Genomic DNA, 116272 nt, shown 5'->3' with positions numbered 1-116272 from the left:
GGACCTATTTCATCCAATGCTAGAGTCAACACTTTGTCGAATCTATTTGATATTTATGTATACTTATCCTCCTTATGAACTAAGGATAATTGTAACTTTTTGATATCAAATATACGCCGAATTGTCAATTATTTTATATTTTGAAATACATATAATATTACTGGATTTGGACCAGTGTGCTTTTGAATACTATATCTCTGGCCTAATATATAGGCTAGTCTATTAGCATCCCGCCTCCTGGAAGGCAGTCTACAGACTTTTTAGATATATATTGATAGTAGCGCTAAGTGTGTGGACTGTGGACCTAGTTTTCCGTCACTTGACTGCATGCGATTATAGTGAACATTTTTTCAGGTCTCGGGCAAGAAGGGTACCTAGATAGGTTGAGGTCCTTAACTTGTGGATTTGGTAAGAGCAAGACACAGGCGGGATGTAAATTAATTAATCCACCATGTTTCAGGAGATTCATTTGCATTGATGCCTTCAGGTTACGCTGTACAGACAGACTAACACTTTGGCAGAGTTTTGCCGACATATAATAAATGACTGCATTTGTTTGGGTGTACATGTTCCACACCAAAGACATATTTATATATTTCAATCCATTTTTGAAAGTTTGGCGTTTCAAAATAGCTTCGCCTTTTCGCAAGGCGTGCTCCTGTTTCTCTATTTTATTGTGCAAGCGAACAGTATCACAATGCTATAATTTTGTATAAATTGAGAACTAGAGAGTCATGCCCTAGACGTGAACGCCCAGAAGTTGTGCTAGAACCTTTCGTGCAAACCATTCAGTCACTGTTTTTAAAAAACCTTTTGTAGTGGGTACATTCCACGTTCTTAAATTTGTTAAGCGTGTAGTATCAAACTATGACAAGTCATTATAAGTGAATTAAGTGGTAACAGTATCTGGTCCGTGCATAGAAGCACTTGCCCTTGAGGTTAGGGCATGGGTAGTTTATAATAAACTTAATCAGTGCATGGGAGCACTTACGATACAGGTGGTTTAAAACTTCCAAGGTCACAATACAGACATAAGGGTGTAAAATACATAATTCATAAACGCCCATTAGGCCAGTTTTGTATATTTTATTTCAAACATGCTTGTGCAGCACCGCCAGCACATAATAATTTCCCATACCATGGCAGTCAGGGATATAATAATTAAATAGGTAGGTAACCTTGGTCATATCGTGTACATAGGTAGGTACTCGTAAACATGTTAGCTGAAAGACTAGTGCTCTCGAGGCAAATATAAATTATGCAACTGTGAGCTGCTCTTACATTGGGATCATATGTATTTATTTCTAGTCTGCCTTAGCAGGCCTAGACTTCAAAGGTTTTTAGATATTCATAGGGCCGTTAAAACGGACCTTTTGTACACCTTGAGCAGGCTGTTTGTTTCACACTATGAGTAATATATATTGTAAACATAGCTTATTTCAGAATGGAATCGTAAGCTCTGTCGTGTCGCGAGCTTACCGAGCCTGATTTAATTAGAGTCCACAGATTATCTGGACCTTGGAGGATTGACCACTCCTTATTCTAATTATCAATATTCTGCCTGGGCTTATAGTCGAAATTCAGCGACTAAATTTCTTAGTATTATCTATGCCGCCCAAGTTATGAGGCTTAGCGTCTCCAGACCACAATTTTTTTATTTATATATTAGGTTGCAAAGATTTTATCATCTTTAAAATAAAAATGAGTCGAGATAGGCCTGGAATCTTAGGTTATTTTTTACCTTTTATGATTTTAGAAATGTTATTGTAAATAGTAAGTAGTTTTCACTTTTACCACAGTTAATTAGCCCAATTTTGGTTTTAGCCAACAGGGTGTTCGGGACCCTTAGAATAGATTGGTAAACAGAAATGAAAACTCTAATAACGAAGCCTTGCCTATTTCGACTGATTTTTACCCAAAACCCTTTTTACTTTCTCTAAGAGGAGATATTTACAAATTCATCTTTGTAATATTTTTCTGATTGTGGCCTACTCGCTCGCTTGTGTAATAACTATAACCATATCATTTATATTTCTGTGAATATGTCTGACATGCCTTGCGCAGGCTTCCATAGGTTATAATATCATCATCAATAACTTGACGTCAGTTTGTGAACGAATCAAAGATTCTTTGGCACACCTTACGCAGGTGGAAGCATGGCAGCCTTGCGCAGGCTTAGATAGGTACATAATATATTGGTTTTATCACAAATAACATGACGTTAGTTTGTGAACGAATAAAAAATTCTCTTAGGCACACCTCACGCAGGTGGAACCATAACAGACGTAGGTTTAAGAATATCATTCAAATCAAATACCCTGTGGGTAATATTCCCTTAGTTGCGGGTTCCTTGCTCGACAAGGTGAAAGGCTTTAAGCAGGCTTTAACAGGCACTTTTAGAGAGTGTCATTCACGGTGACGGTCAGATTTGCCAAAACTAAACTTTAACTCTACGGTTAACTAATATAATTTGACAATATGAGCCAAACCATGCGTCTTCGTCAATGAATCAATCTAAAGATTCCCGTATCGTTAATGCCCTTCCAAATCACAGGCTTCCGATTTTATTTGAAACGTTTACAAGTGTACTATTTATGTAGGTAGGTAGGTAGGCTTAAGAATTGACCCTCTTGTATGTAGTTACGTATAGAATTAATAATCAAATTATTCAAATCCAAAATAACACAAGCACATATAGCAACTACATGCAAGAGTTCTTTCCTTAACCTTTTTAGGCTGTAAGAACCTGCTAAGTTATTTATTTAAGTAGGTACCTACCTACATTTTAACATTTTTTTTTTTTTTTTTTTAAATCAACGATCTAGTTGGAGAGATATAAGTTGGTAGATAAAGAGTGAAATACTTCACGATTTCGCATGTCATTCTTGCGCAGAGCCATGCTAATCTCTCTCTATGTCTAGTCAGGTTTAAGTTTATGTACTGCCGAAGTACTCACTTTCCACAAAAATAAATGCAATGTTTGCGATGTAGGTTTGTTCGTTACCTTGTGTCCCTCAGAGCGGAAATAGAAGCCCCGCGAAGCGGGGCTTCGTCGACTCCTAAGCGGGTACACATTATTTATCAGCAAGTTTATTACCAAAAAATAAATTTTGCAATAAATATTATATTAACCTGGAACGGGATAAAAAGACAAATTGCTGATAGATACTTGGACAGATAAAACCTACACGTCTATAAGCTTCTACTTTCATACGTAGGTTCTACGTAACACGTATTAACTATCCGATCCTTTCGTATTCGAAAACACAAATCACTTGAAAACTGAAGGGTATGCCTCCACAGATCACCATTTAAGTATTATAATTTCAACCGTTATTATACACACACACAAAGATTTAAACTAACAAGACTCTGAAGAGACTTAATGCAGGTATAAAATTAAATTATAACGGTGACACGTGCACGCTTTACCAGCTCGATGTGTTTTCTAACATGTGTTTTAGTATTTTCATTGGCATAGCCACGGTGCGCGCAGGCAGCCTTTGAAAACACTTGCACATCACTATTCCGGATCGTTTTTATTTGCTAGATAGTTTAACGGACAACTAAATTTAAATATTTATTTCGAACGGCAAAAGCCGTTAGAAACTGTTTTTCAATATAGTCAGCTAAACTGGGGTACAAATTCAAAAACTCACCAGCAGTTTAGCTTCACGACCTTCCAGATGGAAAAACAGCAAGCCAATGTCTTGGAAATTTGTTTTGGCGGTAACTGTCAAACACTTGTCAAAACCAACTGCTCTGTGGTGGGAATGTGAGAGAGAGAGGGACGTATATGCTAGAAAAGGACAATACGACCGACAACACAATGTTGCCATTCTCAATATTATTCTTAGGTTTCGAATATCGGTACAGTTGTTTAATGAAATATAATTTGTCAAAGGACCGTCTCATTTCAATCATAGACAGAGAAAATCATACTATCTTTAGCACCCAAAAGAAAAGGATGAGTAGGTATAGTATAGTTTTCCTGGTTCTTACTGACTGGCAAATTGGTTTGACCAACTATAGGTATAGTTTCAAGGACATCAGGGTATCAAATATCTACGATACCGAGTATATATTATACTATACTACTAACATAACATAACATAGGTACACACAACCTTAATGTATGCGCAGTAAGGTCGTGTATATATATTTTTGACACGTACGTGTTGATATATAAGACCTCGACTGTACATTTTGTCACTAAAATATCTACGCTTGACGCTAATGCAACATAACAATAAAAACACTTGTCTGTTGACCACCGACAATTATGTTATCCTCGGAACCCGATTCAAATAAAAAAAAAGTTATGGTTATAAACTGGTTTTGACACGACCTTGACGATCATCGTCTTGGTAATTGACGTGCATCTCACGCACGACTTTCACTTCAGTTTTTTTTTTCTTGACTATCGCCACGGAGGCAATTGCCAGCATCGCGTCAATAAGATATATTTAAAACATTGTAATACGGGGTTGAGAATTAAACACGAAAGGATTGATCAGATTAGGGAGCGGGGAACAGTCACAATTTTAGATTATTAATTTTGATAAAATTTGAAAGGAGCCGAAATATGGAGGGGTTAGGAGTTAAAAGTGAGGGCATATCACTTCAGTTTGCATGCACCAAGGGGCCACTCTACACTACAGCGTCTTTTGAGCGTCGGCGTCGTCTAGTCAGCGCTATAGAAAGCGTCGCTGCGCAGTTGCGCCAACGTTGCGTTGAGCAGCAGCCATAGAGTTGACTAGACACCATGGGCGTACCCAGCATTTTTTAAAGGGTGGGGCAGAAGTAGGGGAGGCTGGGTACGTTGTAACAGGTACGGTTGAAAAAGAAATTCCTAGCTTATAGTCAGAGACCAGGGTGTGGCAACTGCCCCACCTTGCCCCACCGTGGGTACGCCTATGCTAGACACCGACGCTCGGGAGATGCTAGTGTGGGGTGGCTCTCAGGGTGAGCGATCTTCTAGGTCGTATCAAAACCGTAACAAGTCGTTAAATATGAATCGACCTGATGTAGTTGTTCTATTTACGCTATACTGATTTTGATGTTATTGTTATTTGTATTCGCATGTCGGCGTAGCCGCATAAACCCGTATAACCATGTTAATGCTTCATAAACTCTTGACTGGATAAACGAATTACCTACACTAAAAACTAGGTACTGAATATAAAATGCGGTTAAGCTTACTCTCCGCTATATAGTTATTTGTATCATCACTCTGCATATATTATAAACCTGAAAATAAAAACAGTGGTTGACAGTCAGAAAATTCCTGACTCGGAGCTTGGCTCGCACGCCCTATAGTATGTATCTTTAGGTATTTAAATAAAAGTAAACAAACAATTTGTACATTTGTTGGTTAACCGACCAATTAACAAAACCGCCTGGATCAGTCACTGAACGACCTGACTTTAACCTACATTATTTGATCGTGTAATGTTTTCTTCTACCCTCAACTGGCTTAAGGTGCCATTTGAGGGTAGATTTTGTTTACTTTTATTTAAATACCTAAAGACACAGAGTTTAGACGGGGTAGACTCAACTATGTATGCAAATATTATGTTGGTCAAAAATCAGTTCTGGAATAAAACCGTGTTCCGTTACTTTATCCCGTTACTTTATCTTTATCCTTTATCCCTAAACAACCCCCGTATACCATAGGGGCTGTTCATAAATTACGTCATCGATTTTTGACCCCCCCCTCCCTAAAATCATCCAAAAATCATGATTCGAATGACCCCGTTTCCTCCTACGTTATGCTACCATCATCCGATGTCCAGACCCCCCCCCCCCTAATTTGAAATGACGTAATTTATGAATAGCCCCATATAACTGAGGAATGAATTGTCGCCCGCGGTATTTCCGGACCGATACAACCTTCAAACCTTCAAGAAAAGAGCGCACTCCCATGTTAAAGGCCGACAACGCAATTGCAACCCCTCTGGTGTTGCAATTGTCCATAGGCGATGATAATTGCTTACCATCAGGCGATTCGTCTGCTTGTTTGCGTCCAAAGATTCATTGTGTTTAGATTTTAACAGCTGATGTAAATGGCGTTGTACTTCTTTTCATATCGTCAGATGACAAGCAAAACTCATTAATTACTTAATAAATATTAAACAAAAATCAACCTTATTTAGGTATTAATATGGTTCACTATGGCTATTAACTTGTGGTAGTAATTAGTGAGTACTGCTTGTCACCTGACGGTATTTTACTGCAGCTCTGATTGTCAAAAGTTGACGTTTTGCAAATCGGTGACCACAAAACACGGCCGCTGTAGAGTCGACCAAGCTAACTCTGCAATGCAAGGACAAAGTTTGGCGATGTCATAGTTTAATGGCAAATTTCTATTAAAATATGTCGTTTATAATGACACTCTCACTTTGCTCTATTGAAATCGGTGCAAACTTAGCGCAGGCGGACTCTATCTGTTTCGGCTGTCAAAATCTCTAGCTACTTACCTAAGGTAAACGTGCTAGTGCTCGACATGCTTATGCCCAATAGATGGCACCTTGATGTCACCTCTATTGACAATGAATTAAGTTTCAAGATGGCATGTACTGGGACCGCGTCGAGCACCAGTACGTTTACCTTACTCAATCTGAAAAACGTGCCCTTGATTCATTGTACTGGAATTTTTCGTTGATTAAAGAGCGCTTTTCGTCTGATCTCATAAAAAGTAATCGTCTGATATGTGTATTTGCATGCCAATCCCATTGTTTGTAAATCAGCCGATTTTTCTTTTCTTCTAAACGTCAGACATCGTAAACATTTTTAATTATTACTGAGAATATTACCTACGACGGGATATCGAGAGTTATAGCTAAATCGGTTCTTGATTTTCATGGATCATTCGTTAAATCTTTATATTCGTCTCTAAATTACAAAAATATCAAATATTAAAGGTAGGTAGCGATAACTAGATTCATAGATTTTGTCTTCAATAGAAAACTTTCCTGTGACTGCTCTGGGATCCAATGAATAAAATGATGAAAAGCCGAATTTTCTTTTGATCGTAAGTAGTTTTCATAGAAAAACCTACTTATGCGATCATTTTTCGCACCGTTTTAGAGATTTGGTCCGTCCTATTTTAACCAAATTTTAACTCATTCACTGCCAGGATACCTACCTACCGCGAAATTCGAAAATATTGCGTACCTATTCGAGCGATAAAGAGACATAAAAAGAAATTTTGTTTTTCGCGGTAGGGCCACAGACACTTTAGTAGACCCAAACCAAACGGACGCGGTTGTAAAACTTCTCATTCACGCTCGCATGTCGAAGGTAGGGTGAGAGAGATAGAGATAATACGAGTATGTATAATATATTATGACCTAGATTGTCCATTTGGTTTGGGTCTATTCCTATAGGCGGGTTAATTGTTGCTATACGTCGCCATAGATAACAACAGGCTACGCCAAAGACCCCACCTAGCGGGCGCAAGGTGCCTACCGCGGAATCTGCGGGGATTTTTTTCTTTTACTCCAATAAAGACGTAATTAGAGTGACAGAGAAAGATGCCCGCAATTTGCGAACTTCGATTTTTGCGGTTATAGTCCAGATCGCTAGGACTAGCAGGGTTCAACACCAGTCAAGAAGTTCTAAGACCTGCAGCATGAGTTGTGTTTTCGCGCGCGACTCCATTGGGTGCAAAAGGGCAGGGAACCCGTATACCTTATTGTAAAAACCGGCTAAGTGCGAGTCGGACTCGCGTTCCAAGGGTTCCGTACATTAAGTCCGACTCACGCTTGACTGCACATTTCTAATAGGTTTTATCTAGCGCGACTTCACGTATGGACTTGCGCACGAGAACGCAACTTATGCTAGACCGCCAGGAGGTCCCACGGTTAGAATCCTGGTAAGGGCATTAATTTGTGTGTCTATCAGATTTATAAGAAGCTAATAGTTGATCTCGAAACGTAAAGTTTCAAATGAAAACTGCTATCTTTTGAAATTTTATTTTATTTCGCACATCATATTTATAGGTATACATAATAGGTAAAACAGTCTTTTTAGCGTGGTCGCATTTATGACCATTCGGAGATAAATCTTATTGCAATTAAATGAGCAATTCTCAAAAAGTTTGTACTTTATAAAAACTGGTATGCTGGTAGAGTATACGAAGCTGAACAACTTCCACCACATTTCCCAAAATGTCCCAGGAAGTTTCTAAGAAACATTCCTTTTTTGTTACCAAATGTGTAAGGAAAGGTAACAAAACAGGAAAGTTTTATAATAACATTCTGGGACATTTTGGGAAATATGGTGGAAGTTGTTCAGCTTCGTGTATGTACTTTACCAGCATACCAATTTGTATAGAAAATTGAGATGTGATCGAAATGTACAAACTTTTTGAGAATTACTCAAATAAGGATTAGCAATGGCAAAGTGAAATACTTAAGTAAGCTTAAAGTGCTTACCCCATACAAATATAACAACCCATTTATAATAAGTTTTAAGGCGAGTTTCATACTTATTAACCGTTTTGTTGCGTGTTCCATTTTCGAAAACTTTTGGCTGTGGCGGCGAACACTTAAGTATTTCATGACACGGCAGGCGTGCCTTACGTCATAGAATATGATGGCACGCCTATCGTGTCATACGCCACACATTAAAAACATTGATGACACGCCTGTCGTGCGATCCGCACCAAATCGGGTAATAATACGTTTTTCCATACCTTCCATACCCACTTATTATTTGCATCTCCTTGGATTTCACGGACCTATAAATCCCGGTCTTTTGATAGGCTTGCGTGGATATATGTAGATCCAACACGTAGAGTAAAGGCCCCTTGGAGAGCTTTAATGTCATGTAGAACGCCTGCTGAAACCCGTTCACAAGCGCAACAATAGACGACGTTTACGAAGACTAGTTTTCACTAGTTATCGAGACAGACGGTGACTGGCATGGCCGCCCACTAGATGGGCTCTTGAAACTGCCGTCGTGAACCGGAACCTCTACTTTTTAGCCGTTTTCAATCTTTGAGATGTATTAGGCCTCCTTCAATTTTTGCCATTCTGTTCTATTTTGTACTTTGTACCCATTTTGAATTCTTTTGATGTCGTCATACCAACGCATTTTTGGTTTTACTACTGGGCGTGACTCTCCCCATCGGGAACGGAACCGGGACCAACTTATTATTATTATTAGGTAAGGAAAGTGATGTATGTAGTGAGCACTCAGCTTACTTACTTATTTCTCTGTGGCAATGGTTAATTAACTGTGTCAGTGCTAGTATGTGTCCTATTTTTCTTGGAAAGGTATATTTTCTTTGTAAAAGGTTCCACCCACGCATGACATTTATCTAGTGGTTGTATTGAGAATTTGAACTACTAGGTAATTGTTTTTTTAGATATTGATTTGTAATATAACATTAATACTAACTTTCCTACTCATAACTAAACATTTAATAATAGTATAAAATATATCAAACCTAATAAAATATTGGATGCTTCGACAGCTGATCTAGATGGCGCTATACGGCTCCATAAATTATGCGGTCACTTTGGTAGACAAAATTTGACGTTCGACAATCCGTGACCACAAAACATTATGGTGCAGTACAGCGCCATCTATTCCAACTGTGAAATTAGGAAGCACAATTGTTTCTTAAATTTTATATCTCTTTTCACTCTGCTCGCAACTAATAATCACATCAATAATTGTCGCACCAAAATCTCATTTAAATCACCATTTTAAGTGCCAGCTGCTTCCATTTTCTGCCACTGCCACTACCGTAACAAAATCACTTGTTTTAGTAGCATTAGGGCTGATTTAGATGGCGCGCGAACTCGCATACGATTTTAGTTACATTGCGGACTGTTGGTTACGTCCAATTCGACCGACCGATCAAAAACCGCAATGTAATGAAACTCGCATGCGAGTTCTCGCATCGTCCAGCAGCCCTTATACACGTTCACTTTTCGTCGACTGCGATAACAAGGTTATGTCCCCCATAGGGTAGCTCTCATTCCTTGCTGCCATCTGCTTCCGTTCCTTGCTGGTCCCGCAGCAGAGTCGCCGAAGCACGCAAGCGTAACACATGAGAAGCGACAGCATGAGAATCAAGCCAAGTATCACAGTGACTACTAGGAGGATACTGAGCTCTCCATTTGAATCGTCGTTGTCTTTACTTCTACCCATGATGTTGGTTTTCAGTCCCTCGTTACCTGAAAAGAAAAGTAGATTTTAATTAGTCTGGCGGCGGCGGTGGTGGCCGAGTGGATATGACGTCCGACTTTCAATCCGGAGGTCGCGGGTTCAAATCCTGGCTCGTACCAATGAGTTATTCGGAACTTATGTACGAAACATCATTTGATATTTACAAGGAAAACATCGTAAGGAAACCTGCATACATCTGCGAAGAAATTCAAAGGTGTACATATGTGAAGTCCCCAATCCGCATTGGGCTAGCATGGGGACTATAGCCCAAGCTCTCTCGCGCATGAGAGGAGGCCTGTGCCCAGCCAGCAGTGGGACGTATATAGGCTGAATTATATTTATTTATTTTTATATAATTAGTCTGGAACAATCAATTCAACTGCTTCTCTATTTTTCTGGTGATTAAGTACGCTGGTAATGGCTGATGATTTCCTATGGGTATACCTGTCTTAAAATCATTTTCCTAGTTCTTGTACTACTTATACAATTAGGTAGGTATATGGAGAAGTAAATTTAGTGCAATATGGCATGGATTTCGACAGTCACATAGATTCGAATCACTATTATCACTAGGTACACCTTATAAAACAAAGTCCGCATCTGTCTGTTTGTGTGTTTATTCGCGATCAACTCAAAAACTACTAAACAGATTTTCATGCGTTTTTCACCTATCAATAGAGTGATTCTTTAGCAAGGTTTAGGTGTATAATTTGTTAACCTGTGCGAAGCCGGGGCGGGTCGCTAGTTGAAGATGAAAGCAGGCTGGTAAAATTTTAGTCTCCTTTACTTATCCATGAGGAACTCCGTCCCACGTGGACATTTCAAATTTGTTGTCACATTATTTACTTTATTATACATAATATATCGCTACAAGTTAACATCGTCGCTTTGTCTCCAACTTTCATTTTTAAAAGTATTTAAATAGGTGCGCACTTATTTCCTCTGCGCAATACTTTAAAATAAAATAGAACGAGAACGCGATTAAAATAAAATACAACGAGAACCTAAGGTTTTCTCTGTTTTTTAATATTCTTCCTCGGTTTTTTATTACGAGTTTCCTGTTTAAATTCTCAGAAATGACTACAGTAGCAAACAATTATACTTAGCTAGGCTTGTCAAAGTTTGCAACATCCCTTCTCTGATGGACGCTGTCGGAACGGAAATCTCAAACTTGAATTATTAACAGGAACTAGGCGGTCGTAGAGACGCCTGAAATATTTCATAAGAAAATAATTCCTGTTAGCTGGCGATACTTTTGTTATTCGTCATTATTCTTTAAGATAATATATGCAAAGAGGTTGTTTAATCCTGCCTTTAATTTTGAATAGAAATGTAGAAAATTATGGTTCTAAAGTAACAGTACCTATATTTCGAATTGTACATATTATTCTTCTTTTTGGTTCTGTCAGTGGTATTTCACTCAATATTTAGTTCGGGCGCGCTCGGGTCTCGACTACTCCTAGCATTAAAGGCACAGGCGGCTTAGCCAAGATGACAATTATTGATCTAGAGTTAGACCAAGAAAAGTCTGCAGCGATTTTGATAGCCTACTTTCTGTAGGTACAAAACAGTCTGCCAATTTTTGCGGGGGAGGAGACGTCAAATGTATTGGTATTTCTACATGATTTGTACGTAACGTACAAATATCCATGTCAGTCAAAAGAAAAGTTTGCATAATTGTGCAAGGTTTTCGGTAGAGGGGTAAGCTCTTAAAGCGTGAAGCGCTAAAGGCGACTCCAGTACAAGTCTTATCTATACGTCATAATTTCATAGAAGTCTGACGTTTAAAATAACACTTGCACTGCGTCGGCTATCAAAATCGCAGACATTTCTTGTTTTTTTTTCTTCTAGAAAACCAATCGAATCATGATCGAATCATAAATAATGTATGGAAATAGTCACGTGACTTTTGTAGCATCTGTCATCCCGATACATTTTTATTTCTTTTCGTTTGCCGTTTGTCGATGTAGGTACGATTGTCATCTTGGCTAGCCTAGCGTTGAAAATGGTAGCGTTGTTACAAAATTTATGAAATTTTAGTTTTTTTCCGTTTTTTTCGGATTTTTAAAGAAAAAAACCAACCGACTGATAAGCGTAATGACACAACTGTGACAACTGAACTGAACTGATACTGACACCGATCCGATGTCAATTGTCACCAGTATTAAGAAAAATAACCGATTGAAACCTGTTTAAATCGTTTTTTTTTCGGAAAAATTGAAGCAGTAAATCTCATGGATTTTTCCGGAAAAACGAGCGGTTTGGAAAGAAACGGGATTTTTTCCGGAAATTTTCAACGCTAGGCTAGCCCCCCAGTAGTGTAAGCAACATCGCTAATCCATAACAGTTTCAGAATAATAAATTAAAATCAAAATCAGCATCTACTCGTAAAAAGTCACGTCTTAGGCGCCATGCATTCAAAACGTGATCGTTTTTGATGTCAAACATTAATATATTCGTTAGGGTGATATTCCACCTGTCCAATTTATTTTTCCAATGTGTATTTTGTCTCACATTTTGCTTAATGAGAAAGTGAGACGCAATGACATTGGACCAAGATATTGGACAGATGGAATACCACCCTTAGACAGCAAAAATTCTACATATAGGTATGTCTGTGTTATGTACGTAAACTCGTAAAGTGTACCAATCTACCTGTTTCATGGTTTTGTATGAGTTTTTGACGTGATAACGTCTTATAAATTGATGAACACCGGTAGCATGGCCTAGCATGCACTAAAAAGCGTCACGTTGTGGACTGATATCCATGGTAACATTACGTAATGTAATGGTAATGTTTTCTTACGACGTTATCACACTTATCACGCAAAATTATCGTCCGTAAACCGACTTTACAGACAACCATTTTTTTTCTCATACTTAGAAATAGATTATAAAAACTGGTATATCCTTGGAGTTTCAGCTAAATTTATGAAAACAATAAATATTTAATTAATTTCCCTGTAAATATATACCCTGGTGGGTATAATAATGTAATTAATACCTCGGCGCAAAACGCTTCCCTGAAGCCACCGGATAATTAGTTTACGATCAACCGCAATACCGCCCAAGGATATCTGTTTAATTTCAAATTGTTAATCTTATCAGCTGATAGTGATGGGCATTCCATGCATAACCGTAGCTGGCTAAAAAAGCTGCGTGAATTTGATGAGTTTTCAAACATTTGAGTGGGTTCAAACACATGAGTAGGTTACCTACGTGTATTATTTCTTAAAGCACTCATTGTTATTGACAGTACCTAGGTAGAGTCTGTGCGGAAAGAGAAAAATCATGGAATGTAAGGAAGCCCATACATTCTACAACTTTTCTCTTTCCGCACAGACTCTACGTATTATGTGGTTGACAATAAAACTACAAATGGAAACAAAAAAATCATCATCTTACTCGTATTTGTCCCGGTTTTTAGCCACGGCTCATGGGAGCCTCTGGTCCGCTTGGCAATTAAACCAAAGAATTTGCTTAGACACTAGTTTTTAAGAATTTGACTGCCATGTGACCTTTCAACCCCAAGGGGAAACTAGCCCTAAAAAAATACAATGGGGGAACAGAAACAACGATAAAACGAAGCTTATGTATACATACTTTTATTATCATCAGCCTAAGCCTAGACCGCTTTGGGATGTATAACTCTAGCAATGCGCGGAATCCGCTGCTGTACGATATGGCTATAATATTTGCCACATTCTGTCTGTCACACTACGATTGCCGATTCGTGTTTCTTGACGTAGAATACGTATAAACCTTTGAGATATTTCTATCTTATTACAAATATGTATTAGAACAAGATCGGACTATGACTACATTATGGTTCAGTATAATAAATTGCCTACCTAATGGAGAATGTTAGGTAGGGTCTGCTGTATTTAATCATACTTTTTCACGTGTCTAAATATAAGCATTTCGAAGTGTATGCGCTATATTTTGCTTCAAGACGATTAATCTTCGTATCCATTCCAATGTGTAATAATAGACGTGGCCATGACTTTCTGAAGTATGTAATCTTGGGCGTTGAGATCAAAGAATCGAACGCTGGACTGTCCTGCCTATGAGATCCTCGAGACTAGGAGATAATAGATACAGACCGTGTACGCTAAGTTTATGCTGACTTGGCAGTGTGTGTAACTTGTCAAACTTGTGACAATGTATGCGAGAGCTATACTTGACGTGAAAACTTAGCGTGGTCGGGCTCTATGAGTTATTATTTTGTCTTTCTTTGTCAAATTCTCACTTATTCGTGCTGCTGTTGTACTTATGCAAACATTGCAAACACAGCGTAAGTACTCGTAGCTGGAACTGGAATAAGATTTGGATTCAGTCAAAAAGGCAAATAGAACACAGGCCTTATTTGCCATCAATGTCTAATATAAACCAAGGTTTTTTATTTATTGTTCGACTAACGGCTATAGCAGTTTTCTTGTTTTACGAGGCTGTAAAATAAACGAGGGCGTTTCTTATGCGCGGGTTCTCTCAGATAACTTTATATTCTGCGCGATAGCGATTGAACAATTGATAAATTGTTATTGTATTATAATGTAGTTAGGAGATGTTATGAGAGCATTTGTTTTTATTAACTATAGATAAAGTTTAGCTATAAATCGAAGTGTTTTATTATTATTATAGAAAAGAATTATTGTGAACCGACCTACTTATGCCGATTTTTGTGTTGTTAACTTAGATGAGAATGGAAGAGGAATGTGCATAAGTACTTCTTAGATGTTGTTTTTTGCTAGGGAGAAACACTTTAGTAATAAATTTGCTTAAATTAGTACGTTGGTAGATAGATATAGGTACCTAATTCTGAGTGACTGATTGGAGTGACACATACAGTTAGTAGCATAACTGAGTCAACAGTAAAATGTAAATCGTTTGATGACAAACAAATTTGCCTGAAAAAGCTATATGCAGAATATCTACTTCTTAAGTGCCGCTACAAAACTTTATTACAAATGATATTCTTCCGTCTTATACATTTTTCTTAATTTCATACTGAAAACTGTAAAATTTGACCTAACTTATTTTTCGCATTAAGTACTTAATTTTTTCTTAGGCATTCCCAATTCGGTATCTCATTTAAAGTAAAGAATTCTATGCCCATTGTAATAGTTATTAACCATTTCAGTCAGGCTTATTTTCGTATTTAGTTACTGGCGATGTATAGTCCGGTGCAAAACTGAGTCAACGCAAATAGCCTAACAAATTTGTTGTTAGTTAAATTTTGGAGTGAACTTCATTCTGGAATAACGATAAAAATTTGTTAGATATAATGAATTATACATATACCACATTATAAAGAGCATATAATGTACTATTTGAACTTACATGGACGTGTCAAAGAAAAATATAAATTTTAGGCTAATTTAAAAAAAGGAAGTTTAACAACAGTTTTTCCTTCAAAATATAGGATGAACGAAAAAATCAAGATTGTGAATGCAATTAATAGGAATCAGTTTCACATATGGATATATTGCTGACACCGAGACAAACACATATCACTTAAAAGTTTTATATTTTTCTGTAGATTTATCAGACTAATCTAACTGGACCAAATGACGTAGAATTACGTAATTTATAATTTATTTGTTGACATTTTATATTCATTATTTTATATTGTTCTGTACCTATATTGTTTGCTATTGTGTCGTTTAAGTACTTGTATTGTGTATTGTGTGATTTGTCTCAGTGTTTTATGGGCTAGAAGCCTGAAATAAATGATATTTTTTTTTAATCTTCATTCAACGACATCGGTGCAAAACTGATTAAATACTAAATAGTATCTAATGGATAAAATTATTATTTTTATCTGCAATAACATAATGGTTCAGTCAGTTTATCAGTGTTGTAAACCATTAATAATAAAATAGTAACTGAATAACAGGCCTTTTGTGAAATCTACCTATAATACGATATATTTTAGCATAACGTAATGGCGAGTGATGGGACCTAGCCAAGTAGCCATGCAAAGGCCGATATTGAAACGAGGCTAAGAACGAATAATTGTCTTGTACTCCCTGAGTTTTCCCACCTTTTTGGGTCAACCCAAAAAGTGGGTTTGTATGTAACTTTTAATTCCGTCGCCGTCCTAGTTGCCGCGAAATCCAAATAAAATTCCAAGTACAATTTATGTAGAGACGCAACCGCAGACATTTTCCGAGAATTGTTGGAAATGGATTGTTGGAAACAATTCGAAAGAGTTCGTCCTGAAACCACATCAGTCCGCGCAGAATAAAAGATACCGCGTCGCACGTTATCGTCGAGATTTAAACAAAACATTTATGTTGGAAACTATCTGGTATTATTTTGCTTTGCTTGGTAGTTAACCGTTTTATAAATACTTTGGTACTGGATCATAACATAAATTTATCACTGATTTTCGAAAGCACGTGTATAATTATATTGTTTTCCAAACGGCCTAAGAGCCAAACTAGGGAGCAAATCAAATTATTTAATGAAATATTTTTTGATGTGTTTTTTTTTTAACCAAAGAGCCCAAAATTGAAAATAACACAAGGAAAAAATATCCAGGAAATGTTTGATAAACACAGTTATCCTTAAATTCCTTTGACTGGAAGTTTTTCATTACAGCGTTACTGTAAATTTAGAATTTTAATTTATTTTATTGTGATAAAAGAATGTTCATTAAACAAGAACCATCCTAATAAGAAGACGTATAAGAAATACATATAACAGCAACACACTTAAATGACTATTAGCGCCACTTGCACCATCCCACTAACCAGAGGTTAACCGGTTAAACCGTTAACCCAGTGTCAAATTGTACTGGTAATCATGGTAACTCCAAATTTAACCGGTTAACCCCGGGTTAGTGAGATGGTGCAAGTGGCCCTTAGTAAACTTTATCCCGTCGTCTTAGCGCCACTTGTACCATCCCACTAACCCGGGGTTAACCGGTTAAACTGGTGTTACCATGGTTACCAGTACAATCTGACACTGGGTTAATGGTTTAACCGCTTAACCCCGGGTTAGAGCGATGGTGCAAGTGGCCCTTAAGGGTTACGGACAAGGATTAAGTTACGATGGCACTAAGCACACATAACACACTTCCGAGTGCTTCGCTGAAAGCTGATATATGACTTATTGAACAAACATCAACGCCGAGCAACAAACGCCCCCGTGTTTGTTTTGAGACTTCTAAAGACTCGTATTTCTACAGTCTTGGAACGTTTGGGTTAGCTACAAAAATAAAAGAGTAAAAATAATTATAAGTAAGATCACTGTGTGGAAAACTGTCTAGAGCTTTCCCGTCGCTTTTAACTCCTGTGTTTGTACAGTCGACGACAAAGATATGTTTACACTTTTAGCCTTATTACAAAGGAGTAAGGTGCGAAAGTGTAAACATATTTTTGACGTCGACTGTACTAGCAATGTGCAAATTGCAGAACATTCTAAAAATTTCCGTAATTTCTGGAAACTTTCATGAAAATATCTCATGCAAGTAGAAACTTAGAAAGTTCCCGTTCAGATTAGGGATTATCTCTGTGTCGACTGTTTCCAGCCTAGCACAAGTAGGAACAAAAAACCATTTGTATGGATTGACATAAAACTACTGGCGGATATTGCGGTCTCATTCTCTTAGTTTATCCACCTTACTTAATCTCACGTGGCCACATTGTGTTTGCGGGACCTTGAAACATTTCTGTTAGTTTTTCTTCGTGTGTGTTATGATGGTTTCAGGGATAAAACTATCCTGTCCTTCCCCGGAACTCCAACTATATTCATAACAAAGTCATCTAAATTGGTTCGGCGGTTTAAGCATAAAAAGGTAACAGACTGAAGGAAGATAGATAGAAGGAGGAGGGATATAATTTACTTTAAAGTCTCTAAACGTATATCAGATGGAGTTCCTTAAAGGAACAAAATAATAAAGTAAGTAAGTAGCTCTTCAGATGATAGTCATTAAATATTTATTTAAAAATCCCTCTAATGGTTCTATTGTTTCAAATTCGCCAATATGGAAAAATTTCACTTAAATTTACGTTTTATAAGCAGTGATCGTACATTTTCCAGCATTTTTGGTGCAGCGGAGTGGTGTTAACGGAATTGGTATAAATAATTTCAACCCTAATGATTAATTAGCGTTAATTACGTTAATATTAACCTTAATTTACCATTTCAGTTGAAATTATCTATGCCGATTCCGTTAACACCACTCTGCTGCACCAAAAATGCTGGAAAATGTACGATCATTGTTTATAACTTTTATAAGTAATGAATCTTGATATTACATTATCGGAAATCGTTCGATTCAAGGTTGGTGGTTCCCCGGGTCACTAGATTTTAGGAGATACCTAGTCTGATTTAACGTAATAAAGTATTTAAATTTTTACGTAAGCAAATATTTTTGATAAATGTTCAAACCCACTTGATATTACATGATTATTTATTTATTAGTTATTATTTATTTATTTAGTGTTTATTACAATTGAATTACTAATGCATATACCTACGGAATATCGTTTGATATTTACCACAAGCATTACGGGGAAGAAAAACATCGTACCTAAGGAATCTGAATACCTACTTCCGCGAAGAAATTTAAAGGTGAATAAAAATGTGTCAGGAAATTTATTTATTAAATATATTTAATAAATCTTCACTTTAGTGTTAAAAGGAAATGGCAACACTAGTATTTCTAGATCAATGAGCATCCTTTAGCACTTTCTTAGTCTATTTGTAAACGCATTCACAATGCACCGGCAATCTGCAACCGTCTCGCAATTTCCTCTTACTGTTACCATACTGTAATAGGTAGTGCGGTCATCTAAAGGCCTGTGCACACCAGATGCGTAGACGTTCGCGTGGACGGGCGTGCAGCTCCAACATTTTAGGGCACGCACACGTGCCCGTCTACGTCCTATAAAATAGGTAATATTTTAGAAACAATTGCCATTGTTTACATTTTTTTTAAATTATACATAACGTGGAATTCAATCGCTCTTTTTATCGTACAAAGAAACATAGGTTTTAGGTCTTTCACCAAGGCACTTTGCGAAAACTAATTTGGACTGAAAAATCTCTTTCAAAACTAGTTTTCAGCAAGGCGTTACGGAAACTAGTTTTAACTAGGGAACACGCGTTTCCATGGTAGCAATACGTAGATATATATAAAACCTAACTTGAGCGGTTTCCCAAACTAATCGAAAAAAAATCACACCCAGGAAGAAAATGGCTTATCAATGACTTCCTACTTGTATCAAAGAAGGACTCTCAACATTCATGAATAGATACAGAAGTTATGGAAATAGCCACGACGTAAGATAAGATAAGATTCATTTATTGTCAAAATTATGTATATACAATGAGATCGCATGTCAAAATATACAAAAAAAGTCCAACAGTTTGCCTATTTCGTAGCGATCTTCTTGACGTAGTAAGTCGACTGAAAGTCGCATTTTTGTTTCGGCTCATTCGTCCGAACTTAATAGGCACTTTCAAGCGTTCGGAGACAAAGTGCCGGTGTAATTGCATTTGTCCCCTCGACTTGGTGGGGGAGGGGGGACCACGCGTAATGTGTGGAATCTGTTGGAATTTGTGCCGCGGAAACTATTGTGTTTATTGTTGTACATATTTCATTTTGTATAGACACGCGTTTAGGGTTTTACATGTTTAGTAAGTGTTTGTTTTTAGTTATTTCGAGAATAACAAGGTGTGGATATTTACCTATTACAATATACAACAGAGTCAGCATTATACTTTTGATAAATAACATCAAGTGAAATTTATATCGAGGTATAAATTAATATAATTATATGTGTTAAATCTGAGTAATATGTCTTTCCCATCACGGAACAATGGTGTTCCGGACCTTTGGGAGGCGTGCGCGGAGCCGAAGCCAACACGTAGAGGCCCTTTTGACACTTTAATGAAATGTAAGGGGTACACCGAGCGGAGACTGCTCTTACCCGTGTCATGGGACGCACGCAGAGGCAGCACCCGCCAGGGTGTAAGGGCTATTGAGAGTTCATAGTATCTAAAATGAACTAGGTTATTGGGTGAAAGCGATGGACTAAGTACTGAGCTATGGGGTAAAAAACCGGACGCCTGCCTAATAAAACGGTATGCAATTTTATTTCCGGCAGACGGTGACTCGCCCGTGAGTAATATAATTATTAGGAGCAGCAAACGTACTATTCCCTTATATCAATGTAATTGTAATAATCAGTAGGTACTTTTCCTCCTCTTGAGGTGACATTCAAACTTTACTGAACTCAACTGATTTCATTTTGACGTCACTTCCAGTGCATATCACTTTGTACTGAAAAATTGGGATCAATTTGTGGAGTGCGATTTCCGCTCTTAAATCTGTCACACCCACGTCACAAAGTTCTAACTCTCTTATTAAATTTTTATTACATTTATTTTAATACCCGTCCCTAATTTAATTTCGTAATCAACCGCACTTGTGTGTCAACGTTGTGGCATTCGCATATATGGCGAGAAAAGCACGTAAACCTGTGATAAATGATAATTCTAACACGTGGCTAATGAAATATTTGTAATAATTTATATTATGCCTTTACGCATTTATTATCAAAACATACACACTTTCCTACGTCCAGTTTGAATATCCTTTGTATTTGAATTCACTGGGTTGTTGCTGGCCCTGGAGGCTGATTCTAAACTAACAATTTGATATGGTTTCCATCTCATTTCGATACGACCTTAAGTCTTGTTATCTTTTTTTTTTATAAATATTGTTATGTTCCTGGAAACGCGGCGCTATCGGTATACACGTTGTTTCCGGGTGTGTAATTGTTCTAGTCGGGATATGGTGGGTGGATCTCAAAATCCTGCGAAAACTTATGGTTCGGTCTTTATAAAAAAAACTAGTAGGTTGTGCGAGTTGCAACTTTTATATATGTTTTTAAGAACTATTATCTTCATGTTCCTTCAATTACCATCTCCAATAACTTAATAGTTTTTTTTATATAAAATGTTTTATGTGTCTAAAGTCATCACCGTCTACCGGAAAAATCTGAACCTTATTGTTTGCAGTGAAAATTATAGCATACCTATCGTACGATTGCGATTTTTCTTTTACTTATATCTTTTCCATGTTGTTGTTTAACACATGGGAAAATATGCAATAATTCCTTCACCGAGAAAGTACATTTAAAAATATTTAAAATTTTGTCACGAATATTCGTCAACACCGTCATGGTAATGTCAATGTGAGCTTATCTCCGTGTATGAACAACGAAATACCGCTAAAGGTCCTTGCCCTATTTTTCACTTTAATATAGAATGCCAAAAATGATTTCACGATAAAGTCACATCATTGAATCGTGAGAAATATTACGAACAAATTTGTAAAACGTAGTTTGTCACAACAGAGCATCATCACCGTTATGCTTTGGTTTAAAAAAGTTACAAATGATATATTAGAAATAATTATTGAAATGAATGGCAAACTACATGAAGTTTATTGTGTAGCATAGACATTAACTACTATTTCGTATTCTAGAAATAAAAACAAGAAACTCTCAAATCGTCAACACCATACCCATCATCACCGGGAAAAAATTACGACCGGTGATGATTTCATGTGTATGGTGATGACGGTTCTCAGAAACTTTTCTAGTTATTTTGCTATAATTCATTATGAAATTAAGCTGTATGTTTGAAAAACGTTCTCTATGTCTTCTAACACTATATAATGTCTACCTTATAAATGTAGAAGAAGATATGACTATTTTTTTCACACTAGAGGATGGTTAGTTTTAAATAACATTTTGACTGAAGTAGGCAAAATTTAGGTCACTTAGAACTTAGAACATACAAATGTTTATTTTTTATTATCTAATAATGTAAATCGTGCAACTTAGAGTCTGTAATTGCATGTTAGTCGTGTTAAAACAAAGTATTTAAACAAGCAACATATATTAAGTTTTAAGCGACCATAGGCTACGGTACTGGCTCACTATCGTAATGGCCTTATGTTTTTTGATAATATTATATTAATTGATGTATATAATTACAGCAATTAATAATTATACCATTGGGTAGTCACCGGACCCAATACCTAACATTTTGTAACTTATGACATGCATCACAAGTAGGGGTCTTGCAACTTATAAAACACTGATTATATATTAATGTTTAGCTATTAAACAATATATATATGGATTTAAATCATTATAGCTATTTTTAAAGTTAATTTATAAAACAACAAAAATACAAACTTATGCAATGAATCAAATTATCAAAAAAAAAGTAATATATCATAAAAATTAAGCTCACTGGTAAGCCAGCAATTTTATAATATGATATAAATACCAAGTTATGCAGTAGATAAAAGAAGATGCGGGTTTAGTTAAACCCGCACTCTTATTATCACTACTCTTATTACCTAGTACAATATTGTTAATATGATTTAACATTGAAAAAACCCGAAAAAATAAATGAATACATAAATTGCCTATTTCGGAATATAAATTATTTAAAATTTTACAATAAAAATACTTGTTATATATTTATTTATATGAATAAAATGTATTTTTTATAATTTTCTAAAAATAATTTATGTAGCTAGTCTTATGTTCAAAAACATGTTATTTGTAATGTTTATTAAAGTTCTAAAGCCTTACAATTAAAAAAAGTTTTTGTTTTTTTAATACGTTTTTAATACATATATAAATTAGTTCCCAAATCGTCATTACCGTCTATAAAAGAGTCATTACCATACCATGATTGTCATCACCATCTTGCGTTTTTATTTTCCGAAAGCGATAACTTCAAATATAAGCCACAAATGATTGTATAAATACCATAAATATCCTCAATATACAGCCCCCTATTACTTCATGCAGCTAGAATCATGTTAAATTAAACATTAAAAAAAAATATTATAATGTTGTGTTGTGTGTGTGTGTGTGTGTGTGTGTGTGTGTGTGTGTGTGTGTGTGTGTGTGTGTGTGTGTGTGTGTGTGTGTGTGTGTGTGTGTGTGTGTGTGTGTGTGTGTGTGTGTGTGTGTGTGTGTGTGTGTGTGTGTGTGTGTGTGTGTGTAGCGTGAAGTGATTTGAAACGGAAGAGATTGAGAAATGAACAAATGAACAAATGAGTGTTTTCGTTTTAAGTGCCGTTGAAAGATTTTAAATTGTTAATCAGGCATCTCACGCACACCAATAACTGCGAGCAAAATGCCGTATGAGACAACTCCTGATTGTATTTCGTCAGCACCAATCAGCGCGAGTCGCTAACGCTCACGGTCAAGGTCGTGTCAAAATAAGATCAAAACCATATCATAAAAGAGAATCGGCCTCCTGATGTAATCTTTTCATCGCAAGTTCATTAACAGACTAGTTATAAATTATACAGCGCGAAGATTAAAGCAATGCGCATCGGAAAACTTCGTCTATATTTAGAACAGACGGCGTAAAAAACAGACTACTACTAGTTTTCCGGTGAAAGAAACCTATTAGGAATTTTAATTATGTTACTTTTATTTACTTCATAATGAAGATACACCAGTATATTTTAGTATAAGGAAACTGAACTAATTAGTTAATTACGACAAAGACTTAGTTAGGTCCATTACTCGAACGATTCTCATCCGCCTTTGTAATTACACTATAGATTAATATCGAACGGTATTAGACTATTATTCCTCAGTCCTCGCCCTCAAGGGTTTCCATGTCAACAGACTGATAATAGTTTATAGAGAAATGAGTTCCTATAGTGTTCTCTGAAGCTAATGTAAGGTCTAAGTCAAGAAATATCAGTCGCTTTCGTAAAAAATAGGTACATAGTAGTAGGCTAAAATCTACATATGTTTGTAGTAAATAAATAAAGACGTATTACGATAGGTGTACCTAATTGGTTTCTGTTGCTGCTTCTAAGGTATTAGCGCCAAAGAAGGCCCAGTTTTTAAGCTTGCCTACTTTCAAAATTTCGTACATATAAGTGTGAATGGATTCAAATCTTGCGTTCATGTTCGCTAGTATCATAGATATAAAACGCAAGTTCACATTCAATTAAACATAAGAAAAAAAATGAAGGGCCTTCTTTGGTGTACTTCTGGTTGATTGGGCCTTTCTGTCCATAAGCGATATACCGGGTGTGACCTGTAGGTAACATGAGCAAAAAATTAAACTGTAGGCTGTACTCCTCATACTGACCAACATTTGTTCAGCGACTTTTAAAAATAACTTGTGGTTTGATTTTTATTACACTTTAAAGTTTATTCTAAGACGCAATGTATTGCGAATTTTATTATGTTTAAGGCGTGACAAGCAACGTCAATCACAATAATATGGCGCGGCGATGGCGTCCATTGAAGATAATATTTATTTTGAATGAAAAATAGGGAGTCTAAATACTTCATAATTTTTAAAAGTTGTTGAACAAAAGTGTCACCGTTTGAGGAGTACAATCTATGTTTTAATTCTTTGCTCGTGTTACAGGCCACACCGTGTATAGGGGCCGTGCGCGTTGTCACGTACGTTTTCGATTGTACACTTCGCGCCAATAAATAGGGGGCTCCTGTGCTGCCCTCTACAGTTCATGCAAGCTATACTTTTCTTGACATATTTTTACTTGAATCCAGTTTTTGAAGGTTAATCTTGTGAGTATTTTGATGGACGCCCGACCCTATTTCACGCCAAAAGGCGAATGATCGTTTCACTATGTTTACCTTCGCTTCGTCGTAAACATATTATGTTTATGAAACGGCCTGTCTGACCGAATTTCAACTCGGAGAAACAGAGGATTGAGAAATTATGCTAAACTTTTATAAGAATGTGTAAAATATTTTGAAATGTTTAGTACAACATTGAGAGTAAATTGTTTTATTATTTAAATGTCGAACTTTTTTATACTAATTCATCGTTTTACGTCTTGAAATGAAAGCAAAATGACTTGAGTCCACTGACTACCTATAATACCCCTGGAGTTTCAGGCTTCCATAGGCCACGGTGACCGCTTACCACCAGGCTAGCCGTATGCTTGTCCGGTTCGGTCCATGATGTCTAATTCCCTAAATGTCTGTTTTCCACGAATGTCTATTTCCACGTATGTCTATTTGCCTGATCGTCTAGTTCCACGAGTGTCTATTTCCCCGAATGTCTAGTTCCAATGCCAAATGACCACTTTTTATATCACCACATTTGATATAGGTAGGTTAGGTTCGTTAGGTTTCTTCAAATGGCTGAAGGCCAAACAGCACAGAATAGGAGCCCCGCGTAAGCGGGGCTCCGTCGACATCGCTATAAAGTTAAGATAAAACGGAAAAAAGAATGTGGTCATTTTGCGTTCTAGCCCGTTTGCGATGTAGACTAATAGCGAACGACTAAAAAGTAATTGACGTATGACGACTAGACATTAGGGGAATTAGGCTTGTGGACACTAGTCGTTTCAGTAAATCGACGTATGACGACTAGACATTCGGGGAATTGACGTAACTCGACTAGACATTCGGGGAATTAGACTCCATGGACCGGATCGTGCTTGTCTGCCACCGACGCGGTATTAAAAAAAGGATAATTATCATTATATCATCCTCATTATACAACAATGAAGCCAAAGAAACACGTGCTAAACACCTATACTAAAATTTTCTTAAATAGATTACAGAACAGTACCTACCCATGTCATAGAATCTCAAGGAAATGGTTATGTAGAAACTCACAACACAACCCTTTGTAGGAATTATTTCCACCCCAATCCCCCCGTTTCTACTTTACCATACGTCAACTCCAATATGCTTTATTGCATCACTTGATACGCCTTGCGACCCGATACTGTCATTACTGAAGTTGTGAACCCAAAGGACCGCATTCAGAAACGAAAATTGAATTTCAATACGTTCACACACACTAGAGATGGGCCGAATATTCAGCAGTTTTCCGATGTTCGAATTCGGTCGAATTATGGGGTTAAAATGCCGAATATGCGGCAAATATTTTTATTATGTTTAATTTGGTTGCAACACTGTAAAAGTTCCTCCATAACTTTACAAGTATTTTCTTCCATCAAGTTACGTTTTCCCGTTGTCATTAAAACACACGTATAAACTTATGTTTAAGTATAACATTCCTGTCTACCCATGTGGATGTATGTACGAGTCAAGCAACCTGCCCGTGCATAGATAGATAGATAGATAACTTTGTTTTCCGCTTACTGCAACACTAGCTACTTTAGATTGTACATTATTTTATTAAGGTAGGGCTCTAAAGGTCTATTAACACATCGCTTATTATTACATTATTTTTTGTATATGACTGTTTGTTGCCTAAATATATAAATAAAAAAAAACACATGATAAGGCATCGAATCACCTTTAGCTGTTAATGTAATTGAAGAGTTTTCAAATACTTTATTAGAATGATACAGATATTCGGCTGAATATTCGTATTCGGAAAACTACATATTTGCCCATCTCTAACACACACAATCGAGTCATGTTTATCATTTTGAATAATGGGTTTTACTTCGTTTGTACGTGTGATGTGTTGAGACAGAGACTAGTAAAAAAAACTGACAATCCTCATACAACGCAACGCCGCGAGAATCGTCAATGTTGTAGATGGATAACATAACTGACTGACTGACCGCAGTTATTACCTAAAGCATTTCGAGTCTTCAGAAAAGGTTTTAAAATAAACAACAAACATGGCGTCATTAAATAGGTAAGAATATGGCTAAAATAATTTTATTATGTTTTAACTGTAGGTACTTTTGTGCATACGAAAGTCGGATTTTATGTTAAGAAGTCATAAATAGCAGTAATGTAACAGAAATCATATGTATAAAGCTAGAATGGAAAATAAAAGGGATGCGAGGAACGCGCTGTTGCATAGAGGTTGTCTTTCTTTAATAATTACTAGTCTTTGGTTGAGCGTAACGCAATGGAAACAGAATTTTCCATAAGAGATATTTTTAGTGTTCTGCAAAAAAGTTGCCCCGGAATTTGGCTTTTCGATCCGTCTGACATGGGATGTTTTTATTCTCACAATTCCAAATGCTAACGATACCTAAGCCTCTACCATCAGTTTTAACATTGACATAACGCTCACGTCTACGTAATTTACTTTCTGTACATCTCGCTTGCACTATTGCTCGCATATGCGAGTACGAGCGAGATGCATAGAAAGTAAATTACGTAAACGTGAGCGTTATGTCAATGTCAAAACTGGTGGTAGCCGTACTATTGTATTAAGTAGGTTATTAGTAACTACATATGTAATGAGAGAAAAAAATAAAAATAAATCTGCCGGAAATACAATTGTATGACCATTTACCATTACATTAGGCAGACGTCCAGTTTTATATCCCATAGCCCAATATTTAGTCCATCGCTTTCACCCAAATAGCCTAGTTCATTTTAGATTTCATTAACTCTCAATAGTTCTTAGTTCTTACACTCTGGCGGGTGCTGCCTCTACGTGCGTCCCATGACACGAGATTTCATTAAAGGGTCAAAAGGGCCTCTACGTGTTGGCTTTGGCTCCGCGTACGTCTCTCATATGTCCAGGAGACCATTGTTCCGTAATGGGAAAGACATAAAAATAAAGTTATATGTAGGTGCAGTCAGTTGCAGAGATACCTGACCCCTTCTGCATAAAAACTTCTAAATCTACCATACAAAACAAATTAAATTCACTCAAATGCGTACTAGAGAATAAATCCCCAACTCCCCCAAGGCACTGAGCCATACTGAACTCCCGAAGGAAACATCCGCCCTTGAACCAATCATCAATTGGCAACGAATTCCAATTAAAAGTTAAAGGACTTACCATATTTGCTCCGACTAATCTTCCAGATTAAACACAAAGATATTTAATAAATAATATTTTAATCATAGACACTCGTTGTAACTTTCCAAAGTTCATTAAAATTGTTTGTTTGACTTCAAATAAGTTATGCCTATAATTCCACTTAATTTAATTCAGTTATTTTCTGTTGTTATTATTATATAGCAAATTGTACAGATATCCCAAGTATGAGCGAAGAGCGAAACGAGCGTTCTCGGCCAAAGCTGTAATAACACTGAACGGGCCGCTACTACAATCTATTTTCATTCAATATCAGTGCGAGCGTTTCCATTTCCGCTTGAGGCTGGAAGCATAATGAAAACTTCCGTAGATAAGCGGTAATGGAATACAAACATGGCTCTAGGAATGTTTGGACGCCGATTTATTAAACGAAAAGCAATGCTTTCCAAATCTAAGATAAGGCGAGCTTTTAGATAATCGAATGTGCGCATCTAATCAAAACTGGGTAGGTAATTTATTAATATTGATTATTGATTGATATACTTAATATGTTTATACTAGCTTGTCTCTTACTTTGTCTGTATATAATGATGATTTCCGTGATACCTATGTCTACACTACCGGTCAAAAGTTTAAGTTCACATCACACCTTGTTTTCGGTACAAATAAGTACTTTAGTGCGATATTTTTTTCCAGTTCGGGTCTCGATATTTATTTCCAACAGATTTTATTTCCATATTTCTAAACAGCTCATTCCCTAAAATCTTATAGTTAACCCCAAGGCGTGCCCCAAAATACATAGATTCCTACTTAATTTTTCTTACTGCGGCATACTGTTGATAATTTTATGAAACGTTTGCGTTTAAACTACGCAACTATACTCCAATACAACTTAATACATAGTTTAATACGTAATTAAATATCCATACCATGTTGTTTTCGGATTTTTCTGAATTTGTTCCCTCATTTATGAACATAATTATTTCGCCTTAAAATTGGCTAACTCAAATAACAGTCATACAGTTCGTTTTGAACCATAGATAAGCGATTTTGAACTACATACTAAGGAGCCCCTACATTCTACGACTCTTCTCTATCCGCACAGACTCTACATATTATCTTACTATTGGTATGAAAGCACAAAAACATTTCAATCCCCACGGCTTCTATTTGACACGCAATTCGGAAACAATCGGTATCTTGAATTCAATCGAGGAATCAACCGAGATTATAATACTTAAGTACTTATAGTTAATAACATACATAGTTCTAGTTAAAAAAAAAAGCGCTGGTGGTCTAGCGGTAAGAGTGTGCGACTTACAATCCGGAGGTCGCGGTTTCAAACTTCAAACCCCGGCTCGTACCAATGAGTTTTTCGGAACTTATGTACGAAATATCATTTGATATTTGCCAGTCGCTTTTCGGTGAAGGAAAACATCGTGAGGAAACCGGACTAATCCCAATAAGGCCTAGTTTCTCCTCTGGGTTGGAAGGTAAGATGGCAGTCGCTTTCGTAAAAACTAGTGCTTAAGTCAAATCATGGGATTAGTTGTCAAACGGACCCCAGGCTCCCATGAGCCGTGGCAAAATGCCGGGATAACGCGAGAAAGAAGGAAGGAGTGAATAACCACCAAAAGAGAAAATTTAGTACTTCTTCTAAAGTTTTACGCAGCTATTTGAATACCTAATGTCTTATTAAAAGATTGTTGGTATTCGTTTCCTTTGCGAGCGCTTATAATTATTTTTTTTTGAACCAATAGCAGAGGAGTTGAAGATTTGTAGCCCAGTGCAACCTGACCGCCCTTAATATTTACCCACTTACATCAAAAAGGAGTTTCTTTAGGGAAATTAAATCACAAAGTATTAACCCTTTTCCAGGCATAGTATGATTTATCGACCACATACGTGCCAATAGAATTTCAACTTTAGCATTCCGATGTATGGTTCGAATTAGATTGGACTTTCGAGAAATGTGTCTTCAAATTAATCATCAAAGCTGGATTGATTGGAATATATTTGGATTTTTTGGGAAAACCTTGTAGATTCGTGCGGCCTGGAAAAGGGTGAATTAGGAGTTAAATGTAAATTAAAGCGATTACTTCTAAATAGGAATAATTACTATCATAAACTGAAATAGATTTTATATACTAAAGGAAAATTGGCCAAGCCCTTCAGTGGACGTAAAATATTTAATATAAATAATTAGATTTGTTTCCTAATTGTAGGTCTTAACCAACGTTAAATTTATTAACTTCCGCTACCTAAAGTTTGTCTGGAAGAGATCGCTTTTAAGCGATAATACCGCCTGTTCTTTAACCTCTTATTTTCTGTAATCATTGTATTGTTTTCTGTAATGTGGTGTGCAATAAAGAGTACCTGTTATATTTGTATTGTATCGTAGGTATCTAATATTATAAGTGCTATTCATCGCTCAAAACTGATCTGTTAAATTAATACCAAAGTAATAGTTTTTGCTCGGTCTGTATCTGCTCAAGACCAGCTAAGAATCAACTGTGCCAAGTTTCAGCGCCTAGTCTCAAAATGTAAGGTGTCGTGCACTAACAAACCAGCTATATTATAAGTGCTATTCATCGCTCAAAACTGATCTGTTAAATTAATACCAAAGAAAAAGTTTTTGTTCGGTCTGTATCTGCTCAAGACCAGCTAAGAATCAACTGTGCCAAGTTTCAGCGCCTAGTCTCAAAATGTAAGGTGTCGTGCACTAACAAACCAGCTATATTATAAGTGCTATTCATCGCTCAAAACTGATCTGCTAAATTAATACCAAAGAAAAAGTTTTTGCTCGGTCTGTATCTGCTCAAGACCAGCTAAGAATCAACTGTGCCAAGTTTCAGCGCCTAGTCTCAAAATGTAAGGTGTCGTGCATAGTCTAATAAAACATGGTCTTCCATTCCCAGAGTGACACGGGGCTACGTCACAACAACATGGCCGCTATATATAGCGCTATCGCATATTATCATATAGCGCTGTCGCATGATGACGTAAGCCCGTGTCAGTTAGGTGACCTAGAAAAGACGGGAATGGAGTACCAGGCGGAGTATATTATTATACCATGGTGTCGTGCACTAACAAACCAGCTATATTATAAGTGCTATTCATCGCTCAAAACTGATCTGTTAAATTAATACCAAAGAAAAAGTTTTTGCTATTACAACTCCGAAAGGCGCCGTGTATTAAGTAGGTAATAAATCGCTGCCCCAATATCACAGGGTTGTATGTTACATTTTCAAGATAGTTAAAATTCGCCTTACGGCTCGATTCGGAAAATGAATTAGATTTCTACTAGACTTCAATAAGTTACGATACGTATAATTTAAAGATATTTGTAAGATAGATATGTCAAATTTGACGTTTCCGCGATTCTGGAGGTCCTCTTGAACGATTTCGACAAGTTATGACTTAGATATCCAAGTCACATCTAGTCGATATCTAATGTAGATCTAGTTGATCTCTAAATCGTCTCAAGATCTTGTGATTATCTCGAAATCCGAATAGGCCTGTTAATGTCACTATGACAATGTTTAAATTTCAGTTCGATAAAAGTGAAACATAAAACCCTGTAATATTGGGGCAGCGAAATGTAATAATACAAATCGAATTAAAAAATGTATTAACGCAAAAAGCTTAACGCTTAAAGCTATTAAGTTTAATATGAATTCAAAATCCAATGTAACATATGTAAACCACAGTCTACACACTTTTTTGATTTCCTGGCAATTTTGAACCACAGTTTTAAGATACCTAGGTTATTTTAATTCCTTAACTTAACCGGCGGCTGGCCGGCGGCTGCATGTAGCTGAGCGGTAAAGTGTGCGGCTTCCAAACTGAAAGTTGGGGGTCGAATCCGTCGAGCTGTAAAGAAGTCGATTCTACTTTAAGAACTGTTACGGTTTTGATATAGCCTCGACGATCGTCTTGGTGATCCACGCACATCTCATGCACGACTTACACTTTAACGCATTGACTGCCAGGGGGCGTGGCCTAGGAACAAACTTGTATGACGGTGGACGCACATGTGCGTCGGGGGCAGTGAATGTGTTAATTCGCATGCACTAAGCGATCTTCAAGGTCGTGTCAAAATAAGATTAAAATGGTAACAAGTTGCTAAAAGTGAATTGGGATCAAACAGTGAATTTATAATTTTAAATGGTTATTCTCAGATATTGTCTACGGTTTCATAATTAAGGTACCTACCACAATTCCATAACGAAACGATGGTAATGGTTACCGTATTCGGCTCACCAGTTGGCGCCACCAGGACACAAAGTCACGTCAAGTGTCAAATAAGCGTTCACTAAGCCATTTCTACTACACACGAAGGATAATTACCTTGTATTCTGCTATTTATTTATAGTCGTGAAATTTTATACCTACTTGCTTAGTAAAGCTCTGTTTAGTTTAGTTACTAAGAAATTTACCATAGGTATATGTTTGCCATGATCACGTTAATGTCATAGGGCCGAACATTCGACGCGAGGGGTACCTATACCTACAGCAAAGACATATGTAACTTCGTATAAGACGAATAAAGTCTAAGGAAAAAACGTGCCTCGGAATTCAAGTAAAAGTCATTCTCGAATAGATGCCGCACACACCTTTAGCCTATCCTCGGCTAGATGGCGTGACGACACCGTTTCATATTTAACAATTTTAACACATATATATCAGTGAATGAACATGGATCAAAATGATATAAAAATAATAAAATCATTTATCCATATATATACATTTTTTGATAACTTTATACGTTTTCATTTTGAGTTTTAGTCGTGTGTCGATAGATGGCAGTAAATTTACAGTGACTACAAAATTTACAATGACAGGACCCCTCTATCAAAAAGAATAGATAGTATAGAGGGGTCCATGTTCATTCACTGATATCTATGTGTTAAAATTGTTAAATATGAAACGGTGTCGTCACGCCATCTAGCCGAGGATAGGCTAAAGGTGTGTGCGCCATCTATTCGAGAATGACTTTCACTTGAATTCCGAGGCACGTTTTTTCCTTAGACTTTATTCGTCTTATACGAAGTTACATATGTCTTTGCCTCTATACTATCTATTCTTTTTGCCTACAGTAATCAGTCGCTAATGACGAGAACGACTTTGACACCAGCGCTCCTAGCGGTAATTTCAACTGTGGTAGTCATTGAATACATCTGCAAAGATTTTCTAGGCTTCTTTCTAGACTTATATTTACTTTTAAATTACACTAATTAGGCATGTCGAAAATTTGCTCTTTAAAAAATACTTTTATAATGACACTCTATATGTACATATTATGTATATACGTATATATACCTACATGAAATGATTGGTTTCATATTTTGCAAAATTATTTTAAAAGAAAACACTGAGTCGTTTTCACAAAGCCAACAGTTTATTTTGATTGTTAGTAATACATAAAGCGTCTATTTTTCAGACCAACCATACTGAAATATAGACTCGTCATTTCATATATTTATGATGTAAAAATATCTAGGGAAATAATAGAACGACTTAAGTTGATTGGAGATTTTTATATTGTTACAAAATAACAGCAATAAATAAATAATATAAAAAGCACAATACATTTTTGTATTTTATTCCTATACACATCGAGTAAATTTACCTAAACTTGTCTACCAAATAATGACATAATAGGTAAAGATATCATACACTTATAAACATGTCAAACATCAAATTATTCCTTGTCAGATTTTAATAGAGTTGTTTGATAATTTGAATATCTTAATAAAGTTACCTACCTAGTTTTTAAGCCACAGCTTTACCCTAGTAAAACCAACTCAAAACGAACGCCACCTCGTTGATTCAAATGTGAGGGTTAACTCATGGAAGGAGTGTTCATTTTAGGATCGGTTTTACCCTAGGTGCCTATTTAATTGTTATATTCACAATATTAAATTATATTTAACTTGTTGTGCTTTTCAAAATCATTCAGTTGAACAGTTCAGTTTCTGTTTTTAAACCTAAACTGCTAGTATGGCAACCTTATGGCATTATATTATTGTCAAAATATTAGTTAAAGCTTTCAGATTTACCTGCTACGTAAGTATATTCTATGAATAAATCTATTGTATAAATCCTTTTAGGCCATGTCTAATATGAACACGTAGGTACATTCAGGTAAATGGAAGCCTAGGCCTTCGTATTGCGTATAACGTCACTTAGGCATAAAAATCAGGTTATACATGAAATGGTTCCATGTTGGCCTATGTTTCCATTCGGTTGACTGTACAGTGATCATTATACTCATTGTAAAAAAGTTTTAACTGCAGTAGAATTGGAAGCAAGTTTACATTATTACTAAACAGTGTTGCCAGCCAACGAACAACATTTTACTAAATCAAACTATAGGAACCCAAACATCAGTTCACGATCTTTGATACGATCTGCAGCCATTGACAAACGGCACTTGTTAACAACGCGTTTGTAACATCAGTTGGCAACGGCTTACTTATACGAAAAGAAGCTAAAGCTAAGAATACATCCCTAAATATTTCATAGATTTGACAAGCATGAAAACTCGTACCACAATAAACGTTAGATGTATAAAATAAGGCACAATCAAACATTTAATTTGAAACTAGAAGTGTATAAAAGAAAGAGAGGCATAAATTAATGAAGAATCGACAGAAAAATAAATTAAGAAAGAAAGTGGAAAACATTTGTCATGCGAAAATAAGTTAAGGTGGATAGGTTTTAGTTAAATCTATTAGTTATCGTCAATTTATAAATAAGAAGCTTATAAATAACAATAAATAAATCTTAAGGCACTGTTTTAGGTACCAAGATCACAATTTTCTCATTTTCTAATGATGTTCGTGCATATGATGGGTTGTACACAAACTAAACAACGTCCAACTTCCCTCGAGTTTTCGAAAGTTAAGGAAACTGAAACTTAACGTATAGCTATCATATTCGCAAATAGTGCTCAGGACGCGTATTCATGGGTTGTTAAACTAGACGGACTTTTAGTGATTCCGATTTCTCAACTTAAAGGCGCGGTTAAGAAAAATTGTGTCGCAGGATATCAAACTTGCTGGAATCCACGAAAAATTATGACGGAGTACGTAATTGTAAATATATAGGCAAAAATAATATGCTACGACACATTCAAGACTTAAATCTGTGATCGATCCACCTATGTTAGCAAGCCACACGATTAGAAGCATGGAATGTTTACTAACAAGAGACAGTCGGAGAACTGCATCATAACAGTGATGATCGGACGGCCGACTGAACAAGCCAAACTATTACCGGAATCGCTAACGAAACATTATTTTAGTCCGCACCTTACATCTTTAACTCTTTCACTTACAATTATCTGGTAAATACTTAAAAAGACATAAGCGCATACATTTAATTATTTCTGCATTGTGCAGAATAACAATACCGACACAATTTACAAATATTCAAAACTTTGAACTAAATAATACCTATGCGATCTCAACTTACGTCCTAAGACTACTTAATAAATTAATTCCTATCGGATACATATATAAATCGTTGTCGAACATTTTTATAGTCGAATATATTTACAATGGCGGGGTATTTACACTGGGTTCTATTTACAGTCGTCCGAGCGGTGCACGACCCGCGTGCGACGCGGCAAGTTCCACTTTCACTTAACAATATCAATGGTAGGAGTACGACGACGGTAACACGACGTCTCCGACGTAGTACAGCGCGCTGGCGTACCAGTGGACGCCCCGGGGGCTGTCGGCGGAGCTCCAACCCGCCGTCCAGCGGAGCGGCGCCATGGCGGCGTGCGCCAGCGAGTGGCTCTTGACTACGGCGTAGCAGGACGCTAGCGCGTCGTCGACTATGACCGTGCCCGTTTTCGTTAGCGGCGCGAACACCCCACGTTTGTTGACGGGTCGGGTGTGCGTGACGCGCGAAGGCCGCATGACACCGCCGGTGCCTCGCGTGAGCAGCACATCGCCAGGCCGCACGTCGCCCGCGAACGCCTCCCGCCAGCCGTCCGCGGCCGCCAGCAGGAGCAGATGCGACGGAGTAGCCGTGATCGCTACGCCGTTCTCTGCTGTCACTTCTATGAATCTTCGAGTCGCGTTTGGATCGCGGTCGATGAATGTTACAACCTGAAAACATTGAATATAGGCTTTAGTATTTAATCCTCTAAACTCTTGATGGATTTGTCAAACACAAAATCTAAAGGGTGCCGCAATAATACCGTAGGTATTAGCTATCGGAGTGAAACCAATTATCCGTTCGCATCCCGTTACAGAGGGCCTACCGCGAACCACGTTCGCCGTGTTGCCTCTCTGTCGCTCTTGTAAATTAGTACGTAAGTGTGACAGGGAGGCAACACGTCGAACGTGGTTCGTGGTAGCCCCTCAGTATCACGTTTCTTAGCTTAAATGACTCTCGGAGGCTTTAGCGACCGATGGGACAAAATGTCTGATGCTTGAGGGATAGCTAATGAATTCCCTTGACGATTGAGTAAATTAAATTAAGCTACCTATTTAATAAAATATCCTTATTTTTTTCGGACTTTTGTTGAGTTTGATTGTTTGTGTCTACCGGCATCTATAGGGTTAGTATTGTTGATTTTTTTAAGCGGACAGTGTAGGGACGTCTAGGATTATGAGAACTCATAGTCCTAAACGCTGCCCTGCTAAGCCGAGTGGCGCTATATCTCAAAAGAAAATGCATTGCTAATTTATACTTTAGTTTCTATAACTGAAAATTCCATTTACAAAATCATTAGTTTTTGAGATAGCGCTTTTCGGCTTAGGAGGGCAGAACGGTCGGCTTAAATAAATTCAACTATACCTAAGTAATTTTAAATACGAGTAGGTATGTCATCATCAGATCATCACGTATTTTTTGTTTTTTTCCGGTGCGAGTATAACCTACGTTATGAGTATCAAGCATGTAAAAATGATGGATTCCCACACCCTTATAATAGAAGAGTATCATTTGTAATCAATCTTTAAATAATTACATGAAGTATTGTAATGAGCAAATTTAACTTGTTATTTAAGTTGTGTGTTAAGGATGATTCACGCTAGACCGGACCGGAGCTTCCGGCGCTTTGTTTTCTATGGAAAGTCCCAAGTGATCACCGATCAGCCGTCATAGAAAATGACATGTCCGACGCCTCGGCCTGGGCACGGCCCGGTCTAGCGTGTCATCCTTTTGTCAAAAAAATCTGTTGTCATAGATATTGAGCAAGCGTCTATATTAATTCGCATAACGTAATACTCCTAATTAAAATTGGCATAACATATATTACGCATAAATTTTAAAACGCATAACATTATATCGCATAACTGAGTACGTATAATGTTAATACACATACTATAATTGGGATAAATGTAATAAGCATAACGTTACTTTGCATAATTATTAAATGGTATAAATATAAAAGGAAGAAAAAGATTGTTACATCACCTAGTTGGGACGGTTTTTTCCATCCTACCGATTTATAGGTATAAGTTCTATTAACACTGCTAAACATAGGTCTATAATAAAACTGTAATTTTTATTGTATTTTTTATTTATTGAATTAGATCTGAGGAATTAATTAGGATGTGAATATATATATTATCTGCCTGTTAAAAAAAACCTAACTTAAGCTAACAAAGTTGGTTTTGCCCTGATCCATCTAATTCGCTGGCTTTATAAAATTATGCGCATTCATTTTATGACAGTTAAAGTTATAGTGAATAATCTTATGCATATTTCAATTATGCGGATTCATTATTATGCGCAATAAGTGTTATGCGTTTTTATTATTATGCCTGTTCAATGTTATGAACAATTATGTCATGCCAAATCTGTTATGCGAATTCATATTATGTCAATTAATGTTAGGCGTATTAAGGGGCACCCATTGAGCAAGCCTCACCTCCGAGTACACCATCTTGCCGCTGTCATCGGCAGCGAGCACTCGGTCCCCTATCCGCAGGGTGCCGATATCTCGAGCGCCCTCCGGCGTGTGCACCACCGCGCCGCCCGGGAAACAGCCTGCTCCCATGCCGCTTGACGATTCTGTAAATTATGTAATATTCACTGTTAGAAGGTGTAGTCAAAAGAGCTCAACTTTTCTATTACAACCAAATAGGGCAAGTTCAATAAAAGCTTGTCATGTTTGTAGTCTGTACCAGTATTGGCCGAAACGTTAATGCAATTGAATATTCTTGACCATTAACCAGTACAAATTGAACCGTCCGTTACCGTTTCCGGTTCAATTTGTACTGGTTAATGGTCAATTGCAATTAACGCTCTGCCAACACTGGTCTGTACCTACCTGTAAATAACGTAAGTATAATCTTATTAACAGTAAATAAACAACTGAAATGGATATCATTACCTACATGTGAAAGCAAAATTTAAAAAGACATTCAATGCCCAGGGCTGGGGTCGAACTAGCGTCTTCTGCATTCGCGGCTTTTCTTTCGTAAGTACCTATATGACATCTATTTAAGTTCAAATTTCATGCAGTAGTATGAATACTTAACTACTACGCACACACAAATTAAAATAAGTACTTAATTAATAAATGTATTTTATTCCCCAATTATAGTCATTACCTTATCAAGTTTTGTCCTAACGCTTCTATAGAAAACTTACTTTGTTAACAGTACGTCTACCATCAGTTTTGACATTGACATATACGCTCACGTCTACGTAAGTTACTTTCTATGCATCTCGCTCGTACTCACATATTAGTGCAAGCGAGATGTACAGAAAGTAAATTACGTAGACGTGAGCGTTATGTCAATGTTAAAACTGATGGTAGACGTATAGAGCTCGGAGATTTATACTGGGTCAAGCAGATCTTGTCAGTAGAAAAAGGCGGCAAATTTGAAATATGTAGGCGCGAAAGGATATCGTCGCATAGAAAATTTGAATTTCGCGCCTTTTTCTACTGACAAGATTTGCTTGACCATCTATATAATATAAATGCTATTAAGTACTTTATAATTTTAGACGCATTCCAAAATGACGAACACAGACTTTGGAACCACAAACTGACTAGTTTAGTGAAATTAAATGAAATCTTAGAGAAATTGTGGTACTAGATTATTTAAATATTTATTTAGTACCTACTCGGCGCTTTGTCTGTTTCAAGACAAAAACAGAAACAGTGTTTATTTGGGTAACAATTAAAATTATCTCCTTTGAAAACATCTACTCGCTACTTTAAAATTAGCACACCAAAGGGATTTAAGGGATTCATTCGACCGACAAAACGGAGTACATAATTATAGTCTAACTTAATTCGCATTTAAATATAATTATTTACTTAAGTTGCTTATATTTTTAAAGCACGAATTAATTTCCTTTAAATTTTTAAACAACCCAATAAATGAGATTAAATCATAATAAAATACTGCTGCGCTTTAGGTACCTTTAGCTTCTATAAATCGGTTTATTTTTAATCTCAATAATTTTCACATATCCTTTTTGATCCTCAATACATTATACATTGATATTCGCCGTGGCTTATTCAATTTCACGCCAGCCATAAAGCATCAATATGAAACGAACATGCATCGCGTTCGCGTGTCCCGTTCACGGCGCGAGTAATGGCAATAAAATAAACTCGCCGACATAAAATCGTGCAGAGGACGATAGTAAATTAGCTCGGAGCAGTCATATCCCTTTAAGGAATAATGCGCCGGTAATTAAAATCCGATAAGATGCGAAACAAAGCGAATGTGACCGAGCAGGCTATCGGGAGCTCGCAGGTAAGCTGCCTCTCTTTTACCGCGAGCTTCCCACGGAATTCCAAACCCCTAATCGCTAACACGAATTGCTAAAACTTCAATCCGTTTTACTAAAACTTTTTACCATTGTACTTTAAAAAAACTAATCAAAAAAGTTTACCTAGCTCAGGTTAACTCCGTTAACATATTTGTTTATAATCTAATATTATTTACCTAAATCCTTATCCAGCTTAAACTGTACCTGTCCGTAATCTCGGATTCCAAGGTTTTGCAAAAAGTGTTTACGTGAAGCTAAATGGTATTCCGAAGATTAGGGGAAAGCGGTTGTCCGTAAGCTGCCGCTTGCTTCGCCTTGCAGAGGCTACTAAGCAGTAAGGTTGTAAAGCCCCATCACTACTGTCAAAAGGGTGCAAGAGCAAAAGAAATGGAAGCGCGCTTGGTCCTTATTCATTATCGGCAACATTACAGAGGGTGTGCAATTACATGCGCAAATGAACAAGAAGAAGCCAATACGTCACTGCATGGAAAAGCCGCTGGCTTCGTTTGCGTGAGCTCGTTAAATTTTGATTTGTTGTGTAACCGACCGATAAATCCAGGCGATCTCCGCTCACAAAGCCTCGCCCCTCCGGACGCGTTATACAATAACCGCACAAATTAGATTTCGTTCAAAGTCAAGCGCTTATTGTCGATATTTGTTTGTTGTTCAACGCATCACACGAATCATTGAATAGGCGTCGGCCACCTTTGCGTTTTTTTTGCATCGGGATGCAATTCATCTTACAGATAATATATTAACAGACACCATGATCGCGAAAGAACTTGGTAATAGATGTGGGGTAGAAAAAAATATGTCAGCGTTTCCGCTGGATCTTTAATTAACCATTGTTACCATTTATATAATGAAATGATTATAACTTTAGCTTTAGGTGAAAAACCGATGTACACATAATTATTTATTAGTTAGATAGAACGGATACTTAAGCTTCTGCCAGGCGTGGCTCACTCCGCGATTTCGTCGCTTTGCAACAGGTAGCTAAAAGTACATCCGTTCCACACCAATTTTGGTGGCTAGCCATAAGCCGCGCGTGGCACTGTCGCCACCTAGCGGCCATATCTGTCCTGATCGTAACAGACGCGTTTTGTTAGAGAGTGAGTCTTCTGTACCTAGTACTATTATTTATTCTGTGCTTCTGCCTAATCATAGAATTAGGAATTCGTTTCCATGAACCGGCCAACAGTCAAAGTACGGAATGACGTGAGACGAAACGTTTGACGGCTAAAGATGTTGCGATAAGGACTTGGTTCAACGGTCTGAGAAGGTTGCGCATTACAAGATAACACCAAAACAAACCAGCCTTAGGTACTCGCCTATCGTTACTAGTTTTGAAATCAAATGTTTGCTCAAAACGATATAATGATATGCCTTTTGTGTTAATCAACTTGTGAAGTAACTAATAGAAGGAGCGTGTTAAGTGATCAAATCATCATTTACGTAATGTATTTGTTCTAAGTAATCAATTTATAAGTATATTTGACATTGTAAATCGGACATTGATCTTTACCTACCTACAAGAACTCTGAAAGAATTTAAATGTAGGACATTATATTACTTTCTGCGTCGTTCCTCTCTACCATCTAAATCCGACATATTATTTTCCTACCACATAAAACATAATATTATTGCCTACTTAATTAATGCATATGCGTTCGAATAAGCCATTACATCTAGAATCATTTAGAAATCCACTAAAAAATCACAGCGCCTTAGAACACCTATTTATATACATACTTCAAAATTTCCCACTCAAAACCTCACATTTCCATCCGTATGTGAACGCCGCTATCCATAAAGTGCGTGAACAGATAACATACTTTAGCCGAAGATGTGCCGATAAGTGGAGCTCCCCTCCCCTCCGGCGCGGGGCGGCGGCGCGGGCGCCGCGAGTGGCCGCGGAGACCCCGCCCCGCGAGGACCACCGGGAGAGCGGGCGGACCTTACCCGGTGAACACACGTGACACACTTCATAATTCATCTACGTTTTTGTTTTCCATGCGCGTGAAAGTTTGTAATTGGCCGTCTAATTTTATAGTCAAGCGTATGTCAGAAATTTATATTACCTATAGGGAAACTACGGAATTTATTATGTCAAATAGAGTCCTAAAGCCGCTATCCAATAAATATACTTATAAATTATTAGAACAGGCGTTACAGGGCGAAATTCCCTTGTAATTTTTTTAGCCTACCATTAAATACACATTATTTGAATTTATATTAATATTCTAAGAAGTATTTAAAAAATAAATAAAAAGTTATGAACCTCGGACATGAACAGCGCACGTCATAAATCACTTTAACAAAAAATAATAATTTGCATAGGTACCTACCACTACGCACAATTGTTTGAGAGCGTTTTTATTAAAGTAAAAATGGAAAAAACAATCGTCAGAAGCACTAATTAGGGGCATTAAAATCTAACCTAGATATTACCTACCCCAGTGAATCATTCAATATGTAGGTATATTAATAAGCAGTTAATTTTCAACCCACATTGAATCCATGTTCTTACGTAGGTAAATGAGCCTACCTATGTAATTAAATAACATTAGTTCAGACAATTAGCGTTTAAGTTAGCATGCATGTGTAGGTAGGTAGGTGTAACTATGTTAGAATAGGTACTTATCAAAATTTTACTTTGCTACTAGTAATCAATCAAATAAGAGCAAAAGCATGATTTGTTCAAAGTGCTTTGAAATACCTAGTTTACCTACCTATGTTAATGTCTGTTATATAATCGTAAGTAGGTTTTATAACTATCAACAGTATCGAATTACTATAAATATTCTATCAGCTCATTCCATCTGATTTAACCAGATGATTCATACGTTGATGTCGTTGCAACAAATCGTGAATGGCGAAATGTGTAAGTATGATTAGCGACGACTTTTCAATAAAATATGCAAATCGTGTCAGCTCTGATTACCATAAGTTGTGAGCTATTGCACTAAGAGCTCATTATAACTTTATACCGAATAGAGTATTGACTGGTGCTTGCTGATATATGATGAGTTTCGTATAAAATACAAATAAATTGAGATTACTCGTTAGAGACGGCAGTAGCCGGTTTCAATTATGCAAAACTTTAACTTGATTGTAAGCGATTTCAAGGAACAACTTTTGCTTTTCTTAAACACCTACACAATGTTGCCAAGTTCGATGTCGTATCTAAATTAGCATAGTGGATAGATTGTTTCAAACTTAGTTCATTGCCGAGGTCGTACTTAAGTCATTCTTTGTTCATTTTTTAGCACTTATGAGTCAACACTTATCTTTAGCTATTGACGATAATAGCCTAATTTAAAGACAAAATTATATATTGGCAGTTACATAGTAGTAGTAATATGTAGAGATAACAGGTAGGTACTTTATTTGCAAAGAGACTGAAGTGAAATGGGTTTTTCTCCAGGCGAATCTTCTGTCTTGTATGTATTAGTTTTTCTTTCTCACATTTGTTCTGTTTGTCCTTTCTAGACTGTATCATGTACTTTGTTTGTACAAATACTGTCATTTTAAATTTCACCGTGTATTATTCCGCTGTAATGCTGTGAATCAATCAAATAAAATAAAAATAAAAATTTCTCTTCAGAGGTTAATTTTTCAGTAAATTATCGTGATATTTGCAGAAATCATTTTTTGAACTGATCATCCCTTTGGTGTCTAAAAAAGCTCGTGCTTATCGTTTTCATCACAACTGTTAACATCATAATAAGAGTCGCTTAACTTCAAATTCGGGTAAATCCATCTGTCAGATTACTTATGCGATTTGGGTACTAGGAAATGGTAATAGGGTATATTTGCTGAGATGGTCGAATGGATTTACCCAAGTTTGAAGTTAAGCGACACATATAACGTACCTATTCGGAAATCGAATTGTAAGTACGAGTAGTAGTAGCGAATCGCAGTTCAGGTAGGTACTACGTTTAACCCCCGTCATTTCCAATCAAGTATAACCTCAATAAAAAGTGAATGAACCTCAAAAATCCTTCATATCAGCCGTCACCGTGTGGCCCCTAAAATCGTGTGGGAACGTCGCGAAGACCGCAACCTCCGGGATGTGGCGGCTCGGGGTCGGGTGTCGCAGACGCAGAGCCTTTCGCACGCACGCTCGACCGCCTGCTTCCTACTACGTAATGGATCTTATGAACACGCTTTTGTATTCGCGGTGATAGGTGGCTTGTAAAGTCAGTATCTAGATATAAATACATTATAATTACAGATAACTAAATAACTATCTACTCGTACTTAATCGCAAGCGGCTAACATTTGGCAAAGTTATCTACCAACACCAGGGGGCAGATTTTTGAATTTCGAGCGCTCGATATCGTGATTTTCCCTTCAATATATCTCCACTACTAGGCATTTAAATTCTACTAATACGTTAGAATTGAAAACGAGGGGTCAGTACTACTAGATTCCCAATATCTATTGCTCGTATTTCAAAATTATCAATAATATACAATAGGTATTTAACGAATCGTTTGATAGGTATCATCTTGAATGACACATAAATCTTTTTAGCAAATTAATGTCAATTTATTGTTTTTCCTTTCTGATTGCATCCATCCAACTACAATGTCTCAAATATTACTGTCTATGTCCTGAAATATTATTGCTACATATTAGTTTTTTTTTCTTTCAAGTATATTTAAATTAGAATGAATTAATTGTATCGCGATTATAATGTTGAAAAGTTTAATAATAGGGTCCATTAAAGCGATAAGTTCGCTTCTGTGTAAATTTAATACCTTGTATTTGTAAGTAATCTGTTGTACCTATTTCTAATAAAATATAGAACATTTAATTTGTACGAATATTTTCTGAATTATTTAATTATCTATTACTTACTTTTTTATTAATTAATGGACATTGGCTACCTAAAATCAAAGTAAATGGCTGATGAGCATCGATGGTGCCCAGTCCCTTCTTAGTTTCGACTGAAGGGCACCACATAAACGGCATTCGCCTTAACCTCATAACCGGTTGGAATACGGTTACTGGCATTCCACGATTTAAATATCCTAACGTGTTCTGGATTCAAAATTAATAAAACTCAAAATCATTATGACTCTTCACTTCTTGAGTGGCTTTGATAACTTTAGAAAAAGTTATTATAAAAATGAATATACCTAGTGGCAAATTAAGTGAATTAAAAACTCACTACCAAATAATTTTAGGAAATATAATATCTCGATTACATACTAAGTCAGTAAGATTTTTTTTTTCGTAAATAAGACTACGCATCTTATGCAAACTGCGAAAATAGGTAGGTACCTACAGGTTGCCTATCTCTGTATGTAAAACTATTAGAGGATGGATGTTATTATTCATACTTTTTGGTCGTTATTATTCATACGTTCTATCTGCTGCTGTTGATGCTAACTGTACCTACCGTATAAAATGGCCGAAATATAAAATATAAATAATATAAATTGTCATTAAAAATAAATTCAATTTAAATATTCAATATTACCTATATCTTTACGCACACAAAAAGGGTATTCAAAAGCGCATACAATACAGCCTTTAAATGCATTTTTGGTGTTTATTTAAGGTCTGTACAACCTTAATTTATATCAATATGGACCCTAAACGACACTGAATGGCAACTAATGTCATATGAAATAGTAATTTAATTCAAATTATTCAGATGTTGTTTATCTTTTATATTGTCCGCGTCACTGGTGCAACATGCACTTTAAAACTTGTCTCATAATCGGTACAAAAATGTCAAGTAAATGTCATTAGATCAATGAGAACTTGCGACATAAAAAATAATATAGTGTATCTGATCAATTGTGATCATACTACATTTTACATTAAAAGGTGCCAAATTGCCAATGCATTAAAATCTTATGCAATTTATATCTCTAGACACACCTTCCGGTGTCCGACCAAGTTTGTAAGAAAAACCGCGTGACATATAGTAGTAATAACATATTTAATTACACAAACGGGTCTACCGCAATATAATTTCATTGTTTTTACCTTAAATTCCGACGTTTCAGCTGAGTTACACCAGTTGCGAGAGTTTATAGTGTTAGTAGTAGTAATAACGTCATTTGATATGTCTTTAATTTTTTTATCATATACATATATAAAACAAATAAAGAACAAATAAGCTTATTCTTAATTACTTTTCATGTATAAAACAAATAAAGTACAAATAAGCTTATTCTTAATTACTTTTCATGTCAAATAATATTGTCATTTTGCCCTGATCACCAAGAGTAAGGTTTTTATATGCTGATTAATACTCACAGAAAATTTATAATCAAATCAAAAACCGATGATTTGACGTTATCTCACTTCTACAAATTTAATCCTTTGACAGCCATGTCGCAAACTATCATTAAAACACCTTGAATAGCGCCCCTGACCACATCCTCAGTGCACCTAATGACATTCGTCGGTCGTCCTTGAGTCGTCGTGACCCGGCGGTCACGCCCCATTTACCAGCCGTGTAACCCTTTAAACGCTGCAACTATTTTGGATAATACGCCATAGTGAACCTTATTTGAATGCATGTATGATTGATATTAAGTATTTGTGCGCGTCTGTGGCCTTTTGGCGGTCAGACTTTTAACTGTCCATCGTGTTCTCAGAACCACTTATAAAAGACATGCTTCTTGCTGCCCTATATATAACCACCGTTTGTGACATTCGAAATTTCGTTGGATTTACAGATCACAGTATCAGTTAAACAATTGACATTAGATTGAACCTATATTGCGATAAGCTGGCCATTTAAAGAAAGATCAAGTATTTAGGACATATAGTTACTATCCTGCAGGAATAACATACAGAACGACCTCGACATGGAGCGTGAACGAAGGGCCCTGGCAATACGTAGCAATATGCTGGCGCGTAGGTTCGCTAAGTGCTCTAAGGAAGTTAAGCTTGTGCTATTTCGGGCATATTGCCAAAGTTTTTATACTTGCCAACTATGGGCAAAATATACACGAAAAGCCTACAACATCCTTAGAGTACAGTACAATGACGCTTTGCGAATTCTCACCAAACAACCACGGTTTTGTAGTGCGTCAGCGATGTTTGTTGAAGCCAGGGTACCTGACTTCTTTGCCATTATTAGAAATCGAATAGCGTCGTTCTGGAGCAGGGTGCGCATTTCTAATAATAGGCTAATTACGACTGTAAATGAAAATATTTACCGGCATTGGTTGTCCGCGCATCAGCAACCGAACCGTAACTAGTTTTTTAGTTATTTTTTAGTAGTTATTTATTTTTACATTTCTTTCCTTTTATTTTAAAATTTATTGTATTTTAATTTTAAAATTATGTAATGGGTCTATTGCCTGAATAAAGAAACATTCATTCATTCATTCAAAGATAAAATTACTGCAATCTCAACTTCAAACGTAGGTATATCCAACTTTAAAGTACATACTAATATTTTGTTATCTAGTACAAAATCAGTCGAAACTCTGAAAGAGACTCGGAAACAGTGGTAGTGGTAGCACCCCTAGAGACTTTTGTTCAGGACTCTGAAATCTATAACAAATCTCAAGATATTTAACTGAAACCACATTTTCCATACTTTAAGTCCGGGGTCCTTTCTCGGATTTTCAACAGAAAATAATAGGAAATCATAAGGAATTTTCATATGATATTTAGGAAACTTTCATTCTGGAAACGATACATTTCGATCCCCATACAAAAATATGAAAAATTTTCGAATATTTTTAATATGAAAACTTTACCAACATTGCTTTTGTAGTTCTATTATTTAACATATTATTGGATTATAAAATCCCTTCCAGCAACACCGGCTTCCGACACATTGCTCGAAGTAAAATCCATATACTTGGACATCTATCTGAGATGTGCAAAGCTATATATCGTCATTTGATTGCACTTGGTTGCACTACTAACTTTAAGCTAAAGTTGAGTCTGATTTTAGGTCTTATTAAAATTATTCTAATTAAAATTAATTATGTGATGTTTTACAGTAAATTTAAGGAACGGCCGATACGCAAAGATGTAAGGTAAACGTACTTAGTGCTCGACATGCCAATGCCCAGTAGATGACACCTTGCTGTCACCTCTATTGACAATGACTTAAGTTTCAAGATGACATTTACTGGGACCGCGACAAGCACCAGTACGTTTACCTTACCAAGGTTTTTTAATTATGGGAATACCACAGAGCCATCAAGTTTTTTTTTCTGTGTACCTGTCTTAATTATAAACGTCTAGAGCGTGGTGGCACACGCTAAGTTTTCTTACCAAGTGCTACGTTAAGTATGGAGCTTATAGTGATATGTATGCATTATTGCTGCCAAGTCTGTACGATCCTGGTGTAACAAATTTACTCAAATGGAAAATACAGTTAAAGACATGCAATCGGACCTGGATGCAGTGAAACGTGAAAATGCGGCGCTCCGTATTCAAATAAATACACAGCATGCAACTCCATCGGACCTTGAAGCAGTGAAAGAGGAGAATGCTGCTCTTCGTACTGAACTAAGTGCATTACGTGACGTGCAGAATGACCTTGACCAGAAATCGCGCCAGTGTAACTTGGAAATTCAAAATTTGCCGGAACGAAAATCGGAAAACCTGCTACACATTGTTACTGCAATTGGACAAGTACTCGCTGTGCCCATACCAAGCGAGACCATAAGGACGGTACATAGAGTGGCCCACAACGCCTCGAGCGAACGTCCCAAGAACATTGTAGTGGAACTGTGCTCTCGCCGCTTGAGAGACGACGTGATAGCGGCGATGCGTGCGCGCCGCAGCCTCACCGCGGGCCAGCTGATGGACGCGGCGGCAGGCGCGGGCGGCGCGGGCCTTGACGACGCTATTGCCAGTAGACGTATTTATATAAATGAACATCTCACCTTAAAAAATAAGATTTTATATGCTCGGACTAGACTGGAAGCAAAGAATAAAAACTATAAATATGTTTGGATTAAGAATGCTACGATTCTCGTCCGTAAAGATGATAATTCACGGGTGCTCGTTATTCGTAGTGAGACCGACTTATCAAAGCTATGACGGTTCGGTCAAAGTTCTCTAGTACCATTTGAATTTTTAACTGCCTATACTTTGCCAAATACTACAATAGTAACACATAATGCTTATTTTATTTATATTGTCTGTTGTTTAAATCGAAGCCAATGTCCTATTATCTACACACCACTTATTATCTCACTAATGTTGTTTCGACTTCCTGTGTTAACTTCTATAATATTACAAATAATACCTTATGTAACAAGCGCACATACCTGTATTTTACTAAGACTAGCTAAACAAGTCCTCGGCCGCATATATGTACCGTCCATTATAGTTGTATATCTGAGTTATTGTTACTTCATATTAATTAAAAATTACGAGAAATAAAATAACGTTCTATTATCAAAATTGCGGCGGACTTAGATCGAAACTTATAGAAGTGCGCTTAAACATACTACAGTGTAACTATGATATAATTGTGTTGACTGAAACATGGCTGAGGCCCGGAATCAATGACTCTGAATTGTTTGATAATTCATACAATGTTTTTCAGCGCGATAGAGATTTGGCGGGTACGGCAAAAAAGGACGGGGGAGGGGTGCTCATAGCTACCAAGAAATATCTAAAAGTAAACCGTAGACTAGATTGGGAATCAGTGTATGTGGAAGGTATTTTTATAGAAATTTTGACACCTAGACGAAAACTTGTAGTAAATGGAGTTTACATTCCTCCTAAATCTAATAACTCTATATATAATTCGTATGTTAGTAAAATAGAGGAGTCTAATTTTATGAACTATGATTGTGATATTTGCATAGTAGGTGACTTTAATCTGCCAGACATTTGTTGGACTCATTCTACGGGTGGGTCTGAATTTTTGGTAGCCAGCGACAACTTGGGCCAAAGCGAGAAAACGTTATTAGATACCACTAAATTTCTAGGATTAAGTCAATACAACATGCTCAGAAACGCGAATAATAAAATACTGGATCTGTTATTCTGTAATACTCATTGCAAGATTACTCAACCTGAGATCGAGCTTTCTAATGTAGACAGGCACCACCCTCCTATTCAATTTTCGTTAGACTTTTCGACATCAAACGCATTCCCAAAGGTGCAAGTACCAAAATTTAATTACCATAGGGCTAATTATACAAACATATCCGATGAACTTAATAAAATCAATTGGGAATCTGAACTTTCTCATCTAAGCCCGGATGACGCTGTTGACCGTTTTTACATTCTCCTATTCGACATAATTGATAACAACGTACCGTTAGTAAATAATAAGTCATCTAAATACCCTACATGGTTTTCTCCGGCATTAAAAAACACCCTTAAAAGAAAACGAAAAATATGGCACCGTTGGAAAGTTTATGGCTCCTTAGCTGATTATTCTGAGTACTGCCTTCTCAGAGCTCGTTGTAAAAAATTGTTATCGCACTGTTTTAATGTTTATATTTCTAATACCGAGAAGTCTTTACGTAATAACATAAAACCGTTCTGGTCATACATAAAATCATTAAAAAGTCAGTCATCTGAGTACCCACCCCAGATGCTCCATAATGACAAGATATCGGATTCTCCGGAAGAAATGGTGGAAATGTTCTCGGACTTCTTTAAATCGGTGTTCGAACCATGTCTCTCAATTGATTACGATGACCTTGAAAAAATACCCTTTTCTGAATCGGCCGTACAAGTAGCCGACGTAATATTAACTAAATCTAATATCCTTAAAAAGATCAAAACTATTGACGCCAATAAGGGCGCTGGGCCAGACAGAATCCATCCCTATTTTATAAAAAATACGGCTCATTCCGTACTTAGCCCGTTACACATAATTTTTAACAAATGTCTTTTGGCGGGCACGTTTCCACAGCGTTGGAAAGTTTCTTATGTAACTCCCATACATAAATCGGGCTCTAAAACACAGGTTTCAAATTATAGACCCATCTCGGTTCAATCTTGTATCCCTAAACTCTTCGAGGGTCTCATACATGACATTGTCTACCCTTCCGTTGAAAGTACTCTTCTACCTGAGCAACATGGATTCATGAAAAATAAGTCCACTGTCACAAACTTGCTGCTTTACAGTAATTACTTGTTCAAGTCTATGGATGCGAGGCAGCAAGTGGATGTCATATATACCGATTTTCGCAAAGCTTTTGACAAAGTTGACCATCTGCTCTTACTGAAAAAGCTAGCCTTCAATGGTATTCGTGGTAACCTCCTTCGTTGGTTTATATCCTACCTATCCAATAGAACTCAAATCATTGTTGTTAATGGCTTTAAGTCGAGGGAAACTGACGTCACATCCGGTGTAATACAGGGATCAATATTAGGACCACTGTTGTATGTTATTTTTATTAATGACATCTTGCATTGCTTTCAGAATAGTAGCTTTGTTTTGTTTGCTGATGACCTCAAAATTTACAAAGCCATCAAAAATGAAAATGATTCCACCATGCTCCAAAGTGATTTAAATTCATTTCTCAACTATTGTCAGCGTAACAAACTGCAACTTGCTGTAGACAAATGTATGCAAATAACCTTTACTAAGAACCACAAAAACATTGTCAAGTCCGAGTATAGTATTGGAAATACCAAAATAAAGAAGGTAAATCAATGTCGTGACCTGGGCGTATTATATGACGATAAACTGCATTTTAATGTTCATGTTGATAATATTGTCTCCAAAGCTATGCGTATGTTAGGATTTGTATTACGTTCAACAAAACCTTTTAAGACTGCCTCGTCCTACCTAAAGCTCTATAAGGCACTTGTAAGGCCATATCTCGAGTACGCCTCCGTAATATGGAACCCCAAATATAACAAATATTCCAATGCTATTGAAATGGTGCAAAAGCGGTTCCTGAGGTCAATGCACCGTAGACTAACAGGTAAAAAAATGTCCTACATTGCTCTTCTTAAAAAATATAACCTTCCAACTCTTGAAGCTCGGCGTAAAATGGCTGACGCGACAACGCTATTTAATATTTGCTCGGGCTGTTATAAAAGTTCTGAACTTCTTGAGGAACTTCACTTTAGAGTCCCTACACGTAGCGCGCGCTCATTGCGATCCCTCGCCTCTTTTGCCGTCCCGTTGTCCTCGAGCCACGCTGGCGCTCGCGCACCTTTGCACCGTATTTGTGATGAGTACAATAAATTGTGGGTTTCAGTCGACATCTTTAATAATAGTAAACTGCAATTTAAGAAAAAAATACTGAAATTGGCAATGGATAGTTAATAAGAGATCTACCTTCTTACTTTAATGCATGAGTGAACATACGCATACTACATACTTATAGTACCTAGTTATTGTACAATAGTCGTGTTAGTCGTTACTGTTTTATTTTTATTTTTTACTGTGTCTCTTCCTCTCTTAGTAACCATCATTCTGTTTGATAAGCTTAGCGTCTATGTAGTGTTAGTAAATTAACAATTGTATTTAGTACCTTAAGAGTAGTTAAGTGTAGTATATTCCTGTTATATATGTTTTAGTGAGAGCTGTTAAGGAAATAAGTGAATGTCCTTAGTGTGTCTCTGTAAACTTATCTCCTGCTCACTTATTTCTGTTTGCTTTCCAAATAAATAAATAAATAAATAAATAAGTTTGTGCAAACTTACCGTGGTCAGGATCTATTCAATTTGTGATGAAAACACAACAAAACATACTCAAAAGACACAACAATTCTGGCCTGAATTATGGTTATTTAATACCTACCCAAAAAGGTAAACTATTTTGGCTAAACGGCGTTGTTCACTATTTTGAATAATTTTGAAGCTTATAAGAACGTTTGAGGCTTCATTGGTTGAATCATATAGACGAATTATATCGATTCAAACCTAATTTGACGATATTACGATGTTCAAAACTACTTAGTTGTAGTCTCCAAGTCTAACGAGAGTTAGAATGACTTCCATGTTTGTAATGGTTTTTTTCTTTAGAAAATTCTGTTAGGTCCTTCCACGCCTGGGGCGTAATACCATAAAGCTATATTCAAGTTAATTTAATGATAACTTGTTATATTGTTTTAATAAAAATAAAAAAAATCGCTTCGAAAAAGTACATTTGGTCATAAACTATAGTAAATAAATATTTTATTATATATTTTATTTTTATTACATTGTCCCCAAATATTTAGTTTGGACTAAACCAATCTTGTACTATGGATACTAGGCGGCGATAAACATACTTATACATATAGATAAATAAATAGGTACTTACATCCTATGACTACCATAACTCAGGAATTATTGGTGAAAAATCACAAATACTAAAAAAATTAAAATATTTTTTTTATTTCAGACACTAGGTATCCATAATGTTTGTCTACGAGACTATTAGTAGTTAACAAAAAATAAATTAAACTATAAACTTAAATGCTCTTACCCGGGTTTAAACCCGGGCCCTCCGCTTCGTAGGTAGGGCTAGCAGGCCGTTGAATATAAAATTGATATATGGTGAATTTAGTTGTTATATTTATATGTAATTAATAAACAATAAATAAATAATTATAGGACATTTTTACACAGATTTACTAAGCCACGTTAAGCTCAAGAAGGCTTGTGTTGTGGGTACTCAGACAACGATATATGTAATATATAAATACTTAAATACATAGAAAACAATCATTACTCGGGAACAAATATCTGTATCATCATACAAATAAATGCCCTTACCAGGATTCGAACCCAGGACCATCGGCTTCATAAGCAGGATCACTACCCACTAAACCAGAGCGGTCGTTCATTAAATTAGCGATATGTCAAGCTATCATTAAAACGCCTCGAATAGTGCTCATGATCTCTTTTTAAGGAGCGGTTAACAAGAAACTAAACTAGACACATAACGCCATGTGCGCCAGAACACTTTTTATTGCGTTAGACATAAAAGGAGGGACAATTTTTTATCGCCGACGAGTTTTTCTACAGACAAATTGATGCCGCTTAATAAGTTTTTTTTAAAGCATGTGACACACAGGTGAGCTGTAAAAGTATTTAATTTTAAGATAGTATTGTGATTTTATTGATCATTTTTGACGACCGGTCTGGCCTAGTGGATAGTGACCCTGCCTGCGAAGCCGATGGTCCTGGGTTCGAATCCCAGTAAGGGCATTTATTTGTGTGATGAACACTAATATTTGTTCCTGAGTCATGGGTGTTTTCTATGTATATATGTATGTATTTATCTATATAAGTATGTATATCGTCGCCTAGCACCCATAGTACAAGCTTTGCTTAGTTTGGGGCTAGGTTGATCTGTGTAAGATGTCCCCTTATATTTATTATTATTTATTTATTTTGTATATAATGGTGACTAGTCGTATATTAACCCCAGGCTCATTTAGACGGTGCGAGAACTCGCACGCGAGTTTCATTACATTGCGGTTTTTAGGGTTCCGTACCCAAAAGGTAAAACGAGACCCTATTACTAAGACTTCGCTGTCCGTCTGTCCGTCCGTCTGTCTGTCACCAGGCTGTATCTCACGAACCGTGATAGACAGTTGAAATTTTCACAGATGATGTATTTCTGTTGCCGCTATAACAACAAATACTAAAAACAGAATAAAATAAAGATTTAAATGGGGCTCCCATACAACAAACGTGATTTTTGACCAAAGTTAAGCAACGTCGGGCGTGGTCAGTACTTGGCTGGGTGACCGTTTTTTAGGGTTCCGTACCCAAAGGGTAAAACGGGACCCTATTACTAAGACTTCGCTGTCCGTCCGTCCGTCCGTCCGTCCGTCCGTCCGTCCGTCTGTCACCAGGCTGTATCTCACGAACCGTGATAGCTAGACAGTTGAAATTTTCACAGATGATGTATTTCTGGTGCCGCTATAACAACAAATACTAAAAACAGAATAAAATAAAGATTTAAATGGGGCTCCCATACAACAAACGTGATTTTTGACCAAAGTTAAGCAACGTCGGGAGTGGTCAGTATTTGGATGGGTGACCGTTTTTTTTTTTGCTTTTTTTTTGTTTTTTTTTTTTGCATTATGGTACGGAACCCTTCGTGCGCGAGTCCGACTCGCACTTGCCCGGTTTTTTTTTGCATTTTTTTTCCGTTTTTTTTTTTCATTATGGTACGGAACCTTTCGTGCGCGAGTCCGACTCGCACTTGCCCGGTTTTTGATTGGTCGGCTGAATTGGACGTAACCAATAGTCCTCAATGTAACTAAAATCGCATACGAGTTCGCGCGCGTCTGAATCAGCCCTTATTCATAAACTCGCTACAAGCCTCAATTAGCTAATAATCGTTTGTCTTTATCTGTCATTTAGACTTATGTATTTGTAAGAAAGGGATAAAACATAATTTAACTAAATCAGGCCCGTAAAGTTTTATGCATAAGGGGGTAAGACTAGAAGAAATTCCCACTCATATTATACAAATTGGGATAAAATTACTTTCAGTGTTTTAAAAATGTAGTTAAAGATATTTAATTAAAGTGCCTTCAGCAAATTTAAGTCTAAAATAATTCCCATAATATTATATTATCACAAAATACCTGCATTTGTAATATATACATTTATATTAACGGCGCGATTCGGGAAATGATTTAGAGGTTCACTAGATATGAAATAGTAAAGATATGTGACGTTCCACGGCAAAAGGTACCTTATAGCGGCTGGCGCTTACGCTATTATTAACGCCGCTCCAATATTCAGCCGGGGCAATGGTACCTTTTGCCGTGGTTCTAGTGAATCTCTAATTCATTTCCCGAATCGCGCCGTAATCCTTTAAATATCACAATTTAATTGAATCCGTACAATTAACTTACACGTAAATTAAAGTTTTACAGTTTTTTTATTATAATTAAGGAAATAAAGCCAGTTATAAGTGATTTCGTCGTCACTAAAGTAAAGGGCGTCCTCGCTCGAAGTGCACGGGCGCGTTGAAGTCTTTTATACGACGCCGCGCTTCCTACGTCATTTCACTGAATTTGCCTTCAATAGCGCTTTGAACGATGAAATAATATTGTTACCGTGGAAATTTTTATTAAATAATATACGTTTCATACAACAGCAATTGATTATTACTTGAAAAACCTGTTTTTGGGTGTTTTCTAAAATATTGAAAATCTGTTTCTTTCAAATCTGGATGTTCTTGGGCTCATTTTACTCAGAATCGATAGCATTCTCCATTCCACCATTAAAAAAAGATGTCCCAAAATGTCCATTCCATTACGTCATGTTTTAGTATGAAAATTTTTTTCACTTACGTATGTGCGTGACGTAGTGGAACGTACAATTTTCATACAATTTTTTGGGACATTTTATTTTATCATCAGAATTGAATATGCTAGTTATTCTGAGTTGAAAGAACCCAAAAACACCATCTGTGAGAAGCAGGTTTTCGATATTTATTTTAGAAATCGCCCTTTTACCATTCATTTAGTGGAAATGGTTTATTTTTAGTGACGTTACTACATATCGTTAATGTTTTGGCTCTGACAACTATTTAAGCTTTAATTGTACACTAAAAATACCCAGTAAGCCTTAAAAATAAGTTGACAGTCAGTCAAAAACCGCGATCACGCTTTACATAACTGTATCGACGCTCAAATATATAGTTGAACTTTACAAGAAGAATGCACCTCCGGTCCCCCCCCCCCCCTCCCGCGGCGTCGATCAAACGAGCCTCTTGTTAAGCCTCCGTCCCACTCGCACGCACGCCACAACCCTACCCCCGTCTCTGTCGCACCGGCCGCATCGCAACCAATCCCCCACTTCTATAATTACGTGATTCAATGGCTACTTGGGCCTTTATTTGACGTACTAAAACGGTATCGAAAATGTATTGCTTGTACGCTCTCGCTTGCTCTTAAGCGCATACAGATATGTTTGAGCGTGACGCATATGTCGTTTATTGTTATTGTTTTGAATATAATTTTCTGATTTTTTTATATGTGTGTGTAGATGAATTAATTATATTAATAGATGCATAGTTTTATTGTGTCTAATTTTGCGAGTCACCTCGTAACGTATATTAAATGGGTTCATGAATATTATTGGAAGAATTAAAAACCAGTTTATAAAATGGATTTGATTGGTTAGACTCACGCCTGTTCGGGTCAACGATCGGATTCAATAACATGTGCAAAATTATTGATATCTATTCTAAATCGATTATATCAATCTTCTGATTGATTGTTAATGCCTGGAATTCGCATATTTATTTGAATACCTATTTTTATTTAGGCCATAAGACCATAAAATATACACTTGCATAAAACTTATGGGTTTTTGTCCATTTTTTAAACTAAGATTGTTATTAATTAAACGTATATGTATATTTTTTCGAAATATCCGTTTTTAATAACTCTGTCAAACACCAGTCTGATAAAAGCATTTATAGTTTTATATGTTAAACTGAGATATAACGAAATTATTTATTTAAAGCCTTTCAAGAATGGTATTAATGAAATTGGAATTTTTATTTATTGTCTTTCCACAGGCCAATGTGCAATAGATTTAGAACTAAGTAGATTTAGATTTGTTTATTTCATAATTCAGATTAGGTTATACATTGCGGGTATGTCAATCTACAAGAATTTATTTTATGATTGTCAAACCGGCTAGAATATAATCAATAAAATATCAATCCATATAATTAAACAATTACAGGATAGTAAGATTTCAAAATAATGTCAAGATAGTATCTCCTATAGTATATCTTTAAAATCTACTGAAAAATGTCAGACGTAACGTAACTTAGGTATAATTTCGAATTAAGCGTACATTTCACAATGTAAATGTCACAAGGCTTATAAAATTTATACCTACATATGTGTAGTGTTTCTACTTGAAATAACACAAAATAAAATATTTTCCAAAATACTTTAATCTATTCTAATAGTAATGTTACAAGCTGTCAAAAAACAATGTCGAATAAGGCTCATAGTGCGCGTCGCTAAAGAAGCAGGTTTCCCGGGCATTGTTTCGCGATGTTCAATTTGTAAATCTTTATTCATTTATGCCAATGTTTTGTTGGTCGGTTTTAGCATTAATTTGGCGCATAAATGTTTGCCCGTGACTTCGTTTGGCTATTTTAAACTAAGCTTTGCATTTTATAGTAAGAATATTCTGTGGAACGTTTGCGGAATATTCTTATATCATGTTTAAATTATGAATGTATTATATTTTTCTTTACAAACTAAATATATTATAGCTTTATTTAATTACTTACTATTCATATATGTTTATAATTTAGGTATAAGTAATCGTAGTTTTATGTTTATTTGGCAGTTCAAATACAACAAGTAGTTGATACTCGTACCTACTGGGTTAATAACATGACGATGGCGTAATATAGCGTATAGTGCGGCAAGCGATTGTCACCTTGTCAGTTTAGAAGACTTGTAAGAAAATGAATAGGTTAAAATCCTGCAGCGGGCCCTCTTACTGCAGCGAATACTTCAAGTGTAAGCTCTCTCTATTCTACAGTCTAGTTTAGTATCTACATGATACGCACCTGTCCTAACCGAGCAGTGTATGTACGACCGGCTCTCATAGAACACCCAGTCGAAGCCGGCCTCGTACGCCAGCCGCGCCAGCATGCCGTACTTGCTGCGGTCGCGGTCGCTCGTCGTCACGTCCACGGCTCGCCCCTCGTAGTGGAGGGAGTGCTCCCAGTGTGAGCCCTCCTCGTCCCAGCCCTCGATCACCCGCAGACGGACGCCCGGCCATTGGTTCATCACGCTGATCGCGAGCGTGTTTAGCTTCTCTTTGCATCTCTGGAACATTTTGAAAATTATGGTTAGTATTAAATATTCGAATTTGGTCGCAGCAAAGTAAGAGTGGTAATGATGAAAAAAAAAATTAAGTACATCAAAATCAACTTATGTTTTTATTTATTTTGTTAAGTATCCAAAGACAAATGAAAACATTATTATGATTTTTTTAAGGAAAGTAGGTAATGTAATGTATTGTAATATTAATTTAAATTCTTATGTAAGTTTTTATTGTAAAAGGAAAAATTTGCAGACTAGCTATATTTACATTGGAAAATCAAAACCATCGTGTACGGTCATAGTATTTAAATATGTAGTTAACATGTATTCCGGTTAAAGTGATGTTGTTTAACATAGAAATTCAACTATTGCAAATTGTACTAACTCAGCGGGTCCTCGCTAATGGCGAGCACACACATCGTGATAGTATTTGCTCAACAATTCGCGGCAGTGGCCTAAAACCTTCTTATGTCGGGCGCTTTCAATGAACCTCAGAGACAATCCGATGCTCTAAACTCTAAAGACATGCGGTGCGTTTTGTTTGCACCTACTAAAGAAAACCCCAATAGACGCGCTAACAAATCAACAAACGCAGCCGCCCGGCACAGGATGTCTCACATTTTGTCGTCAAAGAATAAATCAAATTAAAACACGCCTCACAAAGGAATCGACACAATTTGTTTGTGAAATAACTCCGCGAGCTGAATAAAGGAAATGTCACAATATTTATAAAGAGCAGCGCACAATGGCGCGCCGCAAGGAGGCTTTGTGCCGCGGTGTCAACTCACTCCATGCGGATTTCGGGGTGGAAAAAACAGAGATTGACGTAACGAATCAGGCGTACGGCGCCCCGCCTGGCCCTCGGCCTCACCAGCTTTGGAACTCCGAGCACCGTAGATAATTAGGTAGGTACTTCTACGAATATTTGGACATTTTCGTTCAGCTAATAGAGTTACGAGAACTTACATACGTCTCGGTACAGTTATTGTGATCCGCTCTAAATTGATTTCACTATTAACGCTCTGTAACAGAATTCATGTTTTTTTTCGTGTCTACAAATTCCCAAAATGTCTATTTTGGGAATGGCTGCGAGTTGGTGTGCTGACTCAACATCAAACACCAACTCTAAGAAAACATTGTTTGCAATTTTATACATTTGTAGTAATATTCCGTTTTAACCCTAGGCTGTCAATGGCGGGGCGGCGTCGGGTCGGTGGCTCGGGAGCTCGGTGTTTGCCCGCGGACTCTCCACTAAAACAATCGAATGCTAACCGTTTAGCCAAACAAACACTGCGCGCACTTTAACGTGGGAAAACATCGGTGGCGCAATTAACCATCTCGCACCTATATTGCATCCACATTCCACAGCAACGTTAACATTATTATTGTGTATTTATTCATATTTTTTGTTACTAATAGATCTAAATAGCGCAACTTTTGACGACTCAAATATCTCGTTCACGATTTGAAAATCGATTACATGTAATAATAATAACCTATTCAGGATTTGGTTGTGATCATGAATTCATGACGCAAGAAGCATTAAAGATTTACCTTCCGAACATAATGATATTTGTCATCGGCGTGGGTGGATTTACGTTCTTTTTTCAATTTCAGTTGGTAGGTATATCGATAAGTGAGCTTCGATCGGCGCAAGGGCCGCGGCGACACGCCCGTCGGTCCATTATAAATTCATTATGCATATTTTTGGTAAACAAGCTGTCGATCACAATGGGGCGCGCGGCGGGGCGCCTGCCTCCGACACCTCGCATGCATCCTGCACCACGATTATCATCACTCAGGTATGTAACTGCAGCCACAACCAGTCCACCACAAAACCAGTTTACACAAACACGATTTACACTAATCCGTTTTCGCAAATTATCAAATTACAACACATCAAAAGCTCGTATGCGATGAACAAAAAATGAAACGCGTATCGAATACCTAAGGTCAAGTTTTGATGTGAAGCCACGCTATCGCTACCTGCACAGATCGAGCACTTGCGGACGCATAATCAAGGCTCGGTGGAGTTGAGGTAAAAAGGGAATAAAAACTCGAAGGATCATCGCACCGAGCAGCACCGTACACTGAGGGCAGGAGCATCGTGAGAGCGCGCGCGAGCTGCTCTCTCCCGGGCTTGTGTTACCCGTATACCTACCTACTACACCGCGACGACATAATATAACGACATGTCCTAACAGAAGTTTGAAACGTGCGTCATTCACCACCTAGCCCCAGCGTTATATCTTTGATAATTTATTATCGCCTCCCTCAGCGACCATAACAATATATTAGGATAATTAAATGGCTCTTTACATTCCTTAACACATCGTTTTTTGTACAAGGCCAGGAGTCGAAAAGCACCGACCAATGCTGACTGGTTTTTGATGTTCAATTTTTTGTCTTTTGTGGAAACCACTACAAATAGCTTGAGGGCAGTTTTTTGTATCGCCGCTCATTTTGTTAACGCGAACCGTCGGTCCCGGCCATGTTAGCTTTTAACTACCTATATGCTATACCTTTATATACTAAAATAAATTTCAACTAGCTAACTAAAATCTTATAAAACAATAGAAATATTGTGTCTAAATCTGAAGTATTCTGTGTAACATTACTTACTAATTACACCAGATCATACATTTAAGAGAAATTTTTTGAATTATAAAGCATTTCGATGCATTTAATTTTTTTTTCTATACACGAGGTGTGTGAACATACCAAGATTTTAATCTGAAATACCTATATTGGCGTTAAAACAACTAATATTTTAAGTATCTCCAAGTGACTCAAAAGACCACGTTAAGATGCCTATAACTATGTACTACACCTTTTTTGGGCGGTTTCAAGTGACTCAAAGGCAATTTAGTAAATTAGGAGTTCACAAATCAGAACGAGGAGCGTCTGTTCACTAAATAGTTTGGGAAACCGCAGAATATGACTCACTCTTTCCGCTCGCCATTTTGAATTTACTTTTTTATCATGCTTCCAAATTTATTTAGCTGGAATTTTGTAATTTGCGTCCGGAAGAGGGGTTTAAAAGCAAGATTTCGGTTACTATTTTTTTTAAACTGTTTTTTACTGTACCTACATATAGATAAAAATGTGAATTAATACAACATAAAATTTCCTCATATTTTAATAAAAAATAGGTACCTATCCAAAAACGTATAGTGAAAATCCGTCTAGTAAACAAACATGTATTACCAGCCTTCTTAGTACAAAACGCGCGTAGCTAATTAGTACGGAACAGACACTCAATTATACATTCGGCGACTAAATACTAATCAAATATTGGAGGTACACAGGGCTAGTGTCGCACTACTTGTCGGACATCATGAATATGCACCGCTGCTCGTGTGGACAGAACCCTTCGTTGTTTGTCCACGAAAAATATCATCTTTGTTGTCGACGCCGCTGTCGACACGCTCCGCTGTATTCATTTGCTTACTACTTACTTTTATAGATAGTGGTGGTACGTTCTGTGGATTAGAAGGTTTATTACTGCTAAGCGCTTAGTTATTAAGAGGTGTTAGGAGATATATCTCGGGAAACATTTGGCCTAGATTAACAACATAAGTAGGTACTTAAAATAGACAGATTCTGTTAGCTAAAAGTCATTTACGTGATATGATTTTGTACGTAAAATATTAGTGGTTTAATCGATATTCTATCGAGCAAACATCGTTTAAACTATAAATGTATAATCTAAAAATCTTATTTTTATTATCACTTATTGCAGTTCCAGAAGGCTATTATCAAACTAGCAAGTACCAAATTATATGTATTACAAAAAGTGTTTAAAGATCTTTGCAAGCACTAAACATGTAATTTTTTGAATGAACACAAAACTGCATTTCAAGGCGCGCTAACAAAAATAACCAACAACGCTTTTAAGGAGACGCGGATGCCTTTCACTCTGTTTAAAAAACCTTTTGAAACAAGACACCGATGTGTTTGCTCGGGCTGTGTTAATGAAACGATACACTTCATTCATTCTGGAGCATGTGTCCTTCTATGATGGAGTTTACTTGAGTACATATGAGAGAAAGAAGCTGTACCTACCTCGTGTTAGATCAACAGTTCAACATGCTTCGGAAGTTGTCACAATCAAACATGGGAGTAGTTGTGTTATCCTTCAGTGAGTGAGGAATAAAATACCGTAAAACCATTCAACTATAGGTATACACTGAGAAAAAAACCATTAACACGAATTGAAATTGCATTAAAGTTTAATGCTTTAAACAGTTCCTGAGCCTATCGAACAAAGCAGTTAATTTTACCGTTCATGCGTTACGTACGTAAGTACGTACGTATATTTATTGATATTGTATATAGCAGTTAATCTTAATGAAATCACTTTAATGTGTGCTCGATATATCATATTTTTTTCAGTGTAGTCCAATACTACTACAATGGTGCACAAAATCAACACTTAATTAACCAATAGTACATTTTATTTTTAGTACCTACATATTTTCTGGGTGTTTACCGTTGAAACTATGTTGCCTCAGAACTAAGTAATTCAAATAATACGAGTAGTCACACCTTGACCTAAACCAAGATATTCGAGTTAGTTTTTACCATAGTTATGAGATTTTGGACTACCTTTGGGTAGTTTTACGGTCAAATGATTTGCTTTAAACAATTTTAACATGATCTTTTGGACAGTAATGAAGACTCTTGAGAAAAAAAATTCAATTACGCTATTATATTTTATACCGTAGGTAAAACTAGTTTACCTAAAGCAAGAATAGCTCGACAGCATCTTGCCTTGGCGAGGGAGAATAGATGAGAGTTCAAATCTCACTCATGGCATTTTTTTATTAAATTATGATTTCGGTGGCGATCGGTTATGCTTGAAACATTCCGTAAAAACGTATTGTGATACTTGTAATAAAAATCAATGTTCGTAAATGTAAACAAGCTATACAATGTCATACCGGTACTCGGTAAGACCAGGTGCGAAGTCAGAAACACCCTCCATTCACAAACAGCGTCCCTTGAGACCGATCTGTTATAAGGTTTCAATGTTGTGGTTTTCGCTCAATGCCCAGAGGATGTAAGCCCATTATTTATATTATTGTGATGGCCGACAGGGTCAATGGCGGAGTCAATGAGAGCATGCGCGCACTTGCAAGTCATCCGAGCTATGGAATCTTCGCTTCCGACAGATCTTCGTGTTTATCTTTTGTTTCTTACCGTTTGGATCTATACTGATCACCCTGATCGGCTTCTAGAAACTTTTTACTAGAAATATGTTGTATCATAAGGTGTTCTGAGAAAATTGGTGATTGAAAATTAAAAAAAGCTAGGAACTGAATTGTGGTAATAAACAAAGTTACAATATACTTACATAATGTATAATTGTAATTATTATGTGCATCAATTATGTACTAGTTTATATGATAATAATATGTATAAAATGCATACCTTAAACAAGTACTTAAGTAAAAGTAAGTAGTAAAAGTAGTAGTTTAAATAAAATTTTACGTATGCGTACAATGTAGGTAATTATTTCAAATTGTATGTATCATTTCAGGTACCTATGCATTTATATTAGATTCCTTGTAAAACATACTGCAGCATATTTACACTCTAAGCTGCATATATTTCCACAGCACACCTACTTAGTGCATATAATTTTCCTGGCAGCTCACGTAATAGGTACTCCCCGTTCCGTTAAGTACCCAGCCGCCATAAACATTAAGCGGTGTATCGCTAATTTACTGCGTCAACTCGCCGGCTCGATAACTGGAGATCGATTTGCATCCATAATTACGTTACTTTTGCGCAGGTGATGAAAACGCGACAAGTGCCTCCGTGATTGCAACGCCCCTTCCTCCCGCCGACCGGTCGCGCTTTTACTTGAGGACCGTGTGCCGCTCAGGTTCCATGCGAGCATTTTCCACTGCATACGAGGCTGTTGGGTTGAATTGCAAATTCTATAGTTTTTAAGACAGCTCAATCGCGAATTCTGGGACACCGTATGTCTAATTGCGATACTCTACAAATTCTACTGTTTTAGACAGCTCAATCGCGAATCCATATACCTAATTGCGAAAGTTTGACAATTGGCGGATATGTAACCATTTTTAACAAACTGTTTATAGATACATGGTTGCTTCACCATCAGATATTCTCAAAATAAATCAAATTTGTCGCCTGGTCACGGCAACAATGAGCATTTTACGGATTGCATTAAGTTTTAGTGCATTGTTATTTGTTATGTATATTAAAATGCTTTAATAAGCTTCTTACTCGTTAACCTGTAAGCTGTAAGGTACAACTGCAAAAGAAACGAACTAACAAGAAGATGAACGTTTAAATAATACTTTACCGTTAGTCAAATATTAACTAAGTAGAAACGGCAAAAACGCTAAAGATCACTACGATACAATCGGGAATGTTAACTGAAAAAGCTACGTCTTTAACTATTCCGCTTGACGGAGAAAAAGCAAATGAGCTGTACTAGCATGAGTTATTGATTTATCATCGTATCAGAAGTTCACGATTCCAGCTGTCGCATCGCGTTGCGTCCGCGCCAGCGCGCGCGCCGCGGTTTAAGCCCCTGCTACACGGCAGCCGACAAGCCTACTAACCGTCTGACCTTGGTCTGTCCTTGGTGTGTGGGTCCGTTTGAGTTGTCTGGCTAGACGGTGGCAAACCACAGTGTGTTCAGAACTCGCGGACGGACAACACGTATTGCAAGCGCACAAAATGGCCCCTAACCTTTCAGAAAGTTGGCGTGGCATTAGTACCTACTCAGTGGCGTATGACCCTAAGGGCGGCGTAAGCCACCCCTGGCGGATTGCATTTTGTTTTTCTTCCTTCACTTCTGGGGCAGCAAAACTTATTGGTCGCGGCGCCAAATTTCATAACCTACCTACTCATACTAGTGCAATGACAAAAAAATAAGTTTATGGCAAAAAAATAATTTTTGGTACAAGCTTTTATCGCTGACTGTACTTTTCTTTCCAGAGGCAACTAATACTCGTCGAGACAATTCTAAAAACCCCAAACACAATTAGGTCGCGTTGTTCTATCACAGGGTTCCTATGGCCACCTCCTGTCTCCATCATCAGATCAGCTCTATGGTACCATAATAATGCATTGTCACCCGACTTATATATGTACTTATGCAAATTTTCAGCTCCATCGGAAACTAGAAAGTGGGTCTAATTTAACTTGCAAGATTTGACCCGTACAAACATATTTACATACTTACGATTAGGTATATTGCAAGTTAATAAAAAGTTTGAAAAAAAAGAAAAGGGTATATGAATTAAACGCTGGCTCAAAAAACGGCATTTGTTGAGTCATTTCAACTTAACCCTTCGGGTGGCAGCACCTCCGGTTGAACGGTAGGACAAATGGCGCGGCCATTTTTTTAAATATGCCTCGGCGTGGCAGAGGCCGCGAGAAGGTTCGGTCATAACAAGCCCGTAATTGGCAGAGACCGTCTCGCGGCCTCTGTGCGACGCTGCATTTCGCGCCTAAAATAAAACCGTTAAAAATATGCCTTGCTTGCTCACTCTTGCAAGATGCATTCGTCAATAAACAAGGATGGTATTCCTTAACGGTCGAATTCCCGCGTAAAACAAAGTTTGTTAGAAATGACGTGATGTTCCTGCCCCACCTAGCCCATTACGCGCCGACCGTCGTCGAGCCGCGAACATTCAAACGGAATACGCACTGATACAAAGTGGAATAAACTGTGTGAATCGTGTTAAATGTATTGTTTTGTCATAAAGACTGCTTTTTCTACAATCAATTGTTTTATTTCGTAACTATACGTATTTATAAATGAAAGTAGAAAAAAATTGGTAATATGAGATTAGAACAAGTCTAGCATAATTCACATAAATAGAATAGAATTCATTGGTATACAATCAAATAACCCATTTTATGCTGAATTCAGTGATATATAGTTTGTATATATCATTCATAGATTTTTTTTGGGAAACTGTCATATTTCTAACACGCGCCAAATTCGCGATTATCACCCGTTGAGGCCCCGCCACTTGACGTATATTTTTCCAAAATGGCTGCGCCACTCAACCGGCTTGTTATGTCTGTCCGTCTCGCGGCCACCGCCACTTACCGTAGAGACCTCGAGGAGGACAATGCCACTCGAAGGGTTAATGAATTCGCTGGACTACGCTACGGGGACATATATAACTTTCTGAGAATGAAGAGGAAAATATTTGATAAATTATTAGAAATGCTACTGAGTACCCATGGCATGTCTATTAACCACACGAGCGCACACGGCGCGTCCTTCAAGCGAAATGGCCTAGTGCGGTCGGCGTCGGGCGGCTACACGGTTCCGGACCGACCGCTCAGACCGCGGTCGCTGGCGCGCGCTCGCATGCCAAGGGCGTCCGGAGGTCAAACGAAATTTTGTTGGTAACAACTGTCTACACGGTCCGGGACAGACCAAGGCCACGCGGTTTGGGGGCTTGTCGGCTGCCGTGTAGCAGGGGCTTTAATCTCGGGTACGGTCTGCGCTCGCTTCACACCTAACCAGCCGCTCTCATCGAAAACTCATCTCCACACAAAAAATAAGACACGTAATCGACGCTATTATTGTTTATCCCCGGCTCAAAGCGAAGTGATCACATCACATCACGTGGGTGTAAAATAAACAGTCGCACACGTATCACACTAAAGGTCCTCTTTTGCTGACGGTCCCGGAGAGCCTCTTGATAATATTTTATAAGACAAATAACCTGATAAAGATGTTTTGACGTGAACCCGTGTTCATCGCTCACACTAAAATGCGTCCAGTGAACACGTTTAATAAAATATTTATTTACAATGCCGTGCTTTCAGGGAAAAAAGGAATAAAAGCTCTAATTTAATGTCAACTTTATTGGTGGCTAGCGAAGCGTTAAGTTGAGGCAGCGGGGCGAGTGCCGCGCGGCGCTGACAGGTCTTAGGGCGGCTCGCTTTGCGCACATCCATTAGCATTGTTTCAAAGGATTAAACACTGTTCGAGGCGCTTTGTGGGGCAACGTGTCGCTTGACACGCATATTTTTATGACACATGTCTTTTATTTTCAAATAATCAGTGTGAAACGACTACCGTGTCGAGAAGAGGCGATAAGTCGCGCCTGTTTTGTTTTTGTTTACATATTTATACTTTTTGTAGAGTTTATCGCTCATTTTAAAGGTTAAGATAATGTCGAACTGGGGTATATGGAATTTCACTTCGGTAAGGTCCGGGTATGCGTAGCGACGACGCGCCGGCGCGAGCGCGGCCCCTATCGGGTTACATAAAAGGTTCCAAATTTCCAGATCGCTTTCGGTGCTCAAATCAAAATCGATATCTTCAGCAACTTGACAAAATCAACCGATGACAGAGGCCAGGATTTTTTGCGAGCGCCAAGTAAACCAAAGCCAAAATTTAAAGATTTTTGGTGAATTTAGGACCGTAACTCTTCGTGATAATACTGATAATTGCTATTGATTGAATTTCGACCGTTCAGTTAAGTTGGCGAACGAGTACCTAAAAATATTGTTTTTTATTAGTAACACTAACGCGCTTCGAACATCCCGATATCTTATCGAGAGTATTTGATACAGGATACGCTGCGGTCGCTTCCACTTGGTTACGTTCATCTCGAATACCTATTTGACATTGTTTTAAAATAAAACATATGTTGCAACAATGTCAATAACCTATACGTATGATTTATAATGACTAAAACTGACACTGAATCATTAATTATTAGAAATATTGACAATTATTGTTACTTCACCTATGATTCATTTACATCACGTAGTAATAAATAACAAACTAATGTGTAAGTACCTAACGTCACGTAAGTAATAGAAATATGTACATGCTACTTAGTACTTACATACCCAGGGGGAGATCCCGCAGAGCCATTAAACTTTAAAGGATGTCCAAACTATCTCCAGAAACCTATATAAAATTAGTTTTAATACGTAAATCTCAGAGGTAGTAACTGTTTTTATCAATGGGCGTCCATTAGGTGGAGTCTTTGTCTGTGGACGCGCGGGCGTGGGAAAACCGCTCGGCCCGCGCTGCACATAACTCTTTGATTACGCATCACTTTCCACAACATTTATCTTTATTGCTTTCATTTAATTGACAATGAGGAAAACAATACGTCATAGCTGGTACTAGGGACGATAAAATCCAAGAATACGCGTAAAGTGACGCAAAACTTATAAATGCCTACGGTTTAACCATTTCTTCATTCAATTTGCGAAATAAAAATGTTAGGATAGCTCAGTATGTACATTAAACACAAAAGCTCATTGTAAAAGACGAATGAGTTGGCCGCGGGTGTGTCCCAAGGAAATAGACAATAATTCTCGAAGAAGCTCCGGCCCGCGGCGTCCATCAGTTGGAGGAGACGATTATTTATACCGCTTATCGGGGAACAATGCATAGCTTCTCTCACTCGAAGCCAAAAAGGAGTATAAACTTTGCAGCGACGAACAGTCATAGTTCGTCTGGGCTTAGCGCGGCTCCCAACTACACATCACTCACAGACCATTGTTGTTGCCTCAGTTGCCTGCCTTCTACGGACCGTCAGTGCAAATTTATTTCAATATCCAAATCGATCAAGGATTTAATTAAATGATACATTTATTAGGACTTTTGCTTTATAGGCCCGTTTAACGGTAGTCACGGAGCTCGCAAACATCGGGTCGATCAAAGGAAACGGTTGAAAATTAATTATCAATTTGTCGTGGGTGCCAACTGGCAGGACGACATAAATCGATCGGGTGTATCTGCGCGCAGCCACATTAGCCACGCTCCGCGCGAGATAAGGATAACAAATGCTCAGTTTAGGGTTATCTCGGCATCGCGGACACGAGAGAGCTTTTTGCCACCGGGTCTCTTGGGCATTCTTGTTTCATTTTAGGAAGGATATCGCTCTCCAATAAATTTAATTCGACCCTATAAATAACACAACAAGTAAAGCTTTTTATGAATTAGTAACTGGAATATGTATGTAGGTTCCAGAATTTCCTGAAAACTAAGTGATATTTAATGGTGTTATTACGAATGCTTTACCGTTAATTAATAAATAACTTAAAGACTCATAAATTTCCAAACATTTTTTGATCGATTACTTATCCTACGAAAAAACTGCATCACATGCTACAGCCTGAAGGCAAAAAAGAAAATCTACGTAAACGGCCGCGACCTGCATAATTTTAAACATTTTCCGACTACTTTTATACCTACACAAGTACACATGCAGCACAGCTAGCTGGCAGATAACATCAGCGATAAATAGAACATATTAATATGCATGATTCGCGACAGGCGATTACCCGATACATTATACAGGAATATTACCGACCTATACAAGGCTGCACTCACCTAACTCCATATAAAACGAGTGCAACAGCAAAAAATGTATGCAGCATGTCGGATACATTTTTGTAACTTGTAATAGCCCTAATTTTGCATACGTACCATTTCGAGTTCGAGCCCAAGGACGGCGGCGAGAAGGTTAAATTGAATATAAAATGGCGTCCTTTTTCAGCCGTGGCTAGGGTATAATTATCGAGCCACAGGCGTATGCGAAATTGGGGTCTCACCTCGGCTCGGCGGCCATAAATAAAACAAAATGAGCGGCGGCGGTGGGAGGAACACTGCGCTAATGAATAAGCCGGCTGACCCGCGCAGCCGCGCAGCGGGACCCCGGCCTGCGCCGGCGCAGCCTCCACCATTGGCCACACGTCACAACAGCCGCACGCACCCTGCTCCTCCCGATACCTCGTTAGATCACGCTAACTAAAACACTTCGCTATAATCGCACTTCAATCGACTGGGCAAACACCGATTAATCTCACTTCACATTCAGATCGACTCGAAATCACCGTTCAATCGGCTTACACAATTGTATATAAATGTTAGGAATTACGACACGAGAGTCGAATTTGAATATGAATAGTTAGGCGCCATGTAGACAGGTACATGAAAAAACCGGTCCCGAAATGATAATAGTAGACAAATGTCCCGAGACACACAATGAGCGACCTCCGAGCTACTAATATCAATTTCACTTTTGAGAGACGCTAATTTATTTATTCACGTGCACGTCGAGCATCCGTCATTTAAATGACAAATTGCTAATGATGAAGTAAGATACTGAATCGATTAAAGCGGTGAATTACCTGCCATGTTATATCTAACTTAAACAGTTGTTTTTACCATATGAAAATCAATTCACACTATTGTCTTCGGTTACCGCGATAGTTATTCTTGAAATAAAACTATTGAAACGGATTATATCGCGTATACTGAATTCTTACTACATCCCGAAGTTTCGAACCCTTTACAGCGTTCAGTCACCCGTTGACCACGAACGCTGTAAAGGGTTAAGACAGGATAAGATGGCACGAATAAACTTTTCCCAACGTGTGCGACTATCGGTCATCACCTGCAATAATATGTTACACAACGAAGGCTGCCAATATATCTGACATGATCTTATTTATAGGAGCCAAAGGAGCGTGTCACATATTTTTGCGGCCTTCATTGAGTTACATGTTATTGCAGGTAACTGTGGGTGAATCAACTTTTATGTGCGAAACATCACACGTATAGAGTCCCTGATCGATAATACAAATGTATATAAGAGTATGAGTTTTTTTAGTATTCCGTTATGTTCCTATTAATATTATCTACCATTTTATTACAGAACATATCATTTTGTTTTACAATTTACCCGTTTTTTATTGATTGTCCAAAAGACCAAAAGTTGGTTTTCCATAGTAGGACAGATTGTCCCCTTGCTACAGTGCACCATAAAACTTTGTATCATGAAAAAATACTGTTGAGGAATTGATATTTAAACACATAATCATTTTTATGGATAAGTATAATCAATGAAACATACCGATTTGTTATGTTTGCATGTAACGGTTTATGAATTTCTTGCGTTTATATTTTGTCCCTTGAACTATCTTCGCCAAGTTCAAATTTCTGGTAAGCAGATAGGCCTACCCGCCCTTTTGATTACACGAAACTCGCGGCATCAGTCGGTTGAGTACTGTTGGAGAGTGTGGGTGGCTTTATTATATGTCCATCGGACCACTGGCACAAATACATAAATAATTAACATATTACAATAAATTGTATTGTACCAGATACTATTTTACATATATTTTACCGTAAGGGTGAAATAAACACAAAAAATCTTTAGTATTTATTATACGGCTCAAAGTTTTAGATAAGTCCCTCAGACAACTAGTCACTTGGACAACGGAAGTGTCCCTTGGACAAAAACAATGTGATAAGATTTTTTATAGGGTCTGTAACAAATTCAATAAAGTATCAGAAAGCACTAACGTACATATATATGTTAGTGCTTTCTGATATTTTATTAAATTTGTTTCATTTAGGACCCTCTTTAAGATTTATTATTAATATTTCCATTGGACAACCAGATATGTCTATGGGACAACTAAGATGTCCCTAAATTGAAAAACACATATCATTATTTTTTTCTTTTTAAATTCAATAGCAGTTCATAATTTTTTGATAATACAATAACACAATATAAAACAAAGTAGCAGGAGCAATTTTCTTACATTACTGTAACTATTTCGCGTTTTAATTAAAAAGTTCCGATTATGTAAAATAAGAGTTGTCCAGGGGACTATTTTTAGGGAAATATTGTGAAATTTCGTGAGTATAAGTATGCCATATATGAAGATTAAAAATTATACTGCATTGTTTAATTAATGTAACTAAAATAATTGTTTAAACAATAATTGATGTCTAGTTTGTTTAAAAATACTTTTGGATAGTGGTCCAGCGGACAGGGCAGATTTGGGCTGGTGAATTTATTTCGTCAAATTCACTAAATTCTTAAAGAAACAGCTCTGCTTTATACATAATCATAAACAAGACAAAAGTATATTTTAATTAAAATATATAAATATGGACAATAAAAAAAAAATAAAAAATAAAAATCCATAATTTCATCATGTGGACATTTAAAAGTTGATTCACCCCTGTACTAAGCCCGCGGTAGTTTAAATTAGGAAATGCTAATAGTTTTAGTTTTCAATCTAGTCCGTGCTTTTATTTGTTGTGTACCTAACGGTAAAAAGTTAATATCTGTCTAAAGTAGGTGTAGGTACCTATATGTAGTATATGCAGGTGTTTATTTTAGTACCTTAACCTTTTCATTCGTTTATTAGTTTGTGCCACTTTTAGGCCCTAGGTTGTATAATTTAGCTACCCGAACCTAGCCAATACATAGCTTGTTGTTTACAGTCGACGTCAAAGATATGTTTACAGTTTTGCACCTTACTCCGAAAAATGTATGTTGACGTCGACTGTACAGTCACCTGCAATAATATGTTACTCTTTGAAGGCCGTAAAAATATGTGATACGCTCTACAAATGAGATCGTGTCAGATATTTTTGCGGCATTCGTTGTGTAACATATGATTGCAGGTAACTGTACCTACTGTACCTAGGATACTGCAACTCAAACTACAGTGTCATCTCGGTCGTTAACTAAGTCGATGACATAATTTACGGCGTACTTATGTCAAATTGCAACATTTTCGCACATAGTCTGGGCGACCATGCCCTGTTTTACACTAACAGTCATATTTTATTTTATTTTACTTAACAAAATTCACAACGACCAGCGAAGTCGTAATAAAATTATATAACATAGTCGATCGTCATTAAAACCGCTATGCAATACCTAAATAAGGTAAGTATGTATGTTTATTATTAATATATGTACTCCAAAAACAATTTATTAGTCTCAATAGTCAAAGAACATGATTTCGAATGATATAAAAATAGCCCCCGTGACGATAAAACTGGAAGGGTCGTGGTTTCGCAGGTAGGTTGGGGGCTATTATTTAAATTAATTGGACATAAAACGACGAGTGCCGAACACGAGAGCGTGTCGCCTGCGCCCGCGCTGTCGCCACAGCCACGGCGCTGGACTCAGATCGTTTATCAAAACAATGCTAGCGACAACAATTGGAGGACTAAACTTTTGTGTCCACTAGAATAAACCTTTAGACGACCAGTCGGCGTATTATGGATACCTTTATCCATCTTTATCCACGTGATAAAATAACTGTCACTGTTTAACACCGTGGGATAGAAAGTGACGGACACCGTTTTATCACGCTGTCACGTAGACAAGAACGACCATCATATCCGTACTGTCTTGCATAACATTGCATATATGTATATAGTCGGTAGTGACACTGCCTATGAAGCCGATGGTCCCGGGTTCAAAAGGTAACAGCATTTATGTGCGATGAGCATGGATATTTGTTCCCGTTTCGTGGGTGCATAATAAATAGGTACTTATAAATCCTTAAATACTTAAACACACCGCCACAATACCAGCCTTATTGAGCTTAGTCTTGTGTAATAAAAAAGAAACTTAATTTTGAGTTATTAAAACTGGACGGAATTCCGAGCTGGCTAAAGGTATTACGACAGTAGTCAGATTTAAGTATGTTACAATTATAATATATTTGTTTCGTCTCAATACTAAGACACTCAGTGTTTCATATTGACCCAATTGTTATTTACCTACAATTGCATAGCTAATTCGACTATGTGGCTTACCACAGATCGGAATAGTAACAATGGACAGTAAAATTACAAGTGGTTATTGTCTCATGCCATGTCACGTGTAATTTAAAGGATTAGCTGGGGTGTGTCGCGGCCGGCCGGCCGCTAGATCGTTATCGGACGTCGCCGTGTGCCACAATGCCATCTTTTGTGTTCCGACACGATAATTTATTGCCATCAAACACTGCTTACAAACTCACCCAGATAACTCTCAAATTTAATTCGATACCCTGCAAGCGAGTTTGAACCTTAACTGCTGCGAAATTCCGCGCTCGGAGCAAAAAGTCGACCCGTTTGAGTGGAATCTCTTCCCATCTGTTTAGACAATGCCGATACATTCCATTAGAGAAACATTGTTGAGATATGATAGAGGGGTTTGGATTAATAAATGTAATCCTTGATTGAGAATGAAAACAAATGGTAGGTAAATATTCCTTAATGCATTTCATGACTAATAGTTTAATACATTAGGTACTTATCTCAATCTCTCGAGGACACCTCGTTATAATAAATATTGTAAACTATCATTGTAATATTTACAAGTAGGTAACTATCTAATTAACATCTATTCAATTATTTATCGTCTTGGCGATGGCGGGGGCACTACCGTGCCCCCAGATTGATAGTCAATGATAATTTTGATAATATAAGTAAATTAAGTACCTACATACTAAATTAAATACATAAGTCTTATAATAATATAGTGACTGCAGTACCTACCCACATTTTTAAACTCTTGCCCTTATTATTCAAGAATGTAGGTACCTACTTGATTTGCGGTAGATTAATTAATTATTCGCGCAAGCTGTCCTTATATGGGCCAACTAATGGGTAGGTACGTGGTTTCTGAAAAATGCTAAGTCAAATATATAGGTATGTCGGGAGATTTCAAGTTTAGAGAGACTGAGAAATTACTTATACATATTAATATGAAATAAATAATGCAGCCTAGGTATCTGTAACTACCTACTCTGCCGTGCTTGTCTTAAAAAGACAAATTGGTATATGACAGGGTACGATTCTATCAGCCAACCAGCTCTAAATACGGAAGCTCGACTTTCCCGCGACATTTAATAACAATAAGTGCACAATGAAACAAAATCACGACCGCGAGCGTGTGCCTTATCGGAGGCACGAAGTCGATCGCTCATAGTCAAAATAATGACGCGAACGCACCGAGCGCCGCGCAAAAACAATTACACACATTAGTTTATTAATCGCGGCTGTCGCCCTCATTGTTCTCCTCCGGACAATCGTTTCTAGACCAAATAACGACGGCTTCCACTAAACATCGAAGTAATAACGAGAAAATACTAAGGCCAGTGTCACGTTACTGAGCTGTCGCCGGCGACAATCTCAAGGCGATTCGGTTCAAAACGGTGACCGATTTGACATTTCTTTATATCGTCCCGCCGAGACGACAATCGGATATTTTAATTACAACCTAAGGCATTAACGAGTTGTAACAGGAGCCCTGTATTATTTATTGTGACCTTTTCATGTGCAATTAAATTTTCAGGTAGAAACGCGAGTCGTTTAAAGAGAAAAGTACCGATTAACATTCCTGACCTGGAAAGTCGTGAACAGAAGCATTTCATAAATAACGTTGGGCAGTTTCATAAACATATGCTAGCAGCTATTGGTTTTGGGTATGTAAATGGGTTCTATAACTAGAGAAGAGAACATTACGAGAAACAACCGCTGGTGATGGATAGTTTGTTCTGACTGTATTTACAAATACGACGTTGTTTTCTGTCGTCATTGGGTAGAAATGTATTATTCGTCTCTTACTAAACCTCCAATAAATGTGAGATGCAACGTGAGACGTGAGGTGTATGTATTGTGTAGTGTTTCTAACCGCGGCCAAGACGTCGTGGTCGAATGCCATTCCATATTGCCAACACTCCCATAAAGAAAACCAATTATATGCTCATGAGGCTATGTTAACAACAATGAAAATTCAATGTAAACATGCTTATGTAATTGTTTTTATTTGGTTATGCAGCTTGATTAAATCCCTATGATTTCAACAAACTCATGGAATATAAATAAATGACATTTAATGTTGGACTAAAAGCAAACGTCTACATCACGAATAGAAGTGTTCGTCATTTGTAAATATGACATGTATTTGTATATGCCACGTTTATGATCCATCAAATTCGGATAATAGATTTATAGCTTTGAACACTGACCAAATTATACCTACTTAGTCAAGAGTTATTTATTCATTATTCAAGTACAAATGGCAGACTTAATGCCATAAGGCATTCTCTACCAGTCAACCACTGGGCCAAAAAGAGACGGTTGAGGGAGAGTTATTGAAAATTAAACAATTTGTATTGAATTAGTACCTAATTAAACTAGACATAGTTCTTTTCTTATACAGGGTGGCCAAAAAATAAGTGCATTCCCGTTGCCAGGGAGGTTTTGGGATTATACTGAGCAACTTTTACTATGGGACCAACCCCGAAATCGCGAAAACCCTGGCAACGGGAATGCACTTATTTTTTGGCCGTGTATAGTTCCGAGTCATGCGATAATGAAAGCAATTATAAGCACAAAAAAGTTGTAAAAAATAAATGCAATATTAATTTAGCCACTTCATTCGATCTCAACATCGAACATGCCACGAACATCAAAGACTGAGAAAAAGGAACAATTCATTATCATCCGAGAACCGGTATCCTGTGTTTAGATAACGTAAGGCAATGAGCAGTCTAGGTTTTCCTTGAACCTGGCCGCCTCCGAAGGTCCGCCAGTCATTACTCGGATAAATTTACACGCCGCGTAAGTGCTGGATACATTTAGCATTTGCCGAGAGATTTAGACATTGTAACGGTGCATAGATATAAGGAATCACTGCGATTTTGTATGTAATGTCGGACTAAACGAAACGAATTAGGGTAAAAAAAATAATTATAATGTTTAAAAAATTAAACGTTTTCGATTAAAATGCTCAGAGTGTGGAAAACCAATTTTCAATTTACTGTGTGACATTTTAGCGACCGGAGTAGCGGTGGCAAATTTCACACAGAAGGAAATGGAGTCGCCTAAGTATGTTTATGATTAAACGATTAAATGATAATTTTTGCATAATACTTCCTGTAATTATCTTTAAGGTTGCTTATGGTAAGAAAATATTATATTGATAAATGGTGATATTTGTAAAGAGAATTTGGATAACAACACAAAACATCTACTTTAGGTAAATAAATAATTTATTCATTCAATCTTAAAAAGTTAGTAATAAATAACGACTCCATTAACCTCTGTGCCATTCGACACCAAAATTTGCCACCGCTCCGGACGCTAGACAAATCATTACGAAAGTAGATGCACAGACAATTTTACAACATATAATATGTGATTCGAAATTATTTATTATATTCTAAGTTTCTATGAGAAAGTATCAATACTTTGAATGTACATTTTCACAAATAGCGCTAAAGCAACGAAGTAGCGATTTAAACGGTTTAAATGTTTACTAGCCGTTTACGACTAGGCACTTCTGGCCTACGCGAATGCTGCATGGTCTAGTTAGGACAGACATAGCTACGCGTTAGCTACAAATATCTGTCTGACATATCTCGTATGGTAATCAGGTCATGAAAGAAAATTAACCTAAAATAATAAAAATTAAGACTAAATTGATCTTTAAAAACATCGTCCACGCCATTCTTATGATTCTTAAACAGTTGTTAGTTGGCTAAAGATAACATACAATAATAATATACACTTTAAAAATTGTGAGAGAAACTAAACATATGGTTCAAAATTGATGGTCATATCAAAGTAAACAATTGAATCATGCCGGCGCCCACATCTCGTTCAACAAACGCCAAAACGCACATCTTTGTCTTTACAGCGATAAAAATCGTATAAAGAGTATATTTGAATGTTATGATGGTTATTTTATATTTATTTTCCATCTCGTAAAACCAAGTGTCACCATAATGCATTGATGAGTCATTGACAAGGTACTTTTTGTACATTTTTGTGTTTGACCCGTCTTTGAACTCCGAGAAGTGAAGAAGCGAAGACGCGCGGGATCGCTGTAGGATGAGACCAAATGTCATATTCATCCTGATCCCTCGGTTTTAAAGAGAAGTCTCTCTCAAGCTTGAAATATACATACCTTAGTTACTAGTTCTGTTGAGAGTCTGTGTGGCTCTTATGTCAAACGATGAGGTTTAATGAATTCAATAAGTTTGGCAATCAGATGTCTTTTTCTGGCTAGGCCTTAAATATCTCTACATGAAAACTTGTTTTAGATTTGTGATTAGTGTAAGTTACTATTTACTTTCAATCAATGCCTTAAAATACCAGTGAAAAGCGAAATCCATGGCCACGACGCATCGACGGTTAATCACCGCACAGGCAGCATTCATTCGCACATCCTCGCGAATTGACTGCAAGCAAACTTACACAAGAATGCACTTTATGCACCAAGGTCTCAATCTGCAATTTTTATACGCTAACGAACGAGCAATATTCACAACGGAGATTAATTTCCAAGATGGCAGTTATTTATGATCCGCCATTGTCTTTCATGTGACGTATGCAAGCGGCCCGATATTGTCACCCGATCGAATTACACACGTTCTTTTATAAATGGTAAACGTATGGCGATGAGGAATGGTACTGATAGCCGATGATGACTTTATCGTCTTTGGGATCGTGTGTTTCTCACTCATCAATTTGAAGGAGAGATGGAGTATTATTAGCCGTGGCACCTTCGGTTGTTCGGTGGCGGGCGCGCCGCGGTTGCGCCACGAGGCCGCGAGAAACTCCTGCGATCTTCTTGTGTTTCAGCGACCGCAACCGCCCGGGCAGCCTCAGTCATCGACCTCCCGTCTATCGCCATACATATAAACAAAATGACACGTTTATAGGCGTTGAATCGACCCTTAAAATAGTCCTATAAAGCAGATGTTAAGCGATCATAAAATCGTCGAAGCACTTTGCGGAATGGTCGCATTTGAATTCTTGAGCATTCGGTCCGTTGTGGCGGAAAACAAAGTTCGAGAAACAGTTGATTGAAACTTTAAAGAATAAAGTGCATGTATTAAATACAAAATTGCTAATAAAATCTGTGATTAATGACTCGACATGGCAAAACAGCACGTATTCGTTCGCAGCGAACGTCGGACCGGTATCCGGACGGCCATCCACGTCACTCAAAAGACAATTATTAGTCCTAAGATTTATAGAAAAACGCTAACCGATATCGCGTTTTAGATAAGATATGCATAAACCCAGCACCTAGTGATGTTACGAGCGTTGCGGCATTTTAAACAGTAATATTTGAAAGTTAAGTATGCGTGTCTTTGAGTGCTGTCACGTTACAAAGGTCTGTCGGGCAGAACGCCGCTGGGTGGAGCTAATAAACTATTTGAGTAGAGGCCACGTGTTGACACTGTCGTTTCACACCTGAACAATGCTTCTCGTTTGCATTAATGTAAATTAGGTTAGCCCGCCGCCCGACGCCGCGCCTACATTCAATTAGACGTACCCTAAACTAGCCCATATGTGCACTGTGAGCGTAACTAATTACATACATACTAAACTTTTACACGTGTAAAGAGGTACGGCAAAGTTCCTATTTCATTGATTGTGTGAGCAACCGTTGCATTAGATGATATGTCGTAAGCCGCCGCGCCTATAAAAGATATCAACGAGCCCAATCTAATAACAATAAAAAAGGACTTTCAGTTAATACTTAAACTCGTATTGCTCATCGTTTTTATAATTATGTAGGCACATGTTTACTGCCTTATTTTTTGCCCATTAAAATGTATGTACACATAATTATTTATATAATCGTTCGAGATATTAACGAAAGTGAGACCGCAATAAGTGAAAATAAACAGTAAAAACAATAGCATGTTCGAGGTCGAATATAGCTCGGGGCTGCGAGCGGTGTCAAAGACTGTGCGGTGTTCTTCGTCCGTCAGCGCCCGTCGCGTAAACAACGCCGACCGCGCGCACCGACTCACAACGATTTGCGTTTTTACGGGAATCCGCGCCCGCCATTTCCTACCTTGTTTCTAGAAGCTCACGTGATGAGATACTGACACGCACTTGGCATTACAATCTATCATAGATTCACTATTCACACGCATGTGAAACATCTGTCCTTACTCTATCGTAAGAATTTTATCTGGCCAAGATCTCCAACGCGAAATAGATGACGGGATTAATAAAGTTAAGCTCTCCAAACATTTAAAGCAGATAAGCACACTTCCGCGACAAAAGCCAAAACGCAGCAAAAACGGAAATCCATCTACCCGCAAACGTTTCCGAACGTCACAAATCACACCACCGTCGTAAATACTAAACGATAGGTCGCCAAAATGCAAGATCTATAACAAAAAAAGATCTAAGAGATGTTGGGAATGATTTTTTTATTGTGCACGCGGGAGTCGCACGCGCGGCTCGATTGTGGCTGTGTGGTCCTCGCTAGCCACTTTGTAAATAGCGCGGTTTACCTTTTTCAACTTTTGTGTTTTGTTACCTTTTGTGCTGTTGTAGGACCAATACTACCATAGCTATTTAGGCCCGTCGGATATATAAATACGCCATTTATCATGATAGCTGACGCGCGCGAACGTCACCGGGCCCCGATGGGGTGTAGATGTGATGGTTAGCCCTGATAAATCGTAGCGATTTACCTTTGCATTGTGTATCCTCGTATGAATAACAGGCTATGAAATGATACTACCTACTTACTTACTCATTGTGTCAAATATGAGCGCACGGGTTAACATTAACTATCACAATGGATTATTAGGAATATTATACAAGGGTTGTAATAATTTATAAAGAATTGTGAGATTTCTTTACGTCATAATGATTACCATGGATTACGTTTTTATTTCTCGACACTAAACTTAATGAGAAATCGCCGTAACAACAGAAGAAGCTGCAGAATTTATAGTTACCACAATACACAATGCAGATATTGTAAGCACGTCTGTCTTGATTTTAGCAGTTAACATAAAATTGATTTATTCATATAACATGTGATGCGGAGCCAACGCATGCAATATTCTTACAAAAACTGCCATCCCGGAATGTGGCCGTCATCGGAGTCAAAACATCAATTGTAGCGCTATAAATTCACTCAAACCGCAGGCTCTTTCACAATATTTGTATCGGGCCTATTACGGGGCGACAAAAAGGTCCGAAAGGGCGGTCGCTGAATGAAGGGAAGGCAAATAAATATAAATAAAGGTGAGGGGTGCGGGGAGGGGCGCGGCGTCCCGCGGCGCCTGCGCCGGCGCGAGCGGCCTGCGCGGCCTCAGAATATCTTCCTATGGAATACCCGAATACCATAAAGTGGTACAATCGGATTTTTATAAGACTACTTTCAATGTGCCAGAGATGCTGAAGAGATAGAATATAAATACGACAAGGTTAACTTCGGTAATCCGCAGTTTGCAACGAAGGGGTAGACGAGCAGAGACTTAGCATTAATAATATACTCATTCAACTGTGGTAAAAGTGTCGTGAAATCTTAAGCGTTTAATAAACAGACCATTCAATAGAAAAAGAAACCGCACTTTATAAAATATGTAGTTAAACTGTAGTAACTGACAACATACATTGCCAATGAAATTTATAGTGCAACCTTTAACGAAGTTCGGACAAAATAGTTTCATATAAGGGCTAAGTGGCCGTAAAAATCGGGCAGAACCGTACTCGCCGTGTCGATTGGCACTTAAATCTTGCACCCAATAAAAGTGCACCTCGCACCGACGTAGCCCGTAATTGGTCCTGCTGCACACGATTATGCGACCGATCGCCGTGGACGTGGACATACTTTTACGGGTCTCATTGGTCCCGTTTAATGATGTGTGACAACCCGAGCGGGGAACAATGAACGAGTAATTGGATTTTGACTGGGTAGAAAATTTGCTTTTACAACATTTTTCTACACGGTTGATGCGGTACCTACCTACAGGCTTAACGATTTGCAAAATGCTGTACCTATTTAAACAATTAAAGTGTTGCTAGCCCCATACATTAAGTAGATTTACTTATTGATTTAGATAGCTTGTGATATCGTTTAGCTCGCCTCCCATACCCATTTTAGTCCCATTTACCTTTCTCAGGAAATCCTACATTCAAGACAGGTACTAAGGACTAAGAATTTTTTTAAGGGTTGGCAGACAGAGCCATCAAAATTATCTTTCATAGGTTTTCATAGATTAAACAATTACTTACTGAAAACTATCACAATCTTGATATTTTATCAATGATGATTATTTACGATTACGAGCACGATAGCTATAAAAAATAAGAGATGACGACAGGCTTCATACTTTGATTTGTTAGACAATTTTCACAAAAGCATATTTTCCGACTCGCGAATTTTCACATCGCATTTTATCACGATCGCAAATTTCATTAATCGTCTTTTTTAATGCAGCGATTTTTCATGTAGCGTTTTTCAATGCTCGTATATTTTACCAGTTGATCATGATATCACAAGCAAATATTTCGAGTACCTTTTTTTTTCGAAACTTTAATTGCCACACTGATTTTTTTAGTATTAGTAAAGAGTCTAACGTACGAAACTTTCTTTTCAAAAAATATTTCATTTACAACTTAACTAGACGGAGCCCCGCTACGCGGGGCTCATATTTCTGGACGGTTTGCCCTTCGGGCATCTGAAGCTACCTAACGAACCTAACCTACCTATTGATTTAGTTTAGTGTGACGTTCGTGAAAATAGTACACTTTGGGCAGGGTTGGGCAAAATACTGGCTTCCACGTATTTCAAATACAAATTACAAAATACATTTTTAAAAGTATTTGAAATACCAAATACAAATTACTTTGGTGACGGGTATTTGAAATACAAAATACAAATTACAGTGTTTAAAATAATGTATTTCAAATACAAAATACAAAATACCTTTCAATTTTTTTGTTTAATCATTTATTTTTTTTTAACGAATATCCTTTCCTAAAAACTTATAGGGTCATTGCGCTAGTTTACGTCCACTTGACGAAATTTGAATATAAACCTACATTGCTACACAAATTTGGACTGATTTCAATCTTTAATGTCGAAACAATATATATATCTGTCTACATATCAAAATTATGGACCAGACCAGGACTGGTCCATAAATTCAAAGTCGCTCAGCGAGCTATGGAAAGGGCTATGCTCGGAGTCTCTCTGAGGGATCGTATTCGAAATGAAGTTATCCGTCAGAGAACTAAAGTCGTCGACATAGCCCACCGGATTAGCAAGCTGAAGTGGCAGTGGGCCGGTCATATTAGCCGTAGAACCGACAACCGTTGGGGTAGACGAGTTCTCGAGTGGAGACCGCGCATCGGCAAACGTAGCGTAGGACGCCCTAAGACTAGATGGAGCGATGACCTTCGCAAGGCGGCTGGCAAGAGCTGGTTCAGAGTTGCCGCAAATCGTGCTCAATGGCGTGCAATAGGAGAGGCCTATGTCCAGCAGTGGACGAGAGCAGGCTGATGATGATGATGATGATGATGATCATCATCATCATCATCATCATCTCAGCCATAAGACGTCCACTGCTGAACATAGGCCTCCCCCTTGGACCTCCATACGTGCCGGTTGGAAGCGACCCGCATCCAGCGTCTTCCGGCGACCTTAACAAGATCGTCTGTCCATCTTGTGGGTGGACGTCCTACGCTGCGCTTGCTAGTCCGTGGTCTCCACTCGAGCACTTTTCGACCCCATCGGCCATCTTCTCTGCGTGCAATGTGGCCTGCCCATTGCCACTTCAGCTTGCTAATCCGGTGGGCTATGTCGGTGACTTTAGTTCGTCTACGGATCTCCTCATTTCTGATTCGATCACGTAGAGAAACTCCGAGCATAGCCCTCTCCATAGCTCGTTGAGCGACTTTGAGTTTTGAGATGAGGCCGATAGTGAAAGACCACGTTTCGGAGCCGTAAGTCATCACTGGTAACACACATTGATTAAAGACTTTCGTCTTGAGGCACTGAGGTATGTCGGACGAAAAGACATTACGTAGTTTCCCGAACGCTCCCCAACCGAGTTGGATTCGGCGGTTGACCTCTTTCTCGAAGTTGGACCTACCTAATTGGACTACTTGTCCTAGGTAGATGTACGAGTCAACAACTTCGAGTACCGAGTTCCCAACAGAGACTGGGATGGGCACAACATTGGCATTTGACATAAGTTTCGTCTTGTCCATGTTCATTTTCAAGCCCACCCGTTGTGAAACTCGGTTGAGGTCATCGAGCATCATGCTGAGTTCCTCCATCGACTTTGCCATGACTACGATGATGATGATATCAAAATTATATTTCGCAAGTAGTAAATTAAAAATGAAATATATTATTTGCTAATCCGTCAAGTAGTCTAAAACTAGAGCATGGACGGAAACTACTGCAATGACCCTATATCCTGGCTGTTGACGAAAAGTTCCGCGCAGAATAGCTCGCGCATTGTATTTGCCCTCGTACAAGCCGTACATTATATTTAAATAAACGTTCCATTTTAGGATTATAGAATTTCATTAAATGTATTTTGTAGAAATGTATTTTGATGCTTGAAGTATTTGAAATACAAAATACAAAATACATGTGAGTTCAGTATTTGAAATACCAAATACAAAATACTTTTCCAGGTAGTATTTGAAATACAAATACAAAATACAAAAATGTATTTCAAATACGTATTTCAAATACATGTAATTGAAATACTGCCCAACCCTGACTTTGGGGGGAAAAGCCTAGGTAGATAGATACTGGAAATATTTGCTTGTGATATAATGATCAACTGGTAAAATATACGAGCATTGAAAAACGCTACATGAAAAATCGCTGCAATAAAAAAGACGATTAATGAAATTTGCGATCGTGATAAAATGCGATGTGAAAATTCGCTACTCGGAAAATATTCTTTTGTGAAAATTGTCTAACAAATCAATACTTTGGTTATGTTGCTTGTTATCCGTGTTTATCCACTTCAAACAAAGTCCGTACGCCATTCGAAATATAATAAACGCTGAAGCGCCTTATCATAAGCCATTCAACTACTTTACATATCCTATTAGTAGTAAACGTTACGCACCACTATTTACACGTACTACAAAAGCAGAAGCGATAGATCATGTTGCGAAAGTAAGGAAGAGAATGCGCGTACCGTAGCTATAAATTATAAATAGCCATCAATAACCGAAATTGAGAACACTTTGAAACGCATAAACACCGCGTTATTTAGTATCAGGAAATACGATTTTCTGAATAGATCGCAAATTGAATTTCCAGGTACACCTTGAAGATATTTATTATTGATTATTGATTCGACCTGAAGGGCATTCCTATTAAATCATTATTTAATTTTGTCAACTTTCCTCAAAAGAACATTAGCCAAGGCAAATATTTTTGTGTGTTCATGTTTTGCAGGAAAAATAACGTCACGAAGTTTTATTTACTTAATTATTTTAAATTTCAAATAAGTAAGACACGTTTTTTTTCTACCTAAGAACTAAAAGTTTGTCGATCGTACTGTCTTGTTTTATTGTAAGTCAATCTTGCTACCTAGCAGCAAAGTAATTACAAAGTCACATAAGTAAATAAAGACTTATAATTTCATTTCAATCTTAAGTATTCATTGCATTACAATTACAATGCATGCAATACTATTCAACAAGAAGCCAAATCGCAAAACAACTTCTTAAAATTCAAGCATAAATTCAACGACATAGGAGTCATTTTTGTGTGATCAAAAACCACGAACAGAAACTCTGAGATTTGTAAACGAGTAAATTTTGTTCTTCCGTGGCCCGTGGCTCTCCAGCATTGACTGAGTTTGACAGATAAGATGGAGATAAGCGCAACAGCTGAAGCACATCAAATATTTGCATATGTAATTAAAACAGACGAGCGAAGGAGACTCTCGCAAACAACGCTTTTTGCGGCGGTGTAGTTTGAACGTTATCTATATTTTATTAGGCTGCCATTACGTATTGTAAAACTGCCTATTTACATTAACTTATCCATGAAAGGAGGTGGAATTCCAGACTTTACTCAGTTTATAGAGCGGTTACATTAATATGTACCTGTAGAACTTCTTACATTAAAACGTAGTCTCCCGGAAAATGCCGAAAATGAAACTTTATGAAAATTACAACTTCAGAATCTGCAAAGTAATCTAAAGAGTTCTCGTAAAGCATTAAGGTCATTGGATAAACTAAAGATCAACCTATAAATCTATCACAACACACCTACATCGTATTATTACTTATGCTGACGCTAGAAGCATTTGCTAAGTTTTTTTTTATAATAGTAAATTCGCTTGTGCAGAACTCGATATTTCTTAGAGAGTTTTCTGTGTACTTTTGGATTATCAATGTATGAGAACCATTACCAAAATTAGCAATATTAACGCGAAACTGTTAAAACTTATAAGTATGTCTTAGGTGACTATGCCCATAATGAGGACGCCGCAGACTTCGCACATGTTTACGTTACTGTTGAGATGCAAATCGTTAATTTATCGCCACCTTCGGCAGCAAACTATATAAACCATACCGCAAACACGGTCTGGGTTCAAAGACCTATCACTGAACTGTTTGCCGCGTATTTGAACAAGTGTTTCCTTTCAACAATCGTAAAAGGTATTGCACACCTACTGTACAACGTAGGTGGAATTGTCAATGCGCTAGGAATAAAGTTTTTGTCTAAATACCTTGAAAATAAAATACCTTCTTGTTACCAGAAATACATACTTTATATACTTAAAGATAAAGCTCAATTGATGAAAAAATTAATTCGAAGTTTTTCTGCGATATACAAGGTATAACAAAAATAGTGGGGATTTTCTCTAATCAGAACACGATACGGAATATGCCCTAAAACGGATCCCCAATATTTTTGTTACACCCGTGGAATGAGAAATATGATGAGCTGCAGGAGCAATACCAAAAAAAATCACCCTTGCCCTTAGCATTGCCACACTAAGCGACAGTAAGGCTGGGTACATTGCTCGCACAACGGGTAATCTACGAGGCCGAAAAGTTAAGGAAGACACTACTAGACAAACCGATGATCTGACAAAGGTTGGGGGATTACGTAAAATGAGGACGGCCAGAGACCGTATTGTGCATTAGTGGAAATGAAAGCGCTAACTAAAGCCACGTCCAAATTCACTGTTTTGTGAAACTTGATCACATACGTGACTTGCACTCTCTATAAACAAAATATGAAAATTGAAGATTTAATTCCTATAAATAGTAAAAATAGAGAGAGAGACTTGGGTTATATTTATAATATAATACCATCATTAATCACAAATTTACTTCAGTTCCAATCAATTCATATATTATAAAAGTTTGTGAGTTATTTTATTTTTATATTCATAATATTAATAAATATATGGTTGAATGAAATGAAATTTGCATTACAACTATCGAGCTAGTGGGCAGGGTCCTTTAGCCCCGTTTGCACAAGACACAAGACCCTCGCTTAGATATCGGCGGACAATAATTATCCTACAGCTCTTAGTTGAACAATAGCATATAAATAAATATTGAGGGTATTTTGAAAACCTTGGACTCAACTCAAATTTATTTGATGACCTATTGTTCCGTGCAAATGTAGGTGCGAGCAGTTTAGGGAAAGTGTTTATAATTATTTATTTAATGATCGGTTCCGTTAACATAAAAAATTGCAAGAGTCAATAACATTCATACACCTAGCTTAAACCTAGTTACCCATTGTCCTATTTTATCCATCATCCGAGCAGAGGACGCACAAGTTAATCCATAGAGTTAGACCAAGAAAAGTCTGCAACGCTTTTATAGCACACGCAGTGCAAGTGTTATTTTAAACGTCAGACTTCTATGGAATTATGACGTATTAAATAACACTTGCACTGCGTATGCTATCAAAATTGCTGCAGACTTTTCTTGATCTAACTCTATTTTACACATGATAACATTGATAACATATTTATTTGCTCACTCTGTATATTATTTCAGTGTGTTATTAGTGTTTTCGGGAGCGTAATCTACAAAAATTCATAAAGCTAATTGGATTTTTGTAAATTTTAGATTTTTTGTGGATTTTGTGGTTTAATGTTAGATTTTGTTGATTTTTGTTGATAATGGTACCATTATCTGCCCCGTAGGCATAACTCGCAAATAAAATTCTGTCACACTCTGCCATTAGTGTTAGAAGCTGTGTGAAGTATTATAATAAGTATAATTATTTCAATAAAGGGTCTAACTATCGACAGTAGATTCAAAATGTATAACTTCGTATATTTATCTGCACCACTGAAAATTATCAACATACATACATACTTACCTTATGCAATTACGACTATATACCGGGTGTGGCCTGTAACACGAGCAAAGAATTAAAACATAGATTGTACTCCTCAAACCGAGACACTTTTGTTCAACAACTTTTAAAAATTATGAAGTATTTAGACTCCCTATTTTTCATACAAAATAAATATTATCTTCAATGGACGCCATCGCCACACCATATCATCGTGATTGACGTTGCTTGTCACGCCTTAAACATAACAAAATTCGCAATACATTGCGTCTTAGAATAAACTTTAAAGTGTATTAAAAATCAAACCACAAGTTATTTTTAAAAGTCGCTGAACAAATGTTGGTCGGTATGAGAAGTACAGCCTACAGTTTAATTTTTTGCTCATGTTACAGGCCACACCCGGTATTTATAAAAATATCAGGTGTTAATTACTTTAAATATATCGCTTACATCAGGTGTTTTCCGTAGAGCGGTACCTATACTTAAGATAAAGTCTGTTACTCAGAATTTTCTATAAACACATCATTTATATTTTTCAGGAGTTTTCCAGACCGATCTCGACCCTGACCGCCAGTGTTATTAAACCATGCGTAAAATTTTATCTCCTTTGAAGTGTTTATTTTACTTTATACGCCGGCTACAGATGTTATTTTAGGTGAGGTATCAACAAGCAAGTATAATGCCTGTTTACTAGCGAATGATCACGGATTACACACATTACTTAAACGAAAAGTCTAATCCCAAATGACATTATTACGATCTAATACTAATATAATATGACTATAGAATAAATTGTAAAATAATTTTCCTGTATTTTTTTTAAGTATGTTGTTATTGAATTATTGAATTATTGTGTTACCTACCTACTTACATGTAGAAAGAACTAAAGAGTTCTATTAACTTTGTCTCGTCAATAATTTGCAGAAAATAATGTTTTAATTACTAATGAAGAGTCTATTGACAACAATATATTTTACTTAGTTGCCTTTATAGTGCTATAGCGCGGCTGTTTAAAGGTCTTTATTGCATTTTACAACGTTGTAAACCAACCGTAGAATTTTAGGATTAATTTCATTATAGTCAATTATTAACAGCGATCGGCGCTCGTTCTGTTTTTTATCCAGCGCTAATAAGCCGAAAAGTATCTAATTTGGTCGGCGGTCTCTTTGCTGCTAACAAATTAAACCACTTTAGCGTATCGGTATATTGACTTAATGAAATCTGTATTAACAATCTATAATTAAGTGACTTTATAACAGTTTGTTTTGACTTGTTGATTTAATGACATTCTGATTTTAAAAAGGTATTTTGAATAGGACGATATATTTATAGAATATTATGAAAATAAACTATTTTTTGAATAGCGCTCGGGAGGCATGTCCCGGTCTCCCGGTAACGACTGGTCGTGCTATCTGCGCGTGGCAGTAAAAGCTCATTGTAACCCGAGCCTCAAATACGAATTTGAATAATGTTGACCTATCCCGCGACCACCTCCGTCATAAATCACCGAGATATTTATGTCCCGCGCCCCCCACCGCTGCCCGGGCTTATTCGCGTCCGAAGGATATAAAATATTAAATAAAAACATACATAAAAAGGTAAGTAATTCCGATTGGAATCGGAGAGTGCCGAGGTGCGGTTGCGCCTACTTGCCGGCTGCGGTGCTGCGGTCGCGGCGCGGGCGCTGAGCTACGATGCTAGCTTATTTCATAATTGAAAAAGGTAAATATGAGTATTCTTTGAAATCGTAAAAACATGGACTGTCAGCAAAGGTAAGGTATGTACCACTGAAATTCAGGCCGTGACTAACGAATCCGAATCGCCGTCAAACCACCTATGTATCAACGTGTCGATTGAAACAAAAGATATTTAAATATTTACGATTCAAGTGCGGAAAGTAGGAAATTCGCCACGAATGAAAGACACAACCCAAGGGAGTGTTTTAAATCGATACGAGTTGCGAATAATACGAACTATCATTTATGGCTTATGTACGAAATATCATTTGATATTTGCCAGTCGCTTTTCGGTGAAGGAAAACATCGTGAGGAAACCGGACTAATTCCCAATAAGGCCTAGTTTCCCCTCTGGGTTGGAAGGTCAGATGGCAGTCGCTTTCGTAAAAACTAGTGCCTACGTCAAATCATGGGATTAGTTGTCAAGCGGACCCCAGGCTCCCATGAGCCGTGGCAAAAATGCCGGGATAACGCGAGGAAGAAGAAGAAGACGAGTTGCGAATAATCTATTTGTAAGTGTATCGTACAACGTTTTACAGTAGGTACATTATGGCCCTTTAAATCTTCGACAGGCACGGAAAGTAGGTAGGTACTGTAAAATATTTGTATTTTCCACACCGGGTCGTTTAGGTCAAAACGATGCCATAGGACTAGTCAGCATCAGGACCTAATCGTTAGTAAATAGTAATGTTTCCCTTACGAGTGGAGGCTATATAAATCCAGCTGTCACCAACCCACGAGTTACGCAATCCAACATTCAACGGAAAGAGCATAATGCATTTATCTTCGTAGCATCTGGCATGTAACGTACCGCTTCCCGTGCGCATTAACTTTACTCATACCTATTCCCTCTTATTTATGAGAAATAAATAATACTATTAGACGGAGATACCGATTCCTGATAAAAAGTGAGCCCGAGTTAAATGGGAGGCACAGTGGAAGCAGAAAGAAAGTAATGGAGGCGCATCGAACCGGTTTGGAGATTTTTACGAATGCAAGCCTGGTCGGCTGGCCGGGAGCGACGCGGCTATGTGCGTTGTGCAGGCACATAACATAACCCACGGCGGATTCGCGCCGCGGCGGCTTGGCCGCGTTGGCCGCTCGCCGCCGCCGCTCGCGCCCCGCACGCACACACCACCAACTGTCTGTACTCACCGATACACCGATTATTATCTGCACATAACTGGATTCCACGTATACCTTAGTCCTTTTAAAATATTTGCCGTATAATCTGCATACTGCATTGAAGCAATTATTTGCATGTTACCGTCAAACAATAGTTTCCTAGAAGGCGGATCGTTATTTCAAGATTTAGGTTGACTTTGATTGAATTGTCGGTCTCAACAGTTCAGAGAGGAAATTGATCGTAAAGGAAAACGTAAACACTATATCTAATGGATGTAGATTATGACCTAGTAAGTCGCCGATTGAAGTAATTGACATTGCAAACTGTAAGCTGAAATAGCTCTGATAAACATGCTTCCAATACCAGATTTCTGCAGAGGCACTTTTGCTAATAATGTTTACTTCTTGCATCTGGAATGAGCACTGGATTGAATACTGATAATGGCTTTAATTAGGCTATATATAAAGTAGGTACAGATGTAATGTAGTGCATAATTGTTTTCCATCGTATTTTCTCGGAAACGTTCGTATTTGTCATGCTACTTCAGTCAACCTCAGTACTTTTTGTACCAAGACTGACTGAAATAGCAAGACACGTTCGCACGTTTCCATGAAAATACGATGGAAAATGCACTACATTTGTAGGTACAGTTATTTGATTATATTCTCGGTAGCGGCCTATATGATGTTAGTACTTACGTAGTTATGAGATTTGTATTTTAATAGTTTAAATATTAGCGAATTAATGTGTTTTATGATTAGCGAACCGGTCGCGTTTTAAATATAGACTTTTAGTTTTCATATGCTTCTTTAAACTCGATGTATTCTCTACCTTAATAAAATAATGTATTAAGTGGGTAGGTATGTTGCATATTTTACAATATAACATTAGTACATTACCTAATATTGTGATAATGTAAATGACAAATCAACTGGGCAGTAGGTATTTTGGTTTTGTTTCTGATAGGTAGGTACGAGTATTAAAACAATCACCTAAATATGAACTTTTGAATATAAATTCTCAAAGATTATTATGTAGTAGGTAGGAACCTATCGACCGGATAGGTTGATCAAAGATTAAATATAAATGATTACCTATTTGGGCCTGTATACCATCTCCTTGTTATGACATACAGGTACCTTCCTATAGGTTATTTTATATGGTGTATAAGTAGACACATTTTAATAGGAGTGACAGTAGATTTGCAAGCCGATTCCAGTGATAATAACCAAACATTTCACTAAGAAAGTGAAGTGGCCAAAAGTGTAAAAACTGACAAAATACCAAAAAAATACCAAAATGGGTATCAAGTATCAACCATAACACGTCACTGTGAAGTACCCCCACGAAAATCACAACATAACCTAGTTCTATTCCGAACTAACATCCTGCGCACTTAACGTGGTCGATCAGATTCCAAACTGACCCAGTTCGGGCAGTATTGGCAGTAAAGGCCATCGGCGACTGTTTGTATGCGCGATTTTTGTTTGTCAACGCAAGTGTTTGCTGACCCATTACAGCGACGTTTCAGACGCTGAAACATTTATATTTTCTGCCAGTCTAAGGTTGGACCAAGTTAACTCTGCGTGGCATTTGCAATGAGAAATTGTGGCAATGTCATTATTCATGTCAAATTTCTATGAAAATTTTACGTTTATAATGATACTCTCTCACTTTGGTCTATCAAATCGGTGCAAAGTCGGCTTAGACTGACTTTAGTGTCCTATTCCTATAGTGTCCAATAAAGAAATAAGGGAAGAATATAAACTGTCAATATTACCTATTGGCATAAGCCAATGACATGGCAAATTTCTAAGTAATTTTTTGTCAAACCACAACAGTGGCATACACGCATAAGGTCCATCTGACGGCACGCGGACACCGAAGCGTATGGACGCTTGCAGTATCATAACTGTCACATGCGCGTTGCCTAGCTTTAATGCGGAAGTTGCGGAACAGACGCTATCAGTATTATGTAGGTAATGACAACATTATTAACAATTGGAACGAAATTAAATAATATTGAAATCTTATAATGAAAATTAAGGAAAGTGACTAAGTATATTAAATAAATATCATTATTACTCATAATGCCTTTAAATAAAATGGCTGTCCGTACTTGATGAGATTAAACATTTGCACGCATAAATTAGCGAAAACCAAACAATATTTTAATAGCAAAGACTTTATGCAATGCTAATATGTAAATCCTTATTAAAATTCATCACAAAGGCCGTTTGTAGACTCTGAAAACATTGCGAACGGCGAAATCAGGCGGCCGCTTTGACGACACGCACGTCAGATGTAAACATATTTGCCGATTACTCGCGTAAACTCTATTGTGTATGCTAATAACTGGGCAAATATTATAATCAATAAGTGAAAATAAAATAAGTCCATTAGGATATCTTCATTCTACAAGGGGTACCTAGCACTGAACCTATTTAAGAGGACAATCATGGATAGAAAAAGCCAATCGAAACTTAAATTGTATTTACATTGGGGATAAAAGAGCTGGCAGCTTCCTCGCTCAACGAATAAGCGTTGCGATGCAGCGAGGAAATGCTGCCGGTATCTTTGGCAATATGCCCCAGGGGCCCACTTTAAAATATAGATTTTTAGTTTTTTTAGCTATTAGTTTTAGTTTTGTAGGTACATGTATTTTGTATTTACTTTTAATTTTAGGTTGATTTTTATTGTAAGTTTGATAATGGTATTTACTACATGTTGTAAAGTCTATCCCACCAAAAACATTCTGTAAAAAACTAGCCAAGTCTCGATGGAGCTGCTTGTTTATCTCTAAAAAGTAATGAAATCTAGACAAAGTCGTGCCAAGTCTAAGGTTCCTTACTGCGATTTCTTTATTATTATAGTTAATGTTGTGTGACTTGGCCGTTGAAGGGTACACAAGGGTACAAAACCAGGTGCTCCATGACACCATTGCACCAATCTGTCGCCAGAACCGCTACCCATTGACGATGGAAAATTGCCACTTGGAAAACGTTAATTCAATAACCAGTCAATTGTAGGCTTGATAAAGCTGCGTATTTCAATAATACTTATGTATAGGCGAGCCTGAAACAAACACTTCTTTTTTGAAGCGTCAAATCGACCATCGATCTAACATAAAATAGACGTACAGACGGACTTCTATCAATGATTAGAAGTCCGTCTGTACTGGAAATAATTTTTTATACTGTAGGTTTGGTGTCATGGAGCACCTGGTTTTGTACCCTTGTGTACCCTTCAACGGCCAAGTCACACAACATTAACTATAATAATAAAGAAATCGCAGTAAGGAACCTTAGACTTGGCACGACTTTGTCTGAGATTTCATTACTTTTTAGAGATAAACAAGCAGCTCCATCGAGACTTGGCTAGTTTTTTACAGAATGTTTTTGGTGGGATTTCACTTCTTTTTGTAGAAACGTGGGCATATTGATTTATTTTATTAGATTTTCTTATTTGACACATTTTTTTTCTTTTTAGGAGTAGTTTTTTTATTACCATATCTCTAAAGGCTCCGTCACACATGAGCGTTTTCAAAGCGCGGCGTGAGCGGGGCACGATGCGAGCGTGACGCGAGCGCGTGGCGCTCGTGATCTGCGCTTGGACGCAGCGGCCCGCCGGCGCGCTGCGCGCGCGACCCGCTTTGATCACGCCCGCGCAGTCACACACACAACACAGCGCGTGTTGCGAGCGGTCACTCGATTACTGAACGTTGGACGTTGGAAAGCATGATCATGGACGTTGAATAGTTTCACGAGCGTTTTGTAGCCTGCAGCAGTATATTGCGACAATACTGCCGACTGCATTACTGCAGCAAATGTCAAATACGATGATGCTGACCGAATTTTTGATATTTACCTCAGTAATTCAGTCGGCAGTAGTGCATGCTGCAATCCTGCTGCAGTATAGCTGCCGACTGCATTACTGCCAAAAATGTCAAAATAGATGTATTTTTAACCGCCTTAAAATAAAGGTTCTCAGTTTGACCCGTATGTATGTTAGTTCGCGATTATCTCGCGTTTGGCTGAACCGATTTTGATGCGGTTTTCAGAAAAGTGTTTGTTACATTCTGGTAAAGGCTTTAGTATACATAGATCTGAGCTGATGCTGAACCCTGGTTGTACCTAGTGGAACTCAGGTTTGGTGCAACATAAGCCCACGCTATTTTGGTCATCCGTCACATCTTAATGAGCACTTGGGAGAGCAGTACCTTAGACAGAGCTGATGCTGAACCCTGGCTGTACCTAGTGGAACTCAGGTTTGGTACAACATAAGCCCACGCTATTTTGGTCATCCGTCACATCTTGATGAGCACTTGTGAGAGCAGTACCCAAGATAGAGCTGATGCTGAACCCTGGCTGTACCTAGTGGAACTCAGGTTTGGTGCAACATAGGCACACTTTGTTTTGGTTAACCGACTTGTCGTCGTGTGCCTGTTGCAGAGTTCCACTAGGCGGTCATCAAGATGTAACGGATGACCAAAATATCGTGGGACTATGTTGCACCAAACCTAAGTTCCACTAGGTACAGCCAGTGTTCAGCATCAGCTCTATTTCAGGTACTGCTCTCCCAAGTGCTCATCAAGATGTGACGGATGACCAAAATAGCGTGGGCCTATGTTGCACCAAACCTGAGTTCCAGTAGGTACAGCCAGGGTTCAGCATCAGCTCTATCTTGGGTACTGCGTTCCCAAGTGCTCATCAAGATGTAACGGATGACCAAAATAGGGTGGGCCTATGTTGCACCAAACCTGAGTTCCACTAGGTACAGCCAGGGTTCAGCATCAGCTCTATCTTGGGTACTGCTCTCCCAAGTGCTCATCAAGATGTGACGGATGACCAAAATAGCGTGGGCGTATGTTGCACCAAACCTGAGTTCCACTAGGTACAGCCAGGGTTCAGCATCAGCTCCATCTTGGGTACTACTCTCCCAAAGGCTCATCAAGGCGTGTCGGATGACCAAAACAGTGTGTGCATATGTTGCACCAAGCCTGAGTTCCACTAGGTACAGCCAGGGTTCAGCATCAGCTCCATCTTGGGTACTACTTTCCCAAAGGCTCATCAAGGCGTGTCGGATGACCAAAACAGTGTGTACATATATTGCACCAAGCAAAACGCCTATGTCTGACGGAGCCTTAATACAGCTGAGACCAACTGAGGGTTCTTCATCAGATACTTCAGACCTTCGATTGTTGACATCAAATGAAGCGGCCCACCAATTTGATTATTTTTTGTAAAGGCGGTATGTCGATCTCCAATAGTTTGGTTGGGCTCTTGTGTTTTCTAATCAGGGTCACCAGGTTCTCCAGATCTTCGATTATCCTAGTTTTTATAGTTTTCCCTTTATGTGGCCATTAAACCCTAACTCTGTACCAAATTTCAGCTCTCTGAGTTTATGGGAAGTAATAGTTCTATTCTGATGATCATAAGTGAGTGAGTGTGTGTCATAAATGCGAAACTTTGCTTTCGCTTAACTTCGGAACTAAATGACCTACAGACTTGAAATTTTGGATTTTAAGTATGTGATTATAGCTTACTGGATGACGAAAATTTCTGCGTTCTGGTCTTATCCAGAGGTTCTCAAATAGGGACCTGAAAATGCGGCGAAATGGTTCCAGTAAAGGATGGTACGGCAGTGTTTGCTTCGCGCTCGACTTGGCGGGGGCACTGCCGTGCCCCCCGATACATAAGTCTATATGTAGGTATTACATAAGTGCACATTTCTCATGTAAGTGAATTACTGTTATCCTTTTTGATAAATAAATATCTTTAAGCCGAAATAATGTATGGAAACAGTCACGTGACTCTTCAAGAAGTCTACCGACCGCTTCGATACAGACCACTATACGTTTAACCCTCAATATCGCACAGGTAAGTACAGTCAACGAATTTAATTTCAGTAGCATTTCGTACCTTGTCACAGTGACAATCAATATAAAAGTCGCTAGGGACCTAATACTATTGTCATTGTTACAAAGTACGAAATGGTATAAAATAAATTCCTTGACCGCTACCTACTTTAGGTTTTATTAATATGGGCCTCACTTTATAATAGGGGTAGACAAGGACGAAGTACCTGCAGATAACAAGTACCTACCTAATTAAAAAATAAGTACCAATTATGCAGTAATAATTTTAATGACGTAGGTGACGTTCGTATACCCACATGGAAATTCTATCTTTTCTTTTATAGGTTTAAATAAAAAAGCACTTCCAATTTGAGTTACATCATAAAACTAAAAATTCCTCAAGAAAATTATACCTAATTTATAACCGCGATATCTGATAAGTTAAAGTCTACGAGAATCGATAGTGTATAACAAATCCTTTTCAGAAAATCGCAACTTAATCGGTCAGGCAATTTTGGAAATAATTTGGGAACATTTTGCGTACTTAAAAAAAGTAACAAACGCACAGGTTCTCTCACCTATAACGCATATAAGTTCTTACTGTCTCCGTTTCCTCTTAGATTAAAAGTAACTGAATCAAAGAAACATTGTTTTTACCAGCCCTGTCAAGGAGTGTAGGTTAGGTTAGGTTATTCTAATCCACTTGCATTTAGGTACCTACATTAAATAATCTCTGATATGTGGGTACCATAGTACATAAATGTATAAGTACCTAATAAGTAGGTATATTTGTATTCTAATAGAAAAGTACTTTTCAATCGCAGTCCAGCGCGGGAACGATGCCTACGTGTTGGGCACCCTCTCGAGGGCACCAAATTTAGACAGGTATTTTTAATTTTTAGTTTTAGTTATTTTAATTGTAGTTAATTTTAGTTTTATATACCAGTTTATGTCTTTTAGTAATTTATATTAATAAATGATATACTTTTCTGTTAAATCTAAATGCTTCGTTTTTTAACAAGTCCGCAATTTCTGTGATATCGATTACATATTTAAACATATTAATAAAAAATATATTATATCAAAGAATAATTAAGGTATTCTAAACCAATTCAATATAAAGTTTAGTTAAATAATTATCTACTACCCCAATTAATAATTGTGTCAAAGCATAACAACTTGCTGTAATGAAATGACATAATTCTCTTACCTACCTTCATAATGATTTATAGCAAAAATGTAACAACAGTTCTCATAAACAGATGGTCAGTTTTGTTTTCAAAAGGTTTTTTTAGTTTTCTGCTACTTATTACGGGTGATGACAAAACGTTTTTTTTTCGCAGCTTACTGCACTTGTTTTAAGCTATAATAATATAAATAAATAATGCAACAGACTATATCAAATGAAGTGCAATAAAGTAACCGTCAACAATAAGCAAGTTTCCCGTTGTCCGTATGTTTTCACAAAACATGGTGAATGACAAGGCACGAGTTTGAAAGCCCTCGACACCAACTTTTATGACTGTCGTATATATACCCAACCCGGCATCAAGATTGAAAAGAAATCATCATTCATCGATTAGTCACAGAGTCAAAATATTTGTTGACAAAGCCTGCGTAATTGCAGAGTTACAATCGTAACACTCGCTTCGAAGCTACCGTAACGCCCGCAATTTGTATCCATTGTTCATGTTTACAGCGGGATTGTCTCTGCGCCGCCGCCGGCCGGCGGCTCCAGCGCCCGCGCATTCACATGTTTTCAAAACAGACACTTCAGGAAACTCACTCATTATTTCAGTGACAACTTCCCACTACCAAAACAAGTTTTTCACTTCGGAATGTTCAACAACGCTCTAATCGAAACCACGATACGCGCATCACCCTAAGCATCCGGATACATATCTAGCAATAAGATCCGCTCACAAGAAGGAAGGTCCGCCAATGGGAATCGACTCACCTGGGTCATGAGGCGATCTGCGCCCGTACCCTCGTCATCCTTGAAATCGATGTCCGGATTATAATTAGGCACTAAGTCTTTGAACTTTTCATCGTCTCTGATGATGCGGCCCTCGGGGGGGCCGCTGGCGCGGCCGTTCTCCTCGCTGATGTTGGGCACGTGCTGACGGAAGACGAGGGGGTAGAGACGGTGCCGCGGCCCCGGGCGGTTGGTGAAGCCACGGCCCGGGCCGCAGGCGGCCGCCGCGCCCAGCCACAGTAACACCAGAGCCAGCCTCATCTCCTACACATCACGCGCGCTCGCCGCACGACCACCGCGCGCCGCGAACTGAGCGACACTGAGGAGCGCCCGGCGGCTGGCCACCACCGTGCACCGCGGCGGCGGCGCCCGGTCCGGCCCTGCATCCCTTACGCCTTGCGCCGCACGCACCACCGAACCGAGCGATTCGCCAACCGCCGAGATCGCCCGCGCCCGCTACCGCCTCCATATTCCGAACCACCTCATTAGCAATAAAATTTTAGAGGAAAAGGGACGACCGCTTCTCCATACAAATAATCCCCATTTTCCTCTATTGATTTTGAATGAATTATTTTTACATATTTTGATGTATGTATTATACATACAAAAAGTAAGCCAGAAATTTTATTATCTAGGTATATTACCTACGTGTATAGTATATTACCTAGGTTTGTTAGCCGTCTGACTTGTGACTGTAAGTAAAGTAATTGACTAGAATTTTCCTACCGAATACCCAACCATAAAAACATTAAGGATTTTTTAAAATGTAACAAACGTTTTCCATATAAACATTCATTATTAAGTTTGACGATTTGTTAGATGTATTTTCCGATATTTTTTTTTTCTTGTATAATAAATTCCGATCGTCTTTTTTCCCTGTATAAAAATTTCCGCACGCCTTTTTTCCCTATAGATATATTTCCTGGTATATTTTTTTTTCTTGTATATATAAATCTGAACGCCTTCTTTCCGTATAGACATATTTTCCGATAGATTTATTTTCTTATACACAAATATCTGAACGCCTTCTTTCCCTGTATTTTTGTTGTTTAACGAAAAATTTCATGGTCATTCATTTTACTAGGGGCAAAACTTCTTATTTGCTTGGACCCTGTTTGCAATCTTGTGTGGAATATTTTGTGTATCATGGTTAGTTATCTTTAAAGGAATTTTACCAATCAGTAATCAAATCAAACGAGTGAAACGTTGTACTTAGTTAGGCACTTGACAGAAGTACGCCTATTAATCCTCTATACAGTTTATACGTGTAGATACGAACTTTTTCGATAAAACACGATGGAAAGTAATTATGCACTACATCTGTATCAACTTTTATGTTGTAGTGTAAGTAGGTAGTAACGTAAACGGGCAAAATTGCGAACATGCGAATACATATTATATAATTTTCTATCAAGCCTCATATCTATTTTAAAATTTCTGATCAGGAAAAAAGACAGCCGGGAATTTGTCCCCTAGTAAAATTAAGGAGTATAAAATATTGCATTATGTTAAAAAAATACAGGGAAAGAAGGCGTTCAGATATTTGTGTATAAGAAAATAAATCTATCGGAAAATATGTCTATACGGAAAGAAGGCGTTCAGATTTATATATACAAGAAAAAAAATATACCAGGAAATATATCTATAGGGAAAAAAGGCGTGCGGAAATTTTTATACAGGGAAAAAAGACGATCGGAATTTATTATACAAGAAAAAAAAAATATCGGAAAATACATCTAACAAATCTACAGATCGTCGTAGAAAAATCGTAGCATGATTGTGTCGTAGACTATCATATCAGCTTGATATAGTTATTTGTACAACAAGAGATCAAAGTTTGATATTTCTTCGAGCGCTTATTTTGAGTCCCGTGCAAGCGAAAGATTCTATAATAATTTAGAATCTTGAGCGTAGTAAGGGATTCAAAAGCGCACGAGATGTAAATAACTTTGATCTCGTGTAGTACACAAAATTTTTCACCCTAAGCAGTGAGAACATACCTAGAGGGACAGAGATAATAGAACCCAAGTATATCGAACTTGTATTAGACCCCGCATGTTGAAGTGACATTTGACTATAAAGGTCACTCGAATGACATATTGTCTCACTCAGTGAGCAAAATGCGATTTTGCTCACTCATTTTGCTCACTGAGTGAGACAAAATGACTTAGTGAGCAAAATCGCATTTTGCTCACTGTTTTTAAGAAGCAAAGTACCCTTGTTCGAGCTGCTGAGGTGAACATTATATTTTCACCACACCAGCTCGGAAAGGCTTACTTTGCACTTCAAAAACGGATAGCAAAGTTGCACTTTGCTATCAGTACCTAATTCACATGTGAGGCAAAGTAATCAAATTCAAATTTTGAGTCGTTTTCTTATGTTTGCTGGTAGAATTGACTTTGAAATGATGATTTTGGATGATAATTATTTAATAACATTCATTTGAATTTGATTTTGTTTGATATTTTACATTTAATATTTGCTTCGGGTTGGTGTGGTGAAAAATTTTGTGTTTCACTCGGGGGCAAATTTTGTTTCACCCTCGTGCTTTGAAACTCTCGCAACGCTCAAGTTTCCATTTTTCGAACCACTCGCTACGCTCGTGGTTCAATTTTGGAATCTTTCGGTTGCTCGGGTATCAATATTAGCACGAGCGGTTAAACAACAACTTTGCCCCCTTGTAAATCAAATATAATATAACTACGTATTATTAAATAATAAATAAATAGTTTTCGTGCCTGTAACCATTGTAAAAAAATCTGAAATATATAGATTGCGCTTCTAAAATTTTCTGTTTTTCTTTCTTCGAAAAATTTGTTTTAACTTTACATACCCCTGAAGTAAGGTCTATTTTGTTTTACCAGTTTTCCACTTAACTGTGGTTCGGTCTAAGTGAATTACCTAGTAAACACTAAACAGTCTAAGACGGTTTCCAATCGTGACATAGGTAAAGGAAGTCAAACACCAAAAATCTGCTTCGGTTTTTTCCAAACGTAAGTTTACCTTTTAGTTAGTTAAGGATGACTCACGTTAGACCGGGCCGTGTCCGGGCCGGAGCTTCCGGTGCATCGTTTTCTATGGAAAGCATCACGTGATCGCCTGTCATAGAAAAGTAAGCGCCGGAAGCTCCGGCCCGAATACGGTCCGGTCTAACGTGAGTCATCCTTTCTCTAAAATATCGCAGAAAATCCCAATTAGATTAGACGATCACGACGTGTTGTCGGAATTGGATCCATGTGATGAGCAAACTAAACGAGTCATTGTCATGTGTGTGTGGCCATTGTGAACTATGGACCATTGCCATGAGGTAATGGGGTGATGTCTAACTGTAACTAGGCACTAACACTATGTATTAAGCTAGAAAATGATGTGGGAAATACGTTATATGTATAGGAGTTTCTATCCCTATTTGTTATTAGGTATTTGATTCAGGCCAAGACGGAGTCTGATTCGGTCAAATGCGGGAAAAAATTACATAAAAATATAATACTTAATAGTCTTTAGGTATGTAGAATAACAAGAGTTACGTTTTATTTTCTAAATAAAGTGCTCTCAAACACTAAACACTGATTTACAAATTTAATTTTAGTTTTTAATTTTATTATAAAGCAATTTTATATATAGCTTCTGCAGATTTACAAATGAAACTAACTGCATAGTTTCATGTCCACTCAATATAGCATACACTCGATGCCACGCTCTCATTAAAAATTAGTACCATATTTTTGGATTACAAAAAAGATTCACTTCGTAATTCCCTCCTTTTAGTAGATTTCTATTACACTTTTACTTTTTAAATGAAACACCTAACAATGAAACCGAGTACATAAGTATACTTACTTTTATATGTAGGGCGCCATAATGAATAGCCTAAATTCCGTAGGTACTAAGTACCTAAGCAAATAACAGTAACAAAATAACAGTCTAACAACGGCTAAGATTTAGGACTATTGGGTAGCAGTTATTTGAGCAATGAGACTATTCACCAAGCAACTTTATCAGCGGTGTACATCGCTACATACAGTACATGCACACAAAAAAATATTGCTAAGGTTGTATCTCTTACAGTAATTAATACGTTTCTAGCAAACTTAAATCTGTAGCGATGCGTCACGGGCCGAGAACGAAACCCGACACCCAGCGGCTTGTAATTAGACATCGATGTCGCCGATTGACACCGAAGATTAAAGAGGACGTTATCACTGTCATGTTGTTATATATTACCCTTTATGAAGCTCAATTAGCAACTTGAATGGTAATATCATTTTAAAACGTATGTTGTGTTTGCAAACGTGCTAGCTCGATATTCATTTACAATAGGTTTTTTCTGGTTCTGAATTTAGATAATTCAGTTCGTTATCAGTATTGGAAGTAATAACTGGAAATGAAATGGTAATGTTTTGTCGACGGTTATAGATTTTTTTATTTGCACGCAGTGTTTTATGTTTACATAAGTACTTTCTTGAATTACCTGAAATTAATTTAACAATTAGATATTGTACCTAATTAAGCGCAGTTAAGAAGCTGTGATCAGTCTTAATTGATTAATTTGTGTTACGAAAATTAACTACGTAAATTGTATTGTATTGTATTTATTGTACTTAATTCGTACACTTATACCTATAAGCCTAATAGCATACGCTAACATACTTTATGCATCTAACTTAAATAGAAATGGTTAACTGTGGTAACACAATCGAATCAATTAACTTTAGACTAATTACAGGTGCTTAACTATGTACAAATTTTTGCAATTCACTGAAATATCATTAAAACTTTTTTTTTGTTTAACCGTACGTCTTAAAAAGCTGGCAGAGTACCCAGGCAGAGTTAGCTACTATCGCATTTCTAATATTTCCTTTAACATACGTATTTTATTTACGTGCTAACTAAACATGCTAACTCTTGTTGCAACTAGCAAATTTAATCCCTAATTCTTATCTCTCGACGCACGGGCCAAAAATCTACCTCAAAACCTTATCTGTCGATTTGGTCGTGTGAAACGCAAAGTCTGTGGCGAACCGTTGCATTCGCACCCTTTTGTTCGCTCGATAGGCCGGTTCGCATCATTTGAGTTCCAAGTAGTCCCGATAAGGTTGTGTAAAGGCCTGGGCAGGTTCGGAGGTTCCCACTGTTTTATCTACCTATGAGATAAGAGTTTACAAAATAAATTGTGTCCATGGACCGTGCATGTTGGTTATTATTTAGTTATGCCAAGTCAAATTAAAAGCGAGGAGTATGTCACCTATAGGTACTAGTAGGTAGATTCATTTTCGTGCATCGTTTTAGTAATTTTTTCAGCCGATATACTTTGCACAAAGGTTTTCGAGTCTAGGAATAGAAAAATATTTGAGTTTACTATTTTTGTTTTCACCCGACTGCCAAAGAAAGGAATCCTCTTAGGTATTATTTTTATGGCAACAAAGGAAAACTCAAAACTCAAAATATCAAAACGTACAACAAACAAAAGTCTCAACAGACCTAAGAAACCTTTCCTACTCATATTTAGGCTACAAAAATCAATTACAGTAATGGAAGTACTTACAAAGGCGAACTTATTTAGCTAACCTAATTAGACACAAAAGTTTGATCACTTCTTTCTTGTTCCTAGTCTGTTGCCTTTTGAATAAGGGTATTCAGATTACATTCAGATTACAAGTAGGTACAAATAATGTATTCCCACTATACATATAATAAATGGAGTATGACTGCGACTGGAACGTGTTTAAATAAGTACCTAAGATGCATTGGTATCGTATTTTTTAATATCTGAATAATATTCATATTAGGCATAATAAGTAGGTAGTACATTATGCCTCCAGATATTCATATGTTTCGTGCCAAAGAATCTCCATAAATTGATCGAAGTGACGCGTTGTCATTAGATATTGCATCACGTTTCATCACATCTCAAGTGTGATGCGATGTTATGTTAACAGCCTCCGTGGTCCCGTTGTACCCAACCCCCACCAGTAACGCCGGAAGAAAACAAACAATCATTTCACACTATGACTTATGAGCTGATTATGCGTTCCCGCATTTATTGTACGGGATGTTAGTCTTCGCAATGCGTACAAATTATCCTCAAGAAGCACTTCTGTTATGTAAATGACTCATAAATCGTCTAAAACAATCCCTTTCTAGGTCAAAATTGAAAGAACCTGCGCGTTGTTTTGTCCGAGAGAGTAAATTAATGAAATGGGTATCTTGACCTCTTCCGTGAGTCCGTGACTAGATGCGCTCGCCTTGCCTCGGTATTGAACTTCGAGTCCACGTGTTATGACTGGTATTCACTTTTGAAGTGCGCAGTGTTTTAGCATATTGAATGCTGGATTCAGACACAAAGGGACATTATTGATTTTCATTGAAACATTTCTGTTTGTAAGCTGAATTAAAGTAGACAAAAGTGTTCCTTTGTTGGAAATAGCATTGTTTGATTTTGGCATGCTTTAGAATAGACGATGTGTCTTAGTGTTGAAGTTAGATTTTTTTACTTGCACATGCTCAACCATTCAACTGCATTGCCAAAAAATCGTTCAGAAATCTATTTATTTAAAACCTGTCAAGGCATTAGGCGATCAGACATATCGTTCATAAAATATATTAGATTAGTGACTGCCCGCAACTTCGTCTGCGTGGGATGATGACGATTGATAAAAGCTATCCTATATCCAATATGACCATCCCCGACCCTCAAACTTTTTCTATACCAAATTTCATCTAAATCGGTTCAGCGGTTTAAGCGTGAAGAGGTAACAAACAGACCGAGTTAATATAATTGTATTAATAAAAATAATTAAAGATTTAGTAGGGATCAATGAATACATAGCTACCTTTACGAGTCCATTCGACGGTAAAATATACTAATTTAATAAAAGCAACCCTCAAAAAGGTAATTACAGTTAAAAAAAAAAGAAAGTCTCTTTATCTTTCCTTCTATTGACAACACAAATCTATTTTTATTGCCTCTTTGTTAGGCAAAATACAGAGTTGAGGAGGAAGTGCTTACGCAACTTTTATTGCAGAGGATGGCGCCTGTGGAAACAATTCAAAAACGTACTAGTTCCCACAGGCTAACCCAATAATTATTACCCTAACTACATGTTCATTCATAACTTTACTGGCGTCAAGGAAAGGGAACTTTACAGTTCCATAATCATTGACTGAGTTAAAAATGACACAGAGCCTCGACATTTGAAGGTTTTTGTTTATTTTGTGACTAATCTGAAACGCAGGTAAAGATCGTATCTCTCTAGTCTGAAAAATAATATGTAATAAGAATGGTTAAAGGATAAAAGTTATGTATGGGATATATAGTACTTAATTTGTAGCCGATTCTGCAGTTTATCGATTTTTTTTTCATTTCAACTAACCCAATTCAACTTCAGATTGTAATTTCTTTTATGACAAGAAATACAAATCTGAATCAGGCTCCTAGCTCACGAGCCGTGGTGTGGCAAATTAAGATGTCTATATAACTTCTAAATATGAGTATGAGTAGAGTTTACGCGATTAATAAGAATTCTATAAAATCATATTACAATGTTTTACGAGTATACCAGAGTCGTATTCTAATTATTTAAGTTCCTACTAATACTAGAATTAGCAGCTAAGCATTACATAGGTATGTAATAGCTGCTTGTCTAGGTAGACATGTCGTAGTCAGATCGTATAATCCGCCGTATTACATTACGGCTAGCCGTTATCAAAAACAGGGGCGTTTTGAAATGCGGCGGTTCGACGATTAGCCGGATTGTCATTGCGATACGTTCTTCAATAAGGCGGCCAACGTTTAGCCGCATCGTACTACTATTTTAGATTGTAGAGTGACCAGTTCTTTCGGTCGCCTACGTAACCGGAGTTTGACAATGTTTGCAATTTAATTTATTTTTACCATGGTCCCACCGCACTACATGTGTTTATTTTCCAAAACATTTCCTTCGCAACTTAAATAGACGGAGCCCCGCAAGCGGGGCTCCTATTTCTGGGCGGTTTGCCCTTCGGGCATCTGAAGCTACCTAACGAACCTAACCTACTTACCTACCTACGCTTTTTTTCCCAAAGTGTAATGTTTTCACGGACGTCTCACTAAATCAATAGGTAGGTAGGTTAGGTTCGTTAGGTAGCTTCAGATGCCCGAAGGGCAAACCGCTCAGAAATAGGAGCCCCGCGAAGCGGGGCTCCGTCTAGTTAAGTTGCGAAAGAAATGTTTTTTGAAAAGAAACAGTCCGACGAACTCCAGATTTGATGGACACCCCAGCGTTTGTCAGGCAGCGCCACGGGTGTTAAAAATGGGAACTAAAAACTGTCAAAGCGGCGGCTAATGACTCGCTGTATTACATTACGGCTAGCCGTGTTGAAGAACGTATGGCGCCGAATACATTCCGGCGGATTCTCATTCAGCCGCATTCAATCCGGCTAATCGTTAAACCGCCGCATTTCAAAACGCCCCTGTTTTTGAAAACGGCTAGCCGTAATGTAATACGGCGGATTATACGATCCGACTGCGACAGACATACCTATTAGACATACCTAGGTTTTTTTGTAGTCGGATATTTCAAAATTCTTTCAACTTATTGTCATTCCCGCAAAAACTTACGGCACCTAAAACATATTAAATTTCCAATCCGATTTGGGTAGCCAAAGTAAACTTCCAACTGGGCGAGTGTCACGGCACCTAAGAGTAAACATCGTTGGAAGCCAGAGGTGTCGGCCGCGGCCTAATGGACAGAGTGCTGGGCCAACATCGGCTCTGTAGTGTTTTAAACTGTTTACCCTTCCATAAAGCGAGCCCGGACACGCCATCACGGTCCCGAATAACTCAACTAAGTTGGTTTTAGGGTCCCTGAGGAAGCGGGAGCGACAGGTTTTGCAGCTGTGGCGCGAAATGGGTTCGAAGCTGTCAAATTTTGCGTTTAACTGACAGGCTGATATCGCCCGGCAAACTGGTAATCAGTGGGCCCCTTAAGTCCTTAAGTAGGTAGTAATTTGTAAAAATCTTCCATATTACTCTACAAACCATGTGCTAATTGCACTTTTACCGCGAACTATTTACGTTTTATTCCTTTATTGCTCTTTCTTTGTCTCCTTTGTACTCTAAGTGTCGAATGGCCGATCTTTTGTTTCGTGACAATGCGATTACAAAAACTCTCATAATACCTCATTGTAAATAGAAATTAAATTTATTTTTATCTACTTAACAACTTTCCGCTTTTTTTTAATAAATAGCAGCAAATGAGTCAGGTTGCGGTCAGGTGTAGTGTGTACGCAACTATTAAAACTTGTGTTAACAATAACCTATGCTACGTGACGCATCTCCGATAACATGGATTTGCCCGGCGATGCCATCATCTTTCAGAAAACAGAGCGAAACCCTTCCACTGTCTGGTTGCGAAAGGTATTATGTTCATTGGATATTGTTTCGCACGAAAGCCCGTTTGTATTTGAATCGGGTTGAGCGAGCAGCTAACAATAGGTAGATAAAAGTATTTTGCTTTACTTCTAATATTTGGATGTTAACTTTTCATTGTTAAATATTATTTAATTATAGCGCTATTAACTGCTAATTTCGACGCACGGTCTTAATAGGCATGTATAGTAGAGGTAATAGTTTGGTATCAGCAGGCGTGGCTCACTCCGCGATTTCGTCGCTTTGCTACAGGTAGCTAAAAGTATCTCCGTTCCACACCAATTTTGGGGAAAGCCATAAGCCGCGCGTGGCGCTGTCGCCACCTAGCGGCCATATCTGTGCTGATCGTAACAGACGCGTTTTGTTAGAGAGTGAGTCTTCTGTACCTAGTACTATTATTTATTCTGTGGCTATGTGATATTTTGATTTTTAGTTATACCGGTAACGGTCCCTGGTTTTGATACTGCCTTTTTTATCGTCTTAATTGCTCCGCATCTCATGCACGACTTACATAGCATTTACGCTTGCACCACAGAGTCAGCAATCTTGACGTCGTATCAAAACAAGCTCAAAACCGAAATAAATTGTTAAATCAGAATTGGATTGATAACTTTTCTTTGGTAATGATAAAGACATAATAATATGTAACTTCGTATAAGATGAATAAAGTCTAAGGAAAAAACGTGCCTCGGAAATCAAGAAAAAGTCATTCTCGGATAGATGGCGCACACACCTTTGGCCTATGCTCAGCTAGATGGCATGACAACACCGTTTCATATTTAACAATTTTAACACATAGATATCAGTGAATGAACATAGGTCAAAATGATATAAAAATAATAAAATCATTTATCCATATAAATACATTTTTTGATAATTTTATACGTTTTCATTTTGAGTTTTAGTCCTTGTCGATAGATGGCAGTAAATTTACTGTGACTACAAAATTTACTATGACAGGACCCCTCTATAGTGATAACACTGATAACTATGTACTTATCTAGATAGGATAGAGTAAGTACGTGTGACTTGATTTACAAAGTATTCAAATAGGAACACAACTTATTACTTAAATCTAACTCTAATTTCAAATAAGATGCGAATCCTACTCAGATTTGTTTCAAATGGGTTTCAGTATTTAGTTTGGAAGCTGCATAAAGAAGTCAAACCAGTTCTCATGCGTTGCCCCCTAATTGATAAATTGGAATCTTATTAAAGTCCGTCTGAACAGCCTGGGTCATTCCAATCGCCGACGAGCACAAGGCTCAAGCGAACCAGTAACCACGATCTACGTAGGTACGCGTAGATGATTAGTATCTTCAGGTCTCGATAGATTAGTTTGTCAGAGAATTAGACTCGTCTGGGCTCGTGCCAATTGGAATACATACCCTGATTCGGAGCTCGATATTCACAAATACGTTCGCGCTGACTCTTTCGATTCTTTTACAATGAATGGTTAGAGGAAGGAGACGGAAAATTCGAGAACTCCCTAGGTAGTTCAAGCGAGTATCGTTTAGTAGTCCCCTGATTTAATGGGACTATTCCCAGTTGAGGCTATTATTTGATACCGCGTAGAATTTCTAGGTATTTAGAGAGCAATTAACTTAGTACTTATAATATTTAAGTACCTGCATTATTTTTTATTAAATAACATTTAGGCTCAGTATCATAAAAGCCTTTTTAGGGTTCCGTACCCAAAGGGTAAAACGGGACCCTATTACTAAGACTTCGCTGTCCGTCCGTCCGTCCGTCCGTCCGTCCGTCCGTCCGTCCGTCTGTCACCAGGCTGTATCTCACGAACCGTGATAGCTAGACAGTTGAAATTTTCACAGATGATGTATTTCTGTTGCCGCTATAACAACAAATACTAAAAACAGAATAAAATAAAGATTTAAATGGGGCTCCCATACAACAAACGTGATTTTTGACCAAAGTTAAGCAACGTCGGGTGTGGTCAGTACTTGGATGGGTGACCGTTTTTTTTTTGCTTTTTTTTTCGTTTTTTTTTTGCATTATGGTACGGAACCCTTCGTGCGCGAGTCCGACTCGCACTTACCCGGTTTTTTTAGCAATAAGTAGCTAAAATGATGAATTAAAGTATTAAACTATTGAATTTTAAATACTCAACAGAGTCTGCAAGCAGATATCGGAGACATAGAGTAATTCAAATCTAATTTCAAAGATATCTAGTACTACATAACATCAAAATACCAAATCAATGAAAAAGTAAAATTAACAAAGTTACTGAATGAAACTACTGTCAAAGCACTGGGAATAATCCTCCAAACACAGTCGCAGGCGCATCAGACGCGCTCATGACGTCACCGCCGGAGCCTCCAATCAGCGAGCGGAAAGCGCCGAGCGAACACGAGCGGGCCGGCGCGGTGCAATAAAAAGCTCGGGAGCATTCGGAGCGCGTGCCTCGACGTGTGTGGTCTTCTGCGGCGGTCCTCCTCGCTTTCTGATTTATTGAGTCCGAGTTTCTCACTCTTTATCGGCTAATTTGTATGGTGCAAATGTTTGGATTTAATTAATGAGTTTTGAGGTACGATAAGTAGTTTGGATTATGGTAAATTTAGAATTAAATATGTGGTGTTTCTGCGTACAATGTGATGTTTCTAAAGGTATTAATACATTATAAGTAACTTTTTTGTCCTGTATTGTATTAGATCTCGATTTCATAGATCTTTTTATTCTTTCGCTTATATTGCCTTCCTAGGAACAAGGATTTTAACAACATAATATTGCACTCCACCAAGTAAGTAGGTACCTATTCATCCGAACCATTTCATGTGATCTTGACCATGCGTCAAGTCAACCTTAGGCCAAGCGCGCACCACGACTTTTTGTCGCGCGATAATTTAGTCGCAGAAATGTAACGTATGTGTTTATATGGCAGTGCGCGCATATGCGACAAAAATAATCGCAGTGATTTTAAAATTGTGATTTTTCAAACTTTTCCGCGACTGCTCGCGACGCAAAGTGAATTGCAGCATGCGAAGTTGTATGGCCCCGCGCGCACTGCGATAATAAAATCGCACCCCGGCCGGGCCTCAGTCGGCATTTCGCTCTCCAAGCCTCAACATCTCGGCACCTGCTTCTCCAATGGAGTCTCAAAATGAGACGCTAGATGTTGACCATTTAATTATGGAAATAGACGGGGATCACCTTTGTGTTATAAATGCTCAAAGTCATACAGCGATCGCATATTAAAGACACGTTTCATGACAAACGACTGGTACGAAATCCATGTTGAAAATGAACAAATCGTCGACTTTTTCGTCGCAGTGCGTGCAGTGAATTTTCTGCGATATATTACAGCGCGATTCTAAAATCGTGTCGCAAAAATTAAAATCGTGGTGCGCGCTTGGCCTTAGCAGTACCTAGACATGTGGGTAAGAGACAGTAGACATGAGTTAGAATACCTAAGTACATGCTCTGCAAATTTTATTTATCAGGTAAAATAATTATTAACAGCGGAATATTTGTTAGGGAAGCAGATGGCCTACCGTCATCATCGAAAAATCGTTAGGTATCTGCTTCTTTATAAATCAATAGAGAGGCTATTTTCGATTATTCGAATTCGATGTTAGTGGTCAGCCCTCTGTTAGGTATCTAACAAACACAAGAAAAACAGTTTTTGCTACATAAACAGTAATATTAAAATAATTATTTGAAATCAGAAACTAACAACTCGAATCTAAACGGTACTCGGATATATCAAAAACGTTTTCGTTATCCCCTTTCATGGAACCAACGTCACTTCCGGATGTTGCTTTCAACTCGGGATATCTCGGCATCAATACAAAGTTATTAGCATCGTAAGTATTGTCCTCCACTGTATTCTTCCATTGGTTGACAATCATCTTCAGAGGCTCTAAGCACTGCAGGCTTTGCTTTACTCTCAACAATTCAATGTTGCACTGATTCTCTACCTCAAGAAGTTTCAACTTGAAAGCCTTAGCCAACATCTGCTTTCTAATGGCATTCTTCTTTTCCATCTGAGCCATGTTAAGAGTAGTCTGATACTTCTGTAACTGCTTTTCGTACTCAATGAGATTCTCATCATAGTTTAATTTAGCGTCAACACACGTCACATATGGGTTTGAACTGTCTTTGAAACTTTCCTGCAGACTTTGGGAGGTGGAGACGCCATCATGTGTGTATGAATATGCAGGTTTGGTATCTTCAACTACTGGAATATGGGTAATTTTACTCTCCATTTCTAATTTTGACTTCTCTTCGCTGAGCTCAAATTTCAGTGACTCTATTATGCTTCGACATTGGGCAATACGTTCTTTAATTTTTGTCTCGTCATCAACTTGAGATGCTGACCCTTGATCAGCTTTAGTTACTTGAGCTTCGACTTCTTTCGCATCTTGCTTATTGGCTTCGTTTATTTTTGAGGGAATATGTTGAGATATGTTGTTGTCTCCTGAAGCTAAATTAGACGAGTCCATATTTAAATAAACAAAATCAAGTAAAATTTTTCACAAAGTGACAATTAGATGTCAGCAGTCCGGTCTCCAGTGTCAAGGACTTTGTAGTGTTAAAACCTCGTTAAAACTTAACGACAATCAACGGCCAGTATAAAGTTCTCCGTAATCTAAAACGTAGTGATTATATTCTCTTTATACTGTGCGAAGCGAGACATGCCAGCATTTGAAATCGACCACCATGCCTGGGAAGCCTTAGCTGAAGACCGTGATGGATGGCGCAAGCGTGTTGTGGAGGGGAGAAGGCTATGCGACCAAGTCTGGTTTAATGCTTTAGATAGCAGAAGGTGTCGCAGAAAGCAAACCAGGACTGGAACCTCAGGTGGCATGAGCTTTCTCTGCCAAAAATGTGGGAGGTCGTGCCGCTCACGCATCAGCCTCCACAGTCACCAAACCTTGTCAAACAGCAATGCATAAATCGTCTGCAATAGACGGAAAGGCCTGTGATGATCCATAACATCAAAAACCTAACCCACTTCCACACTTCCAGATGACCTATACAGTATAGGTCATCTAGTAACTATAGCAAGTGAAATTGGGCATTTAGGTGGGTAATTGTGTGGCACAGACAAGACATCTTGTGTGGTCACGTACCTAAGGTAAAAAAAACAGTATTTTTTACTATTGATAAAAAACAGTTTTTAATTACACAGTAAGCGCCTATCGAAGAATAAGATTATAGTTGGTCAAACCAATTTGTCAATCAGTAAGAACCAGGAAAACTATACTCATCCTTTTCTTTTGGGTGCTAGTATTAGCGTAAGACAAAGATAGTATGATTCTCTGTCTATGATTGAAATGAGACAGTCCTTTGACAAACTATATACAGTGTAAACTCCTTAATAACGTCACTCGATATAACGTTTCACTCCCTATAAAGAGTTACATATATTATTATGTCTTTGCTATAAGGCCCCATTCGCACGACAGCTTAAAAAGCGTTGCGTTAAAACCCGACGTTGGCGCTTTTTTACCGTTTCCAATATTTGTGTTCATATGAACGCTTAAAAATCACTTGTGAGTCGTACTGCCACGTACGCATCTCAGCAAAGCCATACTTTATTTGCTATTACGACGTATTATTTGAATATAGCTTGAATATTTCAGGAATTTGTAAGCATAAGTTGACATTTTTAAGGTGAAACTAATAATAATCTTGACGATTGACACCAAAAATTGACACTTGACAGCCAACTGACAGCAGCGCCGGCGCTTTTTCAACGCTTGTGAGAACAGATACACGGATTTCCGTATGGTCTATTCAATTTGACGCCAACGCTCAGCGCCGAAAATCGAACAGTGCTCGATAAAAAAGCGCCGCGCTTAAAAACCGCCTTCGTGTGAATACATACATGGTTATCCATTTGTGTCATTCAAACGCTTTTTTAACGCGCGTTGAAAAAGCTGCCGTGCGAACGGGGCCTAAGTACCTATACCATCGACATTTTTGGCTCTAGTTGGTTTACTTTCATATTAATTTCCCTCTATTTAACGAAAATTCTTTAAAACGTCAAAAAGTGTCCGGTCCAGTGTCGCTATATAGAGTTTACACTGTATCTATATTTTTACACTAGCTTTTGCCCGCGACTTCGTCAGCGTGGAATTATTAGGCCTCATTCCCACAAGCGCTTTTACAACGCGCGTTAAAAAGCGCTTGAATCTGTCCGCACTCTCAATTCGATTTAACGACCACGGCTTAAAGTCGAAATTCCAACAACGCTTGATAAAAAGCGCCACCGCCGTCGTGTGAATAAATACACATGTATCCATTTGTGTCATTCAAACGCTTTTTTAACGCGCGTTGTAAAAGCGCTCGTGGGAACGAGGCCTTAATTTAGGTAGGTAGCTATTATTTTATTCAATCTGCGTTTTGTTGATTCCCCATACAAACTTCAACCCCCCTTTTCACCCTCTTAAAGGGTGATTTCTTGAATGAATACTACCCTTTGTACTCCCCCGGGACTCAAACTATCTCTATACTCTATACCAAATCTCAACTAAATCGTGCACCAGCGCCCGTGTTACACCCAAAGAATTATATGACAAAGAACAACTGTCAATCTTCGAAAGTGTGACCAAAAATGAAATGCAAGTGTGTGCGTAAATTGTCTATGTGAGATCAAAAATAGTGATGTCATGTTACAACATATTAATAATCTGTCGATGTTTGATTGCTTTATCGACTACTTTTTCAAATGTGTTATTTTAAACGTTAAAATTCTACGACATTATGACGTATAAATAACACTTGCACTGCGTTTGCCATCAAAATCGTTGCAGACTTATCTTAATGTAACTCTTACTGTGTTGGAAAGTGAAGTTTAAGTTTACCGCTATACATGAACACCTTCAAAAAGGTATAACAATCGTTATTATTTGAAGTCGGTTATAAAAGCTAATATCTTAATGATGTCTTGTGAAGAAATAATTACATAGCTATTAATATACCGACAAGTTATCGATACTGTCATGTGAACATTTTGTCAAGCCCTAGCGTAAAGTAACAGATTATGTTTTTACACAAAATATTTTAAATTATAGACTAATATGATAAAATATTAGCACACAAAGGAAGAAAAACTTATAATGAACTGTATAAACCGGCTTCTTACACTTTTTACGCTGTTAATTTGACAAAATATCGTTATGAAAATTTCGCTCGGAATATCATAAATCCTCTGAAATGAGTATTTCCTTGGACTATTTGGCCCTGTGACACTGCAATCCGGCACACTACAAGACACCATCTTCACTGAATTATTTTATTTAATACTTTTCGTCCTAATCCGTGTATATTTTTCAATTTGAAAATTACCGTGATAAGCTCTTGGCCGTCCGCGGCCGTCGTCAAACTCAAAAGTGGTTACGTTTTCTCTTTGGTAGTCTGACTCTTTCGCACTCATGGGATGTTCATATACGTGATGGCTTCCCTTTCGCACACTTCAGCTGTCTGTCAAGCGCAAGCGAATCCTAGGTCTATGGTTACACCGCGCGGGCGGGATAGTTCCTAATTGACAAAGTTTGTTGTGCAGTTGTTGTTAAGTCCCCATACAAAATTCCACCTCTTTAAGGGATGATTTCTGGGATAACAACTATCATTGTCCTTCCTCGGGACTCAAACAATCTCTATACCAAATTTCATCTAAATCGGTTCAGCGGTTTAAGCGTGAAGAGGTAACAGACAGACAGACAGACAGACAGACTTCCTTTTATAATATTAATTAAGTATGGATTTATCCAAAGTAACAACAAGTTTATTTAAACTGAAACAAGGAACAAAAAATACATAATACATGAAGAGAGTTGGTTGGTTATATCTATATATACG

At 37.6% G+C, this 116272-nt stretch overlaps 2 protein-coding genes and 1 non-coding gene across 3 annotated transcripts; all 3 read right to left on the bottom strand.

Annotated features, from left to right (window-relative positions):
- Window positions 1-2848: 2848 nt before the first annotated feature.
- Window positions 2849-2952, bottom strand: LOC134792559 (U6 spliceosomal RNA). The gene has a single exon (XR_010144455.1). It is a non-coding gene; the product is annotated as a U6 spliceosomal RNA (small nuclear RNA).
- A 30506-nt stretch (window positions 2953-33458) lies between these two features.
- LOC134792393 (indian hedgehog protein) lies at window positions 33459-99406 on the bottom strand. Its single transcript, XM_063763686.1, has 4 exons — window positions 99022-99406; window positions 58166-58427; window positions 37829-37971; window positions 33459-36056 (listed from the first exon to the last, which is right to left on the bottom strand). The coding sequence occupies exons 1-4, from the start codon at window positions 99298-99300 to the stop codon at window positions 35592-35594; spliced, it is 1149 nt and encodes a 382-aa protein (XP_063619756.1). The 5' UTR covers window positions 99301-99406; the 3' UTR covers window positions 33459-35591.
- Window positions 99407-111878: 12472 nt separating this feature from the next.
- Window positions 111879-112972, bottom strand: LOC134792536 (uncharacterized). The gene has a single exon (XM_063763801.1). The coding sequence runs from the start codon at window positions 112906-112908 to the stop codon at window positions 112135-112137; it is 774 nt and encodes a 257-aa protein (XP_063619871.1). The 5' UTR covers window positions 112909-112972; the 3' UTR covers window positions 111879-112134.
- Between the last annotated feature and the right edge of the window lie 3300 nt (window positions 112973-116272).

This window comes from Cydia splendana, chromosome 7 (assembly GCF_910591565.1).
Source record: "Cydia splendana chromosome 7, ilCydSple1.2, whole genome shotgun sequence".
NCBI lineage: Eukaryota > Metazoa > Arthropoda > Insecta > Lepidoptera > Tortricidae > Cydia > Cydia splendana.
This window is presented reverse-complemented; position numbering and strand designations above follow the sequence as displayed.

Bases quoted from the DNA above. Each gene is read 5' to 3' on its own strand.
- LOC134792393 (XM_063763686.1), bottom strand. From the start codon at position 99,300: ATGAGGCTGGCTCTGGTGTTACTGTGGCTGGGCGCGGCGGCCGCCTGC. The intron at 37,972-58,165 runs GTGCGTATCATG...CATAATTTACAG, and splicing joins ACACTGCTCGGTTAGGACAG to AATCGTCAAGCGGCATGGGA. The intron at 36,057-37,828 runs GTGAGGCTTGCT...CAATGTTTTCAG, and splicing joins GCAAGATGGTGTACTCGGAG to GTTGTAACATTCATCGACCG.
- LOC134792536 (XM_063763801.1), bottom strand. From the start codon at position 112,908: ATGGACTCGTCTAATTTAGCTTCAGGAGACAACAACATATCTCAACAT.